The 144,179-nt window shown below is 37.0% G+C and overlaps 1 protein-coding gene across 3 annotated transcripts; it reads left to right on the forward strand.

Annotated features, from left to right (window-relative positions):
* The first annotated feature begins 21,517 nt into the window (after positions 1–21,517).
* On the forward strand, positions 21,518–88,876 carry LOC121317013 (transcription factor HIVEP2-like). 3 transcript variants are annotated; one of them, XM_041252514.1, is made up of 8 exons: positions 21,518–21,915; positions 27,843–27,910; positions 72,770–78,378; positions 79,078–79,232; positions 82,633–82,808; positions 84,315–84,416; positions 85,004–85,935; positions 86,876–88,876. In XM_041252514.1, the coding sequence occupies exons 3-8, from the start codon at positions 73,177–73,179 to the stop codon at positions 87,653–87,655; spliced, it is 7,347 nt and encodes a 2,448-aa protein (XP_041108448.1). In that variant the 5' UTR covers positions 21,518–21,915; positions 27,843–27,910; positions 72,770–73,176; the 3' UTR covers positions 87,656–88,876. The 3 variants fall into 3 exon arrangements, with proteins under 3 accessions (XP_041108448.1, XP_041108447.1, XP_041108446.1); XM_041252512.1 differs by lacking the exon at positions 21,518–21,915 and adding an exon at positions 26,990–27,309; XM_041252513.1 differs by lacking the exon at positions 27,843–27,910.
* Positions 88,877–144,179: the final 55,303 nt, after the last annotated feature.

Genomic DNA, 144,179 nt, shown 5'->3' on the forward strand with positions numbered 1-144,179 from the left:
CTTTGTGGCAATTGAGGATTGGAGGAAAAGAGATTGTACTCACTAACCAAAGGGGTGTGGCTGAAGGTACAAAAGGGGATGTGGCTGAGGGAACTACTCCTTTTTTATGGTTGCCAGAGAACCTCTGAGGGACTGTAAAGTTATCATAAGTGTTTCGTGTTTGTTTGTTTGCCCATCTAATTGTACTTGCACTGCACTATTGTACACAATTAAATTGTATTTCAGCACCTGCACCAAAGCACTCACTCTGGACTTGTGATCATGTTTGTGTTCTGTGTGTGTTTGTACCGTGTTTATTATTTCAGCACTGTACCCTGTGGTTTAAACTGTGCAATACACATTGCTGTGTGTTGCCAGGGGTTATTGTTTAAAGTCGCCAAAATGATCTGGATTAAAAACAAATAAAGAATTGTTTGGACCTTGAACTTTGTTGTTTGTCATCTGTTTACGCATTGCATCATCTCCACACCTGCGCACAGCAAACCACTCTGCCACTGCACATCATCACTTTAAACAGTTGCCAATGTTTTTTGGAGGATTGTGTCTGTCTTTGTTTGTCATTCTTTTTTAAATTGTATGCAATGTTTTTATTATTTGTGTGTTTCAGGGCCGCTTTTAAGCTTTAAAACAAAGGATATGTATTTCCCCGCTGCACACGTATGCGTTTCAGAAACAAACTGCATCTGCAAAATAGCAAAGTTTGCAGAGAGTTTGTGGTTAAGGTGTGTGGAAGGAGAAGCTACACAGAAGCCTTGCAAGAGTGCAGTCTGCTAAATTTGAAGGTTATTTCACAATAAGTATGCCACCTTCCTTAACTGTATAAAGGCTACGACCACATCATTTTGAAAATGTACAGGTGCTTCTCTGTTAGCACTATGGTCCTAATGTCTCCAATTACTTGCACTTGTATTCTTGTTAAAAGGTGTGATTTACTGTAGTATATTGTTGGAAACTTTTGTGGTTTTGGAAACTACTACAGTATATATGTTTATGGAAGAACTGCAGCCATTATTCTTGGGTTTCCCCTTTACTGACTATTTGGGGTGCTTTGGAATATTAACTTGTGAGACCAACTGCCTGGGTGGCTATGCTTGTTTTGCCTTTTGTCACTGGAACTTGGACAGCTTCCCACTGACTAACAGTCTACCTGCGATGAAAGTCATTTAATTCTGTGGAACACATGCTCATTTGCATATGCAATGTGTTTCTGATCACACTCAGTATATTGTTTATTTATTCATGAACATCCTGTGTATTTATAAAAATTAGGTTAGTCTTTTGGAGTATCCATTGTGCTCTTAGCTTGTCATTGGTAGGGTGAAGGCTTTTAAAGAGCATGTAACACCTTACAATTTTCTACAGCAAAACTACCATGGTACTGTTATTTCCAATGGACAGTATTGTGTGCCGCACTGTCTTTACAGACCTGTGTTGGTGATATGAGTTGAGGATTAAAGTTATAAGATCACAAATGCAGATGAGCCTGGCTGTTGTGCATTGTGGTTTAGAAGTGAGTGTGGTGACCGGTTCATGCCCAGCCTCTACCCTGTTAGACTTGTTCATTTTCAACCTAGTTTACAAACTGAGATAGGGTTACCAACATATAATTTTAGCCACACGGAATTAAAATGAGTTTCAAAAACGCTCTTATAAAATTCATAGTTAAGTCCCTTTTATCAGGACTGGATTATACTAGAGAATACAGTAGTCAAATATAATGCATTTTATTTATATGTTTTTCTATGGTATTCAAATATAATCCAATATTGAGCAAGAGAGACAACTATTTACCATCTGCTGCGATCTGTATACGTTATCCTGTGTTGGCATTATCTTCATTAAAAAGGTGAGCTTAGTACAATATGACAGATTACAGTATTGTGTCTGACAATATAACATTTCACTTCAAGGCTGTCATTGTTCTATAAATTATTATTTAATTACCATTTAATATTAATGACATAATAAGGATGCATGCTAATGTTTCTGGATGTCATTTGTTAATAGCCAACACATTTTTAACAAAATCTCATTGCTCATTGATATACTGTACCAGTATTAATAATGAGCACACTGGTGCAGCCAGTAGAACTGATACATTCTTTAATACTCTTATACTGTAGATGTACATTATTCCCATAGTTAAACTCAATTACACAAAACAATTGCAAATTGGGTCTTTAAAAAACAAGTTGGAAACTGTACCTCAGGTTAAACCTACACCTGAGACAGAGATGCTGAATGAACTCTCCTGTCCTGCTCTGTGGATTTGATATAATATTCACCAGATTCACCCTTTTGAGATGCTGTTTATGATGTGGCTGGAGTGGATTCCAGCTCAATAAAATCGAAGCGCTTCAGATGACATCATATAACCCACAAGAGTAAGGCTTGAAAAGGCTCTAGTACCGGTAATCTAAAACCCAGAGATTGTTTTCACTGACTTGTAATGAAGTGAGTAGGCTGTGTAGTGTTTGGTTCAAATTTCCTTTTCTTACCACTGGAAAGGAAGCTTGGTAGATGGTTCTCAAGTCGTTCCATTGTTTGCTGTGTTGTAAATTGTAAATGGGTAGTTCAGTTGTGTGATGAATGGAATGTTTTACTAACTTTTCTTTGTAGTATTTTTTTTGTTTTTCCTATGATAAGAAAAGGTATTTTTTTCTACCTTGCTCAGTAATCACAGTGTTAGAAAACATGAAGACATTTCTTGTTCTTGTTTTTTTTGTTAAGAAACATTTTAAAGATAGGGTTAAGGTGGCTTAATGCACTTGTATACCGGCAAAAGGACCAAGTGTTTATTTATGAATTTGGCTTTCTGCAGTCTGTATAAGTGATTGGTGGTGGCAGAACGGTGCCCTCTGATTTACATGCTAACTTGAACGATTTTAAACAACGTTCACTAGACCGCTGCATTCTGCAAACAGTGCAAAGTGATTTATACTATTATAAAAGACAACATTTCCAACAGGTGGATGTGCAACAGTTAAATAGACGTTGTTTGGTCCTGAAGAGTGTTTGAGTACAGCACAGAGAAAAAACAAAACAAGGGGCCAATAGTACCATAATGATAGTGGTAACAAAATCTGCATAGTCCTGTTATGCCTTGTTTAAATAAAAAATAAATAAAAAAAAACATCAGCTGGTTTCACAGATTCAAATTAGTACTAATCTCAGACTATACTTACCTAAACTAACATTGGATAGTGCACGACTAGTGCTAATCAGTGTCTGTGAAATCAGCTGTATAACTTAGAAATGCGACCTTAACTTGTAACAGGAAATGTGAATTCCTGTATCGGGCATGTGTAATGTTGTTGAAGTCAAAAAGTGAATGATTTATGCTATACAATTTACAACTGTAGGATGAAGTGCCTCAGTTATAAAATTTTAATGAATACATTATTGGTTACAGGAAGTATACACTTTATATCCAGTAATTATATTCAATAAAAAGTGTTGTTACATTTTCCATATTCATATGAAAAATGAAATATTCCCACAGATTATTAAATATGCATTTATGCTAAATTAACTAGAATTTATTATATTTTTGCTCAGCAACCATAATTTTAAGATAGTGTAAAGAGGGGCAGGAGTATCGGCTGACAGATAGGAGAGCCTGGAGGTTGTAAAAGTAATGCAGTAAAACGACTAATAAAATAAGTTGGCCTAAACAGTGTCTGAACGCTGCTCAGGCTAAAAAGGAGGTCCTGCTCCAGGAAACTTTAAGTGGGATAGACTCTCCAAAATGAATCCCTTTCTTACAGTTGTCTTGTCAACATCCAGTGATAACCCAGTTCTCACCTTGGTTTACACAGCAGCTGAGCAGGTTCTCTGCACATTCATCTCCTAGTTTCTGTGACAAAAAGAACAAAGGATCTGGCTTTTGTAGTAGGTGGTCTGGTTTAATTGACACTCAATAAATCCATTAACACCTGACCACCTTCCACACTTGTCTCATTATAAAAGGATTCTAACTTCCAGCTCTGCCATATCTAGCACAAACTTACATATGAATAAAAATACCCAATTTCCCAGATGGGATAGGATGGTTTTGGGATACTCTATAAATGGTTCTTTGTACATAACACTGCTGTTGGTATCTAATATGTAGTTGTTGTCAAACATAATAGTAGTAATTTAAAGGGATACCATTGTGTATATCATCTACATGTTTTACCTGTTTAATATATTGTTTTGTATGTTTTGCCATACTTACTGACTATTTCAACAAGAAGTGCTTCTAAAAAGAGTCCTCAAGGCTGATTGTGGGGAAGTAAGGTGGGGCAGCATATTTGTGTTGTGTTATGCACTTTTACACTTCTAGATAGGGCCCCGGAAAATTCACAGAAAACGTGCATTTGACTGGCTACTGTGAAAAATATGCATTTTATTTTCTTTACAGTATTTTACATTAATCTTCACCTCTGTTCATTTTATACTTTTATCAAGTAGAAGCAGCGCTACAGTAGCTGTACATGGTCCAGCGTCAATGCAGTGCATTTGGTTACTACGGTAATGGGGTCAAACAAATACCGGTGTAGTGTTAGAAAGTGGTACATTGTCACAATGTGGTATGCTTACCAAAACTTGACCCATATAATGTCAGAAAGTGGTACACTGCCTGATTTTGGTACAGGTGCAAGCAATTGTGATCTGATGGGTGTTTTATTATTATTATTATTATTATTATTATTATTAATAATAATAATAATAATAATAATAATAATAATAATAATAATAATAATAATAATAATAAATAATAATGTATTTATTTCTTAGCAGACAACCTTATCCAAGGTGACTTACAGTTGTTACAATACAAAGTATCACATTACTAAGTATCACCTTAAAGATAAGAGCAGTTATAAAGTACACTTATAAACTATCAATGATAACACATTTTAGGCAACTTACATCAGTAGAATATAATGCAAATAAAACGTGTATTTTCTGGTGAGTTTTGAATTTCCTTAAAAAAATACTATGAATTTTCAGGGCCCTGCTTATACGTAAAGCATTTGAAACACAGGTATGCTTCACCAAAACTAGCCTTAAAAAGTATTTTCAATAGTTTTCCCCTGGAATTATTAGTAAGCTTGGCAAACATAGAGCAAAAATAGATTAAAAAAATTAATATAAGGAATAGTACATATATAAATACCTTTAACATAGTTATGAATGCAGTCTTAAATCTACCATATGGTGTAAAAATGACTGGCCAGGTTGGTTTCTTCATTCAGTTTGCATATTTATAAAGGGAACTGCGTGACAAATGTGATAAACAATCTTATAATAAGAAAGTTATTTCCATAAATGCGTCCAGCTTTTGAAGGTCAGCATTGATATGACTGATGTATTTGGAGCTTCTTGCTTGAGAATTGCCAAAGAGCTGGCCAATGGGCACAGATGCATAAAAAGGGTAATGATAGCCAAGGGTTTAACATTTTTCAACTTTCTTGCAAAGTCCCTTTCTTCAGTTTCATGTGGGGTCCTAATATCTGTCAAACAACGTTGTGGCAGCTTAGTGTAAATATCTTTTAACACACATGCCAAGTTGCAACCCAATGGTCGAAAAAATAATACAGGCTTCTATTATATACTTTTTATAAACCTTGAATTGAAAAGAATAAAACTGTTTAATTGCATAGAATTTGCAATAAAGCTGCATGAAGGAGAAGTTAATTTATTGTTCAATGGTAGTTTTGAGCTAGTTTTATACTTTAGTGATAGTTGACTGCGATGGGAGTTATGCGTCCCGAACTGAAGGCGAGGGCGTTAACGAATGTCCATGTCAACTATCACACGGTAGAGCCATAATCAAGAGGGCAAAACGATTTTTGCCATTGTTTTCTTTAAAAAAAATCACCTAGATTTACCTTGAACTTGTACCGATTAAATATGTTCTAAGAAAATAGTCCCAAGCATTTTTTAAAATAACGAACAAGAATGATATACATATTAAGAGAAAAATAATGGGTTTTTATTCAGTAAATCGATTTTTATTTTGTATTAATGTTATGGTTTTAAACCCCTATTCATAATCAGGACATTGCCTCAGCAATTACCACTCTAAAATGCCATTTAACTCATCCTGCTTCTCTCCTGAATTTATATATGAATGGAGCAATATTACTGAACTGTCTGCGTCTCGCTTTGTTGTTGTTGAAAGATCTGAGTATGCATTTAAGTGAGTTCTTTCACTGCGCCGCTATGAGCGGCTCATTTACTTAACGCGCCTACTGTGTCTGTGCTCCAGTCGAGCTTACATTCTGATATTGGCTCTCGGCAGTTGCAGGTACACGATTGGTTGCTTTTGTTGATGCAAAGTATTGATCGGCAATTGCGTCTTTTGTTCAGTATTTACTGTCCGATAGATGTGAACTACGCTTTAAAATACAGCAAGTCAAAAAGAGAAAGCCATTACTTGCCAGGACTGATTTTAAATTTGATTCACAGTTGGTCAAACTGCCAACCCTGTTTCAGTATTTTCCGCACCAGTAAATCCACTCCCTGAAGGCTTGAGTGGCGTTCCGCTTCCAACAAGAAGTTTAGACTCTGGCTCTATACTATACGGACTATTCAACAATTGTACAGTTAATGTTTCTGGCAATGTCCAGATAAATTATAATAAGAAAGCGTAAGACCCCAGTAAATAAATATGTTAGCCAAATAATAATAATAATAATAAAAATCATTTTCTGGATTATTTTTATTATTTTATTTTTGTAGTATGTTAGGGACTACAGCAAAGGAAAGGTAAGATTAATACAATCCCTATCAAAGGAGTCCTTCCAATGTTTTACAGTTAAGTTCCAGATTTTATATCCAAAATTTCAAAAATATTCTTATATATTTTTTCTTTATTTCACGACAAAGATTCGCGCTGTTCTCGGGAGAGCTACGTACTTTTCATGCACACCACCTACTGGAACTGAAAGCAATGGAAGTGGGATGACGAACCCTACGTATTGAAAGTCTATAGAAAGTCTACACCCCCTTTCAAAATTTTCACCTTTTGTTGCCTTATAGCTTGGAATTAAAATGCTTTAAAATAGTTTTTTTTTTTTCATTTATTTACACACCCTACCCCACAACTTCCAAGTGAAAAAAATATACTAGAAAGTTGTAAAAAATTAATTACAAATAAAAACTGAAATAGCTTGGTTGGATAAGTGTCTACACCCCTTGTAATAGCAATCCTAAATTAGCTCAGGTGTAACCAATCGCCTTCAAAATCACACACCAAGTTAGGTGGCCTCCACTTGTGTTAAATTGTAGTGAGTCACATGATTTCAGGATAAATTCAGCAGTTCCTGTAGGTTACCTTTGCTGGGTAGTGCATTTCAAAGCAAAGACCCAACAATGAGCACCAAGGCGCTTTCAAAAGAACTCGGGGACAAAGTTGTTGAAATGCTCAGATTAGGGGATAGGTATAATAAAATATCAAAGGTCTTGAATATCCCTTGGAGCACGGTCAAGACGATTATTACGAAGTGGAAGGTGTATGACACCACCAAGACCCTGCCTAGATCAGGCCACCCCTCCAAACTGGATGACCGAGCAAGAAGGAGACTGATAAGAGAGGCTACCAAGAGGCCAATGGCAACTTTGCAAGAGCTACAGGCTTTTATGGCCAAGACTGGTCAACGTGTGCATGTGACAACAATTTCCCAAGCACTCCACAAATCTGGCCTGTATGGTAGGGTGGCAAGAAGGAAGTATTACTCAAGAAAGCCCACTTTGAATCCCGTTCGAAGTATGCAAAAAAACATTCTGTAGCCATGTGGCAAAAAGTTTTGTGGTCTGACGAAACTAAAATGGAATATTTTGTTCTAAATGCAAAGCGTTATGTTTGGCGCAAACTCAATACAGCGCATCACCCAAAGAACACCATCCCTACTGTGAGGCATGGTGGTGGCAGCATCGTGTTATGGGGATGTTTCTCATCGGCTGGGACTGGGGCTTTTGTCAGGATAGAAGGGAAAATGAATGGAGCAAAGTACAGAGAAGTCCTTGAGAAAACCCCGCTGCCCTCTGCAAGAAAGCTGAAACTGGGACGGAAGTTCACCTTTCAGCATGACAACAACTCAAAGCTACACTGGAGTGACTAAGGAACAGAAAGGTAAATGTCCTTGAGTGGCCCAGTCAGAGCCCCGACCTAAATCCAATCAAATTTGTGGCATGACTTGAAAATTGCTGTCAATCAGTGCTCCCCAAGGATCTTGACAGAGCTTGACAATTTTGTAAAGAAGAATGGTCATATATTGTCAAATCTAGGTGGGCAAAGTTGGTAGAGACCTATCCCAACAGACTCACAGCTGTAATTGCTGCCAAAGGTGCTTCCACCAAGTATTAACTCAAAGGAGTGGAGACTTATCCAATTTATGATCTTTCAGTTTTGTATTCTTAATATGTATTTTTTATCTCAATAAAATTTACCATTAACAGTGTGGAATATGGTGTGTAGATACATGGAAAAACATTTTTAAATTTAAATGCATGAAACTCTGAGGCACTCACACAACGAAATGTGAAAAAAGTACAAGGGGGTGTAGACGTTCTAGACGTTCTATAGGCACTATATATATATATATATATATATATATATATATATATATATATATATATATATATAGGAAATTTTAACTTTGAAAATTATTTTCAGAATATATTTTATGTTGTATAATGTTGACATATCATATGAAGCCAAACCTTCTGGTTGTCAAGATAATTGATATACTATATGTAGCGTAACAGCTTCTCCCAAGTGATTGATTTATATACAAATTAAACGCCCTTCCACAAGTTCATTAGTTTTCAACCAGTAGGGCAGTTCAGACACTAGGGGGATCTGCTGTACACATAAGTTGTGCAAAGTAAAGTCCCCTTCATTGGGATAGCTGGCCCTTTCCCTCAAAGGCTTCAAGAGAAACATTAAACACACCCTGGACTTACAGCATCCATAGCCTGTCAACACATTCAGAAGCCTTGCCAATGTATAATGCAAATTCCTATTCAAAACTATGCTACTTCAGACAGCCATGGACACCTCTTTTGTATGATTATATATCTGTCTATCTATATCTATCATGCACCAAAGCTGTGAGAGAGTGCCAAAGAGTCAGAGCCATGAAGCTAAACGAGCATTCTCCAAGTGTGGTACACTTTTGCTTGCGGATAACAAGCAGTCCGGAGTCGGAGGACCTCAGCTTGCGAGCAGGGACATAGTGGGAATATATATAATTCAGACCATGTGACATTTCCATGTAACGTTCCTGTTGTTTATGATTTTTAGCTTTGAGTCAATCAATCGATCAATCTTTATTTTATATAGTGCCTTTCATAGTGGACTACCATCACAAAGCGCTTTACAAGGGACATAGAGGGAAGATCATATCTGCGTAGGGGAAAACAGAAGTTAAATTAAGTTAATAAGTAATGTTTTGGGGGGGGGGGGGGGGGGGGTCAGACACCAATCACTGCGTCACAAATTTCAATCATTCAATTTGTACATTAGGTGATCAAGATTGCTAGCACTATATATACCCTCTTCACTTGCCTCTCAGTTGCATCACAGAGAACATTCTCGATTCTGTTTCATCAGATGATGATCTGTTTCCCCAGAGCTGAGATCTCTTTAACCAATTCAACCAGCTCTTCCCGTGCCTGATTTATCAACTCCACAACAACTTCAATTGGCGTCGTTTAGTACTGCAACCTTCTCTGCTCAAATGTCTGCTTTCCAGTGCCATCACTGGATCACTTGTCTTTCCTCTGTCACCCAGCACAACAACCAGCTTGCTCTCCTGCCCGCCGCACCTCCCGCTTGGCCGCTTGTTCCTCTGTAACCCCTGACATCAGAGACTGGATGATCCCCAGGCTTCAGCATTATATTCTTTCAATAATATCCCCTTCAAATCTGCAGCACGAAAGGAGAATTTGTTTAATATTTTTCTTTCCATTCTGCAGCATCCTTCCCGTTGCAGGAGTTATGATGACAGCACAGATCGCCGCTATCCAGCTCGACCCGCAGCCACTGCCCCCAACTCCACAAAGCTCTGCATCTACATCCACACCATCATAGCACCTGTCAATCTAAGGCTCATTCAGAAGCTTTGAGCATTTGGATCCAGAGAATGTTTCACAGTCAGGAGCAGCTGCTCCCGCGATCCATCCCGGTGTTTCAGCACTGTTGTCCAACATGCACACCCTGTACCTCCAACTGCAACCTTTCAGGTTACCCCCCCCCCCCCCCCCCCCCCCCCCCCCTCAGTGTACATCCGTAGGAGCAGGTCAATGCAGTGACCTCTCTGGCCACTCTGAGCATCCAGTAGGCCCCCTGTAGTGGTCCCTTCTCTGTCAAATGTTTTTCTTCCTTCGACCTTTCCAGCTGCAGGCTTTCAACGGGGCCCTGCAGCCCCCTTCTATTCCTTACCTCAAACGACTGCCCAGCAGGGCCCTGCTTTTCTGTCCACTCTTCCGTTCTTCCCAGCGGTACAGCAGGCTCTGCTTCCTTTTCTTTCTCAGGCTCGCAGTAAGTGCCTGCATTTTTTACCTCCAAGTTGGGTTCCCAGAAAGCCCCCTCAATATGTTCTGTGTTCCCATCTCAGCCGGGCCCAGCTCTCTTTCCCTCTTCTTTCCCCATGGCTATAGGCTTCCAGCAGGCCCCCATAGCCACTTCCTTTGACTTCTCAGCCAGCACCCCCCAAGTCCCCCCAGAGCTGCAGTTTTTGGATAACAACCCTTTACTTCCTCTCTCTGCAATGTCTGTTTTTTCCTTAAAAAATGCAGTGGCCCTGCCTCCTCCTGGAAATGCCCTAATTTACAACCCCAAACCTGTGTCCCTTTGCCTACGTAACCAGATCTTAGTTTTCCTACTCACTAACACATTAGATTCTGTCAGTACCAGGGTGGTTCAGTGCGCCGGTCTCTCAGCTTCACTTAAATCCTCCGACCCCTGCTTGTTCAAAACAATCACCATTTCCGACTTCATTTTAGCTTTCAGCTATTTCAGAGACATCATTTTTGTGTTCTATCTCCGGCTCCTAGCATGCTTTGTATTCGGTTCCACTACTCACCCCACCATTTCCTGTTCCTTTACTTACACTCCACCCCATTCCCTCATGTCCCTCCCTCAATGTCCCTCATTCTTTCATCCCCTCCAGATCAAAAGATGGCCAGGGCCGCAATATTACATTCTCCGGAGGCCACCAGATTTGTAACAATTTCAATGAAGGAATCTGCCCCTACTCTGCCTGTAACTTCCTTCACATATGCAGTCATTGCGGGGAAGCCCATTCCCAATTAGTTTGTCCCCGTAAGGTCAAAAAATCAGCTCAAATTAAAAAAAAAACACTACTAACATTCAACAATGACTGCTAAAATTTCTGTCCACCCCTACTAACATCCTATTAACATTTTCTGCTGATCTCCTACCTCTTCCACAAAATCTCCAATCTTCTATCTTAGACACGGACTCTAAGATTGTTGATATTTTACTAAAGAAAGAATTAGACAACCAGTTCATGATAGGTCCCATTGAATCCTTACTTTTCCTATTTTTCGCTAACCCCATTGGGTTGCAATAAGGAAATACTCAGGCAAAAAGAGACTGATAATCAACCATTCGGTTCCCCATAACTCCACCATCCCCAGCATCAATAGTATAATCCCTCACAAAGATTTCTCCCTGCAATATGCAACAATTGACCACACAATATCTTTAATCAAAATTGCATTGCAGAATGCATGGTTGGCCGATATATCAAATGCATTTAAAATCATGCCCATTGATCCTGCGCTCTGGCACCTCTTCAGAGTACAATGGTGCTCCAAATTGCACTTTTCTGTTCACCTGACTTTTGGCTGCAGGAGTAGCCCCAAAATATTTGATACCCTGTCAGAAGCCCTGTGCTTAACAATTACCGTATTCCTTTCATCTTACATTTCCTGGATGATTTTCTTCTTATTGACTCCCCCCCCCACCGACCAGAACATAACAATTTTTAGGTTTTCAAATCTCAGCATCCCCCCAGCACCACAAGACCTTGGGTCCTCTCACTTCCATCGAGTTTCTAGGTATCACTAAAACTTTTTCAGCTTCGCTCCCCCGGCAAAAAAATTTATTATATCATATCTATTATTTCCACTTTTCTTTCCGGTCCCCCTCCTACCAAATGTGAACTTTTGTCCCTGCTAGGCCATTTGAACTACGCCACGAGAATAATTCCTCATGGAAGAGCTTTCATCTCCTACCTTCTTCTCCTGATCCCTTCCGTTGATTCCCATAACGACTTCATATTCCTGGATTCTTTTTACTGCGAGGAACTCCGCCTGTGGGAGCTCCTACTAAAACAATGGAATGGCATTTCATTCTTTTATGATGATTGTCTCTTGCTGCCTGAAGACATTCAACTCTTCACAGACACAGCTCCCTCTCTTGGCTTTGGAGGATACTACAAGGGAAAATGGTTTATGCAGCGCTCAGTACGTTTAATGAATGAAACAAATAAAAAAATTAAACTAAAAACAGCACACCACACTTGAGGCCAAAATAAACAGTCAAACAAAACGGACAGTCACTAACAAATAGGGTGGGCGAATGTTAAACACAAAAGAAGTACGGTGCTGGTGCTTCCAGCAATTGTACCAGTTGTTATATTTTCTTTGTTACTTTTTATTTTCTCCTTCTCCGCACTCGTTCTCCACTCAACACACAACCTCGATTGAGTGAAACATGCATCTATATATACTGTTGGGCCGGGATTCAATTACTAATTCATTATTCTCTTGACTCCCAGCACGTGAACTAATTTGTGCACCCTGTGCTCACATATGATTAATACTTTAAATGCACATGCGCCTAAATACAACTATATATTTTAAATCATTCATGCTACACAGACCCATTTATATCCTGTACAGCAATACCTATACACCAACATTAACACACCACATGCAACATATAACACAAAATACACACACTGGCAGAGCACACTGCCACAGACCTGCTTATTCTTTTAGAGGTCTCTGCCTTGTCCATACGGCCAGGCAGTGAGTCCTCAAGTTCAGTTAGGTTTGATGCCGAATTAATGTTTACAATCAATGTTATTCTGTTGCATTCTCCACATTCTTTAATACATATATTGTACCAAAAGCATGTGTGATTGGTGTTTGTCCTGAACTACTGAATTGTTTAATAGTTAGAGTGTGACAAATGTAGGTCTTTTTCTTTAAGGGAAATAGCCATTACCCTGGTTACATGGTTAACACTTCCCCTGGAATGAAACAATTCCAGTAATTGGTTGCCCCATTCTACAAGTCGAATATAATACGTTCATGAGTGACATGAAATGTAACTAAAGCTGCATGCCAGTGTCTTGAATGCTATCCTGCTTTATGTGTATATGTTTTAAATGTACTCTTTAATTGTTGAAGAAAACTTTTTATTTTTATTTTCGTAGCACATTAAAATTTTTCAAGCTAGAAGTGAGCACAAACACTTCACAGCACACATAAGTGCATAATTGAGAAACGTCTGGATTGTCAAGAAGCCGGGATCGCTGGCCCTGACAAATCCATGACAGTATTATTGCTCTCACAGATCCTTCCACCTAGAACATGTGTAACATTGCTCCTAGCTATAAAGTAGGTGTGGGGGCCAGGGTGAGTAATCTTTAACAATCAGCCAGTAACTTCTGTAGCAAATAATAAGTGCATGCAATTCCTGCAGGAGATCTTGGTTTAGCACGTATTTAGGTGAGGTTTTAACAATAGAGATTTTCAAACGAAAGAGGAAATGTATCTCTGTGCAACACAAGGGTTTTTGGGAGCTCCCTTATGCAAAGATATTAGTCACATTTGACAGATTACAATCTTACAATCTTTTTTTTTTAATCTTACAATCATTTTTTGATGGAGGAAGCAAGGTAAGCCTTTTCTTTATAGAATATCAAGGTACAGTATGTATTATTTGTTAAAAAATATGATGAAATACAGAGTAGTACATAGAATTTAAACACATATCAATGTTGTATAACTTAATGCCAGTATTACATATTAAAAAAGTAACAGCATAGAATATCACAGTTTTTCTTTCCTTGACCAGTACACTTGAATTGTGTAACAGGTATCAAACATTAGGTGTGCCTTCTTAGTTGTTTTCTTTGAGTGTGGTTAGATAAGTGGATGAATGAAGTTATGAACAATAACAGTTTGATACAGAAGTTCAAAAGCAGTGCTACACACAAGTATTGTAAACACCTTTATATCAGCGGCCTATTACTTAAATATAAATTAGACAGCATAAATGAAAGACAAGTTGTTCTACATTGTATAGTACAATGTTCGGTTAGCAGCAATTTAAAACAGTTATTCAAATTACATTGCAAAATTAGCCAAAATGAATGGCATTGAAATAATTGTAAACTTGGTTGCTTTTCTGCAAGGAGAATCTGCCCATAACCAATACATCATCAGCAAGTGCATACAAGCTCTGTGTGTTATTCTTTCATGTCACTTCTTTTTGTTTCGGCCGCTCAGTCAAGCACTGGGAAGCTGAAACGGGAGTTGGCCGCTTAGAGTCTGGATGAAGGGCTGCCCTCAACCACAGATTGCCTGAGGTTTCCCCCTAAAAAATAAATATGTGAGTAGGGGCTTTTATTTTACTGGAGTGCTGAGCGGTTCGTATTTGGTTGTAAGGGGTGAGTGGTCGGGTTGGAGAGGCTGGGCTGTCTCCCCCAGCGCAGTCATGCTCTGGGGGGTGGTCCGTGTCTCAGCTTCTGATTTTCATTAAATTCAATATTTGGGGGATAGGTGGCAGTGCGCGTCTGTAGGGCGCATTAATTATTTATTATCATTTTATTCATGGTTTGGCAGTCTCGTCTTTTTGGGGGGTGATGGCCCATAGCCACTTCCTATCTGCGGCACTGGGATGCGTGTAACTGTTCGTGTTTTTCCAGCTGGCCTTGTGCAGGTAGCCCTCGGGCACCCACGGATGAGACCTCTGGCCAAATTTATCGCTCATCAAAGTCATCGGGTCGTGAGCGCCCTTCACAGTTCATTAAATCATTCATTAATTCATTCATTCACTGCAGATTCTCCATGCTGAAATAGGACTTTACATTATTGGGACATAAACTTGTTGAAGGACAGTGTGAATAATAGTGTATGTCCTGTGGGCCTAAACTATATCAATATTTCATGGAAAGAAGTTCAGTGTGGTGATGCTGTTTATGTTTATCATATAGTTTTCTTTTGTATATGCAAGTTGATCTTAATGTTGTCAGTCAGTTGTTCATTTATGAAAACAAGATATACAACTGGTATATGACCTGTTTAAGCTGGTCTCTTGGCAAAATTATTTCTAAAATAATGTAACAATGACAACAACAACAAAAAAAAGAAACCCAGCTTACTGCAGATTCCTTTGTTATAAACTTGTTTTAGCTCAGGAATACAATGTCCTTCTTTAAAACCTGCCTGCAACTTTGTCAAATAGGCATGTGCCTGCTACAGTGAGATTGCATTACCTAAGTGACATATTCAAGCTTTGTTCAAGTAGAAGAGAAATTAAGAAGGAAATGGCCTTTTTTTTCCAAATAGTATGTTTTCAATAGAGCTGATACAGTATGGTATATCAACATGGATGTTTAGAGTAACAACCTTAAGATTTTTTAAACCAACATTATAATTTTACAGAGGAATCACTGCCATGTTATTTGGTAAATATTTCTGAATAATAACATTACATTTTTTATGCCAACCTTTTTTTGAAATTGTAAATGTAGACATGGTGATGGTTCAGATATTTACAATTCATGTTAGCATGTGAAGTTAATGAGCATTATATTTTAAGGAACACTGAAAGTAAACTGAAAATTCCTCTTATGAGAACAATTATATCTTTTATGTATAGAGTTACTGAGTTCTATCGATGGTTACCATTTGTCATTCAAAATGCAGCTTCACTGTGTAAATTTCAATATTTGATTCACAAGTCTGTCCATGTTCGAAGTATTACTGAGCAATGAGAAATGTGTGTGAAAATAGATGATGTTACTGTTTTTGTTTCCTGGATCCATCTTAAAAACAAGCTGGCTGTGCCAACTTAATTAAGTTTTCCTGGTGTGTATAAAAAATAGATAAAAGTAGATAATGTGTTGAATAAAAACATGTGCTGCATGAAAATGTCTATGGGTTTCTGTCAGGGTTTGAGTGGTGCAGGAAGAAGTGAGTTAGAATTCCAAACCATCCTGTTTTAGACAGTCCTGGTGTTGGGGAAGGGAAAAGTAACCAAATATCACAGTTCTCAGTATAAATGCCAGCTCCCAGTGCTGAATATGTTGAGGTGATGTGGCAGTACAGGTGCTCTTTGTGCTAGTGTTGAATATGTTGAGGTGATGTGGCAGTACAGATGATCCGAGAGGTGGTGCTGGCTCTGCTGCTTCAGTTCCTGAATCACAAAACAATAACAATAACAAACATGCAGCACTCTGGCATTGTTACTGTAAGGACCTGTACTCACGTAGCTGCATCCACTTTGTACTGCCAAACTCCTCCCAATGATCAGTATGCCTCACACTCTCTCCATATGCCGCACCCAACACAGCCCATCACGATAGAGTTGTTAAGCAGTCTTACAAATATACCCTTTCACCAAGACAGCCAACTTCCGTTTCCGTCCTACCATCGAGTTGGCCCAGTCCCTGTGAAGACGTACCACCAATCTTACTTGGCGCCCTTTCTGGTCAGGAGGTAGATTTACAGCTCAGATTCATTTTCATTCATTCACAGTTTCCCGCAGTTCAGTAGTGATGGGTATGTGTCACAACAGAAATTATCATGTGAATCATAATCATTTCTTTGGAATAAGAATTTATGGGAAAGAAAGAACATCAGCATTGCAACAGAACTCTAGTAATGACAGTTGAGAATTGTTCCCTTTAAGCCAGCATCTACTTCCTATTTGTGTGCACCTTGAAAATAATAATTTTTATAGCATGCACAATAGAAAGCACTGGGATTAGTTTCCAAGTGTTGGTGAGCTATAATCTATTTACTAAACACCTAATTGATTTGTTGGTTTACCTGTCTGTTAAATTGGTAATCCAGTTAACAGCATAAAAGCAAACTGAAACAGACAGTGCTAAAAAAAAAACAACACGTGACTGTATCATTCTTGAGGTGACGATTTAAGTATTAATGTCTTACCTGCTAGATAACTGACCAAACAGAAATTAAGCACAGGTCAATTACTGCATCGACAGGTGATCACCATTGCAGAGGATATTAAACCAAACAATTTTATTTAAAACACGTTTTAAACATTTATTTAAAGTTCTATCTTAGACTGGATCGTTTAGGCTTGTGGATTATAGAACTAGAGGAAAGATCAAGTCTGGTCACTATGAATGTTAAAATTTGTTATCAATGAAATGAACACAGCAGCCCTGTCTGTAGTGCTGCAGTGACCCCCGGGCTTTATTCACTCACACAGTTCAAGAACACGGATCAGTTTCCCATGTTGGGATATCAGTGGTTGGGAGAGAACAGGAAGCTCAACAGAGTAGACAAAAACAGGTTTATATAGCTTATGGAGCTCAGTTTTCAAAACATCTTCTATTGGAATGACCTTGCTTTTGAATAGTTGAGCACTTGAATTGAAAATAAAGTCCAGGTGATATTTGTTTTCTTTTCTGTAAGAAATTAATTCATACATTGGTTGCTGATATATGTCTTGTAGTTTAGCTGTCCGCAGCTGGGAATAGTATAAACACCTGCAATTGAACAGAGATGCCCACATCAAACAACCCGGCACAGAATTAAACCAAAATCAGTAGATACATCTCTTGAAATGTTGAGTCATGTCCAAAGATGTCACAATAGTATGAAGCAATGCACATCGGTTGCTGTGCCATGGTAACCTATTATCAGCACTGTGAGTCAGGAACACCGGAAAAGAATGTGTTTGTTCTGCATCCATTGTGTTGCTAATGCTCCTGTTATTTATGGTTAAACACTAGCGCCAAAATGTATGTGTTTTCTTGTTTATATATTGATAGAACACTACAACATTTTGATGTATTGTATTTTCTGCAAGTAAAGAAAAAATGGGGGTGTCAGAGTGAGCCACAGTGATACATCAGATTGCTGCCATACATTTGTCTCTCTTTCAAATGAGCATAAGAAAAATAAATGGTTTGGGCTTTGAAACACTCTTTTCTACTTGAGCAGATTTGAACCAACAGTCCTGTCCCAGGAGTGGGCTGGGTCTTTTAAAGAGCAGCGGGAAAGACACAAATCATTCCCGGGGGCGATTTAATGGAACCAACCTGAAACACAATAAATAGTGGGTCTAGGCGTGAATTCTGAATCGATTCATTCAGGCGCATTTGCTTTAATTAGTTTAGTAGGAAGGCAAGGTAACGTTGAAGCAATTAGGAAATAGGTCATTCTGATACAAATCACCCAACAAGTTAAGTCTAGGGTTTCCTAATGTTGGTCCTGGGGACCCACTGTCTCTGCTGGTTTCCATTCAAACTGAGCTCTCAATTACTTAACTAGACTTTTAATTGAGCTGATCATTTGCTTAATTAGACCTATTTAATTGTTTACAGCTCTTAAACAGTTGCAGAGTTCAAGTTACTTAAATGTTATAGCTAACTTAAAATCTGCAACTGTTTAACAGCTGAAAACAAGTAACGAGGCCTAATTAAGCAAATGATCAGTTCAATTAAGGGTTTAATAAAGTAACTGAGAACTCGATTGGAATGAAAATCAGCAGACACAGTGGGTCCCCAGGACTAGGATTGTGATACCCTGGGATACACCCTACCATCTCTGGTTTACACTAAACTTGGTTTGTGGGGTTGTTTCAGGCAAACAAGCTCAAATGTACATTTTTAGACTGATCAAATAAAGGGGTCAAAAGTTATAGAGAGGTCAAAATGTGGTTGATGGGTATCCACCCCCCTAACATCAACCAACCTTTTACTCAAAGACAGTTTTTGACCTTTGACCTTGGAGTAAAACCAAAAAAATAATAATGACCAAGAAAAGGTTGAGGTCTTGGCCTGTAATATTTTTGGTTTGTTTTGAAAATGAAAAATCAAATTCTAACCTGCACTGAAAGAACCCATTCCCACCGTAGGAGGCCTGTTGCTAGGGAGGTGACTTCACTGCCCTGTGCCTTTTATTATTGCTGGCTGCTACAACTGAACAACTCGTCTACTAAAATAAAAACCACTTCAACAAGTATATGTTTAATTTGCTTTGTATTATTGTGCAATGCATTTGTATATGGTATAACAATACAATATTAATGCTTTGTTTTTTATTATAAATATTTTAGTTTGTGATGTGTATCATGCAGTATAAAATAAAATTAACAGTAATCCTATGGGGAATTGCATATATATATAGCAGCTAAGGGTTAATTATTCTTTAGTAATGTGCGGCCCGCTATACACATTAGGTTAAATTAGTTTTCTGGATATGCAGCCCAGGATAAAAGCCTGGCTGAGCACCTTTGACAGGAGTAAATGAATAACACATCATTAGTGGGAAAGGAAAGTCAGCACCTTTTTATTCCAGGTGAAAAATTGCTTTTTTGCAACAAAGGTCATACCGGTCAATGACCCCGTCTCTCTCTCCACAGTTTCTCAGTCTTTTTGAGATCTTGATTCTGAAACTTGTAGCCTCTTGAGGAAGAGAGACCAGGGCACATAACACTACAAAGAATGTTGCCATAGAGTAGCCAGCATTTTTCACCCTGGAATTGGATATAAAAGTCTCCAAATTCCTCAGAGAGATTTTCAAGCATACCCATCCAATACATATCTGCATTGAGGACAGAAACAAAACTTCCTCTCTCCATCTCCAGGAGATACTTACAGTTTCTGATTCACTTATGGAGAGGGAAGAGACTTGAAGCTGAGCCTGGGAAATGGGGATGAATCTATACAGGCATTTAGTACCCTTTATGGGCCCTTTATGCTGTCGAAGGCAGTCTGGAAGAATGAATACGTGGCCATCTGGCCATCAGTGGGACGCTGAAAGCTAGTTTTTTCAGTCTTTCGCTTGACTGTTCCCGCAATACCATCACAAGGGCCTTTGCCATGTGAAATTAAAAAAAAAAAACATCCATTATGCATCCAGTTTATGGTGGCAGAGATTTATGAAATTTAATAGTTTTTTGTACTGAGCAGCACAGGCATCACTGAGGTAATGAATTTTCCTCAGGTGGGGAACATTTTCCTTCACTTGCGGGAGGGGTTTGGATTGAAAGAATTCTTGGCACCTATTATACTCTACATCAATGGAAAGTTCTCAAATTCTGAATTACTATGATATCAGTTCTAGTAACATCTCCATGTCACATAAAAATATTTTTTCCCCTGGAATAAAAGGTGCTGACTCTTCTTTCCAACTGATAATGTGCTATTCATTTTCATTTACTTATGTAATCTGATTCAAATGAAATGTTTGGCACCTGAAGATTAATCAGGTTTCTTAGAAAGGGGGGAGGGGGGGGGGGGGGGGGGTGATGTTTTCAAAGCAAAACAAAAATACTACAAAGCCGAGACCTTTTCTTCGTAATTTTTTGAAATTTTTATGTTGGGTGTTTTACCCCAAGGTAATGGTCAAAAACTTTGTTTATGTGCAACGTCCTTTTTTTTTTTTTTTTTCAAATGTAACCTTTGGATTTGCTGTGCGATTTCCAGTAAAAATGACACCTCCCACAAGTCTATAGCACAAACAGTAAAAGGCTGGTTAATGTTAAGGGAGGCGGGGCGAGGGGGAAGGTTGGGGGGGGGGATACCCATCAACCACATTTTGACCTCTCCATAACTTTTGACCTCATTGATCTGACTAGTCTAAAAGTGTAAATGTGTGCTTGTCTGCCTGATCCCCAAGTTTGGTATAAATTGGAGACAGTACGATTTGAACTCATGGTAAAATAGACCACTGCAGTGTGTGTGAGGTTTAGGATGATTCACTTTGGCAATTTATTGTGTGTGTGTTTTGTAAGAGAAATATATGTTTAATGTAAAATGAGTTGATTTAAAATGTATAAATGATCTGGGGTCAGATATTGGTTAAAACAAAGTGCAACTGAGCCAATAAGCGATCTAGCTGGCATAATTGGCTTAACAGTTTAAAAAGTAAACAATCTTGGATCAGAAGCACTAGAATGAATTTGTGAAGTGATCCAACCAAGGTCGTTTACAGACCTATCCAGTGAGAACTAGGCACAATTGTTTATAGGATGAATCACACATTTATTTCCTGTTGGATTTTTTTTTTTTTTTTTTATCAAGACACACATCTGTCTTCTAGCACAATCGTTGGCTTGTCGTCGTAGCGTTTTTTGTACAGTGGAATTTCAAGTTTTGTTTTTGCTTGACAAGTTCTGACTGCTCCGAGGGAGTTCCCACACATGTTAAGAGAGCTCAGGATGAGGTTGGAGCTCTCTCTCTTGCGCGCTCACTGTACACACGCTGTTTGCCTGGTTTAGCTAGTCCAGCCTCTCTGGGACGCGCTGGGGGATCCGATGACGTCATCGGCCAAGCTGTTTTTTTTCTATTCTGGGAAGTGACAGGAATAACCCTGTATGTCTACTGATCACAGACCATCTGAGCTCTGGCTTCTCCAAAACTTCGCAAAGGGAGAAGTTCACTGACAGGTTTACTCCCGCATGTGACCGGGAGCAGAGTGTTTTCCACAGAAAAAAAAGAAGTAATTTTTGTTTTAGGTTAAAGTTGTCATTTAAGTTTTAAAATCTCTCTGGGCTACCTTGACTTGCCAAGTTGAGATACTAAATCAACGACTGCAAGTGCAAGTTGAGCTTTCACGAAAAGGTTGACATTTCTGTTTGGATGTAGTTGACCGCGTATGGATGCAAGCAACACGGTAAGTGATGTGTTTTAAAATGTTGGGAGTGATACGACATTAGAATTTGACGGCGACAGGTGATTGAAAACATATAAAATGATCTTTATCCTCGTAAGGATACGTGGGGAATACCCAGTTCCTTGCATGCAAATGAGGGAGTTTGCGTAACATCCTGAGGAATTTGCATAGTTGGTAGGAGGGGGGGGGGGGGGCTTGAACTGGGAAGACGTATTTCGCACAAAAGGTTAATTAAAAAAAAAAAAAAATAGGCAGGAGCAACGCACGTTCCTTTGGTGACGCGTATTCATGCAGGCTCTTGGTTTAATGTGTGTATGCTGTCACTGTCTCAGTGCGTGTTTCTGTGTGTGTGTGTGTGTGTGTGTGTGTGTGTGTGTGTGTGTAGAGGTGGGTGGAACGTTGGCCCGTTCCGGGAATGTTCCATGACGTATACGACTACAGGAAGGGGGTTAACAAGGGGCTCTGCTTGTGATCAAAGCAGATGTTTTTTGTTTGCAAAACAGAACCTTGCAGGGGATCAAATTCACGTTCACGACTGGAATTTAACGACTGAAGTCAGCGTTCAAGCCTGTGGCGGGGTCCCCGGAAAAATAAATACATAAAAAGTGCATTAATTATACAATATAAACTGCATTTCCTTTTTATCAAATGTCTGCTGTATATTAAATTACCAATATCGCAATAAGTGACTGGCACTTTTTTGAACATGTAGGAAATATATGGAGAATAGTTACATGATTAATGTATATTAGTAAATGCCTGAATTTATCTTCATTGGAAACATATATGTTCCATTGCATTGGGGATGGTTTGACGATCAAGTACAAAATGTAGATAAATACCGACACATACTGTACAGTGAAACTCAAAAGCAAAGCGATTGTGCCTTTATATGTGTGATGACAGTCTAATAGGCACTATAAAATGTAACTAGTGATCCATAGGTAGACCTTCAATTGGAGAAATTCTGTAATGCATAAAAAGTAGTCACCTACCCCAGTGTGTTATAAAACTACCAGCAAACAACAACATTAGCGCTCAACCACTGTGAAACTGCTTAGCTCTGCAGTTAATATGGAAATAAAAGTACAGCATGTATTATACTATTGATAATAGTGGCTCTCTAAGCTGTAAGGGCACTACGGCAATATAAAGGGAAGCAGGAGGTAAAACAAGAATGCAAATATTTCTAAACCAATTGTGAAATTAGTTGAATGAAATGGTTTAGGAGTAGCTAGTTTACCAACAATATACATTGATAGAAGGCATCCTCCTGCAGCCAAACAAATTCACTTTGGCGGACACATTTTTTAAAAGGCTGACTGTCCTAGAAGATCAACACTAATGTGTGACATTTATTTCTTACTAGTTTTGTAACATAACCCAAATGTTACACATGTACCCTGGTGAAACTTAGCTTAGATAAATTAGGGGACTTTGTGTAATACAGTAGTACCGTAAAAATCATTTTATAGGTCGCACTGGTGTAAAAGTTGCTCCCCCCTTTTTTGAGACTTCAGTTTTAGGAAAACACCTTTTTTTGTGTTTTAAATAATTTTTTTAGCATTGATTTTTTTTCCTATATGCTCAACACCGATAAATAAAGAAAGATACACAGGTTTATTTTCTAAATAACCCTTGTTTGCAACATTTTATTCCATTAATAATTTTACAGTGTTGTTTTTTTTGTTTTTAGTTACTGCTAGAAACTATTGTTTTTCAAAATGTCTGAATAATTGGTTGCAGTAAATTTAAATGCAATGTCAAAATACATCAAAATATAGATATACTACTACAATACTGTAAATTCCAGTAGTAGCAGTGTGGACTACTAACAAATGGTGCTGGATGGATTTAAAAAATAATAATGAACAGAGCGTAAAATCAAGTGATACATCTCACATCACAGCTGTATTAACCTGTTTTATTTTAGCTTATCAAGTACCCAAACAAGTTCAAGAACATATCATCTTTGCTTTACTGAACATTTCTTTCCAAAACCATACTTACACAAATTTGTTCTATTAATTCAAATTTAAAGCACAAATATTGAACAGTGCTGCTTGCATCAATTAATAAAGCGAGAAAAAATAAAAAGCTAAACAACACACCATCTAATAACCAGCAAACAAAACATTTTAGTGTTGAATATGGTGCAGTACAGTTGCATTACATTTCTAGTTGTACAAATACATTCATTTTGTTTTGTTAATCAATAACCATACACATAATTTACAAGTGTACCACTGCGTTGCACTGAAAGCTAGCAGGCAAGCCTGCAGGTGCCCGGCCAGACCACAGGGGTCGCTGGTGCGCGGTGAGCTGAGGACACCCTGGCCGACCTAGCCCTCTCCTAGCAACATGACCTGAATGCCGTAGATCCTGAAAAAATAAATCAGGTTGTTGACAGTTAAGTTTGTGTGAGCTATAACCGTAGCTGCAGTAATCCCATTGTGGCACTTGTACAGTAGTAATATTACACACACCTGCACATATGTCGCACCATTGTATTAGTCACTCCCCCTTTTTAAGGGCCCCACAAAAATGTGTAGAAAATCATCTTATGCAACGGTGTTTACGGTAAGACATTTAGAATAGAAATAGAAGATGATTTTATAAATGGACAGTTAAACACAAATTGCATATCAAGATTAGCTGTTCACTTTTATTGTAAAATTACAGTTGATCATATTACTTGTAAATGTTGTTGAATGTGGGCCAACACATAGGCCTATCAGGTGTGTTTGGGAGCTCTACAGCAGTGTGATTGGAGGTGGTTGCCGCTCCTTAGAATATCACTATGCCTGCCAAGTCTATCATGGGTCAATAGTGAGTTTACAGCAAATCCCCCCACTTCTTTATGTTAAAGAAGCTTTTTGCTCCACAACTACAGTTAAGTAAACAGTCCTCCACAACAGCAAAAATTATACCTTGAAAAAGATTTATGTTAAGGAAAATATCTGTAGTTTACCAGGAAAAGAAGTAAACACTAATACATAGATTCTTCCATATGGCATTAGCCACATTTCATTTAATGCCACCTGTGTGCTACAGTAGCTAAAGAGGAGCCTTGAGACCTGATCCAATGTCCAAGCTTGGCTGTTGCAATGTTTTCAGTTAACATGACACTTTAGTTATCTCAGTGTCCGACTGCATTTAATAACCCTGCAGAGAATTTTTTTTTTTTTTTTACTGTTCAGATTAAAGATTACTTTGGTCGTTAAGTGCCAGTTGTAAATGTGGTTCCCTTCTGTGTTGCGTTTCTAAAGAAACAGTGTCCTGTCAAGGTTATCGTCAAGTTTTACATACAAAGTTCGCTAAACAATCCTATTTGTTTTTTTTTTTTTTTTTTTTTTTTTTTTTTTTGCCACAAACCAAACGTTTATCTGGAAAGAAATAAGCCAATTTGCAAGCCGGCTATTGTTTCAAGAGACAAATAAAAATAGCTGTAAAGGGGAACTGAAACTCAAGTACTGTATGTTTTTGTTGGCTCCATTTTTTAAATACATTTCTCCAAGCGGTTTAGTGCTCTTTGCTTCTTTTTGTGGTAATGTTTAGTTTGGAAATTGGATAACCGTTTTAGCGAGTACATTTGCTTAGTTATTATATTCCTGTAATGAATACACAGCAGCACATTAATCACTGCCCTTTAGATATGGCTGCAACAAAAAGTGCCACGGAAAAGTTTACTTATGACGCTGTCAAGAATGTTTATATATATATATTATATATATATATATATATATATATATAATATATATATAACACATTTACCAGTATTTACAAACAACATCAGTCTGTTTTGGCAGTATTTTACAAAAAAACAAAAACATTTTTATTTATAAATATGTGCTGCTTAACTCATTTTAATAATATAATATGTACAGGAGGAAGCTTGATACTATCTTTGTTTGGATTATGATCTGGATCCAAATCCTCATGTGCTCTTATCAGTGGCTACTGTAATAATAGTGGAGACACAGCATACTGTAAGCTACCTTCATAAAAGATATGCATGAACTGACTGGTCAAAAAAAAAAAAACACTAAGAGCTTTGACTATTCAAACACTCTGCGTGTGATTGATTCATTTGTAGACATACTGTAGTGTTCAAAATACGTCATAAATGATTCCTCTTGTGGGTCATGACTATTCCCATACTGCAGTGGCACCCTTCGTATATACATATAGGTATGCCACACAGCTATAACTTGAACTGCTTGTCCAGTTGTGCTATTTCTCGGTATGGACATTTCATTGAGTTCAGGCCCCTGATTGTTTGGGCCAATTAAGCCTAGAATGAATTAAACTTTGTATGGAGTTATTCTAAATACTGTCAATGGAGGTTACACAGAGCGACTTTTTTACTGTGCTGACATGTGTTTGGGTGATCTGTTGAAGGCTGTCCTTTGGGAATGACATTGAATTGTCTGATGTACACATGCGCATGGACATTTGTTGTAAAATGTTATCTCACTTGAATTTAGTTCATGATGACCTCATTTTAAATTTTAATGACACCTGTAATTAGTGTTATTTGTAAATATCCTGATGCGTGTAAATCACATGCTCACATGTTACTACATTATTCTCCTGCTTTCAAATCCAACACTGTGATGGATGGAATGGATTGTGGGAGAGTTACGAATCTGTTATTTAGAATGAACTTGCCTTCCAAAAGGCTCGGTAAGATAGCAACATGTGTTTCAGCAGTCACCATTGGTGCATGCTGGCTGCTGAGACCATATACAAAAAAACCCTAGTACCCCAGTACTGTTAATAAAATATTAATGCGTAGTGAGGGCTATTTTTGTGCTGGGCCACACTAAAGGCTATTCCTGCTTTTATTTTTATTTATTTTTTGGGAGAACTCCTAAAAGCTCCCTTTTATTCTCTGTATTGGAAATGACTGAACTTTGGCCCTGAATCTGCTGACACCCTGAGGGAGTGTGAATACAGTGACGTCCTCGCTTTCTTCAGCTGCACAACAGGAAACACTCATGGCCTCTCCTCCTTCCTGCTCTGAGAAAGTAGTAGTCTTTTTCTCTCTCTCTGTCTGTCTCTGTTTCTGCAGCAACAGAACCAGCTGAGACCTACTTTTTATCTCTGCAAGCAACCACTGCCAGCGCCGCTGTGCCATTTTCCACTCAATCAGCCAGCCAATCAGCACGCAGGTGTTTAATGCTGAAGAAATATTACCATTTTTTTTTTTTTTTCCCTGTATGAGCCGGTGAAGTGACAGAGAGAAGCGAACACTGTTACAGTACATTGGAATAGCTCACTTTACAGAGCATGTCAGTGCACACGACAGAGATGAGAGAACCTGGATGCTTGGGCGATAATTTATCCCGGGGAGACTCCATCACTCGCATAGTGCAGAGGATACACAGTCAGGTGGGAAGGGGGAATGTGAGAGGCTGAGTGCAGTTTGAATCGGCCACTTGAATACTGCTGAATAATGATGGAAATAAGTGGCCTGCAGAGGTTTCTGTTTCAATGAGTGCTGCTTTATCACGCGGGAAGACACACTTCTTTGCTATTTTCAGTTCTAGGCTTTCTCTGTTTTACACTGGTGCTATAATAATAATTGACTATTATACATATCTGAAGTGTGAGTAAAATTAGTTCATAATGCATTCTGGTGTCCATAGTTTGCACAGGGAAATGTTTTTTAAATTCAAAAATGAAAAGCTGACCCTTATAGTAGATCAGGCACAGACTGGAAATACTGTTTACTGTGCTGCATGGAATTGATAGCTAGACACTGTGCTGTATCGCCCCGGTAATGACATCCCTAGGGGAGACCAGGTGTACGACCACTGAAGTTGTTAGGTGCTGTTGTGTGATTGCTGTTGTGTGTTTGTGTGGTTACATGTATGTTTGTGTAGGTGGGTTCTGACCTTTTGCTCCTCCTTTCTCAAACACAGGGTCTGTGAAATGATGGTGGATTGTGATTAGTTTAGGACTGCCAAGCGGGATCGTGCAGTGCACAGAGGTGGGTCCCAGGAAATGTTGTTCTGTTTTGTTTTAAAGTCAGCCTAAGTTTGTGTTTTCACCATTTAGTTAATGTTAATATACAGTACATGCAAGGAGAAAAGAACCATGAAAAAAGAACAATATTATCCATAGCAGAAAATGCCATTAAAATATAAGTTATGATTGGGATCCACAGCAAAAAGAAAATGTTAAGAACGACAATAACTATATCTATGTGTAGCATGTTTTAGTGTGCTTACTATTATTTGAAACACCTGTGAGGTATTAATGGTTATTATATAATGTTATATATAATAATATTAGACTGTACTTATCTACAGTGCTTTAAATATTATGCATTTGTCTTTGTGTATTTTTTGTTATGTGTTGTTATATTTGTTAGTGGGGCTATAGGCTCCTCAGTAATGCTTTCATATACTGTAAATGAGTAAATAGAAGTGTTTTCTATTAAAAAATAAAATAAAATAAAAATCAGGTGCACCAAACACATACAGTTTTAGAAATGGAACAGAACTTTACTGCTTGATTTTTTTTTTTTTCAATCTATCAAGTGGGGCTGTAAGCAGGGATGGAAATAAGACTTCCACTGCATAGCAGTTTGATTAATTCCTGGTTTTACTAGGCATTTTAGTGTGATGCACCTAAGCCTGTTACCTATTCACTGGGGCTAATTTTCTTATTTCCATCCGTGCTATACGGAATAAAATGAATCACAATGTGAAATGTATTACTGTTGTGAAATGCTTTCTCCTTTTGCATTCTGACGGTCTGCCAACTAAGCGAGTTGGGATCACATTCTAGTTAGAACACAAAAGTGTTCTGCAGCCAGTTGTATCATGGATTTGGAAGCAGTGTGTGGGTGGGCAATGGGTTTAGCTATGGGTAAAGGTCACAGGTTGCAGAAGGTGGATGAACAAGCTTTTTGATAGGCACTGCAGCACAGATTTTTCATTGTGATTTGTACAGAAATAACTGCTGAAATCAACTTGTTATATAAAAAAGATCAAATTACCTTTCCGATCTATAAAATTAGAAAATAAATGTCATGTGAATAAAGTAGGTATTTAATACAATGGAGCTTAAAGAACTAAATATAAGGGAATATAATAATAATATTATTGCAGCATCACTATTAATGTACACTAGTCATGAAAAATGACATTAACTCCTAAACATATTTAAAAAGAAAATATATTAGAATTGCCACTGTGTCATTTAGTACCTATAATACCTCGCTGTTTGTTTTCAAATGCACTTGAGAAAGATATGACAACCACACTAAAATGTGGAGAATCTTGTTCTTAATAGAAGAAATAGATAGTATGTATCAACTGATGGACACTGGTGTTTACTCTGATATTTCAGCTGACCTTTAAATACAGAGGTCAGGGATTTAACCCCTGAGCTGGGTGGCCAATAAAGTAAATATGAAATCAATTTGTCTATAGCTCATGTCTGACAAGCAATTGGTTTTACCTACAGTGAAAGTTCATTGAAAGTCAACAAGCAATATTTCTGAGCCCAACACTTCTCAGTGCAGGAATTGATCTGTTCCTTTGACAATACAATAGACAAAACTCTAGACAAGAATATACATATATTATACATGACTGGCAGTAATTAAACAAATGGCATTTTAGAGTTAAAGCAATTGCACGTGTCTTTTGAAACCTGCTCTTACACAAAAATATCAACTGTTTTTTGTATTGACCTACAGATAATTGTGCACTGTAATACAGTTGTGGCTTTTAGAGTATCGTAAGCATGCACACCAATGTGCATGTGACTAATTCTGTTAGAGATATGAGTCTATAATTTGCTTTTTTTTGTAGAGCCCTGCATACTGCCTACAGTAAGTGTATGGCAATACAAACTGTTACTATGGGAACTGTGAGCACTATGATGTCCTTCACTGAGTCTGCTAGAGATTATAGTCTTATTAACAAAGACACAAACCTGAGTTTGCTAGGCACATTTTCAGGTTATGCTGTAGATAAAATTAACAAACAGTTTGTAGTGCTTTGTATTGACATTTCATTATGATATAATGCAAATAATATTATTTCTCATTGCACTGGTAATTGGAAAATAGCGGTCATGCACATTCGTAATGAAGTGCACTGGAATACCAGCTATTCCTTTAGAGTTCACTTATTTTAGTCTTGTTGGTTTTCCTGGGAGAAAGAACTGGCTAGTGTGTAGTAGACATTGGGACACACAACAGTGGATAGTGCTGCATTGTAAACCCCACAATGTTGATTGACAGAAATATACATTTAGCTACAAGTCTGAATCATTGACTAGAGATTTTCAATAAGTAATGCAAAGGGTTTCTGTTTTCTGAAATGCTTGCTTGAGGTTAAAAGGTGGGGTGTTAGGACATGCAGCGTGTGGTAAATCAATTCTGTACACATCTTTGTGGGAACTGAATCCATCATTTATCATTTTCTTTTCTGTGGTACTTTGTTTTTCAACTATAAACTTATTTTTTTGTTGACCTTACTCTAATTAACAGAATATGTAAGAGAATATCAATATTACATTTTCCGGTTGAAAATCATATTCTGCTGGCTTCTTAAAAGTATGCTTAATCGTTGTGTTTGAAAAGTGGTATTATGTTTTCACTAAAAATGAATGCCAGGCTTTAGCTTTTCCAGTCCTGCATCTCTCAACAGGAGTTGCTATTATTTAATAAAATATGGAATTAGTTATCATATAGTAGACAGGTACAACATTGTCCAGAATAACAAATACAAAAAATAAATACACACACATATGCAGGTAACAGAAAATGTACAATACTCTAATTGTGACAATGGTTCTGTAGGTGCAAACTACTATCCCTTAGACGAGCTTAAATTCAAATTTTCATTATAATGTTTTTTATCTTGATTTAGGCTTTTGCCAAAGCATATTCCTATTTGAACACAAAGGGGCATTACATAGATTCGGAAAACAGCATGTCCAAATTTAGTGGCAGAACTGAACACTGCATTCCAGTGGTGTATCAGAAATAACAAACAAAAGTCTGGCCACCTGAGAGCAAGGTTTTCCATATCAAGGCTTTTATTATATCAACCTACACCCTTTTCACATTACCTACAGACTGCAACCATAAGGCTTCTTCTTTACTTGTGCTTGTTTAGTTTAAAAGCAATGAAACGTTCTTCCTTTTGCCCTTAATAAGTCATAAAACTGAATGGACAGACATGGTTGTTGAGGGGGTCTTGAAATTACCGGAGCTATGTTTAGACAATATGATGTTTAGTTTTAGAGCCAGCTGTATAAGCGGACAATGGAGTCAACCGTGATCTACCCACTGCTAAACTAGTACTTAGAGGAATATTCATTGAGAGATACTGGCTGGTGTCATTCCCTAGGCAAGTGCATAATGCTTCTCTGGTTATTAAAAAACAAACAGAGAACAGAAGTCAAAACATTGGCTTTTTACAAGCGCCTTTTTCACTGCATATGTTCGGTTCAGGGAACTTGCTGCATGTCTTTTTAAAAGTACAGCAAAAGCTCCTAGAACAGGTGGTAAACTTAAAACCAGTTAGTACCAAATGCCCAAAGCAGCTGGCACATATTTGAAGTGTGCTTATGCACACCCACATAGCTCAATTGCAAACACTGTATTATGGAAGATGGTGGCAGAACGTTGGGATACATGCACTGTATGCATAGGAGAGTTGCACCCAAATATGATCTGGAGCGTTAGCATGCTGGATGGGGACCTAGGGAGTTCACTTTGCAGTGTAATGCCAAGAATTAATGAAAGTGGAGAAAGAGAAACTGAAGCTTGGCTGTGGGGAATGGCAGAGCAAAGAACAAAGAATGAGACAGAGCTCTATTCACAAGTTGTGTACAAGTAAAAGGAGTGACAAAATAATTTATAAGCCAATATGCGTTGTATAGAGAATTCCATGATCCTATAAAGGTGCAGTACAAAACCTACCAGCTTAAACTTGTATTACTATTATGTTTGTAATGTATACTTGAAACTAAATAATTAAAATACAGTCATTTACACTGTAAAGCAGGTAAACAAGTAGCCAGTTGCGTAATTATCGTGTGATTCATTTTTAAGAAATTAGCTCCAGGATGAGCATAGCATGATACAAGTGTCCAGGAACATGTAATGTTTGGTAGTATTTTCATAGTTTCTCGTTAGGGTTTCCTCTATAACAGATTAATTAGCTGGCTTTGTTTGGTTATTTGCTACCTTTCTGGGTTTGGTGAGTTCTGTTAATATTGTTTTTTGCTCTTTATTGTGTACTCAGAATTTCTTTAAATCAATTTCTTGTTTAAAAGCAGTTACATAATTACTTTCATGCCTTTCTGTGAGTCTGAACCTTATATTTCATCGATACATGTATTTTGTGTGTGAGTGTGTGTGTGATGTAGAGGGAGGTGTAGTCACTCCCTAAGTGAATGCTTTGTTAGTCTGGTCTTTTGTAGGTGTATACTGTAATATGGGACATAATTATCAAACGTGGGTGGGCGTTAACCTGTGGTGAATGGATAGGAATCCGTTGTTTGTTTTGTGAGAATTGTCATATAATCTTTCTTTGGGTAGTTGATGGATATATTTTCTTAACAATTTAAATATCAGGCATAAGCATTATTTCAGAAAAACATACCATTAGGCAAGCATCTGAACAGGTTCACTATATAGATTTGCCCCAGTTTTTGTGTCTGATTTCAAAATGACAAATTAAAATGTCATCTCTGTCATCTCTGCAACCCATTTACCGATGAGAAAGACCTTCATTGCTTCTGTGAAGACTTTTCAACTGCTAAACCTTGGCCCTGGATATTACCAAACTTCATAACCCTGGAGTTAAGATTGCATCTTGGGAAATCTCATCCTGGCTTTGTTGGGTGCCCAAACACTGAAGCTCAATAATGGGAAGTGAAAGGCGAGCGTTATTCGAACTACATTCCCATGTTTTCAAGCAGCAGTGCTTTTACTAGATCTGTCACTGAAGACCCCATGTACAAATGAATGGTTGAACCCCTTCCTTAACACCACAGACAAGAGTGTCCATTGCAAATATAGAGCAGCTCAGATATATGAAAATACAACACAAATTTGAGATTATGTATTTTTATTGTCATTTAAGTGTTGGCTTTGTGCTGCCACTATCAGTTTTCATATTCACCTATCTGTGCAATCAACTGAGATATATAATATATATATATATATATATATATATATAGATATATATATATATATATATATATATTGCACTTCATAAGATGCTGTGTCTTCATTAACAGAACAATCGCATTGTGATATTTTTATTCTCTTAATCAAGATATGAAAAAAAAAAAATATTTGCTCTCATCATTCGATCTTGTACATGTGCCAGATGGAGCTGCTTCAGGACAGAATGTGATTAACCTTTTAACATTTGTAACTATTTAAAACGCAATAGCTAATAATATGCAGTGGGAGCTGGTGTGACAGCAAAAAGAAATGACACTGACATTGTGCAAAATAGACGTTGTGAATGTCACACAGTTTTAATGAAACACAGATTCCTTACATCACATTATAATGTTTGCGCCCCCTTAGTATCCAGATCCCACCCAGTTCCATGCTATTTTCTTCATTTGAATGCATTTCAATATAAGTATAATGGATTAATGATGACAAATGCATATTTGATAGGGGGTGCAGAACGCCAGGTGAGCACCATTCTTTATATATGCATTATGGGGGTTTTGCACCTTCAGATCACTTTGCGCTTATCCTTACATCTACCCCTTTATATCAAGCTTGAAAAATCAAACGCCAGAAAATCGCATCCCCAGTATTTTGAGACACTCCCAAGATTCTCCTGGATTTAGCATCCTGTGTAGGATGTAGACACTGTAAGTTGACATTGCTTTTTAACAATTAACGGTCCATTTATTTAGCGCCTGTCAAGCGTGTCAGGTCCAATTTATTTTCACACTGCTGTTTATTTTACACGTGCTGTTTAAAAGTATTTTTTTCACAGTAAAAGTGGTTTAAAAGGCACTGCATATCAACAGGACTGTCAGTACTGCATCTCCAGCCAAGCCCCACCCCTTGTTCACTGTAATTATCACATACCTCTTCATGGTAGAGATACTGATAAATCATCTCCTGATCACTTGTTTTATCACCAAACTCCTCAGTAATGCCATCCAAGTCATTATTTTATTACTATAACGTCTCAAAAAGCTTGGCTTTGAGAGCTGTATATGGAAACAGCTATCTTGTCTGTGGTGAAGGAACTATGCATATTGCTCATCCCTGCCTCCTTTTGTTCCAGCTTTTTCCAGAGAAAAAATGACTACAGACCTGTGCTTGACGTCTTTTTGATGATATCGGACAGGGTGCGACGGCATACCCGATGCAAAGCAGTTTTTTATCAGGTGACAAGATACTTTCGCAAAAACATGCCCTTACACACCTGAAGCAACACAGATGTGATGCGACAGGTTTGAAAACTGACAGAGCTATAATACAAAAAATTTGTATTGAGAAAACTGTGATCAAGACTCTTACATAGTCCACATCGTGATGCGGAAATTATGAGGGTCTTCTCTGGTGGTATTTCTACATATACAGTGCCTATAGAAAGTCTACACCCCCCCTTGAACTTTTTTCACATTTTGTTGTGTCAGTGCCTCAGACTTTCATGCATTTAAATGAGGATTTTTTTTCCACCTATCTACACACCATACTCCACACTGTTGTTTTTATTGAGAAAATATATATATATATATATATATATATATATATATATATATATATATATATATATATATATATATACACACACAAAACTGAAAGGTCATAGTTGGATAAGTCTCCACCCCCCTGAGTTAATACTTGGTGGAAGCACCTTTGGCAGCAATTACAGCTTTGAGTGTTGGGATAGGTCTCTACCAACTTTGCACACCTAGATTTGGCAATATTTGACCATTCTTTTTTACAAAACTGTTCAGGCTCTGTCAAGTTCCTTGGGGATCGTTGATGGACAGCAATCTTCAAGTCATGCCACAAAAGGTGAACTTCCGTCCCAGTTTCAGCTTTCTTGCAGAGGGCAGCAGGATTTCCTCAAGGACTTCTCTGTACTATGGCCACCTTCCATTTCTTAATAATTGTCTTGACTGTACTCCAAGGGATATTCAAGGCCTTTGATATTTTTTTATACCCATCCCCTGATCTGTGCCTTTTAACAGCTTTGTCCTGGAGTTCTTTTGAAATCACCTTGGTGCTCATGGTTGAGTCTTTGCTTTGAAATGCACTACCCAGCAGAGGGAACCTACAGGAACTGCTGAATTTATCCTGATATCATGTGAATCACTACAATTTAACACAGGTGGAGGCCACTTAACTTGGTGTGTGATTTTGAAGGCGATTGGTTACACCTGAGCTAAATTGCTATTTGGGGGTGGACACTTATCCAACCAAGCTATTTCAGTTTTTATTTTTAATTAATTTTCTGCAAATTTCTAGATATTTTTTTCACTTTGAAGTTGTGGGGTAGGATGTGTAGATAAATGAAAAAAAAAATAAAATAAATAAATTATGCATTTTTATTCCAGGCTATAAGGCAACAAAAGGTGAACATTTTGAAAGGGGGTGTAGACTTTCTATAGGCACTGTATGGCAATCAATAAATCCATACCAGGCTTATCTAGTTCCTTCTAAATGGATTCCCATATATTATCTTTCATCTCTATCTTTATAATAGTGATGATCTTTGTCTCTTTTTTCAGCGGTAGGTATTGTTTTTTCCTCCGTCATTTTGGATACTGCTTCACTCTGGTAGACACAGTGCATTGAAGCTATTCTCTGGTTGGTCAATTCTATTGTTGTCGCGTGACTCAATCCTATTCATTTCGCGTTGCCTGTTGTGTCATCTGTGGGGTTGCCCCCGGTGTGAAAGATACAGTATAGGTTCTATTCATTTTGTTGCATCGCTTCTGGTGTGTAGTGGCCTTAAGGATAGAAAGCTACTTAATAATGGTCTCATGAGTTACAAATCAATAGGAACATGGCTAAACTGCCAAAACTCTAAAACAACAGTGTGCAGGGCAATATATTAATGATTGACAAAGACTGATGATATATAGCGAGTAACTTATTCTGTCACATTAAGCATACAAAATTACAAAGCTTTACAAATCATTAAATTGATGCAATTCAGTAAAACTTTAACACCTACAGTTAAAGTGTACTGTATTACAGTAATTAAAAGTGCCATATAAAAAACTTTGAAAATCATCAAAGAATACAGTGCAGTACAACTTTGACAGAACTTTAGGAATCATTAAACTTCAAAAAATCAGTAAAATGTTTCTATACTTTGATACTTGTGTAACTACAACAATTTTAAGCACACAGTGCTCTATCTAAGGTTTTGGTGGTCTGAATAATTCTGTAACTTTTATTTGCTTCAGTCTGCCTGTCCTTTTTTTGCAGCTAAATCTCGTAACCGTTTTAGCAGCAGAAGCTGTGTGTGTAATACACCACACGCAATTCATCACGTGATTACAGGTATGTTCGGTTTATTAGACAGTACGGTTGATCAAAGATCGGATAATTGATTCTCTACTGTATTTGTCAGGCTGTACACAGTTTTCCACTTGAGCTTTCAGCGTCAGCTTCAAAATACAGTCTGAACTCAAGTGATCCTAAATTTAGCAGTTCCCTTGATGCTGTTTTCTCACTATGTATCACTGAACTAGCTGTTGTATGTATCCCCTGTAACAATTCTGTGTCTGTTCATGGATATTCCTTCTAGCCCTGTTAAATATTAACCAAGTTTTATAGCAGTATAGCATATATATTTTATATTGCTGGATCAGGTCGTTTTTAATTTTGGTCCGAAATATTAAGGGCTTTTCAACTCAGTAGATCACATGGTTGGAGGATGTTACAAACCTTGTGTTGAGTGTGAGTCATTGTTTGCTTTGGAAAGCTGGGCAGTATTGTGCATACATTTAAGAGAAAATATAATAATACTGCACAGTAATCATTCCTGGGAAGTATGATTCAGAGTTAAATCTATACATGTGTACATTATGTATGAGTACAATTTGTACCTGGACTCAAGTTTGTGCACTGGAAGGCGTCAGTGAAAGATTGAAAGGCATATAATGGTAAATTGTGGTGCTAATTTATATTTTACTATACTATTTGAACTTCCTTTTATTCATTTTTGTATTACATTATAAATATTTTCCTATGTCTGTCTGCAACAAGTATAACAACCTCCCCACAGTACTTATGTACTGTGATTGGAATCCAGACACTTATTACAATATGTTCATCCCCTTCATTTAATTCTGTGGAATGATGTTTAGACTGTATGTTCTTTTAGATGAATGACTTAAAACCAATAGCAGTGATGTTTAGACTAAGTGGTACTTGGAGATGAACTTGAAGCATATCTGTATTTCCTAATGGACACTGTTAAAGCAGAGTTTCTTGCCATCTGTAAAAGAGACTTTGGCAATTTATATCACCGTGATTTTTCATCAATGCAAGACACTGACCTAGATCTTAGTGCCTGGAGGCCATAGGTTTTCTACATATATAGGTTTAACAGTTGTCTTTTTAAAGCAGCAGAATCCACATTTCAAATGTCAATAGGGATGTAAATTATCTAGTTGGCTATCTACAGGGTGTGCCTTTAGTAAGGCAATGTTATGTAAAGTAGCTACACCACACACTTGGCACTAAGCAATATAGAACACAGAGCACAGAACACCAGTCTTGATCTGTCTGCTAATGGCTGATGACCGATGGGGAAGACAACAGTTGCAGAGGATGACTAATGAAAGCAATCTGTATAAGCTGTAAAAATACCATGAAAAAAAGTACATTATATTGTAGTGGAGGCGTATCTGGTCCGTAACGGAATAAGTGAAGACAGCACAGATTGCAGTTCAAAGCAGTTAAAACTGCTATTTTTACTGAAACTGGAATGGCAGGCAAAAGGAAGCTCTTTTTAGCAACAGGATAAGTAGCTCAGTTAGGCAGTGCCAACCACACAACACAACAACACAAACACAACCCCCGAGCTGCGCACAGGTAGCTCATAAATAGAAATCCCCCGAGCCCTATTGGCTGACACACACAAGGGTACATTTACATACACTCTGACCAATCACTCAGACCTTCCGTCCTGCGCAAGCTGACTGGCGGAACTGAACACAAATCTCAGTGCAGCCAAAACAGACCTCTCCATACAGCTGCACTGTGCACGTGACTCCCTAGGCCACTTTCACGGGGCACCAGGATGGTCACCAATCCCAGACCTCTGTGCCAGTCCAAGACGGATGTCCCTCCTGGGTCCGGGCTTCCCTCCACACAGCGAGGCAGAGTCTAGCCATAGCAGCCCCAACAGTATCCTCAGAACGTGGCTGTTGTTTGGAGAGAGCTGGGTGCGGCAGTCACGGCACAGGGTACTCTGTCTCAGGTGGCAGCCCTGGACTCTCTCCTTGGGGTTTGGGCAGTGTGGTACTCTCTCTCGGGCTCTGGCAATGCGCCACTCTTTCTCAGGGGTTCCAGCGACGCGGGGCAATCTCTAGGGGGTTCCGGCGATGCAAGGTTCTTTCTCAGGAGCTCTGGCAGGGCTGGGCTCCGGCGACACGGGGCTCTCTCTCTTGGTGGCTCTGGCGATGCTGGGCTCTCCCTCAGGGGCTCTGGCAGCGCAGGACAGCCTCTGTCAGCCGATGTGGGGCACTGTCTCTGGTGGCTCTGGACACTCCCTGGTGGCGGTTGTGGAGTGGAGCTCTCTAGCGGAGACTGTGGGCTCTCTGGTAGCGGCTGCAGGCTCTCGCTCAGTCGCTGCAGGCTGTCAGTCAGCGGCTGCGGTGGCAGTACTGATGCTAGCGATAGGTACTCAGGCAACAGTCTGGGCACTCTGGTGGCAATGCTTGGCACTCAGGTGCTGTGCACACCAGCCGTGGCCACCCTGGCAATGGTGTGGGGCACTCCAGTAGTGACCATGCTTGCAGTGGTGGCGGTACCGGCCGTATCAATGCTGGCAGTGGCGATGGGCACTCAGGCCGTGGCTGTGGTGTTAGCTGCTCCTGTGATGCCAACTGCTCCTGTTCTCTGCTCACGCTCTTTGCAAGAAATCCTGAAAAGAGCTTGTGCTTGTGCTGGTGGCAGCAGCTCTCCCCATCTTGCGACTATTTCCACCCAGGGCTCGAGGAACTTCAGCCGGCATTCCTCCAGCATGCTGGGGCAGTACACCGCATAGTGCTCATACTCTTCGCAGACACAGCACACAGTGTCAAAAATGCCCCCCCCCCCCAGTTTTCCCAGCCTCCTCGTGTGTAGCATGCAGGGGTGCAGGGGATTCCAGTAGCGGCAGCACCTCTCTCTCTCTCTCTCTCTCTCTCTCTCTCTCTCTCTCTCTCTCTCTCTCTCTCCGGCACTAGAATGGGCAGGTCCTCCCGATCCTGCACTCGTGCAGGCAGTTTCTCTCTCTCCAATACTGGAGCCGGCACTGACTCCTTTGCCTGCCTCCGGGAATGGCCGCCCCTCCTCCACTATCATTTTTGGGCACACGGCTCTTCTTGGCTCAGGAGGGGACAGCGCACGTCTTTGTGTCCGAACTCCCTGCAGACTAAGCACCAATCTCAGTCCTCTAGGTCCTCAAAGAGGTCCTCCCATCAGCCATCCCACCGGTTTCGGGGCGAGTCGGAGCTCCAGTAGTCCCAGTGGTCCATAATCCGGGCATCTCTTGCAGACTTCGTATCCCGTTTAGTTCTGACACCAGTGTAGCAGAGGTGTATCTGGTCCACAACGGAATAAAGACAGCACAGGTTGCAGTTCAAAGCAGTTAAAACTGCTATTTTTATTGAAACAAGAACGACAGGCAAAAGGAAGCTCTTTTTAGCAACAGTAAAAAGTAGCTCCCCTGAGCCCTATTGGCTCACACACACAGGGCACATTTACATACACACTGACCAATCGTTCAGACTCTCAGTCCCGCCAAGCAGCTGACTGGCAGAACCAAACACAAAATCACAGTGCAGCCAGCTCAGACCTTTCTCTCATACAGCTGCACTGTTCATGTGACATCCTAGGCAGAACACCAGCACTGCCTAGACAGAAAACATGCTTCCACTCACAGACTCACGCAGGGCGACACACACAAATGGTGGGGAAGACAGGACAGCACACACACACACACACACACACACACACACACACCAACTGTCGGATTGACGACAGTAGGGTCCCAGCTCAAGTTTCGTCAGGTTTACTGGGCGGCAATGTTATGGTAGTTAAGTATTTAATATATCTACGGTAATAATACTATATATATATATATATATATATATATATATAAAATATTGTTTTATTTTAAGTTTATTTTTACTGAATTACATTTAAAAGTGTTGCAACTCTCTGGAATAGATCAAAGAAACCAGTTATTCAGAACAAGTCAAGCCATTTATTTATTCATGTTGTTTTCTTATTAAATAGTGGTCTTTTGTATCAGTCTGTTTTTGTTCCAAACTAATACAAATATTAATTAAATCACACAACTGTTTATTGCTCACATTTCATAAATCTGGCAATGTACTGTACATTATAGTGCATAATGCATCATTTCCAAAACACAACAAGTTGCAGCTGTGTGTGCAAGATGTGTCTATGGTGGATGAATCCTGATTGTGCTGTGGAAGGTCTATGAATTTACAAAGAAAAAGATCCCTGTGTATTTCTTATCAGTTATTTCAAGGCTATTCCAGGAGAACAAAAGGCAACATAATGGGATATTGCAGAATCAGTGCATGCTAACATAGATTACCTGTATTTTCATTCTTATTTGGTTGCCATTGCACCACAAGGTGACAACAGCAAAATAAATAGTCCTATATAAGGCACATTTTATCTTTCCCATCTCTTAATCACCCAAGAAAATATGTAACTTCTTAATTTTAACCCAGTGAGTTGCAGTACCATGCAAAATCAATGAGTGGTCTAAACTTGTGATTATGATGTGTTTATTTCACACACACACACACACACACACACACACACACACACACACACACACACACACACACACACACACACACACACACACACACACACACACATTTTTCTTTAACATTTTAATCCCTTCATAGTTAGAAATACTTCATTGTTTACCGTGACACCCCATATAATAATAGTGCAGCCAACTGTGGGCTGCTGCAGTTTCTGCCTCTGGCAAGAAGACAGGAAGAGACATTTTGCAAGTGTGCAATACTGCAGCATGTTTATGAGCAGCAACTACTGTATCAACAGAATGTGTGCCCTTCGCTGCTATGTACTGTAATACTGTTTGATGATGTTTTCTAAAAAGTAGAGATCCTTCAGAATATTTGTACCCAGTTAAACTGTGGTATTCTGAAATGTATGACTTGAAACATATTGGTGTGTACGATTGGAAACTCCTAAAGGAGAGTTTCTTGCCTTCTGTAAAAGAAACACTAGCATAAAATTACGTCATAGAGTACCACTCATACTTACAATCTCTTATACACATAACTTAACTATTTTCAACATGTGTTTGCAGAGAACTTCTTATTTTTAGGATTTTAATTTTGGATTACTGTCCCACAGCCTAGTTGCTATGGCTAGGCAATATTACATTTTTAAGGAGTGCCTTAGGAGTGTTGCCAGTCTATAAAGCAAAGCAATCCAACATTGATAGATAAAAAGACCATAAAGAGCAGGACTTTTCCACTTCGACCTTAAGTCCCCGCTGGAGGGGAAGCAGGTGCTGCAAGCAATTTCAGCTCATCCAAAAACCTACTATGGGAAATGGTGCTGAAGCTCTGTTGCAGAAAGCTATGGACATAAAAAAAGAATACAATAACAATAGGCATTCTTCACTGGCTACATTTAGGGACTATGAGGAAGTTATTATTAAAAAAAAAACAGGGAAGAGTAAGTTACATATACTGATATATTGTTGAAGGATGTTACATCTTTGGCATATATACCCTTACAGTGAATATGTATAGGTGTGGAAGTTTAACAAAACAGAGCTTACTTTAGTATTCTTTAACAATCTTACTTTGATTGATTTATTTAAGCTTGTATATGCAATTTTAGCAAGAAAACTATTTTAAGCATAATATTCCCATCAAACATGGTGACACATGTTTCTTACTCTGGCATAATGTTTTCTTGACCCCAAGCAAACCCACAATGGTCACATGCAAATTGACCCCTTACCTTACCGTGGGAGTGCCCAAAACTCAGATACCGTAGAGTTATTGACAGAGGTTTAATATCCCTTCAGTCATGTAAAGGCCTTCTGCAGCGCCCATGTTTAAAACAGCCATTATTTAAATACTACATGTGTATATTAATGTATTTTAACTTTTATTGTTTGAGATGTGCAAATAATTAATTTGACAGTGAGGCTTACGAGAGTTTCTTGAATAAATGTTGAAGTTTTAGCAACTTGTGTATGTAATACTATTATAAAATTTGAGTCGTGTTTGCAACTTCATGTACCGTATGATGAAACTTATATAAAATCATATTTAGATATGTTAATGGTCTATACATGTATAGGCCTAAAAAATTATGTAAAAATGTATGGCACCACCTGGTGTCACAAAGACTTTATTCCTCTTGTTGAAAGTCTTTTATCAAGATTTAGATTTTAACTTTGTGTAAAGCTCCTTTGCATATTCGTGATATTTGTCATCCAGCCATAGTCATTCAGGTATTACGATAGACTTATGCAAATAAAAATAATTAGGTAGACTTCCTATACATTTGTATTTATAAATTAACTTATTTCTCTATATACTAAATAAAAAATACCCAATTTGTTGCATGTATTAAAGGCTAGAGACTAGGAACAGTACAAAATAACATTATCTTATAATTAGTACACAGACAAGCTCCTCAAAGAGTAAGTAGTGGGGTTCTGAAAAAATATAGAATTATACATCCCCACATGTTGCTACAACTGTTTAAATAACATACCTGTATTTTTTGTAAACATCCTGACAACGTTTTTACACTTGTAACCTTAAAGTCTATTTCAAAGCTCTTTTCAAAATGGCTGCTGTAGTGCACTGAGGTTTGAGAGCTGTCCTCTAAATTACTTCAGGAAGAGCGATTGAAAAAAACAAAACATAAGAACAAGTGCTCTGGCTTTTCTGTTCTATACCACATCATGGATCGTTATTGCTGTGTTATCTGTTTGAATGCAGTCAATAATCCTTACACCATTTTAAAACAGACTTTAAAGTTATAAATGTAAAAAGGTTGTTAACAATGAAAAGAAAAATTACAGGTACATTATTTAAACAGTTGTAATTATTTAAACATGGGGACGTTGCATTGCCTTATTACTCTCTTTTAACGTTAACATCTATTCAAGACGCTGAGACGGGTCTCAGCATTCAATTCATTATTTGCACATGCCAAACAATAAAAATTCAAATATATTAATATACAAATGTAGTATTTAAATAATGGCTGTTTTAGACACAGGTGGTGCAGAAGGCCTTTATGTGACTGAAGGGATATTTAGCTGTCAATAATCTCTATGGTACCTGAGTTCTGTACACTCCCACCTGACTGCTAAGGCATCATGACCATTGTGGCTTTGCTTGGGTTCAGGAAAACATCATCTCAGTGTAAGAAACATGCCCAGTCTTGTTTGATGGGGATATTTTGTTTACAATTTCTAAGGAGTGATGCTTAAAATAATTGTCATGCTAAATTTGCATATGCAAACCTAAAGAAAATACTCAAAGTATAGGAAGGAATTGCTTGGAAGGAATTGCAAGATAATTAAAATGTTTATAATCTGCAGCTACATGAAAATATACGTGCTTACATGTTTTATGAGAATCCCTGACAATTTTCCCAATTATTTATTTGGAAAATGTCAGGAGCAAGGATGTACAGTACAGTAGATACATTGCTTTGATGCAGAAAATTTGATGGGAAAAATCTATGAACAGTCCTCCATATGTAAATTTGTACAGACACAGATGATGAATGTGCACCCGTTCTTCAGAAATTAACTATCTAATGTTGGTTGGGTACCCTTCCGTAAACCTTTTGTTTCAGTTCCTGCCAGAACAGATCAGTGTTTTTTTTTTAGATTCATTGATCTACTGGGCAAATCCATTTTTGTTACTTTTTTTTTTCTTCTGAGCCTAAGACAAGGTAAGGAGACTTATGATTGAATTCTAGTTTGCTAAAATAAAAACCAAAAAAGGGCTTTTACCCACTAACCACCTTTACCCACTAGACCTTTATCCAGTGAAATCGTTGCTTTCGTTTCTGTGACCATTTCAAAGCATATTTTGTTTAATGACTTTATTTTAAAGGTGCACACAATCACACCACTGATAGCTATGATATAATTTTTAGATTGGTTAAAAAATCTAAATGCATGAAAGCATTTGATGATTGCAAGCAGTAAATCCACCTTAAAAAAATACCTACGTAATGACGTCACGTTTCCATCTGCCACTGGAACTGACTTGAAGGAACAGAACGGCAAGCTGTGAATCAGTTATATTGGATTGGTGGTTTCATTTGTAAGGGATAACGCTACCAAAACTTGGCATATACATTCGATCTGTGACCTTTGTGCAACACCAGGTGAAACCATTGCCAGTTTTATGTCAAAAGTGGCATAAACATGTTTCCTAGTAGAATACTGAAAATATAAGATGGTAGATTTACTTTAAATTTAAAATGAGTGATATCCAACTTCATTTTTTTTTTTCCTATTGCCCTTAAACCTTTACTGCCCTGGGTATGTTCCCATACCCATTTAGTGACTATTTTCCCAATGTCAAATAGGTTGGACACAGGGCAGCAAAGGGTTAACTGCAAATTGTAAAAAATATTCAAATTCATATCTGTTTTATACTTTTTTTATGTGTGAAGGACTACCCAAGAAAACACAATTTTTATCACAGCAAGTTTCCTTAGAAAAGCATTTCAGTAGGTAAACAATTCCAGTGATGCCTCCCTTGAAAGTCATGTTAAGTGAAAAGAAAGCTGTAAACGTGTATCAGTAGGAAGGTGCAACAAGGCGTCATCACGTTATCCCCTATCAGGCTGCAAATCAGGTCATTGCACTAAGGCTGTTGTTTGTGATAGGGATAGCACATTGCTACGAGGTTTTGTAGGTATTAAACTTCTGTGCTATCTTTAGGGGAACGTTACAGTTTTATAATCCCCAGCAAGGTAGTACAACACTCATGTGTTCTTTAACAGTGGTTTTACTTAGCCTTAGAGTTCATGTTGATGCAGTGCCAAAATTGACCAAACAGTCATAGCCTAACTACAGCTATTCATTCAGGCCCTATATTTGTGGTTGTGTCTGCTGAGAGAAAACAAGTTAACTTTAAACCCTTCTCGGCCGTCAAAGCACATAGAATTGACTGCTGGGCTGTTGGAAGTATCTCTAAATGTGGGCTGTTGAATAATCCCTTTGGGGGCCCTGTAGCTATTTTTGTTCCTGGATATGCGTCATCAGTGGGTATTTTCTCTGGTGACTAGCTTACATCAGTAGGTCTCCTAGCATGCACTCTATCAGTGAGTGACTTATGATTGATGGGAGTTACGGCTGCTGTTTAGCTTTATTAGTGACCTCAGAGAATGGACAACGGGAATTTCCAAGCTGTGGAATGCTGCGAATGACTGGAGATGTGGGACTGGGGTGCTGATAAAGGCAGGTTAAGAGACAGACATTTGCAGATGGTGATTTCCTTGTCAAAAACAAACAAGTTTCTAAATGGAATGCCTTTCTACACATTTCAGTAGTAAAATGTGTAGATGATTATTTATTTTAGTTTTTTTGTTTGCACTGTACATATGTTCAAGGTCCTATATTTGTGTGTGTGTGTGTGTGTGTGTATGTGTGCTTGTGGTTGATTGTAACAAATTGCTCTTTACTAGATGCACTGTAGCCTGCATGTTTTATTAGCATTTGACTGATGCAGTACGCTTGGCTGCTATTCCAATATGTGGTGTGCACAACAACTACAGGTATTGCACAGGCATCAGCATAATAGAGCTTTATGTTGAAATGTTACTTCCACCTATCCCTTAACAGGTCTGGGCTTTTCCTAATATGTTACCAATATGCTGGTAAGCTGTGACATATACATGTAAATTATATGTTAAATTGCAAAGTATCTTGTTTGTGTAAATAGGGTTAGCAGTATATAAAATGTTTAATTTGGGGATTCAGTGAATTTGTTAGATAGCCTTTTATTTATTATAGCAGATTTTTCTTTCCTGTTTGTGGTTGAAATGACATACACCTTAAATTACTGCAACTTGAGTGATATCTAAAAATTGCAATCAGTTGTGTGCTGAAGGGTGATTTTTATCATGCGGTAATAACTTGTTGTCTGAATGAAGGATCCTTTTGATTACAAAAGGAAATGCTTCAGGTTCCTGCTTTATGCTTTAATGTATATAATCTCTCCCTTTGCATCAAAGGTGTGCATTGTTTCTGCAAAGCTTATCTCCCGTTTGCTCTGCATTTATAATTCCCTCCATTCACTTGCAAGGCTAGGAAACCCAGTTGCTAAGTTCCCTTAGCCAGAAATTGTATCACCCCCTAAAGCCTCCAGGCTAAGTCTGAGGAACAGTTTTGCTTTATTTTTGTACAAAATGGTAGTAGTACAGTATCTGATAGCAGCAGAATTAGTGCTTGTTTCATTGCCAAGCGCGCAAACCATTTTTCATGTACAGCTGCATGGACAAACATGCATACATGCACCTCTCTTTTGTTGCTCTCATTACAGCACATGGGTTACAGAATGGCTTAGCAGTTCTCTAGTTAACAGTTTAAGTTCAGCTACAGATTTGCCATTATTAAATACTTACTGGTACTGTAGTTTGTATTTCTTTACAGTACATGTACGTATCTTATTTGGTTGTCACTTCAAAAAAAGTTCTAAATCGATTTGGACAGATCAGAAAAGTCCATGGTTGTTATTTCAAAGATTGTTCGGATATATTTTTTTTCCCCTAGATTTTGCTGTTACCCTCTTTTTACATGGTTGCTACTGGAAACTGCAGTAAAATTACCTTAACACTTTTCTCCATTTGAAACTGCTGTAACAAAATAGGCTTGTCATAACAGTTGCTTGTATTTGTATTATATCAAAGAGCTGTCCAGAAGCCATCTTGGTAGACTGCTTTGCCATCAGAAGTTGTAGGCTAATTGTCATCTGATGCAAAGGTATTGCAAATTATTACTTTTTGGCTCCCACATTACATGACTGTGTCCACATGTATCAGTAAGGGGTAGGCTAATGGTTGAAAGTCCTGCTTAGTGTCTGTTGTTGTAACTAATAATCCCTTTATTACTATAGAACTGCAACCCTTTTAATATTCTGTACTGTACATTTAGTCTCATTTCAACATGGGATACTTGATATTCTGGTCAGTCAAAATGTGAATTGTTATCATTTGAACTACTTTTGTATTGATGCATTCAATTTAATGAAAAATATAAATTTGTGGTTGATGATACATAAACCGTATGTGATGAAGAAAAGGGTTCCAAGATATATTTTGTGTGCATGCAAAAGAAGAGAAGTGTAGCATGTGCGACACACAGCGAGAATGGATCTAAAATGGCAAAAATACACATTTTGAAGACCTTAGAGCAAGCTTACTCCATTTGGGAGATGACAGAGAGAAATAAGCTTTTTTTTTTTTTTTTTTTTTTTTTAAGTTGTTACTTGGGCTTTTCACAAAAAAAAAAATATTAATGCATGCCATTGACACAACAGATCGAGCAACTGCCCTCAGCACATGAGCTAGAATTACATTTGTTATTATTGGTACTATTATTAGTATTATTAATATTATTATTGAGGATTAATGTGTGCAGCTAATGCATTAGACTCTTGTTCTAGCCAGCAAGGTGGACAATGAAAATCTATCGTAAGCTTCCTCTGCTTTCAGATCTCAAGCAGATGCCCGTTCCTGGCAGCAGCACACTTATAGTTACATAAGACGTCACTGTACATTAAGGTTTATATTCAGCACAAGTAGCTTTCTTTGAACCAGCTTCTGATAGAATGTGACATTAAATATCCTGTGAATAAGGCCAGGTTTGAAAGGCATTGCTGTTGCAGTTCCTTATCTACAGGCGTTAAAAGTTGTTACTCATGGAAATATTAAATAAGATCAGTAGCATCTTCCCAAGTCCAGCCTGAGGGTGATTTTGACCAGAGCCACCACATCTTATGGTAGGTCTTAACACTTACTTAACAGCCATTTTTGTTTGCGTGTCTTCATCTGGGTGAGTTAATATTGGTTTATAACATTTTTTTGTTGCTGTTTTGGTTTGAGGAACACAATATAATTATGTGCCCTCTTCAAAATTACTGATGCCTATCACCATGCATGCCTAATGGCAGATTGACATAAATGTTACATTTTTGGTTGGCTACTCAAATTCTCAAAAAGTAAGTGAAAACATGAGGTGTGTTTTACATCTGGATTGTGCTTTATTATTATTATTATTATTATTATTATTATTATTATTATTATTATTATTATTATACCGTTTACAGTGACGTACCATGCTTTTTTTTTCCCTTTGAAGGACATGCATTTTAAACACTTGTATTATGTGTTGGAGGGGCAGTAAACTAACGACTACATTATTGAATGATTTAACATCTAAAGCACAGATGAATCCCACTGTTTTATGCAATGAGATGCAAACGACCAATATTTCTTTAACTTCAAAAACTTTTGAAAACGTTGCTTAAGGTTACCAAAAAACTCATTAAAAACATTCAAAAAGCTCATTGTGGATACAAACCTTCCTATGTTTGTTAGGTAAGGATTCCTTAATTAACTCATGAGTTAAAGCTTTATGAATAGAGCCCTATATTTCAGTAAATTGTGTTGTTAAGTTTTTAGTTGGTTACTTTTTCCTAAACGCTATATGGCTGAGCTCAGGTCACTAATAATCCCTTTTTTTAAGCTGTTTTCACACCCTCTTTTTACTCCATTTACACTTGGCTGATTAAAAATTCTGTTATAAAAGTTACACTGATTTAACTTGCTAGTGTAATTACATGGGGGTGATCTTACAGTGTCCTGGCTCCTCTGTTGAACTATTGTCCTTATGGTAGGTTTAAGCTTAACCTGATGCATCTCTGATGTGGTAGGAACATGCATCTTGTTTGCAGTGAAGTGTTTTTAAATCTTGGCTGCCAGCAGGCAGTGACAGGCATTGTTGCTAAAATTGTCAGCTACTCTAGATTGTGAGCACTGGAAAAGTATAGTTTTCAGATGGGCAGGTGAAACCTTGGTGAAAGACTTTAATGACTACCAAATACATTTCTTTATAAGACTTCTAGTTGAAGTGTTTGAAAAATCATTTGATTTGTAGTGTTTTTTAACACAGTTAATACTTAAAATTATGGCAATAGATTCAGACCATTTTTCATTGCTATTCATTACAATTTGCCACCAATATTTTAGAAGTGTTACCAGCTTTAGTTTCAGAATAGGTAATAACTGGCCAGGTCTGTCAACACCTAAATTCAAATAGTAAAAATGTTTTTGTGAAAGGGAAATTAAACTTTTGTGTTACATAACTAGTTACAAACAGGAACACTTTTTAGTTCTAAATTAACCTTAATAGTTGTTTCATTTTGTACATTTAATTGTTTTAAACTATATTCTAAAATAAAACTATATTCTGTTTACTTTGCCTATGTGGTAGGTCTGCTTGACACAATTTGAACTTATCTTGTGAGAATGTGCAGCATAAACTAGTGCATTTCATATGTTGGTATGCATGGGTTTGCACTGCAGTAGAAACAAGTAGATGATTGAATAATTGATATAGCTTTCTATGACTGTTTGTCATGTAAAAAAAAAGTGAAGATGTGCCTGGAAATGAATAGTATATCATTTTGGAAGCTCACTGTCCATAAAAAAAGCCTTGCTGGGCAGTTTATTAAAGGGGAAGTTAAACTAAAAAAGTAGTCCACAAGTGTTAGGGGTAAGAACATACAGGCTGGTGCGTACATGTACACTGCTAAATATACCCATCCAATAATTTACAGGAAATAAGCATTTTTCATTTCTCTGCTTATGTGCTTAGGTCGTGCTAAATTCTTTAGAACATAAACAAAGCTTCTGGTTATTTTGAACTAATTTAGCTGATAAACATGGCAACATGAAAACAGAAAAATACATGGATACAGAATGCAATGGGCAAGATTGTCAAGGCTTTCATGTCCAAGGTGGTGGGGTATTTCTATGTTAAAAAAAAAAAAAAAAAAAAAAAAAACACAAAACCTTGAACTGTGTTGTCAATGACTGTACATTGCCTTCCTTCGAAGGCAGTGCTGTATTTCATGAACTCAAGGTCATTCCACTGGGCATAAAAAAAACACCCCAAAGAACAGCCAGTTGTGTTCATTTACTGTTGTTTATGGACAAAATACAAACTATAAATTTTCCAAAAACTTGAAGTGACATTTATAAAGCTGAACATTGCCAACAGGGTTTTTTTTAGACCCTTATTATTACCTGCACAGTTACTAAACAGCTTTTTTATATTACAATTAAAAAGACTATTGAGGGGCCCTCTTCAGAAGTCTGGAGGTAAGGTCTAGCCCTGCAGCCACAGATTAAGGAATAAAGTAACATGTATATTGACAGACCTTTGGGTTATAGTATGTTTTATTTCAAGGTATTTTCTACTTTCATATAAAATTGATAATGGGATGTGTACACAGCAGGAATGGAAAAATCTGAGGTACATTACGAGATCGCTGCATTCCTTCCAGTCACAAGGCTAGGCACGAAACTCCACATCTGTTGGAAACTTTTGGTAGAACTGTGCACCGTTGTGTGTTTCTTGTAGGTAATGGTTGTCTGTTTGATTATTGAATGTTTTCATACAGGGAAGGGAAACCTTCTGTCAGTATTAAGAAGAAATTCCACCTGACTATACACCTGTTTTCCTAACAGTACTTCTGTGCAAGATCAAGTTACAGGTTTATTTTGTTTATAAAAAGGTCTGCTTTGCAAAATAACCATAATCCATTGTGGAATAATGCTATACATGTTTCGAAACTATCTTACAGTCTTCCATACAGATTTACACTTACACTGCCTCAAACCTAAAAGCATGAATGCTATACTGTAGCTATATGCTATATATATATATATATATATATATATATATATATATATATATATATATATATATAATTTTTTTTTTTTTCCATAGTAGTATTTTATATGAAATACTGTATATTTTGCCTGTACTACATTGTTGCAAAATTCAGATGCAAATGGCATTAGTTCCCCATCTTTCTAGATGAAAAACAAACTACTATATTTTCCGCTTGCCATGATAAATGCAGCTGTTACTCACAGCTGGTTAAAGGAACAGTTACAGCAATGGCCTACAACTGTACCATTCCTTTACTTGCTATTGTGAGTACTGCTTACAGTTTGATAAAACTAAATAAATAAATAAATAGCTTGCATCCTTTTGTTTTCTAAAACAGTATTAGAGGTCACAGTGAATTCTGATGTCGTGGGTTATTCAGGTACGTAACCTAAAAATTCACACCATTTATGCCATCCAATTTTAAGGAGATCTCACTTTTCATTCCAAATAAAACTTTGGTTCATCGTCTTATTTTCTCTTTCTTAAAAACAGTAGTATTATTCATATCATTTATATTTATTTTTTTACAAATGTTAATTGTTGTCTATGCTGCTGGTTAAAAAGTGTAGTGCTCAATATGCGCATTAGGCTGTTAGTCTGTCCTTATATCCCACATACAATTTAATGTATATTTTGAGAACTGCTTTTCCACTGGGGATGAAACGTGGTAAGAAATAATCTGACACCTTGCATCTATTACAAGTATCCCCATATCTGGCATTTATTTGCACGCCTTTGCAGCCAGTTATATTTTAAATTCTAACAGATACCGAAAAACCTGTGTATAAGTGTCCCCCTCCCCCCTCCTCTTTTGAGACAACAAACAGGAAAAAGCTTATAGGTCACACCAGTGTATAAGTTGCTCCCCCTTTTTAGGACCCCCTAAAAATATCCAGAAAATAGACTTATACAAAGGTTATTACAGCACTCTTTTCAAGCATGTCAGACATAATTATCACTCCCAGTCCTAATTAAATTACTGTGGCACGATCGTGCCACTATAGTTATGGTTTCACTTTGTTTCCATGTTAAACTCAGATTTTCAACCATTAATGTCTTGACAATGGTAGATGGTGGAGTGATGTCCTTTGGTATGAGGCGATGTTAGGGACACATAATTCAAACTGACACCTCATACATTACACACTGAAATTGAATCCAGTACACACTGAAATTGAATTCAGTACACACTGAAATTGAATCCAGTACACACTGAAATTGAATCCAGTACACACTGAAATTGAATATACTACATAGTGAAATCGCATTTGTATCTAGTTGTTGGTGATTATTACAATGAGTTATTTCATTAATTCTTAAAGGGAAAGATTCAACATTACACAAAACAGTACACAACAGTTGTTTCTCAATAACTTATTTTACAATTAATTATTTTGCAATAATACAACTACAGAAATGGAACCAATGAAAATTCCTTATTTAACCATCCTGGAGATTCAGTTCAAAGCCTAAGTATCCATTTCACTTCCTTTTGTAACAGTATTTTATCTCGATCACCACCCTTCCTTGGATTCTTAACCAATTCAATACCTAAGAAGGGCACAGGTGTCATGTCCCATTGGGTTAAATGTCTTGCTACTAATGATTTAGGTTCCTTATAGCACTTTTGTGTTCACAAATTCAGTTTTTAATTGTTTTTTTGTTCTACCCTAATTTTGCATCACCCTAGAGAACACATTTTGCTTCATAAAGTCGAATGAAACTTCATGAATAATGTTAACATATTGAATTACTTACCGCTTTGAAGTTTTCCATATACTTAACCTGTAACTTGATCTTCCAATTAAAAACGAAAAATGTGACATTTAGAAATTTAACATAAAATACTGGACTACTGTACTATTATGGATTCCAGTAGACGTTTTGCAATATAATTTTTTAGTTTCTTTGATTACATGATGGTAACAACAAGATTTAAATTATGTTCATATAGTTTTTTCTATTTTTTTTTAATTAAGTCTCAATCCTAAAATTCTATGTGATGCAAAACTTTTGGCCAGAGCTGTAGTTTTTTTTTTTTTTTTTTTTTTTTCTCATCATATATTTAGACTGCACCATTGTAGTTGATTTGCCATTTTTTTGTAAGGAATTTCCTGACTTTTGTGGCTTCAAGCTTAAACCATATTTCTTTTCTTTTTTTTTAACAAATGCTAATAAAACTCCAGTATTACTATCTAAATAGAAAGGTATTGTGAGATAGGATTGCCCTATTTCAATGGTCACAGCAACACTTCAGTAATTTTTATATATAGAAGTGTTTTTTTTATGTAAATTACACAGGTTACAAAAAAAAAAAAAACTGATTGCATCTGAATTTGTATATATTGTTAATGTTTGTTCCCACCATATTATCTTTAATCCTGCCAGTGGAAGATGTATCTGGGGAACACACGCACACATACTGAGACAGGTGGAACATTGGTAGTTTCCCGAGATGGAACTGTGTACTATGTGTTTCCACTTATCAGCTACCTTAACACAGTCATTTCTTCTCCCTCTATTGGAGTGAGTGGTGTTTTTTTGTAATTAAGATCTGCATGTAAACATTAATGAATAGTTAAACTATAAGAGATAAAACAAAGTTACTCCCCACTTCACATTAAGCAATCAGGTGATAAGTTTGTGTCTTTGGTGCAGATTATATTCTAAGCACTTCCTGGGGTTTTCTCTGATATTGGTAAGGATGGAGCTGAACATTTTCTGTGTTCCATAACAGTGAATGTAAACTGCAGGATTGTACATATACAGTAGGCTTATAAACGTGATAAGCCATAAGGAGTTATTCCTGTTCTAAATTTGTAATAATAATTGTAATCTGTCAAAATAGTGCAGTCCTAATTCATCACTTATATGCTACCGGTTTAAGCATGATGATTAGATTACCTATATGTTCTAATTTATCTTTTAGGCAAAATCTCACTTATAAACAATTTACAGCAATAACAAGTCATGCATTATTGTTTAAATAAGAAATATACTGTATTAGGTCATTCAAATGAACTCTCTAGACATAAGCTGAACTTGTGACTGGCTGTAGTAATGTGTCAATACACATTTGATACAATCAATATGTCAATGGAAAGCAAAGACATTTATTTTTGATGGTCCTTAGTTGAGTCATGCTGTACGATATTTCTTATTTATTTTTATTTTTTTGAATATGGATTTAGCTGAAGTGACACACAGACACTATAGAAAGCAGCTTAATTTCCTATTCTAGTAACAGCCTGATACACTGAGCAATACCTATTTTTGACCTACTTAAATGATTTTATCAAATGCTCACAGTTTTATCAAGGGTGACCTGTTATAAATGAATTAGTGCCAAAATTTAATAAGAACACAGTTTCCAGCCCTTTCCAACACTGTTTGGATAACGCATAGATGAAGCTAGATATTTGTGGTTAACATCACAGTGTTTGTTATATACTTTATAAACTGGACATGGAAAGAACAATATCATATTGACAACAGGGTTTATACAAGGTGTACCGTTCATTTTTAATTTATTTGCACACATTCTTGCTCTGAGTAACATTACACTGCTATTGTGTTAGCAGCTTTAACAAAATTACCAAAATAATAATTTAAAAAAAATGATTAAGATTAATTAGCAATTATCTTATGCTGAAACTGCCTGAAACATCAATAATCTTTATCACAGTCTGTGCCATAATTATAATTCCAGTTCAATCTTGAATTAAGTGCTCAGCTCCCAATTTAGGGTCTTTAGTTTCAAATCATTGCACAGTGGAGACTTTTGAATTAATGGAGTGTGTTTGTCTAGAGAGAAAACAGAGAGAAGGCACACAAACAGGAGGGATCATCACCAAAATATTTCACACATTCTTAATTCTTAAGCGATGTTGAACTTTGCAAAAAAACATCACGTGGTGTTCAACAGAAGTGATTTTGAAAAATATTATTATTTAATTGTTACGTATTCATGAGTCCTGAAGTCGGGTTTTACAGTAGACCATTTGAAAATGAAGAAAAACAGTCTGCTGTGAAAATAAAGGGAGTATTATGTTAATTTGTTGTATTTCCTGGCCCTCTGCCATCTTTGATAAAGCGTTTTAGTGTTGGGCACTCAGAGCCCTCTGACTTTTTGACCCCCACTGTCAATCATCAGATTCACAGAGGGGTTATATAAAACAGGGACTCATACAGTGCTCTGTGTGTGCTGTTGTTCAAGACCTTTCAATTATAAAACCATAAAGATCCCATTTCTTCTCTCAGAATATTTGCTTAGTTGTGAAGCATGTCACAAATCCTTGTAAAGTATCTTAGTGAGTTCCTTCAAAAACAGTCATAAAAATGTATCAGTGACATGTGTGAAAAATTCAAGATGGGGTATTAATTTTGCTGTCTGGCGCATGACATGTCAGTAAGATTAGCCCTTTGCTGCATAACTGTAAGTATGGCTCATGTCTAGTCATATTCCTGTGAGTCGCCATATGGAACTGAGAAGTGAAGAAAGGAAACATACAGTATGTAGACTGACATAGACTGAATTGAAAGATATTATAAGAGAAGTAAAATGTGTGGGATTTTATTTGTTCTGAGCCTGGGCATATTATGGTTCTTAGATTAACTTACTTTTTACTACAGCAGATGTAATTTTAGGATAATTAAAATGAAAGATGGTGTGTCCTGTAAGGAAAATGACTTAATTACCTGTAATCGTGAATAGTAATATGAGTTGTGATTTTGCTGTCATAGAAACAGTGAACACAGAACAATAAAGAGTGTGATGTCATAGACACTGCTGTACTTGCCATAGGGAAGACGTTTCTTACTGACTGTTTCATCAGGGCGTGCTGGTCTTTTATAATTACGTTTGGGTTTACAATAGAAGAACGCTAAGTGTTGTTTTTTTTTATTTTTATTTTTTTTATTTTTAACACAGCTGTAGTACAGTGCTATGTTATACAGCTAAATAAAAATAAGAATATTCCAGTGTTAAATTTAAAAGAATATTGTAACATGCAAAATCATTTCAGACACAACATTAATATTTTGCTGCCTTCATTTTATAGTTCTATTTCAATTTATTTGAAACGGGTTTCAATGCTCAAAGTGTCTCATATTTGTTCCGTTGCTATAGACTTCTGCTTTGAGTGTACCCATTAAAGCATAATATTAATTTTCTTTTCATACTGCTCACAAAACCAATCACCTAATTAAACTAAAGGAGCACAAAGGCACTAAGTCTATAAGTATCTATTAAATATTTTGGTATTAATTATGCAGGACATTCAATCTTTGAAGGGATTGGCATGCCCTTTTAAAAGGGGTCCTAAAACTATTTTAATACAAATGCTGTATTATGATATTTTGTATAACTGAGCATTACTCAAGTTTCATTCATTTAGTACTCACGCATTTTGAACAACAACAGTTTAGAATTTAGGAAAGCATATAGCACCACACTGTACTGGTACTTTTTGTCCAATGTCACATAGCCTGCTCAAAACATCACTTGCAGTGTTTTTAAAGCCGGTGTTTGGAATATGTTGTGGATCCCTGTCAATGTTGGAAGTCTATAACTGGTTGATTGAAATCAAGCTGTAAACAACCCTGAGCTCCTGTTTTTGTGGATCATTGCTATGATATGGGCTGTTTTAGTGTTGTGGTGGTTGTTTATGCCTGCTGCTGCCATCTGGTGTTGTCCTTCCAGGACCCTCTTCATAATGAAGCCACATTTCAGTAAATAAATAAACAAATAATGCAATACAGAGCACTAACAGTTTGCTTTGCTGCAGATGAAGAACAATAGATTACAGTAATGTTTTGACAGTAGTGACAGTAGTGTTTTGTCCGCCTGAAAAGGTAGCATATTTTGAACTGAATGAAGTCCTTAACTTCTAGTGCAGGTGCATATGACAGGTACTGTTACTATGGTTTCAGTGTACAAGGAAGTAAAGTGACCAGCGACAAGTCTGAAAGCTTTTACTTTCCTGAACAAGGTACCCATTCACATACTCAGGGTTGTGGCTTCTGGTGAGAAGTGTTTGGTCTTAAACCCACTGACTCAGTGCTTTAGCATTGTGGTGTTTTAACTGCTGAGCAGTGCTTATTTTGTATTTGTTGCTTAACAGTTAACTATTTTTAGTCTTTGTTAAAGGGATGTCCTGTATATTTACTATAGCAATATTGGCCAGCCTAGTTATTTAGTTTATTTTGTATATTTTGTTTTGTGGGATAAATGAACTCAATGGCCTATCGGTTTTAGACACGGTTTATTAAACAGCATTTAAAAATATGTGTAACATTTTTGACTAGTGTATATGTAGACCAGACATATTACATTTAGGCAATTATTTTGTCTTGACTGTGGTCAGGACCACGTCTTGAAAATGCATAGCTTAATAAATAATTTGCAAATGTTTATAACAAATATGTTTTTAAGAAATTATTTGAAGTATACATATATATATATATATATATATATATACTAGCGTCTATATATATATATATATATATATATATATATATATATATTGCTATTGTGTCACAGGTAGTTTTTTCACTGCTAAGGTGACAGTATTTGAATGTATTTTAATACTTCTATTGCAGTGAGCAGGTAAATCTTGATTCCTGCTGTGTTTTGAAAACAGGTTGGGATGTAAATTGAAAATGCACTATGGATTTGCTCAGGTAACCCAATAAGGAGACGGGTCTCTCTGAAATGGGAAAACGAGAGAACAGCAAAACGCAAAAACTTTGTAAGGTACTGTAAGGTGAATTTGTTTATAATTTAAAAAAATGTAAACAACTATGAAGGTTAAACTATGCTACTGAATCTTTAATATGTTGAAAGAAAATCATTTTAATTGTAAACATTAACAGGAAGTCTTTCCTCTACAAAGGTGATAAAATAGTAAAGTCACAATGGGTCAGTTAATCATTACTGCACTTCAGGCCTGCCAAAATCAGCTGCCAAGTTTGTTTTTTTGTGTTTTGCAAATGTCTCAGAGTTTTCTATATATGCACAAACTACAGCTATAAATGTGTTTTTAGACTTTTATCTATTCTATACCCCCAAACACTGTAATGCTATTTATCGTTATGCTTTGGATTGCAATTGTCCTGAAGAGTAGTGTGAATTTGAGACACAATACAAGTTGTGTTATTAAAAAAATATTGAATTTTATTTTAAAATGATGGGCAGGCACTATACTCTATATGCTTCCCTGGTAGTTCTGACGTGAACTCCTCAATTCCTCTTAATGTTTAGTCCTTGGCATCTTCAAAGCAAACAATGTAACTTCTTTGTCAAATGGCAGAGTGAGTTTATGATTTGGACTGCTGCCCACTTTGAACTTAGCTGATATCACCACTTAATTTCACTTTCTGTATGACCTCAGCCTAATTCAAACAGAGGCCTGTTGAGATGAAAGGCTGAAAAGACATACAACAAAACACATAGATTATACTTCATCAGAAATAGGAAATGTACTAGTTTTTACAATACAGGACAGAAACATAAAAAATAGTATTTGTGATGTTTTGGCTGCCTTTGTGCAAATGCATTATTTTCTCAGCAATTTTATTTGGAATGCACTCAATTTCTCTTGACTTTTGGTAATTTGACAATTGGAGAGTCACATGTTGTTCATCTTCATGACCTAAAACCTTTGATAAAACCTGTTATAACTGGGTTAAATGTGTCTTACATTTAATTTGTTTAATGATCTTTACACCTTATGAAGCTCTTCCTGTATATCACACATAAGTGTAAAAATAATCTTGCTAAAATTTGCACTGTTGTTGGAATGATGTATACCCATGTTTGCATTATGGGGGTTGTTGTTGGAATAGTCACAAAACAATGAATGATATATGCTTAGGTGGCTGTCTGTCATAAAACAAGTTATCCCTGGATAAAGCTGTACCCTGTCCAACCCTCTACTCCCACTTCACTGTATCCATTGCAAATCAATTTCCACATGCCAGATATCCTTGTTAAACTTGTTTGTACTCAATTTAACTCTAATTAAAGACATCCATTCATTTGGTCACACTTCAGTCAGTGAACTAAATATTTAAATTATATGTGTTTAGTGTTTTGTTTTTGTTTTTTCAGGAAAAAAACATACTAGGAAAAAAAAAAAAAAAAACATTGTTCACTTGTCGAAGGACCAGGTTGATTTTCTGTTGTAGTTTATCCAAACTTGGCTTAATAAACCCCTAGTGGTCATGGTGGTAATAAAAAGAAATAGAGTTTAGTGTTCAAAATACATTCCCTAGTTCATTTCAATCTCTGCAAGTATGCCAAATTACTACTATGAAAACTTACCATGGTTAGTTGTGTCTTAATTTGATCTCTCTAAAGTTTACATGTACTGAGTGCATTTTAGTGGTGCATACAGAAACATAAACTTGCATAGAGGGTGTGAAAATGTATTATATGTATATGTGCAGCTTACTGGAGAAGAATCATGTGACACTGAACGTACTAGTTTAATAAAACTCATTGTGTAGTTTAACCCACTGGTGGAAGTTGTTCTTCTGAGCAAGTGTGCCGCTGGGTAACATGGAAACTGCACGTCACCGTGGGTTTTTTGGAAAAGTGGAGACATTTGTTGACTGTATCAGGCGGGCATTGATACTAGGAAACACCTTGACCAGTCTTGCTGGTATCTGTTAGGGGTTGGGGTTTACATCCTCAGTGTTTTAAAACCAATTATCTTATTGTTAAGAGTTCCTTGACCCCAAGAAAAACACCAAATATTGAACCTTAGAAAAGATCATTATGTTTTATAATTAGATTGGAATTACGACACCTGGCCTAGTACACTGCTTGGGCTTCCTGTGATAAGTATAACATGCCCAGTGTAATTGGATGTTCTGTGCTGTGAAGTGAATAAGAATGCTTGTCTTTTTTTTATCTGTTTTTACAGATGTCACTTTAATAAAGAAACTGCTAACCTCATGGGACTCGTAGACAAGTTTCAGTTATATGCATTGAACTATAAAACATTGTACGTACTGTCACCATCAATGGATGTCTGCCAGTATGTTGACATGACTACTGTACATGACCACGAAACATGACATAAGAAGACTATGATCTACTGTTAATTTCAGCTCTGTTGAAACATTTTACAGTGTTGGGAGAATCTAAAGAGCCTAAGCTATTGGTTAGGTAAATGTTTCTCTAATACTCTTTTTCTTTGCATAAACAGCAATCAACAAACTGTAGCAAATTCATGGAAATTATTTTATTGTTTAGACTGCAGAAGGTAATTTTGATGGTTCTGGAAAGGTCATATGTATCAAATCTCATTTATATTAAATTGTTCATGAAAAAAAGCATGAAATGGGCTATTTTTAATCCTGGTTTTAGTGATGCAGAGACTGAGACAAATTAAAGGTATTGCTTTTAGTAACATCATCAATCCAGCCACAGGCTCTCATTAGTCTTTCAAATTATATTGGATGACATAGTAATTGTTCAGTAATGGTAAAGGAATTACAGCAGGGACATGCTTTGTAAAGCACCACATTGAATGTCTATCATTGAATTTGATTGCTGTTTTAAACTGAATCAATGTAGAGGCGCTTGGGAGAAAGAATCTGTAACCTTGGTACGGAATCCAGGTACATCTGGAATAACACATGGGTTGTTTATTTTGCTTACAGTGAAAACATGTAAATAACACAGCATTTAAATACACCCTTTGAATCCTGGGGGCTTGTTTTTTTTTTCTTGCCTTTTTCCTTGAGGTATGTGTTATCTCGGACTGACAAAAGGGCTGTCCTGATTTCTACTCCATCCAGTCTTTGTGTTCGACAGAAAGATACTGTACAGAAGATGCTACTGTAGCTGACCCTGTTCATGTTAAGGTTGTGAGTTCATTGCACAGTGCAGCCTCTTGCTTTGGAATTCAAATGAATTTACCAAGTTATTGCTGAGTTTGAGAGATACCTGGGTAATGCTTTTTGATAATAAGAACAGTTGGCGAGGGAAGCAGAATTCTAATCGCTTCAAAGAGCCACCCAGCCCCATTCATACCTCTGTTATGAAACAAACTACTGTAAGCAGCTATTCTCATCTGATTTAGTTGTGTATACACTGTACACAAATGCCATTAACACTCTACCAGGAGGATTACATTTGTACAGGACAAGTCTGGTTCTGTTAACTGTGGTAAAATGTTTGCATTTAACTAGCTTTAATTTACAAAAGTCGCAATTTTCATTTTTTGTTAATTCATTACAAATATTTGGTTATGTTATTAAACGTAGTGCAAATCAGAGATCAGTTCATTTGACTGAGTGCAGTTATATTATGTAGTGCATTAAAAAAGGAAGTGGGATGCTCAATTTAAATTCCCACAGACGATAAGCCAGTGCTCGAATTATGGGGGCAAAAAACAGGGGGGCCCTAAAATGTGAGTCTGAGTTGACTGTTAGCACAGCTAATCAGTTTTCCTCTCAGAATTCACAAGCATACACGAACTCCAGTATCCCAATATATTAAAAAATGTATTGAAATAAATCGTAAAAATATATAATTGTATATATGTAAATATATTTTAAAATATATCACAACCTATAGTATGAAATATAAGAGAACATATTTCAAAATATGCTTCCATATATATTGAAATATGTTGGCAATATATGTCCAAAATATATTTAAATATATCAATGTCCATAAAATAGACTGGATAGAATGGAACATATTTCAAAGTATGCTTCCATATACTTTGAAATATATAAAATTATATATTTTTTATAATATTTAGATTTATATTGTAATATTACAGTTACCTTTCTGATGACAGATTCAACAGCATTAAATTAATCACGTTTTATTCAAGTTTTATTCATCCAAACCATACAGCTGCAGAGCATAACACAGATCAGGGCATTTCAAACACAGCAGGGAAGAGACTGTGTGATGTGTTACCATTACACTATATGGTAACACATCACACTTACCCCAGACAGAGCAGGGTGGTGGTACACACAAGGGGAAAGAATAACACAAGTGTTAACGTCCGGAAAAGGAAAAAAAGCAGTCCACAGAAAGTCCAATCGCTGGGTCCCAGCATGCCCAGCTCCAGCCATATGCTAATTAGGTCCCTGAATCCTTGTATGACTTGTGTGTGATAATATAAAGTGTTACACTTCTTCAGGAAATGGATACATACAAATTAATAATAAATCAAAGCTGCAATATATGAGTATTCCTTTGCTTTCTTATATTAGTAATATATAATGTATGGCAAGGAACATTTTAAGAATTGTTTAAATGAACTAAAGAAAATGTGTATGTTACAGAAACATTGTGGACATGCCACGGCATGCAAAGTAGCCTTTTTTTTTTTTTTTAGAATGCATTGCAATATAGTTTGATGAAACCCAAAATATATTTTAGAATTCTGCCTTCTATAAAATATATCTTGTATTCTTGAAGGAATGTACTGCAATATATTTAGATTTTTTCTGAAATTTATGAAAATATATTTTAATATATATTGCACTATATAGCATATGAGTAGGAAAGAGATGACAATGTATTAGCATGTATTTTAAATATATTTTTTACTGCTGTGACATATACTGCAATATATTATTTTTCCATATGGGATGTAAATTGCAATATTCCAGGACACACAATAAGGCTATTAATAGAAAATCAATATATTTGTCATGTTTATTTATTTATGCTTGGGCTTTTCTGTTATTGTTTTCAAGGAAATAAAAAGAGTCAACACATAGGTAACGTAAAATATTTCACTTTATTAAATTGAAGAAAAACAGATATTATACTTCAAACGTCAGGCATTTTCCTGTCAGGTTGTTAAATAACTACACCCCCTCCCCCTCCAGGCGAGCGTGTCACGCTCAACAGTTTCCAAATGTTTGCAAGTTTGTCTTGTACTGTTAATGTAGCAGGGCTTGAAACTTAGAACTTACCTTCTTAGTTATACTATTGAATGGATGAAGTGTGTGGAGCATATACTAATTTGCTTTTAGATTCTTAATGTTGAACCTAATGTGTCTCATGTTGTCTTTTTTTTAAAGTTACATACAGTTAGGTGTAACTTGTGCACTGCATGCTGGGTTTTTTCTACAAGGGTTACAGACACGTGCACCAGCAGCTGTTTGGATCTTTCAACCCTAAACCTCATCCAATAAACTACAGCTGGTTGCTCTCTGTTTTGCACCTTTGCTTTATAGAAGTGCAGTGGTTACATACATGAAGTTATGAGGTATACTGTTCCACTTGCTTTAGCCAGAAATGTACAATGCCCTGTTTGATAGATTTGTATTCACATGGTGTAATAAAAATGCTGCAAGTCTTTCAGCAAGTTTTTATAGAAAAACAAAATTGGCTTTCAGATTGACCGATGTAAATTGCCTGCAGATCAAAAGCTGTATTAAGTTCAGTCCAAGATAGACACAATTGAGATGTCTAGGAAACAATCTTTTTCCTAACGTTACATGGTTTTAAAACTTTACAACTGAACACGTATTTTATGTTTATATAGAGTTCAAGCTAGCTCATAAAGTACAAGAATAGGTGAAAGCTTAAGAAATGCCCTATCAAGTAAATGGAGTATAGTCAAGTGAGCCATGGTGCCAGTGATAAAGACAATTAATCAGTACCAGTGCAGCTGTTTCCTGACATTTCTGTAAAAAGTTGTGGAAAATTTAATGAAGGCTAGCTCAGTAATGGTTTCAAGCTTGGCCAATGGAAAATATGACAATCTTTCCATAGTCAATTAAGACCAACATGATTTTTTTTTTTTTTTTTTTTTTTTTTAATGCTTTCTATATGGGGAAGTGATATGTAGCATCTATTGCTACAGGAAACATGTAAACAGCAGCAGCTGTGAAGTTGATGGGCAGAAAAAAGTACAGTAAACATGTTGTATGGTTCACAATTGCAAGGTTTAAGCACTTTAAAGTTTTCATACTTTACAACTTTGCATTGCAAAAGACATCTTCATGCATGGTAGCGTGGGGCGGGGTATGGTGGGGGTGGGGAAGGTTTTAATAAGGGAGTCCTCATTTTTGTGATTCCGTTTGTCAGAAGTGCTCTACCCTGAATTTCATGCTGGGTTGGCACATCTAAGTGACCCACGTCTTGAAGAATTGTATCTATTTTTTTATATACATTTTCGGGGCTTTTTTTTTATCCTTGTCCTAATAAATCCTCACCAAACATGTTAAGGTAAAACAAATCTATACCATGGATACAACAAAAATGTATCTTTTCATCCATCATCCCTGCAGACTGCAGCTCATTCCTTTTAATACCAGTTCTGTGACTTTACTGTGGAGCCTAAATAAAGGGGTAGGGTCAATTCAAACCGTTGACAAGCACATATTGTAACTGGAAAATACAAGTGAAAGTGGAACGATATTGATCTGCCACTTGTCATTTTCCACTCTGAAGCTCAAAAACAGATATGTGATGAGCCAAGCATTTCACACTGAGTACAGCTGTAGAATTGAAGTAGCTTTTAATTAGTTTTAAGTTGTTATGACAAGCTGTAATGAACAGATGTGACAAGGCTAAGAAAGCATTTTGAGTCACCTTAGAGCAGTAAACATAGGGCCATGATACAGGGGCATTTTTCAGATACAATATTATGTCAGAATGTAGCAGTAAGGTAACCATACATGCACTTTTCAAGGTTTTTTCAGAACACAGTACACAATGGAGTGTTTCAGCCACTGTCACAAGTAGCTGCATTACAAGTGTACAGTAACAGCTACATTTAAAAGGTTGTGGTTGCAGAGCAGGCAACCAGCAGAGGCTAAAAGTCATCTACCCTCCTCCCCTCTGGAGTAGTCCCCTCTACAAAAAATTAAAATGTAAGCTTTTCAAAACATATTTTATCAAAATTGTGTACACCTCAACCCTGGACCATATGCTTGTGCCACACCAAATCTCTCTCTCTCTCTCCCTCTCTCTCTCTCTCTCTCTCACTCACTCACTCACAAACCTGTGGACATCCACCGTCACACCTATCCACACTTGTATGCCTACATAGACAAATCTACGTTCACAACTGAATAGTCTTGTAACCACAAGTTAATACAAATACTTATCTGTTTATTTAGTTCCTACATTTATTAGACATATTAGGCAGTTTCTAAATAAACCTAAGTTAGATATGTGGAGAAATCACTGCTTTTGTATTAATATTTTAAGGCTATTTGGTTGAAGCAACTCAGTAACAACTGACATATTACCAAATGTACCATTTTATTAGCATCAGTATTAAACACTCCTTTTATTTTCATGCAGTTGTTCGCTTATTTATTTAACAGTAATATTGCTTGAACTGGAAGTCAAATGTTGACCTGTTACATGAGACATTTACTACTTTTTGTAATGCTTATATCTCATTAGACTTAGCATTCTAAGGGGCTGACTCTCAACCAGTTTGGCTGATACATCCAGAAAATGTGCATAGCCTTAGATCAATATAAAACTGTATGAATAATAGGTAAGGGCATACGAATAGTTGACATGGTCCAAATATTGTGATATGTGATCAGGGAAAATCTATATAACTGGAAATTAATCAGAATATCATTAACAAAAAAAAGAACATAAAAATGTTTCAGTTAAGGAATGACCCAAGTCCCCCCCCCCCCCCCCCCCCCCCCCCCCCCCCCCCCCCCCATCAAATACACCTTTGCTACTTTGTGCAGCCCATAAACTTTAGAACAAGTGTTGTAATTTTTACAATTTTTTGGTCAGTGTTTTTCACAGGTTTCTCACTCCCCACATTTTAACAGTGACATTTGTTGATTTCACTCTTAACCCTAGATATACCCAGAACCAAAACAGCAGTTCCAAATCGCAGTGTTTACAGTTTCATGATTTTGGACAAGTAAAAAACATTTAGGTGCTACTTGAGGCCTAAATTGTTATTTTATTTAACCAACTAAACAAGGCTTTTAAGGGTTATCCCCACTTATTAGTGTGTGAAATGCACACCCATATGTGTATTTGAAGGGCATTTCTCATCATATGCTTTATGTATATATGCATACAGTGCTATACAGTACTGCATAGAAACAACTATTTATCATGGATATCTTGTATAATATTTTCTATGTTTAAGTAAATTAGTGGTCTTTAAAAAAACACTTAGATGGTTGAGATACTTATAAGCAGATTATGTTTGTGTCCAATATATAATAAGTACAGTACAGTGGTGTTGTGGTAAATAAAAACACCAGTTTGATGGTTGAACAGATAGATTGTTATTGGCCCTCAGCCAACCAGAGCCCCCGCCCCCCCCATACAGTTATTTCCCCTCTTATGTGTGCTTCATGTGTGAATAGTCACAGACCCGACAGTGCGCCTCACTGAACAATTCTGTGAGCGTCCTTTCGCAGGTTAGGATGAAGGCTACTAGCAGCGTCCTGCAGGTCCAGTGTGCCTAACAATCGAACATTAACAACCAATCACAGAACCCTCACACACACACACACACACACACACACACACACAAACAGAACATGCAGTCCAGTGGCCACGCCCCTCTGCTCACTAACTGATCTCTCAGCTGTCACTGTCGTACACAGCAACACAACCCATGCTCGCCATTAAAATATCTTGTCTAACCCATGATTTGCAACTCGCAGGAAAGCAGCAATGAGTAAACTCTGTATCCCTTATATGAGAAGTGGGTAAACGCTATATTGACCAAATTAAAAGTGGATAAACAGTGCTTACCTACGTACACCCTCGACTACACCACTGGTACAGTATGTGTATATGCGATATTTTGTTTTGGCAATTTTAGCTACATTTTAGCTAAAAGTTTTACTACATTTCATCTGTTCACAGTAAAATATGGTAAACCTGTCCATCATTACTGAGCTGATCGTTAGGTAATAGTATTATTTTTATTTAAAAAAAAAGGCAGCACTGATTTGGTTTGGCCTTTAATACAACAATGAGGATGTGTGTCAGTCTGTAGGACAAGTGCTGTCTGTGGCAAAGCCCTTCCCACCTCTAAATATATCATCACTGTGAAACAACAGATCTACAGCTTTTGTACCTAACCATTCATAATTAATTGTGTTGAAAAAGAAGCCACAAAACACATCTCACACACCTTACAGCAGATGAATGGTGGGTGGGGGTGGGGGGAATTTATTTTGTTTGACTGTGATGGTTGGAGTGGAACGATGGAAACCAAATGAGCCTGTCAGAATGGATATTCTGTTTTTATGATTTTATAGCTTATATAATTCGTCTGAGTCATACAGATCTCTGCATTTCCACTAGCTGCAGTATGTGATTGCTCTCATTACAGGAATGTCATCCATTTCAAACAGATTCTTACTCTTGCAATTCCTTCCTTTTGGGCTCTGTCCAAAGCCTTGGTGTGAATTACAGAGCAGGTGTTGTAAGGATGCATCACAATATTTTTGGCTGTTTTAACCGAAAGCATCTTGACTTAACATGAGCAATAGCATTGCATAATTAACTAACCGGAAGCCAACATGGCTGCTCTTTTTTTTTTATACCATGACCCATACTGTGATTGAGATGATATTATGTAACTTTTTTTTTTTGTTTATATAAAAAGGGATTTCAGATTTTTGTTTTTACGCAATGCGTAAAACTGAAAATGGTGCTGGATATTACTTAAACCTGATAGCCATCTAGTTTGTCTTGTGTGCATGAGATTGTAAATGTCATTGTAAAAGCACATTAAACATTGTTGTTTCTATATTTTTCAGTAGTCTTAATGTCAGGATTGGCATGAGATAGCTTAGGAAGCTACAGTAAAGCTACAGTGAATTATTCTACACACTAGTATTGCATTTACTGAATAAAATAACCAACTATCCTGATACAGTTGCTGACAAGACTACTGTGTGACTGACAGGGCTGTTCTTTTTAAGGAGCGGTTGTTGCCATGGTTGGCACCAAAGCTGTCTGAATTATTTATGACTAAGGCTACAGTTTTGTCACGGAGGTCACAGAAATTGTGAAAATTGTGAATTTGTAAAAAAGTTTGTGAAATCGTGGAAATTGATGTAAAAAGACTTGATTAGTACATCTGTTGCAGATGACATCAGGCGCAGACAGTTAAAAGCTGTGCAGCTTTATTATTTGTTGTAGGGGCGCTTCGTGTTGCAGCCCTTTTGACTGCTCAAAGTGGCTGCAGCTGTTATTCATGCTTTAAATACAGACTGCATTTGCGAAATTGGATACATTTAAATTGCATTGAAGTAGATGTGCTGAGTTTGTACCTCTATACAAGAGGATTAAAAAAAAATGTTGGTACATCTGTCCACTCAACCAACAGAGAACCCGAAAGGGAGAATTTCAAACATTATTCAGAGAGATGCGGGTATGTGACAGTGAGAGATATTTTAGGTATTTTAGAATGTCAGATGAAAGGTTTGACAATCTGTTAAGATTGTACACCTTTCCAAAAAAGACGCATGTTGCAAGATTGCAGATTACTTAATTCCGACCTTCCGCACTGGGTCAGAGACCCTCGACTCCGACTGGAAATTATGTCGGAGTCGGTAGCATGTACTGTAAGTTCTGTACTCTAAAGAAGCATTTAAACTGGTCAGTAGTCAAAACCAATAATCTTTATATTATTGTTTTTGGGGTACTATTTAAGTTATTGTGTGTGTTGATGTAGCTAAAGCTACATTATTTGGTGAACTTTCCGTGAATTCTTGTTTTTTAGCTGCACCTCGTCCATGAAATGTACTAAAAATGACCTTACCAAAATCGTAGCCTTATTTATGATCAATTGAATCACAGGACAAAATGTTGGAGGCAATCTGAACAATTTTTTGTCTGCTTTGGGGCGAAGTCCCACGGTCAAGTCCTGTCTAAGCAGAGGCTGTCCAAATGGTCAAGACTCCACAGTCAGGACTGCCTATGAGCTGGCCAACTTGCCCCCTCCAGAAAAGCTCACTGGCCATTCCACCAGGGGCATGGCAACTTCGTGGGCTTTATTCCAGGGTGCATCTGTCAAAGACAGTTGCATTGCAGTGGTGTGGGCTACTCCCCATATCTTTACTAGATTCCACAGACTTAATGTTGTGGATCCTCAAAACCCTGGTTTTGGAACTAGAGTGTTAATGGCAGCTTCTCAGTCGACCCTTCCATCAAAAGCATAGAGGTGAGTTTCTCCCTCAAATGTTTAGCCCTAGTTACTTGTTACTAGGGTTCCATATGGTAATGCACAAGGCAGCCTTGGCTTCGCCTTGTAGCATTCCAGTTGTTATGCAATATTGCCCTTGCAGCGGCTTTGGTAGACTTACCCATACGGTAATGGTTACATTATCATAACCCTGGTTCCCTGAAATAGAAATGTAACCATTAACCTTCAAGGTCACTACGTCCATGATTGCAGCAGGCTTGAAGGAAAAATTAAATTGAGGTCTGTGACCGCAGTAATTTTGTGCCCTCGGGGGTGGGCCTTGACTGCGTCACAGGCTCTACGAGCAGCTTTGATACACCTTATTCAGGTTTCAGGTCTTTCGAAGGTAAATACCCTTTTGGTAATGGTCACATTTCTATTTCAGGGAACCGGGGTTATAATAACCTAACATTCTTCTTTGAAACCTGTTAATTATACAACATATTTTGCCAATTTAAGTAGTTTCTGACCAGCTGAGCTGACAACACACCGTAGTTGAGTGGGATGAAGATACTGGTATCCTTAGCTTTGATATCTCTGCCCTGACGGTATTTTGTGAAATACATTGAAAAGGAGCAAGCCTACTGTAGTTATTATCTACCACTTAAGATGCTTGTTATGTTTGTAGCTCACTCTTTAGAGTTTTACATATCCAGGGAACTTCTTATCCATTTATGTTGAAACTTTCTAAGGATTCTTTAGCACAGTTATTGACAGTATTCAGTGATTTAGTCGCAGTCACTGCCTTAATTTTCACATCTAGACTGTATCCACCCTAGCTGGGAATTCAACTCCCAGATTTATAATCCAAAGGCACCTAATGTGTGTTAATCGCTAAGCCAATGGGTTATTTGCAGTTGTAGATCGGAATGGTTTTCACTGCTGAACGAATGCCTCTGGCCAAGAACATTGGGCCTGTATCCCGTGTTATACGCAGGGGAGGCCCTTATTTCTTGGAAATGCATTATAATATGTTAACCTCTAAAGAATGAAGCATTTGGTCATTTGGTTAGAGAAACAACTTCACTGCTAATTTTTTTACTACAGGATAAACATGGCAGCAATGTTTTGTGCCTCACTAGTTAACCATTGAACATTTTCCATTTACCTATAAATAGTTATGAACCTTAGCTACAGCTTAGGTTTTTGTGCTGTTCAGCTTGTTTTGTGACGGAAACAATAGAAGTAAACAAGGAAAGTTAATGTTTCAGGAGCTATAAATATTAGTGGCACTTCTGCCTCTATTTTTAGTCCTAAGATTTGCCTCCCAGAGTTCATGTTATTTCCTTGTTTCAGCCAAGGCACAGGAGATTTTGTCAATTGTGTAATCATAGAAGCTAGTAAATCTTGTCAGCTGTCATTTGCCATACAATAAAAATAGATCAAATATGCCAGTAAGAACAAAGCAAAAGAAACCACTTGGTCTCTTAATAGTTGCCCTTTTCAGCAGCAGAGCACCATTTGACATTCATCTGTTTGTTCACGTCATACTTGCTGTCTTTGATAGGCTATTTTTACACCTTTTGTGTCTTTTGAGGAGATGAGTGGGCATGTTGGCTATCAGGGATTCACATTTTAGACTGTATCTTGAGATTAGAACAATCAAAACTCTTTACAGTACTGCTAAAAGGTAAAATGTGTAGAATAATTGGACAAAAGCAAACATTACCTGTATTAAGATATAGGTAATGTTTTTTTGTTCTCAGACCACAATTCTTATGCATGTGTAGTCTTAAGCCCCTTTCACACTGGCATACTCTACCCGGTCAGGACCTGGTGTCATGCGGGTCAGTTACGTGATTTCATACTGCTTTTAATAAAGCAGGGTTGACCTGGGTGGCAGACGCAAGTGCACAATGCACGTACCAATGCCCCAGAAGCAGCTTGTTACAAACGCTTCCATCCAAGCTTCTCTGGATTGAACCATCTACCCAAATGTTGATTAGAGCAAATGTTTCTACATTCCTGCTGCAATCTGGCTCACAATGTGTCTAAAGCAACAAAAATATGCCTAAACAGATTAAACAGAATAGTTACTTGTGAAAGTGAAACCTTCACACAAGTGTAGCTGTTTGATGTTGCGTTGGCTCGACCGGCCATGATGCATTTTGTCTCGCTCAACCCGGGTCAAATTGTGTCGACCCACATTCTGAGGTGGGTCGCTGGGACCCGGGTATGACCCGGGTACGAGGTTTCACACTACGCAGGATTGTTACACGGGTAGCCAGAACCCAGGTCCAGTCCTGGGTAGGAGTGCTAGTGTGAAAGGGGCTCTATACACATAAATGTTGAAGAGTAGTCATTTTTAGACATTATCTCTTGACAGGTTCTCTTAAAAAGTTAATTCAGAGTATATTAGTCTTGGCTGATTCAGTACAGTGTTATACATTAAGTACTTTTAACATCCGTTTAAAGAAAATCGGGTCAGATCAGATCTTTATTTATGTATGTATTTATTTTATTAAATTTAAATGCAGCCTGGTAACTGTAGAAAATTAAAATTAAAGTGCCATATATATATTTTGTCATTTGTAATTGCATTACTGATTTGTTACTAATTACTGTATTAGTTTCACATGAAAAGGTTGTATTCAAACTGAATGTGACTATTGTGTAATTTATTTATGATATTGTGTACGTACTGGCAGCCAGTAAAACGTTGCATACAGTGTTTTATTTTTCCATAAAATATTAAAGCACCTGATTAAGTGTACTGTACAGTAAGCAGTGAATCTGATCTGGAAAGAATCTGGCATTTTTTAAATTAATTAATATGTTATGGCTTATGTTTAACAAGTGTTTATCCACAGGTTCTAATTAATATTGTAGTTGCTGTTATGCTGAATGAAACAAACAGTATGTGCCTTGCATTGTGGATACCTTCTTAAGTGGAGAAGATGCACCATGAAGGATTCAATCTTGCTCTGAATACAGCAGTGTAGAACATATGAATTTAAGGTTTATAAGATGTACTATATTACTACATAACCCTTGCTATAAATCCTTTTTAGAAAAAAACAGCTTTCTAAGTTTGAATAACAGTAAAGTGTCATCCAAATCAGTGTAAAAGTTGCAATATTATTTGATTGCTTTCTAATAAAATAAAGCAATAATTTGTACAACGTCCCATAGTTTTGTTGGTACTGGCAAACAGAACTACTGTAAAGCCTACATACTTAATTGCTTTTGTAAAATGCAATACACCAGAATAATTAAATAATTTTGTGTTTTCCCTTGTAAGTAAAGTTAAAGAGCCAAGAATGAACTACAGTAGCACAACGTTCATCTGCTATGAAATACAGTCCCAATAATAAGTAAGCTATTATGAAATAGTAATAGAGTATGCTACATTAGAAATTGTAATTAAATACATAGTGATGGCATCTGAAGAAACGGAATTTCCACAAAAGTCAATTTAAGTATTACTGTAATATTTTTCTTTTTCAGAATACTTGCTGAACCCAAGGAGGTGAAAACTCTTCAAGAAAGAGATCAACTGATCTTAACAAGCATATTATTTAAGATTGTTTTCAAAGCGGCAGATGTCAACAACACAACAAAAGGAATAAGCTTTAAACAGCAAGATTTTGTTATGTAATGCTTTGTAGAGACTAATATCTGTTTGGTTTAAAGTACCAGCAATGAGAACTGAGTAAAGTTTACAGAGGGATTTGAAGCACAGAAACGACAGGGTTAAAATAATATATAAGAACTTCTGTGCAAACACAAGGAAAGACAAAAATGGGAATGGAAGTATCAGGAGCTTGAAAGCCACACAGTGGGCACACTCAACGTGTCTGCTGACTTCAGAGCAACCTAACTTCTTACCTTTGCTAATTTCTACAAAAGATAATATGGAGCCGATCGAATCTACTGGTCAAAAAAGTACCAAGGAGCCAAGAGAAAAGAATCAGTTGCAGAGAAAATGGGGCTCAGAACCCACAGCAGGTACAAAAAGAAGCACTTTTGCAGATCCAGAGGGGAAGAGGCACTCACACTGTGATGCAGTGCAAAGCAGCAGTCCTGGGTCAGCACAAAAGTATGGTTCAGTGAAGCTGCAAATATCGACTGCAGTGGGCCAGCAGCCTCAAGAAAAGCAGTATCCACAGCATTTCCCAAGCACTTACTCATACCAGCTCCCTCATTCTTTTTCACAGCAGTCTATACCACAGAGATTCCTACAGAATGCAAAGCCACTGCCCAACCTGGAAGCACATGCTTGGCAGTTTCCTAACCAGTTACAGTCAGTTGCCTCAGAGGACTTGTTTTCCATGCATGCTCGTAGCCATGGGGGAGTCTTCCCACAAAGGAAGTCTTCAAGTTTACCTGCTGTTTATAGCCAGTATTCCCAGTCAGGGGTGGAGCAACCAGAAGAAATACACAAGAAAGAGCAAAAACCTAAGAAACCTGGCAAATATATCTGTCACTATTGTGGAAGGGCTTGTGCCAAACCTAGTGTACTGAAAAAGCACATTAGGTCGCACACTGGTGAACGCCCCTACCCCTGTGTTCCATGTGGGTTTTCTTTTAAAACAAAGAGCAACTTGTATAAGCATAGAAAGTCTCATGCCCATGCCATTAAAGCAGGGCTAGTTCCTTTCTCAGATCTTGTATCTGCCCGTTCTGACATGGAACAAGCCTCCTCTTTTGGAGAAGCAGAGGTACATTCAGATGGTGAGCAAAGCACAGACACTGAGGAAGAGACTGCTTTAAGTGCTGAAAGCAGCCCTGCACCCCACATTTCTTTTAAAATGGATAAAAGCACAATGGAAAAGAGTGATGAACTAATCTATGTGGATATGACTGAAGAATTGGCAGTGGCCACGATGAAAGTGCCTATTCTGATAGTCCCGAAAAGTGGAATTCAGCCAGTCAGCGAATGTTCACAATTCCTTGAAACAGAGGCATCTCAAAATCCTGTTCTTGTTTGCAGAGATGAATCTCACACCATTAAACAAAGACTTGCAATGAGACTCAGTGAAAAGAGAGGACATGATTCAGAGCAATCTTTAAACCTCTTGAGTCCTCACAGTAAAGGCAGTACAGATTCGGGCTACTTTTCCCGTTCAGAAAGTGCAGAGCAGCAAATCAGTCCACCGAATACGAATGCTAAGTCCTATGAAGAAATCATGTTTGGGAAATATTACAAACTGAATCCCAGGACTGCAATGACAGTAGTGATGGCAGTTGAAGGCCAAGACACAAATGTAATGGACATAAAAGAAAAGTCTGGAGATGCTACTTCTAAATTTGGGATAACCAAGATAATTAAGGATCACATATCCCAGCTTATCACAGACAATGAAACAGTGGTTGATCCCAGTAAACAGAGTACCATCAAACTCAAACCATTTTCAAGGGGAGAGAGTTCAGAATCGCAGATGCTAACAGATCTTGGTGCTAAACAGTATCCCGCAGGCTCTTGCCAAAGTAAACTTTTAGAACCCCCCTCTGATGCTGGGTTACTTGTAAGAAGCAATTCAATGCCAACACCCACAGCATCAAATCTTAATATCCCACAAGGCCTAAGAGGAAGCCACTCATTTGATGAAAGAATAGCCTCTGATGATGTCTTTTATCCTGGTACGGCAGGCTTGTCACACCGAAGCATGCTGAGAAGACAAGCTGCTTTTGAATTGTATTCAGCACATGAGGGTCACTCAGAATCTGAGAATTATGTTAGTATCTCCAAAAATACTGTTCCACCTTCTGGAAGAGTGAAACTAAGTGAAATCAACCGAGTTGTGTCAGATAATAAAGTACAGATAGGGGAGAGGAGCTTGTTCGAATGTGAACTATGTGGGGCAAATTACAGAAGATGGGAGGAGTTAGAAACCCATAAACAACTTCCATGCCCAGAAATACATGGCAAATATCGTGCTTTTGGCCTTAAATTGGGAGCAGAGTCTTGTTTTGAAATTTTCACCCAGACCCAAATAATGCAACACAAACAGGCCACAGAAACTGCAACGAGAAAGCGAAGAAAGGAAAAGAGTGTTGGGGATGACGAAGATCTCCCTGGTCAATATAGCAGTGATCATGGAACCTCCGTAGAGATGCTGGTGTCAGCAGGGTATTATGACTCAAAACTTGTAAACCTGGAAGCTACAAGGGCTTCACCCTGTGTAAAAGCTCCCAATTTTAGTGCACACAGTCAATCAGACAGCTTTGAAACCGGTGGCACTCTTCCGACTTCTGGCGTCATGACACCTGAAGATGTGGTGCTTGTTCCAGACTCTGAAAAGGAAGCCAGTAATAGAAAAACTGTTGGTAATGTAATTTCTGTCATCCAACACACAAACTCATTAAGCAGGCCTAGCTCTTTTGAAAAGTCTGAGTCAATTGAGCATGTGTCATACCAACAGGATAAACCTCTCACACAGCACCCAAACCTCTCACATGACCACCCAGATTCAGAAAACCTAGAGGAAGTGCACAGCCCAGAGACTGCTCAGCAAGAAAGCATGGAACAGCAGCAAAGTGATGGAAGATCATCCACACTGCCTCAGAGCCACCAGCAATATCATATGCCACCAAAGCTGGTACGACAACCCAACATTCAAGTGCCTGAAATTCGAGTGACAGAGGAGCCTGACAAACCAGAGAAAGAGCCTGTGATTCAGATTAAAGAGGCAGAGAAACCAGTAGAGGAGTTTCAGTGGCCTCAGAGAAGTGAAACCCTTTCTCAGCTTCCGTCAGAAAAACTGCCTCCGAAAAAGAAGCGCCTCCGTCTGGCTGATATGGATCACTCCTCAGGGGAATCTAGCTTTGAATCCACCTGCACCAGCCTTTCCAGGAGCCCTAGCCAAGAAAGTAATCTGTCTCACGGCTCTAGCTTCTCAATGTCATTTGACAGGGAAGAAAACATTAAGTCGGTTTCCCCAACCAAACAGGACGAGTTTGGAAGACAGTCTGAGTTCTTAACTGTGCCAGGCAGTGCACACTCCCTTGCTATTCCTAGTCAGCACCAGCAGAGGGAGATGCGTCGCTCATCTTCAGAGCAAGCACCTTGTCCACTGCCCACAGAAGTCCCAGAAGTGCGTAGCAAGTCTTTTGACTATGGATATCTTTCAGCCGCATCCACGGCAGGTGATTCCTATAATTGCAGTTCTGTGAGGGAGAGGAGGAGAGGTTTCCTGGTGCGACAAGCATCTTTAAGTGTATATCCTGAAGGTGCTGTGCAAGATCAAGCGATAGATCAGAACATAAAGCAAGAACTTGCTGAGCAGTTACAAGGTGGACATCATTCACTACATAGTGCTTGGCACGGCTCACTTTCGCCAGGGCTTCACTATGGGCCTGCAGAAGATTTAGCAAGATCTAAACGAGGAATGCCACCAAACCCTGGTCTACATCATGCAATACAGCTTAGCATATCTGAAGAAACTCAACAGGAGGGACAGTCGCTAATCCATGAAACTATTTACCTTCCCAGTCAACATCCAACAGAGAATGACCAGCAGGCACGAGAAGTGATGCAATACCCTCCATTTCACAATAACTTGCCTCCATTTCCTGCTTCACCTCTTCAACAAGCTTTTTTCTGGCAATCACATCCCGGGTCCTCACAGAGGTTCATACAACAGCACCTAGCCCTCCAAGCTCAACAGCTGCAGAAATTACATATCAGGCTCCCAAATCTTCAACCACTGCACCAAAAATCACATTCTTCTCACCAGCTGCAACAGATTCAAGAACAAGTAGATACAAAAACCCTTGACAGTGTAAGTGATAACAAATACCAATACATTTCTCGAGCATCTGAACATCTGGGGCATCACCCAGTAAAGGCATACTCAACAAGTTCAGCTTTGTTGCAGCAAGTACAGCCGATCTTTGCCACTCAGAATGCAGGTCCCCAACCCTCACTCCCAGGGATGTTAGTTCCTGTAAGAATCCAGACCCAAGTGCCATCTTATGGTAGTGTCATGTACACAAATGTTTCACAGATTCTGGTCACCCATGCCCACAGCACTAGCTCCAAAGTGGTGATTTGTAAGGTTAGTGATAATGCTTCCCAAGGAACCTTTTCAAACAACAGTGCAATGCAAGGGATAGGACTTAATTTATCTCAAATATTGGGACATCCTGAAGAACTGCTTAGATATCCACTCTGGAAATTTCCCCAACCACTTCCAGGTAGATTAGATTCAGGAATTCCACTTTGTTTGACCTCTGGAAGCATCTCAGCTACAGATGCTTCTTCCAGCATTGGAGGAAGTAAGCGCATGCTGTCACCAGCAAGCAGTTTAGAACTTGTCATGGAAACTAAGCAGCAGAAACGTGTCAAGGAGGAAAAGATGTATGGGCAGATTGTGGAGGAACTGAGTGCAGTGGAGCTCAGCAATTCAAATGTGACAAAAAATAATTCCAAGTCTCAAAAACCTGAGCTTGTAAGGCACAAAGGTGAATTTAAGGAAGGAATGTGTTCTCCATCTGCTGTGGATTTTATTTTATCCACAACACCTTCACTTAAGTCTGTTTCTCACCTCAAAGAAAGCATGACTAGAGACAGTTTAACACCACCACAGCGAATACCAACCAACACACCTGATGGGAGAGAGTCACCAGAAGAGCTAGATGTTGATGAAGCCATAACAGAGATCAGTTCAAGTCCACAGTCTTTTTCTTCAATGAGTGATATCCAGGAGGACACCCAGTTAAAACAGAAAAGCAAGATCCCCGTTAATATGCTGATGCAGCTGGCTGCTAATCGAGGTGGGGCAGCTGGAAGTACACTTTTGCTGACAGATGTTGCTGATGCCCAGCAGTTATTTCAGTTTCCCAGTCTTCGCACAAACACAAGTGTTAGTTGGTGCTTTCTGAATTATACCAAACCAAACCATGCCCAGACCACTCCTATATCTTCTGTTTATGCTTCTTGGTCCATCAGTTCTTATAATCCAAATCCATCAAATTTGAGCACCAAGGCTAGCTTAGCCCTTTTAAGGTCCAAACAACGACAGGATACAGAAAAATACACAATGGCTGCATTGTACAAACCAGGGACTGGCAAACTGGTATCCTCAATCACCTGGAAACAGAAGTTTGATCAGGTAAGATTTTTTATTGTGCTCCCTATGTTAATACAGGAATATACAATGTGTGTGTGTGTGTATGTGTGTGTGTGTGTATGTGTGTGAAGGAGAGAGAAAAAGAGGAAGCTTGTTACTATAAGAATAAAGACTGATGCCCTGCACTGTATCATATTAAAGCATAATAAATAATCAGGTTGTTGCTTTACACTGTATGAGGGCAGCTGTATCCTGTGTCAACTGCAAGTAGATAGCTTTATTCCAATTATATACTGATATGGTTTAAAACTTAACTGATTTTAGTGAGTATAACAATTTTTACTGAAGGTAATTCAGCATACAATTCTGCATCTTCATTTTTGTGGGCTTTTGAGAAAGTGGCTGTGAACTGATTTATCAAAACATAAGATTGAACCGGTGATAGTAGAAACACAAGTTAAATTGACTTTACTTTGTTATTTCAGGGTCATTAGTACCAATGAGTTGTGCATTTGTTCAATTTTGATTAACACGATTGTCAAGAAACTCAAAATAAATTTTAGGGCAAGTTGCAAAACTACTGTGTTGTGGAATATACACTACTGAGCAGTTAGAACATATTTTATCACAAAATATAGTCCTACTGTATATATGTGTATTGGCAACAGATACAAACATTTGTAGAGCAAATTACGTTTAGTATAGTGAAAGACAAAATAGTTCTTTAATTTGATTTTACAGGTGAAGCCAGAACTTGCACAGTTGGAAGTGAACAAATTTGAAAAGAAAGTGAAAGGAAGTGGGACACGGGAAAGAGAAAAGGGAGAATATCATGGTGAGAAGGACGTATCAACAAAGCAAAGTGAGCCTACACGGATAAAAATCTTTGAAGGAGGGTAGGTGATGATTTTCTTTACTGCTATTTACATTAAAGAACAGATGTTACATGTACTGTTAAGTATAAAAGGCGAGAGGTGATTAAGTTGCTTAACTAACCCCATATTCTGATTATTTTAAAGGGATACCATCTACATTATGTCTTAATATCCTATTATGTATGTTTTGTGTTATTCTTTATTATATAAAACACATTTCCTGTGCTAACATATCATTTCAATGGTCTAGCCCAGCAGTTCTCATTCTGTGGTCCGTGGACTACTAGCCCGCTGGCTCCCTTCAGGTGGTCCGTGGAAAGGTTACGGAAAGGAATCAGCAGTATAGTTTATAGATCCCATTGAAACCCAGAATTTTCGACCTTAACTCAGCTATAGAAGCAGGAAGAAAATGCATGCATGGAGAATATCTCCAAGTTAACAGAAATGTTTAAACTCTCCAACATGTACAGTCTGAGTGTCTAAAATGTATTCTTTACTAGGGAGCGTGTGTGTTCCACTCACGTGCACTCAACACAGCAGCTTGTAAAAAGTGATAACACATGACAGAGTGTGTGTTGTGTTGCATTAACAAACATAAATAAATAAATATATGATATATATATATATTATATATATATATATATATATATATATATATATATATATATATATATCCTTATATATATATATATATATATATATCCTTCTGCTTTGGAGAAAAAATAGTCCATCAAACAAGGTTCTGGAAGTTTTCAACATTTACATTTCTTGTAATTAATGAAAATAAATGAAGCCTCCATGCTGGTCTCAATATAGTTTTGTTGATAATGAAAAGATACCAAAAAGGAGGCAAAGACAAAGTTCACTATCCATGCATTACTACTGCTGACCTGGAGAAACTAATAGAAAAATACATTATTGGCATTTTTAAAAGCTTGGTCACTAACAGGCTATCATTTCGGTTTATGTCAGCACTGTTTACGGGGTAATTGAGACCAGCGCAGAGGCTAACATAACAAATCAGGGTTCTTCTCAGGCTCTTTCAGCCAGATGGCCTGCCCGGCAAAGTGACTGTCACCACCCAGCTAAAAAACTCCTAGCCGCCCGTCTTGTTGATACTACTGTGCGTTTAACGATAAGGATTGATTGTGCTGCTAGCAGACTAGATCACTTACACGCATTGGGGGAAAAAAAATCTTGGAACCACATGACAACTGTGTTGCTGTGTTACATCTTAACACTACATTTAACCAATCAGAGTTGAAGGGGTGTGTTTTCCGGTTTTCCATTTTAAGCACTAGAGATGCTGAAACGTTGAAATGACTACTAAGAAAAATAGCTGATTATTTTTTTCGAAGCAAAAATAGTGACAATGAATGTGGAAATTACCAAATCCAAATGGATGATTAAAAAAAAAAGAAAATGTAGACAATGAAAAAGAGCAAACCGATATAGTCAATGAAGAGAAACTTGTAGAAAGCGAATTGGAAGAACTGCAGGAGAGGCCAGTGTGTAAAAAAAAAAAAAAGAAACATTGTGATAGTGGATATGATGTTGTTTGGGGAAAAAATAGAAATGGCTTTTTTACAGCAAGAAACTGGATGGTATGATGTGCAAGCTGTGCCAGAAACACAAAAAGGTCGCAAAGGATCATGGGGTAAATGGAGCAGTGTAGACTGTGTATGAATTAGGGTGGATTATTATTCATTATTCAGTTTCTTATTATCATTTAAATTATTTGTCTTATTAAATATTTGTTTTCTTCAGTTTCATTAAGTTGTTGACTTGTTAGATGTTTGTCTCTTGCATGTAACTTCACAGATTATTAATTCACATAAATCATTTTCTGACGTAATTATTAATTTAAAAATACAATTTATTTATTTATTTTATATATTGGTAAATTTGTAAAAAGTAAACTAGAATTGTTCTTTAAAACTCCAATCATAATAACTTTGCTCCCAGAAACAGGCCCCCCTATCCCCCCATCGCAGCTCAGTCATGTGAGGTCTGACTAATAATAATAATAATATAATAATAATAAAAATAATAATAATAATAATACCAGTTCCTTGTAAAGGATAGCGTTTATCAAATTAGATGCTAATGAGTAACTGTCCAAGTGTACTTCCCATAGAATCCTATTAGGAGTCAAAATATTCCTAACTCAGAATGTCAGTAATTTACTACTGTTATTGAGGATTTCTGTGGAAAATGTTATGGATATCCTTCTTAACTTTACTCTTTATTACAATTAAAGTGATTGTGCATTTCAATTAAATGCCTAAGACATAAAACCATTAACTCTACAGCCTGTCTGAAATGTTGAATAAAAAATGGTCAAGTCTTTAAAAGCAGGAAACGACTTGGAACATTGCCTTAGTTACATAATTACTGTCAAGTACTGTCTGCAAATGTAGGCAATTTAAAAATCAAAGCTGGAAGGCAGCCATTAGTTCTTCAATTTTAAGTCCTGCTGGTATTCTCTTATATGAAAAAAAGACAATAAAAGCATAGCACTGAAATGAAATGAAGTGGAATTATGTTTCTTATGCAACATGTGATGGATGGAATATGACTGCGGCTGTTGATCTGGCTACTCTCTCAGTACATAACGTATTCCCCCAAAGTCCATTCATTTTTATTTTATTTTATTTTATTTGACCATTTGTTATGGAGCCACAACATTAAGTCAGCCTTATAATGTCTGTCTCTCATCCCTTTTAGCTCTGCTATTTACATTTTACTAATTAATATACTGTAGTCTGTTCAGTAAGCTTTTTAAAATGTTAACAGGCGTGCACAATTAGATACATTACCTAAAATAATGAAGCCTTACAATTACTGTATATTTTCATAGTTAAAAAAATAAATATAAAAAACATTGATTTTACTCCAAAGTATAAATTGTTCAAGCTTTTAAAAAAAAAAAAAAAAAAAAAAACAACAACTTTGAAGTTACAAAATGAAAAACAAATATCCTAACTTTATTACACTGTCTTACCTTAATACAATACCAGTTGTGTTTATTTATTTATACAGCTATGGCCAAAAGTTTTGCATCATCTAAAATTTTAGTATTGAGACATCATTAAAAATAATAATAAGATATGAACATAATTTAGATATTTTATTTAACATCATGTAATCAAAGAAACTACAAAATGATATTGCAAAAGTCTATGGAAAGCCATAAAAGTAGTACAGTATTTCATGTTAAATTTAAAAATGTCACAAGTATATGGAAAACTACAAAGCGGTATGTAATTCAATATGTTTAAAAAAAAAAAAAAAGAGTTGTTTATCTTCGGAGTAAAAATCTTTGAAAATCACCCCTGTATTTTGTAACTTTCTGATACTTACTGAAGGTTAAATAACAGTACAGTTAGACAACAATACTCACATGCTGTATTCTTTACAGGTACAAATCCAATGAGGACTATGTTTATGTCAGGGGAAGAGGCAGAGGAAAGTACATTTGTGAGGAGTGTGGAATTCGCTGCAAAAAACCTAGCATGCTGAAAAAACACATCCGCACACATACCGACGTCCGACCTTATGTGTGCAAATTCTGTAATTTTGCCTTCAAAACAAAAGGTAAGCTTTTAATATAATTAATTTAGTTATTGTTTAACAATATGCTGAAGTGTGGTTTTTATCTGTTAACAACTTTTAGTTAATGATAAATTGGGCTCTTTAAATACTATGTGCAGTAAATACTGAATTTGAAATGATGAGGCTTTTTGCATTACATCATTGATCACTTAATGTAATGCTTTTGTATACAATAACGAGCGAGTTGCACTTACAGAAAAATATGCGTGTTGAAAGTGTTTATTACCAACATGTTAATTTAAAAATAATTCCAGAAGTTCGATTTTCTTTTTCTTTAATTATAAGTTAACTGAATTTAGTGTGAGTGGTGCAAATGCACCCTATTCCGCCTTGTGATCTAAAAGTTTGCCGCTGATGAGCGGTCGGTTAAAAGATACAACAATCATAATGGTAGCTGATCTACTTCAGACATGTATTAATGCAATCCCAATAGGCTGTTTACAGATTTTAACACATTGATTTGTCAGACACCTTTATTTCATTTTGTAATAGAAAACTGGTTAGAGGCAGAAATGTGCAGTATTTTGTAACAGCCTGTATCAGACTGAAATTATATTACACATTCGATACAATAATCCAGAATATGCGTTTGTCCCAATTAAATGAGAGGCACTTGAGACGACCTTAGTCACACCTTTTTGTTTCTAAATGAAAAGAAAAATAATCACATTATGATTAAATGCTAAACATAATTTAAAATGCAAGTGAATTATTCTTTTTTTTTTATTCCTAAACAAAATGAAGCTCTTGCTTTGAAAAGTGATTGCTGTTCAACATTTAAAAATGCTGTATCCCAATTAAATAAAGTAACGTCCAAATTCAACGAAATAAATAGCATTGGGAAGAACCGTCTCCCAGAGTTATATCCCATTTAAGCAGAAATCCTGATTATCAGTATCCCAATTAGGCGGCGCCGACTGTATACTAGTTATTGGAAATATTGCGCAACACATCAATTAATGATAAGTAAATCATAAGATTTAGTTTAACTGCTGCAGATGCTTTCTCACTGTATACAGGATTTTTTTGTCCTTTACCCTCAGTAAAAGTTTAAGCCAAAAAAAAGACATAACCGGCTCGGAAAGATGTGTTTCATGCCTTGAAATAGCTATAAAATGTTATGCTAATTAGGTAACAGATATTTGCATCTTGCTTCCCTTTTGCTGTTACAGCAAGTTATTTTTAAATGCTGCCATTTTCTTTCTTTGTAACATGGTGTGTCTACCAGGAATTAGCAGTTTGGCCTTTTCCAATTGTCAGATTTAGAAGCTCATTAATTACAACCACATTCGTCATTAGCAGACTAGAATAGGTTTGCAGGGCAGCGTTGTTTTCATGTGTTAATCAATCACCTTAAAAATAATTAATGAATCATTACAGGCTTTTTTTTGTTGAAAAATATACTTTATTGTATTGCTGGAATTAAATACAATACCAATCCTTTAGACCTTTGTATTTCAGTAGTTAATTATTTCTTTCTGGTTTCAGGAAACCTGACCAAACATATGAAGTCTAAGGCACATATGAAAAAATGTCTTGAGCTGGGTGTATCTGTGACATCTGGGGATGATGTGGAAGCAGATGAAGCTGGTATGAATCAGCTATTGGGTGTACTGTGAATAATAACCAAAGTGTGATAAATACTGTACTGTGCAAGCTGCAGTTGTGTGGTTTCTGCGGGAGAATTAGCATAATGAAAAACAGAAATGTCATGGTTTGCCTGGTTTATATAAAATTACAAAATTAAAAATGTATGATAGAGATTTTCAGGATTGCAGGGCTATTTAATCCATAGTGTATGGTTAACCTTCTAGTTTGGAAGAAAATCATCCAGACCTGAAAAACCATACAAAAACTTTAAGATGACGACAGCATTTTGATTACATTCAGTTACAAAATCAGGTTTTATTTGTATAATTATTTTACTGCAAGGTTATGCAAAACTAAACATTAGTAATCAGTTAAATGGTGGTAATATATGTGAGGTTTAGATCAACATCTATATGCATTCACATTCAGAGTTCCTCCTTTGGGTTAACCAGTCAAGGCTATATCACATGTATTTTTCCCTCAAGCAAACTTGGTTTAGCAGTAATTCAGTTCAAAATAATAAGCAGGCATTTTGCTCAAAATGGAAAATTTTACAAAAATTAAAAAAAAAAACAATCTTTTTTCAGATAATACTGATGATGCCCAGAGAGAATCTGACATGGTAGAAAAGTCTGAGGTTCTTGCAGAGCACCAATTCTCTGATGCCTACGACTCGGAAGGAGCCGAAGAAGAGGGAGATGAAATTGATGAAGACGATGATGAGGATGATGAATATGATGGCGATTCAACGCCTAAGACAAGGTCTCGAAGTACAAGCCCACAACCGTGCAGATTCTCCTCTCTGCCTGTAACAGCTGCAGCTGCCTCACAGAAAACACCGGAGATTTGGGAGCCAGCCAGCAATCCTTCCCTCATAAGCTACCTAGTTACCCTTCCTAGTATTCAAGTCACACAGTTAATGGCACCAAGTGATAAGGGTGGAGATGCACAGATGACAGAATACCAGAGGCTTTTCCAGGGTGCTTTTAGTGAGCCCTACAAGCACAGGTTAGATGTGCCCAGTTCAATGGATGAGGGCTACATGCTGTCTCCAGAACACAGCTCATCTTCTAGAGACCTCTCACCCTCTAGACTGTCATCTCCTGGCTGTGACTCTTCACTGCATAGAGAAACTTCACCCACGTCAAGGCGGTATTTGTCACCAAGAAGGGATGTATCACCCCATGGACACTTGTCACCAAGACAAGATGCTTCCTCCTTGAGGCACCTTTCACCGAAAAGGGAAGTATCTTTCAGGAGGGAGCTGTCTCCAAGGAGAGACCTCTCCCCGAGAAGACATTTGTCACCAATCTCCTTGGGAGGGCCAATGTCCCCGGGGAAGGAAGTGTCCAGCAGGCGGGAACTGTCTCCTAGGAGTAGACATAGAGCCATGATAAGAGCAGCATCGCCAAGGAGGGGCTCCCACCACCACAACACCTCGTGGTCACTGGGGCAGTACTTGCAGTCTGAATTAGCCCCACTGGGGCAAAGAAACAGAACACAGTCCGAGATGGACACGGTAAGCATTTTGTCACATTAAACATGCACTGTTTTAAATACACTACTGAAGCTTTGTTTGCCTTGCTAGTATTGCTGGTATAGGTGGTATTCACTAGGAGTCAAATTTGTATCCAGGTACAACCAGGTCCCCAATGTTTCTGGAACAAAGCTAAGTACTGTTCAATTGAATAGGTTAGGACATGACTGGAACAAAATCATAAAAATACACACACACACACACACACAGTTCTTTTTTTGTTTGCTCCCAAGTGGTAGTGAGTCTGCGCACCACTTTGGCTGTGCTCTCTCCTGTCTGCAGTAATCCTTCCATTGGATCTACAGGCTTGGTTCCAGGAAACACAACACAATACAGGTTGTTTGCTACTGCATGTCCCCCCATCCACTGCACCCCTCGAGCTCCGGCACCCAGGGAATCTCGCTAGTCCACATGGTTCCCCTTTTGTATCCCTGGATACGCCGCCATCAATCCATCACAGCCAATCAATACTAAGTTGTGCTTGTGACCTAACCCGGATTTGACATTAGCATAACCCGGAATACCGGTTCTTCTGACTTTCCTAAGATGGCTGTCACAATACTGCCTCCACCTGTCTGGAGGCCAGATTTCACTCCTTTTACTATCCTTCACCCTGTCACACAAATGTAATACATTGTGATTTTGAATTTTTTTTTTGCATTTGAAACAGCCCTCTTAGCATTAAGACATGTTTTTACAAAACTGCATTCTGTCAGGATCCTGTGCAGGATTTTCTTCTGCAAGCTTTATTTTTATTATTTTTTTAAATATAAATATCCATGTCAGATTTAAATTTCACTTCATGAAAGTTGATTTTTGAAAGGCTATATGGATAGGTTTTGAATGACTATGTACTATGTGTGGGTATGTGCAGGTAAATGAAATGTTTCTTATTCTAATTTACTCTCTTTGTTGGTTACAGAGTGCAGGGAAGGGTATGTCTCAAGCTCCTGATCATTTTGAAACACAACTAGGCAGTCGCGAGCCTCTCAATTCTTCATTGTCCACTGGGGGTCATCAAGGATATCTCTTTAGTCATCTTCCTCTGCACTCCCAGCAGCAAATACGGGTGCCATTCCCCATGATTCCCATTGGAGGTATTCAGATGGTCCATTCGGCACCTTCTTCCGTGACTGGCTTAGTTCACTCGTCAACGCTGCCTTTACAGAATTGTGCATCTGAGGAATCAAGCACCAGTGAAGTGGCATACCCTGTTTCAGAAAGTGATATTGAGGGAACTGATGACTTTACCAAACAACATAAAAACGCTGTTTCCCCTCAGCTAATGGCCTCAGTGATTTCCCCAGTCCTGTCGATCCCTTCACTAAAAGAAACGAGATGGAAGACGAATAAAGAAATTGCAGAGATCATAGAAAAGGAAAAGCAGCAAGAGGAAATCATACAGACTTGTACAAAAGCCATTGCTTCTCTTAGAATCGCATCTGTAGACATTGCTCCCCCAGAAACTCATATGCCTTTGAAGGTTTTTGATCACCATCAAAAAACCTTAGAAAGTGCACAGCTTGGCATTCAGCACTTTAGTGGATCAGAGGACAGCCATGAGTTGGCCTGTGCTTCAGCCACCAAGCCTGACTCACACACTGAAAAGGACCTCAGTACATCACAAACTGCAGTGGCTCATTCCACTTTCTACAACAAAAGTGCCGATGAAAGACTGTTAGCCCAACAAGCACAAAAATAGGTAAAGATCTGGCAAAACAGGTCTTGGAAAAAGGCAAATATTATTGATACTGAATACAAGTGGCAAAAAAGTCTTTAAAACAAGCAACTTTGTTCAAGTTTCCATATTTAAAAGCATAGCATGCCTTTTATAACTTGGTTTGCTATTTTATGGATTTTATTCTTATTATAAATACATATATAATGTTAATTTATACAGTACATGAGCCTGACCAAAATTGCTTATGGACTTACTTTATTGTCCAGTCTGGTACTTTTAAATGTACAGATGTTTGTGCCTTTTCTTTACTTTTTGCTTATATTCTTATAAGCACATTAAGCAGGAATTTGTAAATATTTAGAGTTTGTGTACCTGCTTTGTAATAAATGTAATTTCTCTTCTTTTTGGACACTTGGGTCTGAATGATGTGAAGGACAATAGTATCAATATATGTGAGGTTGCACTAAACATATTTTTATATGAGTGAAATTTTAATTGCTTTTGTGTACAGCGGCAATTCTATAATACTAATATTTATTGTACTATGTTTCATAAATTGTAAATTTTTTCTGAATGTTGTGGATGCCTTTTATATGTGAAGCATGAGTTTTACTATTTGAACGAAATGTATACTGTAAACTTGCAATTTAAATTAGAATATATATATACACACACACACACACACACACACACACACACACCTTATTCTCCTTATTCATTAGATTGATAACTGCATATGGTAGTTTAATGCTTGTAGCTTTTGTCTCCTGTTTGCTGCATTCGCTACAACTAAGTGCTAGTTGTGTTATAGTACTGTTAAGCATTAAATGAAACAACGTGTGCTCTTGTGCATTTTTCAAAGCTTGATGAAGTATGTTAAAATATTAAAAGTATTTTAACTCATGTGAATCATGTTGCTCTATGTACTTGATTTATTGAGTAGTATGGGAATACATTCCAGCTGATGTAAATATGTACAAGTCCATTGTCTATACAATTATGTGTAATTACTTAATGGACAGTATGTCAGCGGTCCCTGAAATTCACTTAACTGTATTATGGTGTATTTAAAATTAAGGTTAAAAAAAAGCACAACCAATTGTAAAGAAAAAGAAAAAAAAAAATTGGTAACGTTTGTGATGTTCAGTGGAAAATAAGATATTCTGTAAAACATGGTTTGCATAATCAATTACAGTACAATAAAAAAAGGATTGTTGGTAAAAATAAATAAAACTACTATAATGTGCATGTTATGTGTTTATTTTCTGTGTACTTTTGTTTCACATATGGGCCGTCATCTTTATTTTAAGACTTTGAAAACTGTTCTGACCTGCATTTAAAGAAGACATAATGGGCAGGATTTTCAAAAAAACAGTGTTATTGCATCAAAGTGATTTTCAAACAAAATGTGTTAATTAAATCAATCCGTTTGCTTTGAAATTGAGTGGATGAGGTCGTAATGAGCACATTTGTCATTAAAAAGCTTAATTGTCACAGGTCACCTAACATCACTTCCGATCTCAACGACTTGATAAGGGGAACTCTTTAATCCAAATGCATGTTAACGAGAATAAGAAAAATAAATGGAAGCATAATTTACTGTTATGGAAACTACTACACGGCTCTCCCACCAGCGAGCAGCAGCCAAATGGAAATAAAAAAAAATAGGAATATCTATTTTGTGTATAATTTGAAAACTTCATTTAAAATTGTACATTTTGTCATGCAGAATGTATTCATTTAAAATTGTACATTTTGTCATGCAGAATGTACATTTATTTAGAACACACCACATATAAATACTGATTTACAATTGTCTGGCATGTGTGTAAAAATCAGACACAGATTAAAAAATGAAAAATAAACTCCACTACTCATTTACCCGCATTCGGGGGGATAATTTGCCATACCTTACATACCTTATAACTCTTTTAATGTGCATTTTGCAATCTTTTTTTGGTTAAAAAATAAATAAAAAATACCGTAAGCCAGCTATGTATATTGGTTGGAATTTATTTTCTTATGTTTTCTACTTTTGTATATGTTACAAGACACAGCTGTTAATAGCAAAGCCGCAGTCAACTTTATTGTAATATCTAATATGCTGTTATCTATAAATAAAATCTCCAGTAGATGTCAGCTGTCATAATGTACGTATGCAGAATTGAAATAGGCTACAGTTGCATTGATAATTTCTTGGTAGTCACCAGGTGCAAATAACAGTATATCATTTTAGCAATACAACAAACGTTCTGTCAGGCTACAAATGGTTAAAATAAGTGACTAAATCTAATTAATTCATTTGCTTTTAAATTCCCACACAAACAAAAGAAATAGTCACAAGAAGCACTGCTTGTTAAGATATTAACATTATTTAGTAAATCAACATAATTTCGGAAATCACATTGCATGATTATTTAATAACAAAATAGGCATAACGATCGCTTGAAAATGCCAAAATCAACGCTACATACCGATTTGTTGATTAACACTGGAGTTATCGTTTACGACCTTTGAAAATCCTGCACAGTTGGTCTAAAAAAGTTTCATAAATATCAAACATAATTTAAATAATCTTTTAAAAAAAATCCAAAACACTCATTAAATAATGTGTGAGTTAAAGCTTTATAATTAGAGCACATTTTCTCAACTCCAATTTCTTCAAAGGAGGACGTCGTGGTTTAATTTTACACAGCTGAACCAAACAGCAAATCTCTTGTTTCACAGATTTGTCACAAAATTACAGACTGGAGTAAACGCATAGAAAATATGACCTATTCCCTACATATAGACTAATTCTGGCATCTGGTATATTATTTTAAAAGTAAAACCAGTTACGTATACAGCTAACATAAGGTGACACGAGTTAGACCTACATATTTAGCATATGAACGTAACACTAGGAGGAGAACATATTGCCTACATTATTTATCTAGCATGTTAAGAATAAAGTCAGTTAAATTGCTTATTAGATTGATATTGTCCCCTGTTTGCTGCACCTGTTAGATACAAAAAGAGAATACAGGTTACAATAATTTCAGTAATGTCATATTTATGGTACATTTTCTGGGTCTCATTTCAATTACTAAATATGAATACAGCCCATGCTAAGGTGCTCTTTAGTTCTATTTTTCAGTTATACTGTAGATATATGATGCATAGGCTGGATCGGCCAAAGCTCCTTTATATTTCTGTATGAGTTCCAGCACTCACATTTGGAATTTGTAAAAAGCTACTATGGGTGTATTAGTGTGAAGTATGCTGGCCTTCAGTAATATACTGTAGGTGAAATTGGAGGTGATGAACTGGGTATTTGCAAAAGGAAAGGGAATGGCGTGCCTATGGCGTGAAAAAGAACGCTCTGAAACACACCTGAATTCATACACTGTAAATCATGCCACAGTTCTAATTGTCTACAATAAGGATATTAATATGGTTATGAGAGCTGTTAAATCATAATGTTAGTACTGCTTCCTAATCAGTATAAATGAAAAAAAAAAAATTCTAAATTTAAATGAGTTCTTACTGAACTTAGTCAGCGTTCAAAACACGTTTCTTGTGCTCAAACAAACTGGACTATTTTCTACTTTTACTAGGTGATAAGTGTGCAATAAATGCTTTATAAATGGAGGGTATAGTGAAGGCTAAATAAATGTGCAGAACATGTCTTCTAAACAGATGAAACAAAGAATCTAATCTCTATATTTAATACTGTTCTCTTCTGACAGAATGCATTCTTAGGGCTGTTTTTATTTCAGTGCATTTCACAGTATAAAAATAGGTATTTCAACATATTTCACGATTATACATATGTTGAAGCAGAAGAATTAACATTGAAAATTAATCATTTTCTATAGTTATTACAACAATCTTCAATATTTAAATGCTTACTTTATAAAAGTAAATGCTAAATTTTGTGTTTATATTATATATATATATATATATATATATATATATATATATATATATATATATATATATATATATATATATATATATATAATAAATTTAAAATAACAACATAAATTCAATTTAAAATAACAACAGAAACCTGAAATGTCCCCTCCTTGTACTGGAAAGAGCGACTTTAGCAGAACTAGTTCCAAACTTTGATAAATTTTAAGGAAATAGTGAAGTTTATGCAGTGTGTTCAATCATTTACCTAAACTGGCTGCCAGGTTCCTAAAACCAGTGTAACAGGTAGTGTGTCAATAAGGCAAACGCTTGCTGTATTTAAGTGATGCAAAATATGTATATTTACAATATTTTTCAGAAATGGGAATTTTCAAAGGGAATTACATATTAAACAGCAATGGGTACATTTCACAGAAATCATGAACTCTGTGATAACCATGAAAAAAGACAGCTACACTTTGAGCACCTTTATAAAAATAAAATAAAACACTTGTTATCAACCTGGTATCTTTATAATTAGGTCCATTATAGATTTCCTAGTAGACTTATTAGCAGCATTGAACGCTAGGTTTTGTACTGCCCTTATTTATAGCACAAAAGAGCATAATATTACAATACGTTAACTAAAACTACATAATTAAAATAAATACATCTAGAATATCAAATACAATAATAGTATATACACCCATGTTAAATGCAAGTTCATATAAAGAGAAAACAATAAGAGGGTCCAGCTACTCATATCTAAGAAGCAAGCAAGATTGCATATTTTAGGAATATCATGACGCCAGCTAATAAGTAAGACACACTTCATTAAAATAAATTTGGCAGATTAGCAAGAAGTAGATGAGCAATTAAGAGCAAGAAATAGAACAGGCAGAGACAAAATGTTTCTTACAAAAAATGCTTCCTTTACCGTTTGATATGAGAATTGCAAATTCAGACACACATGACTGATTGCATATTAAATCTTCAATCAAAATCGTTCTAATAATGCACTGTGCAGAAACAGCTTTGACTTGAACATTCTCAGTCTGACTTGAGAAATTATGAGTTGAAAACTCCTTTGCATGTTAATTTGCTTACTTTCTTGGGTGCCAATGCCCCACGTACAATGCAACATATTTTGTGTATTATTTTGAGTTTGTATCATTTTTTAAATGATCATCTCTCTGATGCCATACATTGAAAACAAACAAGAAAAAATGGACATAAATATATTTTCTCTGCACTGTATGGCAAACACTTTGCTTCAGGCTTGAACAAAAACAGTGAGTAAACCATAATGACAACATGCAGTATAGGGTTTATCAGATAGGCCCACAGGCTAACATGAGTGTTTGTCTAACCCAAAGGCTGATTCAAGTTATCATGTATACTTCGATCAGATTGGCAAGAACGTTATCCCTTCAGGAATAACTTTGATCCAGAGATGCCTGTCACCATGTTTGCCCTTGCCTTGCCTTTCATGTCAAGTCTTCACTTTTTAATAATTCTGGGAACTTGCTCCATTATTATTTAACTGCACAGCTCCATTTAAAAAGTTTGTGATGGTTCCAGTAAAGTCTGAGAGATGGAATACTACATACAAAGCATACTCCCCCACTTATGAGAGAATTGCATTCTTTTGATTTCTCATTATTTGAGGCTCATCGACAACTACCTTAACAGAAGCTTTGTTAAGTAGTAGCTTTTAAGTGAGTTATTGGGAATTTCAGAGGCCTTGGCATGCGGAGATGGTTTTATAGAAAGCAACAGCATTAAAACTCAAAGAAAAATATGTTCTTCTAAAGCTCCAATTAATTGGCACCATTAAGTCTGCAGAGTAACTCCTAATCTTCAGTTGATCAAAGGCATGAAATCACACTAAAGACAAACAAGATACAAATACAGTACTTAAGAGGAGAGCATAGATGATTTAAAAAAAAAAAAAAGTGTTTTTAGCTATTATATATCAAATAAAATATGCACATATTTTATACATCTGAAAGATAGCATATTGCAAAACAAATAGATGCTCAGGAGATTCATCTTTAGAGTATATGACTTTTTTCTTGACATTGTATGGCGCTGTAAGTTAGTGCGGTAGATATAAGTATATGTGCAGGCCAAATAATTGCGGAAGCAAAATTAAAATCGCATTGCGCCCAGGCAATTATTTTGCACTGCGCCCTATATAAGCTTAAGATCAAGGATTATGAGGGTCTCAATGAGTGCATCGGTCTATTAGAGGCCACACTTGCAGCCCTGAGGTGATGGAGTTAGGAGTACAGAGAGCAGTAGGCTCTGTGTGATATTTGTGTAGCACTAAAATACAAACCAAAAAAAAAAAAAAGTCAGATGAAGGGGAGCAAAGTCCTTTTAGTACATGGAAAAGAAAAGTTTTCTGAGAAGGAGCTGAGAGTCCTTATGGCTGAGGTCACTCAGCACGAAACTGAGTTGTTTGGAAAACATCTGAATGCATTTCAACATCAATTAATGGATCAATATCAATTAATGGATTAATAGTGGCGAAGTACAAATTTGATAGCGGGTGAAGAACGTCAGGTGAACACCATTCTTTACATATGCCACATATTTTGCAGCAACTAAAATCACACTTTATGGCTGTTAAACACGATTTACGGCAGCATTATGGAGGTTTTCCATCCACAAATCGCTGTGTAAATCCTTACATTTACCCCAGTGTGTGGTGAAGTGGCTTGGTGGGTTTAAAGGTCCTTAAATAAAGAATTAATTTGTTGCATACTCATTTATGAGATTATGATCCGACAATGCGGTTTCTGAAATGGAAAATACTGCACAGTAAAAATTGGTAACTGGTGTGAAAATTTGGATACACAGAATAAACAACCTCAAATACTATATATCTTCAGAGTCCTACTATATTTTATTTCCAGTCCAGGACTTTAAACTGCTTTGAGAATTTTGGTTGGAACTGAATTGAACAAACAAGTGGAAGAATTAATTTGTATGATCAATTTATTGAGATATTGTACTATATCTGAGAGAATGATTCCACAGCAAAACTAATCTGATTACACTGCATAGTCAAAGGAGAGCCGTCCGTGGAAATTTGATTCCAAACATTATTACTCTTATTTTGAAAATAATGAAGAAATTCCTCACATTTAAGGTTGAGGATTCAAAATGAGGAGGAGGATTTACTAGCTTCTCAACAATGGAAGTACCCTAGTTATTTTTGTTTGTTTGAATAAGGGAGGAAAAATAAGAACATCTGGCTACCCTCAAAGCCATACTATATTTTAATTGATGTTACTTCTAGACTTCATAGTGAACATGCAATTTGTATTAAGTAACACATGCCATTCATTAATTGGGTCACTTGGCCACATGCAACCATTTACTCTGTATATTGGGTGTTAGATTTATTTTCATCAAAATTTGGTGGAAACAGAATGCTGCACATTAATGTCAGGCTATGTTTTTTTTGCATGGCAACAGTAGCTACACAATGTTGAAGTTTTTCCATTCTTTTTGGTTCAAGCCAGGAAAAAAAGAAACCCTATTCCTGTGAAGTTTTCCATTTCTTAACATCCCCATTGGGTGCTGACAGTTCCTTGTATTATGGTACTTCAAGTATTCATTCAGATAAATTGTAATGTGTAGAGATTCAAAACATTGTTTTGAATTTCTATGCACTACAAAACTGGTTACCTTTAATTACACTTTTTTAAAATATACTGTATCAGTCCTCTCTAAGAAAATAAGCAAGGGAAACAGGGAAAATACCTTGTAAGATTTCATAAGTTATCAAGTACTGTTAGTCATGAGCAGAGATAATACTAGCACAAGCAGTTCAGCTAATGGCTTTAGTCATTCAAGCTCAAATATAGTCAAAACCACTACATCTTTTTTAATTAAAATGTTTCAAACTTCTCTCTGATTGCGACTGTTTGCATATGATTAGTTTGTGTGTGCATTACTCAGAACTTTGTTAAGGTTATCCAGAGACCATGACGTTTTCCCTGTGTTGTTGTTGATCCGAATTTTCACTGTGACGTCGTCAAATCCCCGATTGTACAGAAACACAAAGAAATCCTGTGCGGAACTCGCATAGAAATGTGAGAACATTCATTCTATTTATTTCCCACAAGTATTCTGTACAACTGTGATGGAAACAGATTTGAAAATATTATTTAATGTGGGAATAGTCAAGAAATTTCCAGTGTGATTTGCTATAGGCTTGAGTGACCCCGCTGGGATATTTCCAACAGTTCCATGACTGCTGGGATCATCAAGTGAAACAAGGCTGCAGTGCCATCTGTTATTGACAGAAGCAACTGTACTCTAGGTGAGTGACAGAGAGTAGCTTTACAAAAGTTTTTGAGACACTAACAATACTGGATGGAGGTTTGCATGGTGACTGCTAAACTAAACATCTATCCAACGTCTAAATACCCACCATGTGAGGAAACTTATGTGTTGAAAAATAGCAAGATATTTGTTAAGCAAGTGGGGTAAAATAGGCAAACAATGCCCCATCCCAGTCAACTGCATGTATTTTAATGTCCAAATATTTATACTGTCAGCATGCTTGACAGTGTGCAAAATGTTCTTCTTTGGAGTCCCAGTTTCAAAACTAGTATGCATTTTCAATACACAACAATCAGAAGGATCCAGTTCCAGAAACTACTTTTTGATGGTAAACCAATGCAAATGTTATGAAGGGTAGACATCCATGAGGCATTGCATGGAATTTTGTGTAGGATCAGCGAGTTTGGACATTCTTCTGGTCCGAAATGAGCTGCAGACCAGTGATTAAATCTTACTGTACTGGGAATTCATCTTTATATTAGGTAGGAGAGGATTGTATTACCTTTGTGTGGCTGCCAGCCAGATGGATATAGCTCAGTGTGCATCAAACCAAGTTATAGGGCCTTCTGCAGCCACATATGGTTTGTTTGGGAAGTATGAGTCATAAATGGAACCAGATGTAAAGAAGATAACAACTGTCCTGAGGCAGGCTCTCATGTAATTATTTATTATGCTTTTTCCACATTATTGTCAGAAGAGTCAAGTGGTGTGTTTTACAAAACTGTCTGCTTTAGCCATTATTTATAAATTAGTAATGTGATTTTGAGCAGCATTTTAGACTGTTTTCATTAAATTGAATAAAATGAAACAATAGACCTTACACAAAAATGCAGTCTAAACATATAAACACTGGTCTGCTGTCCTCATTTTACCGATCCATTGCAACAAGGTTAAAAAACACGCAGCTCTAGGCGTCTCTAACACTGAGGGAGGATAGAGGGCACTAAAGGGAGACAGCTTAGTTCGGCAACACTTGTCAATCACTAGTTTATTATGATTTAAAATACAATTACATGAAACAATAAATTATTGAAGCAGTAAATCATTGAATACAAATTGTTATGCTCTACAATTACACTAGTTATATATCACTTTTAATTATTTTATGGTGTGGCAATCGGCTGCAAATTCAGGATTTGTACTGTATATGGACTCAACCAACTAAATGTATATAGTATTATAGTCAATAGTATAGTTTTCTACCACAGAATGTCTGTACTTTATTGTAGGCATTTACTTGCTTCTTTGAAAAATGTTATCAAGAAAAGGTTACCATGAGACAATACGGTATTTTAATTATCTGAACAGCTGGGAAAATAAATATATACAAAAACTTAAAAACTGTTCTAACTTTGACTTTTTGAATTGTATTTAGAGCTGTTAGATCATTTTTACAACAAACATAAATACAAGGGTAAATTTGAACATGTTAATCATGTAAAATAATTCATTGCAAATAATTTTATTGGGTAACACTTTGTAAGAAGTGTTATTTAAATCAAACACGAATTAGATATTAATCATCCACATTAAATCCCAAAAAAACACAAATCCATCATGAGCAGACACATATTTAATGAGTGATCTTTGAACTGTTTAGTGAATTACTGGTTTAGAACAACTACTGAATGCAATTTATATTTTCTTAAAACCTTTCTGTTGTTAGCCTAAAGGTATTGATAAAAAGAACCGCAAATATTTTTCTTGATTTTCCTGAGGAAAGGTTATTCTATTTTAATAAAAACAAAACAACAATAACATAATAATCAACATTAGCATCATCATCTTCTGGCTATTGTATGACATGATAAACCATCAATGATGGTTCATTGATGAAACCAGAACTGAGAGAATGACCAAGTAATGTGTTGGTGTTTTTTTTTTGCTTGGTATATTTTATTTTATTAATACATAATGCATTTTGGGTGTCAGGTGGTCGAACAGAATGCCTTTGGTTTCTTTGACTGATTAATTTAAAATCTGGAGGCCATTAGTATTTATTTTAGTGGTGTTTTTCATTGCGACCTTGTGCTACAGAATAACATACATACTTAAAATAATGGATTGTTTAGTCTTATCTGACCTAGGTACAGAAGATTTACAGAAGAAAATATAAGTTCATAATGTACAATACTACAACAACTATGAATTATATGAGTTCTATTACAGCAACTACTATTAATATCACTACTGTTCATAAGGAATTTACCCTTTTCATGCTTCTCTTCTAATGCTGCAAGTTGCCCTATACAGTAATATACCACACAAGTTGTTTTTGTGTTGTCATGTTCAGGGTGTCTGTGCAGTTTAACTGTTGAATACAATATTGTTTTTTGCAATTCTGTTGTGTGTTTTTTTTTTTTTTTTTTTATCCTCCTAGGTGAAATCTTTAAACCGTTGTTGTTTGATTTGGTATTGACCAGGGGCGTCATGCAGCTACAATTGTTGGGGATGGGGATGGGGGGGGGGACAATTAAAAATGCAAGTACTTCTGTTATCAATGGTGGGTATTTAGTGCACTTAAAAGACACAATTACAGGGTATTTACTGGTATATTTAAATGTACATGTAGTTTATTTAACTGCTCTATATAAATGTATAAATATTCAATGGTACTTTTCCTTACCTCCTAGCGTCTATCAGTTACACTCCAGAAGGCGTCCCTAACATGCTCCAGGTCTACTGACTGACTTCTGTCTGCGTCATCTCCAAGTAGCATGATGTCATTCAAATGATGTTGTGTCATGGTTGTTCTTAGATGATTTTTCCCAACTTTAGAGCTGGAAAACTTCTCTCATTACTATAAGATGTCACTGAAATCGTCAGGACTAGCTGGTATAGCTTTGAAATTTGGCTGTATGCATCTAGCATGTTACTCTTGCTCAGAAAGCGATAGATGTCTTTCAGTGTCATAGGTGGATGTGACTCTCTCTCTCAAATCTGTGGAAGAGAAGTTTATATTCCTGCTCTTGCCATCTGTGGATCAACATCTCCTATCTAGTAAGCTATAAACTGCCTCAGTTTGCAGAATTTTTCAACTGAAGGAGGTGTTAGGCTATTTATGTGTTTTAGTAGATGCAATGCTTCAACGCTAAAACTATCAGTGGTGCTTTCAATGCATAGATCTAGAGTTGCAAAATAGAATTGTATTGCTTCGAGTTGTCCTTATATATATAAACCCAACATGATTAAAATCTACTCATGACCAAAACAAATAGTAATAAAAACGTCACGAGGCAACTCAAAGAGTGCAATCTTTAAAAGTATGTAATAAAAAAAAGAAAGTTGTAGCAGACTGATCTGATAAAAAAAAAAAAAAATTACAAGTGTATCTGTGGCAAACTAAACTTTTAAAAAAAAAACGCCTAAATGAGAGAGCACAAGCACCAACCTCAAAACCACTGTGCTGCGGGTGCTCTCGTCTACCAGCCTCCATCATTTATTTGTGTCTTTTTTGTTGTATGTACACACATGGCGCACTTGCTTAGATAAATATCACTTCTACACTGCATTTGTAAACGCCGTTTTTTTTTTTTTTTTTGTAAAGCATTTTAAAAAACATACTAAACAACAGGGCTTTACGAGAGCCGAACGCAACCAGAAAAAGTTGTTTCAATTAGCGTACCTACCTATTTACTTGCAATATAGAAGAAAGCAGCTAAGTCAACCGTTTATGCAGATCTTGCATTTTATAAAAAAAAAATATCTCGGATGACGTAAACTCTGTTTTAAGCATTTTATAAATATTAAAACAAATATATGCTTTATAAATATAATTACACTTACAAATATAATGTATTCAAAAAAACAAAACAGGTAAAGACTTAAGTGCCGGTCACTTCGAACGCAGCGCGGCAAAATCAATTGCTTTCAATGAAGGCGGTCCCGGGAAGTGGCACTCAAACGGCGCGCAGGAGATAAAATATTTTCAACTTTCGTCGCGGCTCGCCGTGACTACACTATCAGCAACCAATCAGGGGAAAGTAGGAGACTCCTTTGCGAGGAAGAAAAAAAAGTACAATGGAAGAAACGCTTGTGGTTCTGGTTTCTGATTCTCCAGAGCTGTATAATACAACATTAAGCAGGTGTGTAATCTGCCTTCATCAAACCGGAGCTCCTGTATCAGCGGATGACATTCGCCGTACCTTTTTCTTTTATTGGCAATGTCATGGACCTACAGCGATCTTACATGTTGTTCTTTCTCCGATAGAGCAGGGCGATCGCAATGGTCTTGTTTTGTTTGCTGTTCATTGTTCCAGGTATCGTGTTGTTAGATGCACAGTACCACTGATTGTTGTTGCCTTTACTGTCCGCCCGCCCCTGCCCCCGCCCCCGCGCCCCTCAAAAAAAAGTTTGATATGATGGGATGGCAGTGGTTGCATTTTTAAATCATGTGTATAATGTTGAATAATATCAGTGCATAAGGATGCCTTTAACTCACATTGTCTTTGCCTATACCCAGCAAACTTGGAAAAACTTACAAAGAAAGAAAATATCTCAATTTTTAAAAGCAATATGTTTTTACTTAATTTTAAACAACACAAGTGCAGTGCAGTGCAGTTCAGCTTCAGTGCCGCGTGACCGTCTTCCCGTGACCGCCTTCATTGGAAACAATTGCTTTTGCCGCTTGAACGGCCCTTAAGCGTCTCTTGTTATTATGTGGGTCCCATAATAAGCTCTGGTTAATATAGTTTATCTTTTGAACATATTCACTATTTAGACATGGATGCAGGAGTATTAAAACATTGCTTGGAAAACATTTGGGGGGAGCACATGCCTCCCCCCTTGCCCTATGGGCATGACGCCACTGGTATGGACAGTGGTTTGTTGTGTTCATGTACTGGTGGTAGAGATTGTTTTTAAAGAATGTCATCAAAGTTACCAAACACACAATCCTATTTTCTAGTGCCTCCAACTAATCTTATTATACTTGTGCCACCACAGTGTATACTATAGACAATAATGCACGGGGTAGGTGTTATTCTCATTTATCACACACTACCCTATGCAGAATTTTTTATAATCTCTGGGGGGCATTTTTTTTCTTTCCAGGTTGAGAAGGTTGGAATTCTTTTCAGTTTGACAGCTCACACTGGGGTCTCACTCTGTTGCTAGTGTTAATGAGTGCATGTTTCCCGTAGCTGGAAATTTATAGGAAGACTACTGTTCACAGTTATAATATAATAATAATAATAATAATAATAATAATAATAATAATAATAATAATAATACATATCCTAAGCAACACCACACTCAACTCAGACTTTAAATTTAGAATTCAGTACAAGATGTCTTTCTTTAATCATATGCTGACCTTTGGTTAAGTTAGAACTCTCCAATCCATTAATTAGAATCCCTTTGAAAGGCTCAGGTAACACATAGTCTTACCTTTTTAGTAACTTGTCAGCTGCATTTGGTCAAGAGCTGTCAAACCCCCACCTTACACTTTGGAAAAAATAAATAAACTGTAGTATTCCCTTAGAGCTGAAATAATTTAATATTAAAAATATATTTTAAAATGAGTATAACAATTGTTTTTGTAGCTATGCTGTTTTAAGTTTGCAAGATAAAAATCAATTATATTAGGACTTTTCATTGCATTGTTGTTTTATGGATTAAAAAGAAAAAAAGTTGTATAATTTCAAGTTGACTGTAGCGTTGTAAATCATTTTAATTGAAAGCAAAATTTGAAAGCAATCTAGCAACTGTAATCAGGGCTCTACAACAAGTACCTTTTAATTATGTAGTGGGCAGCAGCACTGACCTAGTGTGCCCCCTGCTGTATCAAGTCCCACACTGACAATACAGATTACTGAAGATACAATTCAAGCACATTAGTTGTTGTTTTTCATGTTTATTGTAATCTGAATTAAAAACCCAAACAATAAAAAAAAAAAAAAATGTGAAAGACGCGACCCAGTTACCGAAGGGAAATATCCCTCAGTATCTCAGATTGATATTATACATTTGGAATGACCACTGCTGATCAATTGGTGACCTCTGTTCACGCTGTCCTGTATGCCACAAAGCAGCACATGTTGTCAGGCTGAACCCTAGAGGTCAGAATCAAACCTGGCTGGCGCTGCTTGACCAGTTTATCTTCCTAGCACTAACTTGATTCACTGCGCAATCCACACAGTAATGCTTGCTAGGTCAGGGTTGTATTTCGTTTTACACACAAAAAATAAATAAATAAATAAAATTGTAGTGGGTGTTCTGTTTTTTTTTAATTAATTTTTTATTTTTTTGCACCATGGTATCAATAACACAGGTTTCTATTGCTGTAGCATGTTCTTACTGCACCACACAGCTCTGCTAGTTTCAGTGTTTGCAGCGCATCCCTTCCACACCCTTCTCAAATGTGGAACAAGCACTATGATTCCTTGTATGCTTGTATAATCCAAATTCTTGTGATAGGTAAATTACAGTGTAAATTACAGTTATTCACAACTTAATTTTTTTTTCTCTTCATTGTCATGGACATAGTAGCTTTGAAATCGATTACTTGTTCTATCAAAGCCTACATAGCAGTCCAGGACTGGAAATGTCCTGTTTTTCTATACAGTTAAAACTGCTACTTTTGTATTGTAAGACTTGGATATATTTTATACCGCTCTTTTTTCAGTGGTCTGGTTCAGAACACTTTAGTTAATGATTTTTCACAGAGCACCTGTACTGTTCCCCAATTGGGTCTAGATTTTTGGTCAGTTATTATGCAAATTAGTTAGGCTACCAATTTTGAAAGCTCTCATGGGGCACTAATAGTCCAGTCATCCCAGCAGCACATACTGTATTTTTTTATTATTTCTTATTTTATTGTATCACAAGTCTATAGATTGTAATTATGTCATGTATTCTGTATAATAATCTCCAAAAAATTGCATGGAGCTGTGTCATATTTAGGAACTGACAAGTTTAAGCATTAATTTCTTATAAATGCATTAATGTGCATGCTAAAAAATATGTAATTCATTGTAAGATGATGTAAAAGCCAAAAAGCTGAGATGCATTCTGTGTAAAAACAATTATAAATCAAAGATTGACCTCTGGTCTAGCACCAAATTTATAATAGTTTTTGTCCGTGTCTGACACACATACATACATAACGTTTTTATATATATATATATATATATATATATATATATATATATATATATATATAGTGACGGAGGTGTATCCGGTCCGCAGCGTAATAAAAGAAGGCAACGGGTTGCAGCTCAAAGCAGTTAAAACTGTTATTTTTATTTAAACAAGAACAGCAGGCAAAAGGATGCTTTTTTTAGCAACAGGATATATAGCTCACTTAGGCAGTGCCAACCACACAACACAAAGCAACCATCGCAGGCAGCTCCTAAATATAGATCCCCGAGCCCTATTGGCTCACACACACAAGGGTACATTTACATACACACTGATCAATCGCTTAGACCCTCGGTTCCGCGCAAGCAGCTGACTGGAGGGAACCAAACACAAATCACATTGCAACCAACACATACTCCTCTCTCATACAGCTGCACTGTGCACGTGACACCCTAGGCAGCACGCTAGTACCGCCTAAACAAGAAACGCATTTCCACTCACAGACTCATGCAGGGTGACACACACAAACGTCAGGGAACACAGGACAACGCACACACAGAAATACACTTATTTACAAGAGGAGAAATAGTCCCGGTCACCCCGCAAGTTCAATGCAGCACACCAAAAGTCCCAATCGGCGTACTGCATGACCCGACACTACACTGTCCCCTGCTCAAACACTTCCAGGCTCGGGAAGAACCTGCTTCTGTCCAGTAGCGGAGGGGCAAGCGGTGCGATCTTACCGGCCGTCAGGCAGGTGGTGGTATGCGGGCTAGGTAAGCTCCCAGCAGTCGGGGGCGATTTGAGGGTGATGCAATGCAACATCCCTTTAGTGGCTGGATACCACTTGCACGGGGTTCCAGGGTGGCCACCAATCTCAGACCCCCGTGCTACTCCTGGGCATCAGTCCCTCCGGGCTTCCCAGGACCGCTGACCATCTCCCCACAGCAAGGCAGAGTCTAGCTCGTACAGCCCCAACTGCAACCTTGGAACCTGGCTGCTGTTTGGCGATGGGTGGGTGCTGCAGCCACAGCACGGGGTACTCTCTAGGGCGGTGGTGCTGGACTTGCTCCTTTGGGCTCTCTGGGGGGCTCTGGCGATGCTGGACTCTCAACTGGGGGTGCTCAGGTGATGCTGGACTCTCTCTTGGGGGCGCTCAGGTGATGCTGAGCTCTCTCTTGCGGGGGCTGTGGCGATGCTGGTTTCTCTCTCATGGGCTCTGGCGATGCTGTGCAGTCTCTTGGGGGCTCTGGCGATGCTGGGCTCTCTCTCAGGGGCTCTGGCCATGCTGGAATCTCTTTCTTGGGGGCTCTGGAGATGCTGGGCTCTCTCTCAGGGGCTCTGGCAATGCTGGGCTCTATTTTGGCGGCTCTGGTGATGCTGTGCACTCTCTTGGGGGTTCTGGCAACGTAGGGCTCTCTTTTGGGATTTCTGGTAGTGTGGGGCAGCCTCTCTCAGGCGGCGTGGAACACTCTCACGAGTGGCACAGCACCGGTGGCAGTTGTGGGACGGAGCTCTCTGGCAGAGACTGCAGGCTCTCGGACAGCGGCTGTGGGCTCTAGGTCAGTGGCTGCAGGCTCTCTGATGGCGGTGGTGGTGGTAGTACCAATACTAGCAGAGGCGATGAGTACTCGGGCGGCAGCTCTGGGCACTCTCATGGTGGTGCTAGGCACTCCGGCGCTGGCACAGGGCAGTCAGGTCGTGGCTGTGGTGTCAGTTGCACCTCTCTCTTTCCTACACTAGAACGGGCAGTTTCTCCCTCTCCAAGACTCGTGCAGGCAGTATCTCTCTCTCTGATACTTGAGCTGGCACCGGCTCCTTTGCCTGCTTCTGGGAACAGTTCCTCCACTTTAGTTACCATTCACATGACTGATCTTCCTCTTGGCTCAGGAGGGGACAGAGCACCTCTTTGTGTTCGAACTCCCTGCAGACTAAGCACCAATCTCAGTCCTCTAGGTCCTCAAAGAGGTCCTCCCATCCACCAACGGGGTTCAGGGCAACCACTGGTCCAACATCTGGGCATTCCTTGCAGACTTCATATCCCACTTAGATCATAGTTGTTTTTGCATTAACATGTTGTGTTCAGCAACATCCATAGATTTATTTTGTCCTGGCTTTTAATGCAAAGTGAATTTCCATTCGCAAATGGCTTCCTATGCGACAGCAGAATTCACAAATGAGGAGACAGTGGAAGTGGTGCCATCAAACAAGAGATCTGACATGTTTTTCTTCCCCTTTACATTTTTTTTTTTTAGAAAATTTCAGTTAGATCAAGTGAAGTCACTTTTTCCTAGAAATCAATGTATTTTGTATATAGCTTAATAAAGTATGCTTTTGCTCCTGAATGGGAGGGACAAATCTATCTTCTATCTTCTGTTATTCCTGTTTGAACATCACCTTTTATTTTTATTTTTTGCATTTATTTTCAGATTCATTACAGTTACTGGCCAAGAAACAACCCTACAAAGAGAGAAAAGAGGAAGGAGCTCCCAGACAAAGAGATGTGGTCAAAGTACCCAATTGGTATTTGTGTACACAGGTCATTCATATCACTTTTAGGCTTAGGTGTGTGTAAATTCACATGTAGTAATTTAAATATATACTTGGCTTCAAGAGTTATGTCCCCCCCTTTCCTTTTCATTTTTATGATTTGCACAGGGTTGTGAATTGCTCTGAAAAATATATACTGTTTGGCCTATTCTACTATTGTATCTAATGTAATGAAAGTATAGGAAAAATGCTGGAGCAACTGTATTGAATGCCACCGTGCTTTAGATGTATGAAAAGTGCAATACACTTTGCATTTCGTTCTGAGAAACCAAAACTTAATAAGTGTTTGTAACGGGAGATCTGTGCTGACTGTCTGGTGCTTGCGTGGTTCTGCAGCAGAGGGCAGCAGCCTTATAAGAGCTGTCTGTCAGCCATTGCGATGACACGGAGAGGTAGGGAAGGAGGGTGTGTTGGCTTTCCCTCTCTCTGAGTGGCTGAGAAGAGGGCCTTTGGGGGCCCATAAGTACTGCGCATGGTTATACATTTAGGTGGCCATGACTGGGGAAACCCAGTGGTGCTAGCTGAGGAGGCGAGTGTAAACAAACACCAGACAGGAACTCCAGTGGTAGGAGCAAGAGAATAAAATCAGCAAGCACGGCTGAGGAAGACAGCCAGCCTTAAATAAGAAAATTATTAGTATATGGTTACGTACCCGAGGGGACGTGTGTAGTGATAGGGGAACCTTGGCCACCAAGTGTGTAGTGCACAGCGAAGTGTAAAACGGAGACCCGAGTTCACCGGCATATTGGCAGTGAGGGCACTGCGTAAGCAGCACTTTTGTTTTGTAGTTTTATTATAGTGTTTTATTTTCCCTTTTCATTTCGCCTTTGGTTTTCATTCTTATTTTTGAGCACCTGTGAGTGCGCCTGCATGAACCAGTGGATACCTGTGTTGGTAACCCTGTGGTCCTGATTACCATTGCCAGTATACAGGCCACAGACAACAGCATCCTCTGCGGGCTATAATAAATAAAAAAGAAAAATAAATAAAACTGGACACCTGTGCTCTGTTTTCAAGTACCAACTTCTGTCTCCCAAGTCAGTGAATACCCCCACCCTTCCACAGTGTTCCAATGACATTCTGAGTTTTATTTCTGTAGATGTACTTGGCATAATTTCAATTATTTTTGACCCAGGGCTAAACACATTGGTAAAAATGATGCCCTGCATTAAGTTTGTGTCCCTTATTGTGGTGATTTTGGTAATTCGGAACATGAGTTTAACAGATTTTTTTCATTTTGCACATTTTTGTTTTGTTGAGACTGATACAGAAAATTATTGCGGATGGAGGCAGGCTGACAAACCCTTGAGATATCAGAAGTCAGACAATGAAGGCATTGATGGTAAGTTCATAGGCACTGATAGCAGTCCATCGTATAGCAGGGTTTTATCAAGCACCATTTAGCAATAAATAAACACATACATTTTTAATACCTTAATCCACTTACTGCAGTCAGTAATTTGTGTCTGGTTTTCATTGATTTGGAATTGACATAAAAAAGAACCAGTTAGAACTATTCAGCAAAATACTTAAATTTATTATTACAAATAAACAAATAAAACATTGTATTTGACAGATGACAAACCTTCAGTCCAAAATAACTGAAGAGGCTGTGTAGCCACCAGCTGTCTTGCCTATGTCACCTTCTTTTCAGGCAGCAGCACTTTCACAAGTTGAGCAAGCAGTTTTGAGCAGTAAGTATGATAGCTGCACATGTAATATCACATCATTATAGTTTCATATGAATTTGAATGTGGGTGTGGAAGGGGTGTGGGTAATTCACTGACCAGGAGACAGACAGGTGTATTCGGGAAACACCACACAGGTGCCCAGTTTTATTTTAGACCGGTTCTTTTTTCTCTCCGGCAGAGGGCACTGTTGACCGTGGGCTGTCTATCAACGATGATAGACAGCACCACGGAAATACCACAGCTGGTACACGAACCGCAAATGCACTCGCAGGTGCTCAAAGAAATAATAATGAAAACAGAAGGCGAAAAGAACAAGGGAAAATAAAACAGTAATAAAACTACAAATAAAAGGTGCTGCACTCGGCAGCGTTATCCCGGTCGCCGCTACCCGCACGACCCGGATCACCGTCCTACTCTCTCGGCTATCTAGCTTGCTCTTTCACAATACGCCGGGGTCTGCCCAAGGGTTCCCCGCTCTCTCTCTCTCTGTCTCGTTGATTCCCGGTCCCGAATCAAAGCGTCCGCACCCTTAGCGCGTCTAAGTGGGCAGACCTGAGGAAACAACAGAGCGTTATTTTATAGGACCAACAATCACCCAAGACCCGCCTCCCAGCCATTCAGAGAGGGAGAAAGTCCACACACACCCTTTCCCACCTCCCCGTGTCATTGCCATGACTCACAGGCGGCTGTTGGGCGACTGCCGCCCTCTTCCTGCAGCCCGTGAACACGCCAGCAGAGTCAGCACAGATCTCTCCCTGTTACAGTGGGATTAAATCATTTGTAATAATATACTAACCACATGATCTACTGCTGAATGCTGATTCCAGCTTTGTTTCCATCCTTGTCTTGTTAGATCTTAGTGTTACCTTGATACCATCGATCACACTATTTTGCGGGTAGACTGGAAAAGGGTGAAGGTGTTACAGGTTCTACATTCTCTTGTTTTAAATCTTACTTGACCGGAAGGTAACAATATGTAAAAATTGGCCAATGTTGATCCCCCAAAAACGTAGTCGTATCAGGTGTTCCCCAGGGGTCAGTTCTGGGGTTGATACTGTTTAGCATATATATGTTTCCACTGGGTCCGATTTTTCTCAAGTACAGCATTCATTTTCACTGCTATGCTGACAATACTTAAATTTATATTCACACTGTCCCCTGACCTGGAGTCAGCCATATCTTCTTTAACATCCTGCTTCAGTGACAATGATACAGCTGCACGAATTCTGACAGGTACAAAAATATTTGATCATATTATACCTGTTCTTGTCTGCTTGCATTGGCTTCTGGTGAAGTACAGAGTTATTTTAAATATTTTATTAATGACACTTAAGGCTGTCTCTGGAAATGGCCCTGCTTATATTCATGACATGCTTTTACTTTATGACCCTGGATGCCAGTTGAGATCTGCTGATAGTGGGCTTCAGGTAACTACAATGATAAAACACAGCTCTTGTGATGGAAGAGCCTTTAATCTTTATGCACCTGTGTTATGGAACAATATTTCAACTGAAATCTATGATGCTGACTCAATAAACGCATTTAATCAAAGGTTAAAACACATCTTTACACAGAGGCCTTTTTGTAGATTGGTATGGCCTGCTTTAGGGTTTTGTTTATATGTATTTTTTTTTTGTTGTTGTTCTCATTTTTGTTTTTGGATGTTTTTGATATTATGTTATATTATATTATTGTATAGTGTGTTTATTTGTAATGTGAAGTGCTTTGGGATGTCTTGGCATGATAGGCGCTATTGAAAATAAATTTGATTGACTGATATTAAGAATTGTATGCAGCAGAACTTCTTACAGTTGAACCCTGATAAGACCGAGGTAATGCTGGTTAGCTCCTCATATCAGCTTCATAAATGTGAAAGTTTTAAACTGTTTTTTGATGGAATTGAGACCCGGCCTAACACATGCGTAAAGAACCTTGGTATTATTTCCACCTGTGGAATATTGTTCATATTCACCCTTGTCTTACTGAGCCGGATGCAAAGAAGTTTATACATGCTTTTGTTTTTTCCGTATAGACCATTGCAATGCTTTGCTCGCTGGTGTTTTAAAAAATATTCTTAACAAGTTGCAATATGTCCAGAACTCAGCGGCCCACATTCTAACTAAAACAAAATGATCACATCATACGAGTCTTACCTTCCCTGCACTGGCTTCCAGTGGAGTTCAGAGTGACATTTAAAATCTTACAATTATCTTTTAAGGCTCTGCATGGGTTAGTACAAAACTACATCTGTGACCTCCTTTCACCATATACTCCTATGCGTAGACTTTGATCTTTTGACGCTGGCCTACTATCAGTACCTAGAACTAAGCGGTGTTCTTTTGGTGACCAAGCGTTTTCCTGTATAGCACCTAGCCTGTAGAATGACCTTCCGAAGGTCATAAGGAACAGTGATACTGTTAGTATTTTTAAATCTAAACTGAAAAACCCACTTTTATACTTTGGCTTTTATTGTCTGACCTGTTATGGTTTTTTTTGGATGTATTACTGGGTTTTTTTTTTGTTTTGTTTTATTGGACATTACATCAATTGTTCAAATTGCTTTTTTATTCTTGTTAAGTGCTTTGAGATGTGCACATGAAAGGCACTATATAAAATAAAGATTATTATTATTATTATTAAATAGATAAGTAATTTTGTTAAATTTGGTCAGAATGGTCATTTTGATATCAAAGAGTGGAACAGTAATCATTTTAATGTTGCCCTCACTTCCCGATGTATGAGGCTGAATAATGTTTTAATCTCAGTAAGAGGTTCATTTTAAATGAATTCATATTCTAGCTGTGTTATTACGTCTTATGTTATTCCCTGACTAAAGCAAAAAATCTCTTTCTTATTGGCAGGGGCAAATATGGGACCGAGTACAAATCACGCTCAGAAACATCAAAGCCAGAGCTTTTTGTCGCCTCCGGCTACCCCAGCAGGTGTTAGACAGAACCCAACTAGAACACCAGGTCAGGTGAGAAGACCTCTTCAGCGTACTACATTGTGCATCAAAAAACATGTTGTACATGACTACTAAATGTATATCCAATGTGCTAAATAATACATATAAATATTACATTTTCTACCATTGTCTAATTGTGGCATTTGTGCATGTCAGCTGAAACTCTCTTGCACATGATAATATTTGTTTTTTTATGCTGATGTATTTATTGTTGCCTTTTCCTTGTCAACTTAAATTGCAACCTATTTTTCTCTTTTCCAGATTTCCACATAGAAGATTTGGTCAAGCTTGATATGATACTCAAAGAACAGCAGGAGCTCCGGGCTATGAAGCAGCTGATCTCTGCAGGTGTTGGTGTATGCACCAGTGTTGGGGCTGAATTAAAATTCCTACCAGATTCCCTGACTAGTGTAGCAGAAATGGACAGTCTTGGTGACAAGGTACAGGACAAAGACTACAAAAGAAAGCTGGTCAGTAAATTATTCATCTACCTACTGCGGTAATAGTGCCTGCAATTTTGCCCCTACAGCCCCTATCTGAATCATCACTCAACTCGTACTTTTGGCTTAATGCCAACTTCACCCCTTTGGCAATGGTTCAGCGGAATCTAGTAGATATAATCTATTCCAAATCCTAAAGTCAAAGCCTATTATTTGAAAAGCAAATCGATGTCAAGCCAAAATGATTTTGTTCACTTTCAAGTTTGGTGTGGATGTGCTGGACCAGATTGCACGACAGTATTCAGTCAAAGGCGAATCTCGTCGGTGGCCTGTGGCTGTATTTTATAACATTTTGGACCTGGCATCAATGTGTATGTTTTGTGCAAGGAATGTACAGAGGAAAACTACAAAACTTTGGATGTCTGTGGTGGTTGTGGAAGGGCGGTGTGGGTAAATGCTCAGAGAAAGTGAAGAAGCGTGTATTGTGTGGGGACTGTATAGGTTAGAAAGCTGCCAAGTCATTAGGCTAAATAAATATGTTATGTACTTAGTTTATTGTATTATTGTATTATATATTGTTTTGAAGTAGTGCATTATATACTATTTTTTTTTTTTGAAAAAGACCCTTTGGTGTTATTTTTAAAAACAAATAAAATGTTTATACAATTTCGTACGCACAGAGACCCGTTATATTATAGTTACTATGGTAGTGAAATGTTTATTTTATTTATGTTTTATTTAAGTTTTTCTTGTTTTGTACTGCTCCTTTTGAAAAAAAATGCTTTGTTTTCCATTTAAATATGGTGTTTCTGCGATGCAAATGTTTGATTTGATGTACATAAGTAAAACTTTTGAGTTTTATACTATCTTCTGTCTTTCATTATCATGTTACAGCTGTTTAAAAAGCTATCGGTTAAAATGACCAGTTTGGTGCTTCTAGGTTAAAGTAGCATCTGGGAGAAGTGATTAATGTCATTGCTTGCTCTTGTGTTCGAAGAATGAAGAAGGTGAAACAGAATCAGCAAGTCAATCAGGACATCAAGGTAAAAAGAAGCGACTTTGTTTAGTAATTAACAGTTTAATTAAGATATTGAATCAACTCAAAACACAGCCATGTGAACAAAAATAAAAACCTAAAACTTCAATCCCTAATGCTTTCCTTTTCAAAATGCTGTATCCGTGTCTTTTTAGTGCCAAATTTTCCAGCAGTTTTTTTTTTTCCTCTGGCACTTACTGTATTTAGAAGTTTAATAACTTTTATTCTGTCATCTAGGGAGGACCTTTTGTTTCCTCATGTTTTCTCTCTTCCTGTAGAAGACAGCGTTGTTTTTTAATTGATTACAGATTTTAAAAAAAAACAGCTAAAATGGTTAACCGTATTCCTTTGAATTTAGGACGTACCATTTACAAACGTGTTTTTCTTATAACAATAGCCCTGTGTAAGGGTGCTTAATACAGGTTTGAATCTGTTGCTGGGTAAGAGAATTGTGGTCGCTTAATACAGTTAAATAAAAGCACAAATATCATTAGGAGGAATTTAAACTGGTCGCTTGACTGTACTTTATTTTTGTTGTATTTTATTTTTTTAACAATTGTTTTTGTTTTTATATATACTTTTCTGCAGTTTCTTTCTGCATGCAAATTTTACCATTGTTTTTAAAATTAAACTTCCTATTTTTATTTTTAATAACAATACCATTTTTTAAGTATTTACCTGTGTTGTCTCTTCTGTTCAGTGCCTGAGGTGTGGACCTAGAGAAAAGAACCTGAAAAGAAAAAGCAATGGTTAATGATAAATGTTAGTGATTATACTATATTTTATATTGTACTTGAGGTGTCTTGGAAGCATCTAGCCCCCACATACTCTAATCGGACCTGGTGCCCATAATTTCTCCACGAGTGGCGTAGTCTGGCTCAAAGTGGTGACAACTGTGTTAATGAAAAACTTTTCACAGAGAGAGCAAAATGTTTATCTGTAACAAACTAAGATATGTAGGCCCGAGGATATTTTATAAAAAAAGGTTTCATGAATGAATGTTGTTTGTTTGTTTGTGTGTGAGTTTTATGCTTTTAAGACACTGGTGAACTTAAACTTCACCTATAAATCGCAAATACATATTTAGGAGACAGATTACATGAATAATAGAGGGTGTATTATTGATTTGGCTAAAAGGACAGTGGAAAGCAGCCAAAAAGGGATGTTGCATTGTAACTGCCACAGTATTTTCGCTACTGTTAATCTCTACCCAGTCTGTTTTCTCTCAAAGAAAGAGAAAGAGACTGCACATTACACTGTAACTCTAAAAGATAATTATACATAAATGTAATTCTGTTAAAAACTATTTAAGGACAACTTAAATGTGTTATTGAAGTGTACTAGCAATTCTGTAATGATTATAAGTGAAGCCAGGCGTGATTTTATTTTATTTTTCGTAGCAAGAATTGGATAGTACGTTTTAAATTACAAGTTGGAGAAAATTAAAGAAAAGAAAATACAGTTCAGTTAGAAAACACCAACGTCACCAAATGCACACAAAAAGTATTGATATTTCTCATCAGTCAACAATTCATGCCTTTTTTAGATAATGACACAAACTGTTTCATTCCAGTTAATGATACAAAATGTATTTATCCCGTAGTAAACTATATGCATTTGTTTAAATGTAAAGAAGAACTAAATATACAATATGCTCTTTAATTCACTGTTAATTTTCTTTTTTTTTTCACACTCGTAATGTGTAGTCACAGGCAAACATGAAACTCGGTTTATATCATGAACTGGTTTATATCACAAATTATGCCTGCATGACAATCACGATATAAAGCGACTTCTTCTGTTCAAGCAAATAAGCCATATTTTCCCCAAAAAGAAACAGCTAATGATGCTTAATGATTGTATCTTTCGACTCCCATTCCAGCCGACATTTGCAAAATCTGCACATCATTATTTTGTCACCGTCAGCTGCATACATCCCCTCACGCTCCAATGCAGCATTGTTAAATTGTTATGCGCAGTTTAGACATTTTAGGTATGAAGAGGTCACTGGGCCTCTGTTTGCAGAGTTTGCACGCACTTTCTGTGGATCAGTTGACGTGGCTTTGCGGCCTGTGATTCAAAACATAACCAAAACAGCTACTATCCTCAGCGCTCTTAAACAGGAAGTTGCTGATATTGCTTCCTCTTTGAGACAGCTAACTGCCAGAGGATATCACCAGAGCTGATCTTCGCCAACGAAAAGACTAAATTAAGCAGTGCTCGTATTGATACTATAGAGGATAAGATGGCGGACCTTGAGGACAGAAATTGTCGCTGTAATGTTAGACTGGTGAGGCTTCCTGAAGGGGCTGAAGGCGATCATCCCATCCACTTTCTTCCACACTGGTATCCGACTCTGAAACCTTCCAATGACCACCCTTTTCTGGAGTTATATAGAGCTCATTGAGTATACACAGGTGGCCCTCGGGATTCCAATAAACCACGCACCATGATATATCAATGTCTTTGTTATACTGATCGACAGCGACTTTTCCAGGCTGCTCAAAGATCTGCTTCGATCATCGCTCAGGGACAAAAGCTCTGTTTTTATGTGGTTTACTCTGCTATCATCACCGCAAAGAGGAGGGCTTTGGTGAAATGAGAGCAAGGCTCTGCTCCCAGGGAGTGGACAACTATTTCCAGCTCTCATGAAAATCAATCATGGAGGGGAGCATCTGTTTTATAATTATTATTATTATTATTATTATTATTATATTATTATTATTATTATTATTATTATTATTATTATTATTATTATTATTATATTATTTCCCCCTAGGACAACGATCATTCAGTCAGTTAAAGAATATTGTTTCCTTGTTAATTTATTATCAATAGTTTTTTTGTGTCTTGTAATATTCTTGTTTTTGTCTAGATATTATTTTGTATTCCTGTGTTAATGTGACATTTTTTTAAATTGTACTGTCTCCCCCATTTTCCTATTCCCATAGGGTGTGAATAGAAAAAAAAAATGTTCCCCCCCAAAAAAATCATATCTGGGATACGGATGGAAGAATGCTACTAACCAAACTATTGGATATAATACTATATTAATGCTATGTATACTAATTTAGATGCTAATACAAATTGTGGTTAGCTGATGTCTCTAAATCGCTCTAAAGTATGTTGGCCCTGTTCCAGACATGCAGGCAACAATATTGATACTGCCTTGCACACACAATAAGATGAAGCTTGTGAAAAAACAACTCCATGTATGGACGTAGTTGTACTGTTATGTTGCAGGAAAGGTGGGGGTGTATTAACTGCTGTAGCTTGTAAGCTATATATAAGGAACAGCAAAATGGAATAATGTAGGTGAAATTGATATATATATATATATATAATATATATATATATATATATATATATATATATATATATATATATATATATATATATATATATTGGGTAAAATTCCACTCACAGTTGAAATTAGTTCTGTTTGCTTTGCAGAGCAGAGTGTTCTTGAACATTCTGTTGAGTGCATATTAGCTACTTGCATGGCAGTGCCATTGAACATTCATGTTATCAGCTAATATGTATGTAACCATTGGAGGAGCTTGGGGTGCAGGCTGTGTGCCAGTGGCTATAGATATCAATTGATAAAGGTACTCCTGTGTAGTTCTCTGTACTGTAGAGGGCTACCCAATCCATATGATGACAGAAGAACCAGCCTGCGCTCTGGTCGCCCTGTCATCACCGGCCAGGTCCCCTGTTGTCGTTTGTCATGCTCTTTGAGATGGCACCGAAGACGACCGCAGACCCAACCACAAACAGAAGAACAACCAGCCGGATGTATCGAACAGACCTTTGGTGCCATTCTGAGGGGTAGGATATGTGACAGGTAGTACCCTGTCAGTAGTTCTCGAGGGCATACGTGCCTTTATGGAAGCATCTGGGACACACAACAGGAGACACGTTGAGCAGGTAGGCTTGTCTGGTGCTGAGTTGATCGGAAGGTTCTGATTGGCTGGTGGGCTGTCCGGAGTGCCTGCACACAGCTCAAAAAGTGTCTGCACCACAGCTCGAGGCTACTGCATGGCCATAGCCATATAGATAAACCGTAAGCGAAAGCTTGCTGTGTTGACATCAAGGAGGAGAGTGTCCGCTCCATGGAGGGAACTACTACAGATACCCTTCCACTGCAAGACGGTGTTTATGAACGCTTTGACCAACTGAGGCCATTTGAAAAGGCCCTTTGAAGAGGCTGGAGTCGCAGAGAGGATGCCAGGAGCCCAGAAGTAGGTCAGTTTAGGGGTTGTTGATCCCAAACAGTATAGAAGGGGTTTGCGTAGTGTAGTAGGTTCCTGGAGCTGCATGTTCTTTTTAGTGGGACTAGTGCTCGCCTTGTGTGGCTGTGGAAGGGTTGTGGGTAATTCACTGACCAGGAGACAGACAGGTGTACTTGAAAACACCACACAGGTGCCCAGTTTTATTTTGGAGGGTGCTGTGGCAGAGCACAGCTCTGCTCTTTAGAAATTGGCAGGGATGGGGTTAAATTCCCCTACCTGCCTGGGTTCATTGTGTTCAGGTGGCTGGGGTTGATTAGATGATTAGTTTAATTAACGATCAATCGTCACCCAGCCACCTAACATAAAAGGAGGCCTCTGCTTCCCATTAAAGAGGAGGGAGTTGAGGAAGCAGGTTGGTGGTTTGTTGTTTGTTGTGGTATTTTTGAAAGTTTTGAATCCAGTGAAGGCATTGCCCATCCTGGAAAACTTTATTTTTGTGAATTTTGTTTTTTTGTTTTATTTGTGTTTAAAGATTTTTTGTTTTGGCCTTGTGCACCTGTATTTTTGTTTATTTATAATAAAATTATTATTTTTTTAAACTGCAGACTGTTTCTGGGCCTCTATCCACTCGCCAGCCTGCCACAGGTGCCTTATTTCTTTTTAGCCCGCAGATGGTGCTGTGGGTCCGTGGTCTGATTTACCAACGATGGTAAACAGAACCACGGGCATACCAAGCGTGGGTACACAATACCAGCACCCTTGCAGGTGCTTCGAAACAATAATTCAAAACAGAAGGCACAAAGAAACAGGGAAAATCAAACAGTAACAAAACTATAAAGAAAAGGTGCTGCACTCTGCAGCAATATCCCGGTCGCCGCTGCCCGTGCAACCCGGATCACCGTCCTGCGCTGCCGGCTAACTAGCCTGCTCAGCTATACTTTTAAGGGGTCTGCCCAAGGGTTCCCCGCCCTCACTGTCTCGCTCTGAACCTCCGTTGGACCATCGCTTCCGCACTCTCGGCGCGTTTAAAAGGGCAGACCTGAGGAAACAGCAGAGCATTTTTTTATAGGGCCAGCAATCTCCCAAGACTCACCTCTCAGCCATTCAGAGAGGGGGAAAGTCCACACACCCACTTTCCCACCTCCCCGTGTCACTGCCATGACTCACAGGCGGTTGTTAGACGACTGCCTCCCTCTTCCTGCAGTACTGTGAATACGCCAGCAGAGGCAACACAGATCTCCCCCTGCTACAGTGGCAAACTTTTATTTTTAGTTTTGTTTTATCTATTATATCTGACACTAGAGCTACCATTGTGATAGAAAATATAACACTGACAGAAATATACGATGGCCAACTAAGTTACTAAAAAATCAACTTCTCTAGAAACAGGTGGAGACTCCATCATGATTTATTTCCGTTGTGTAATGACTTCCGTTGTGTTGTGGGCTTTTTGTGTTTGTGTTTCCTGCTTTTTTTTTGTATTTGTGTTTTTTGATTTGCATTTGTATTTTTTTTATTTGTTTGTGTTTTTTTATTTGTATTTGTGTTTCTCAATTTGTATTTGTTATGTAAGGGCCACCTTACATAACCCTTATTCCCTAGCCTAATCATAAGTAAACATTATAACTGTAGCTTTGAAATATCTTTTTCACTGTATATATATATATATATATATATATATATATATATATATATATATATATATATATATATATATATATATATATATATATCACACACTCTATATATATATATATACACTGAGCATCAAAAGAAACTTATCACTTATATTCATTCACTTATCACTTAAAATTCACTAGATGTGATCGAAAAATGACAAACTATGTTTTAGAGCAGGTGCAGTGACTTTTTATTGTGCTGGTTAACAACTGGCATCACAAAGATGCTGCAAAATGATCTGTCAATCTTGGGCAGGTGTTGTGACTCTTGGTCTCCCAGTTCGTGGTCTGTCATTGACAGAGTGTGTCTGGTTAAACCGTCTCGCCAGGTTTGAAATTGCTGGCTGTGAGCACCCAAGACGGCGAGCCACAGTACGCTGCCCTAGTCCAGCTTCCAACATGTCGATTGCACGAGAGCGCTGCTCTCTTGGCAAACATGGCATATTGTTTTTCTTCTCTGTGATTTTCTTTATTGCTTACAGTATATTCAACCTTGCAATTCAACAGCTGAAATCACTCTATATCCTGTGTTCAATCAACAGTCTCACTAATTAAGTGATTAAGTGCACACGCTTCAGTCATAGTCACTCAAGCGTGTCGTGGTCAAGGATGAGTGATTGAGTGATTAAAAAGAAACCAAAAACATTTTGTCAATGTCCATAATGTATACCTTATTATTATTATTTTTTTAAATAAATGTGTTATAATAGTGATAAGTTTCTCTTGATGCTCTGTGTATAAAGTGTGACAAATGATTCTACTAAACAGAACAGTTTCTGAAATTAGCCATCATACAGTCAGGATTTTTTTTAGATTTTTAAATTTGTTTTCAGATTTGTTCTGTGGGGTTTCAGGATTATAAAACAATAGGAGGGAGACAAGCAAGATCAGATGGCATTCAGTGGTCAGTAGGGTGCACAATACATGACAGTTCTGTTCAGTTCCGGTCACAAGCCTCAAGTAAACTGGGAGCTTTAGACTGCCAAATAAAAGGTAATATGCTACAAAGAAAAAAACCAAAAAACATATTATGGATACATTTGAAAGCCAAGTGGCTGTAGAGGAGGTGACAAAAAAATATTAAAAATATGACAATGCAGGAAAGGAAAAGAAAGTCTACTGATACAGGAGTGCTTAGATAAAACCAAGCATATGGTGGAACATCTGTTCCTGATTGCATCACTGGACCCAGGGTATGAATTTGGCAAAAGTATCTAGTGATCAAGCTACTATTGGAGTGGTAGAAAATTCCTCTACTGCTGCCACACTGAGGAGGTAGACAAATAACGATGTTATGTTTTGTTTATATAAATAATATGTATATGCCTGATTGTCTATCTGTATTCATAAGATATAACATAGTTTATTGAAAATGTGCACCTAGGAATACTTGCATCTATAATGAAGCACATAGACTTCAAATGGCATTAAAATGTAATAACAATAATGAGTTTGGCTTTCTACAGGTATAAACACACTGCTAGATAAACCAGCATTATTACCTTACCAAACACAGCCAGACCTTTTTTTTTTAAAAATGTGACCATGAATACACTGATAAAGACTTCCCATGAAATCATTTGAAAATAAATTGAGCCTGTTTCTTTTTAGGACCTCTACACTTTATTTTGTATATCTGCATACTGGATCTGGGGAGAGGTCCCTGCTAAATTGAGTACTATATAATTCCATTTAAGTACTATTCTATTTAAGCACTATTCTGTTGAAGTACTATTCTATTTAAGTACTATTCTATTTAAGCACTATTCTGTTGAAGTACTATTCTATTTAAGCACTATTCTGTTGAAGTACTATTCTATTTAAGTACTATTTAATTTTGCATTGGTGTTGCTTTGGCTGGATTCACAGGCCATGGAGTAATCTTAGAAAGTGTAGTGTAGCTTCTGGTTCTGGGTTATTGAAGAATTTCTAAATCACGTCTCGGAAACTACATCACAGCATAGCTGAGTACAGATTAAGTACAGATTAAGTTTGCCTTTAGATGTACATAAAGCGATGTTGTTTTCCAGCTTGCGTATCTGCTTTTGCAATGCTATTGCAGCAATATCTAGGCATGAATGACAAATTAAACATGATAGGCTCTTACAGAAAAATGGAACATAGTTTTCACAAATCTTTATTGCCTCAACCTGCAACTGCATTGTCTCCACACCCCATACATTGATGTAAGACAATCCGAGGGCACTATTTATACAGAAATTAATTAACTATTATATCAGCAGTGACTCTTACGAATGTATAGAAAAATGTGTACACAAGCAAATACTAGGAAATGTTGAAGGAATGCAGCATATAGTAATGAAAGCTGCATAAATCAAAATATTGATTTTGATAGATTTTCCTGGGCTTGTTCACCAGACTGTCTATCCAATGACTTTATGCTGATTTTTAAAATTGTATACAGATGCCATTGTTGGTTATCACAAGTTCACGGATATAGTCACATATACAACAACAACAACAAAAAAAAACAGAACAAAACAAAAATCTAAATCTTAATGTACAACAGTATAGATGCTCATTAGATTATATTATTATTGAACCATTTTCTGAATTGAGCATAATTAGATTCTGAGCAATTGGGCTAGTTACTTGAGGTACTTCAAAGTCTCTTTCAATTCAGTCAGTACGGGTCAACTTGTTTTGTAGTATCAATCAAGGTCCAGGGTCTGTATTGAAGGTGTACAAAGTGCTGTGAAAGGGCATAACCTGAGGTGGCTGAATTACCATGTTGGATAGCATAGTTTTTAATTGGCAAACAAAAGGGTTAGCGATAAAACTTAAGGGCATTCATTTCTGTTAAATCATTGAATGATGGATTATGGATACAAGGCTCTTTTGCATGCAAGATCATTCATCAGGTATAGGCTGCCAGCTGCATATTCAAAGTAATTAGCTCAAGATATAATGCAGCCATACCCATTTACACATTGAGTCAATCTTATCAACCACTCCAGTTTGCAACATATTGTGTGTGTTCTGGAAAATCTGAAGGCAAAATCTAAGGGCATCAATTTCATTGACCTGTGATAGCAACCATATTGGGGTCATGTGACTTTATGGTTTCCAGATGGTAAATACCTAAAACTTAAATATATTGGCTTCTAAATTGGTGCAAACATGTACGGTGTGATTCTCTTGGTCAAATTCAGTTGGGTCTGATGAACATTAACCATTTCAGTGCAACGTTGCTTTAACCTCTATGCATACTGATACAGAACACTTGCTTTTTTGAGACAGTTTCTTTACATGTGATGCACCTGTTTCAATACATTTCCATTAATGGTTGCATTAAAGTAAAAACGAACCATTGTTCACAGCAGCATTGTTTTGACCACTGGATATATCAATGATACATTGTTTTTTTTCACGTTTAGAAGTTATTCAATCTGATATGACAATCCCTTTATATCATTCTCTCAGCTTTCTAGTAGCTTGTTTTCTAAATGGGAAGAACATACTGACCTGAGCTTAGACTTCACACCACAGATCCACTGAACCACTTTATTCTTGGCTTATAGAAGTATTGCTGGATTTAACTTTCATTCACTTCAAATAATGTTGTATATAAAGCATATCACCTCAGCAGTTTGAAATATATATATATATATATATATATATATATATATATATATATATATAAACTTGAACTTTGACCCATTTGACTCCTTGAGACCATCACATTCAATTCAAACACAAAATGCCTCGTTTTCAATCAGTCGACAACACCCACAGTGCAGAAATTTTCATTAATGATCAACAAAATGAGAATATGTTAAAAAAAAAAAAAAAAATGTAAAGCTGGTACATTTGCATCTCTGAGAAACTGGAGAGGAACGGGGGAATTAAAACAAGGTGAAGGCAATCATCCAAATAAAGCTGAAGCACTAACGGATAACGGCATCGAACATCTGTACAGCACTGAAACACAAGTGCATCTATGTATTATAAAAAATAATAGATCGGCCCGTTCATTGAGTTACAGGAAAACAATTCCACCTCAGGTTTCTGTGACAGTTTCTAAATGACTCGACCTTCGGTCTTGTAACCCTAGACGTCACAGAAATACGAGATGGAATTATTTTCCTGTAACTCACTGAATCTATTATACATATCTATTGTGCTCTGAGGAAGACCTACGGGTCGAAACGCGTAAGCTATTGTTGTGGTTTTTAATATGTTTAAATAAAGACTATTGCTTTTATTGAGAATTCCTTTGTGCTGTCTGACTATATATATATATATATATATATATATATATATATATATATATATATATATATATATTATATATATATATATATAGTTAGTTAGCCATATTTGCATCAATCATTTCTATTATTTCTTCCATTTTAGTGTCTGTGGCAGGGCTGATGCCTGCCCCTGTAAATAGTATGTTTTGGTTTGGGTTTGTAAATAAAATGTCGTTTTGTTTGGTTTATAAATATAATGTATTAAAAAAAATGTAATTTGGTAAACCCTCTCTACCTAATTGAAGTTTAATGTGCAGCAGGTGACCAGGTGTCAATTGACTATCAAATAGCCCTGGTCACCTGCCTTTTTTTTTGTTTATTTGTTCCTGTTCTCTTTGCTTTGTTACCAGCATGGGGATTCATGATTGTGCAGATTGCCGGGCAGAGTGCTGTTTGCTGTTTTTACCCACTGTGTTTTGTTTTGTATATTGTACATTTTCTTCTGCTCTTACAGATACCATTGTGGCCTTTCAACTGCAAACTGTCTCTCATTTCTCAGTGGATACCTACACAGTAACAGAACTCCCCTGTTACAGTGTCAAGTTAATTTTAAAACTTCACAGGGAAAAAATTTATTATAGTTCACTGCAGTTTGAAATTCTTACATTTGACCTATAAGTTTGTCAGACCTTGTGATTTGCCTGTTGTATATAAAATTGGGTGATCTTTACATAGAAAAATCTGATCATATTATAGTTTACTTACCGTGATAATATATATATATATATATATATATATATATATATATATATATATATATTATATATATATATATATATTATAGCGGATATTAAGATATGCCTCAATTCTATAACGCTGGGTGGGTGGAAAAAACTGAGACAGACACTGTAAAAATCTCTCTAAACAGGAAGTTGCCTTCACTCTTCCAGTTTTTCTTTTTCTTGCCTCAAAACACCTTTCAGGTGCTTCCAGATTGCATTGCTGGGTCTTGTACTTGGCAACCTGCAGTTGTTTGTAATTATCTAGTTACCTTTTTGACCAAAGTAAGTAAAAGGTACCTGGCTATGGACATTTAAGAATGGGTTATAATTTAATATAAATTCAGACACAGTCACTTTAAATTCCCTGGCCCCCAACACTGCAAATCTGTACCAACCATTTCTGTGTAATGTTCAAAGACAAGTCTACAACTTAAGAAACAGCATGTGGTACAGGCTGTAAATGTAACCTCTGTGAAATACTATTTTAAGGCTTTGAAAAAAAAAAAAGTTTTAATTGTGTTATACAAATTGCTTCTGGTTTTGAGCCTGGCATTCATTCTGCCGTTAGCTTATGCAATTAGTTTTAATTGAGCATCTAGTCATGAATTGAAAAACTCACATCCACATATTACTGGGTAAAATAAAGTTTTAGGGGCTTGATTTGATTAACATATCCTGCTGAGACAAGCCTCAGTTCGGTTTTTTGAGCATTATATTGCACTGTATAGAAGAGCAGTATACAAATATATCCAAGTCTTCGTGATGCGGCTGAGTCCCATGATGTAATACGCCTTTTCCTGAGCTCCCAGTAACAGTTCATAAATGTATTAATTATTGAAAATAAACTCACCTTTTTTGCTGTTTTTCCCTGTCCTGATTGTTTTGCAGTTTGTGCACTTTGCTGGATTTTATTTCGGACTTGGAGCTGTATTTTGTTTGAAACATGCCACCCACTCGAGGCAAGGACACTATAGATTTGAGCCGCCTGGCCTCACCCGTTGAAGGAACGGACCCCGACACCAAGAGCCGAGACATGAGGCTGTTGGATTAGATTGTTGCTCTGGTTGGTTCTATTGCCTCCTTGAAAATTGACATATTCATTAAAATTGCGGAAAAAAATTGATGCCCAATCGACTGATCTTCGACAGTAGATTGTCTCAGTGCAGCGTGGATTGACGTCCTCGGTCACCACACTGCAGACTTTGTCCGATTCCAGTGGAGAGTGCCTGGGGGACATGGAAAATTCCGCCTCTGAATGGGCCGCATCTAGGGTTGCCAACTTCTCATTATTTCAAAATTAGACAAGCGGTAGATTCTTCAAGACTTTGTCACCTTGAATCCATAGAAGCTCTTCTCTTGACCAATTCAGAAACTCTCTTCTCAGCTTGTCAAATACAGCATACACTTCTGTTGCCTGAATGTAATTACTTTACAGAATTTTTATGGCACTGTTAAATTGTTTCATGACATTTTGAATAAATAAATGTATAGCTCAGGTCTATGTCTTGGATAAGGTCCTGTCACAAAGACGGCTGTAGTGGGTGACGTCAGGCCAGAACCTGGAACCAACACAGAATAAACAGAGAGACGTGGAGTTTGGTGAAGCTGAGCGCGTGGTTGCGCTCAACATTTAATGAATGAACAGACAGAAAATAAAAGTTTGCAAAGCAAACAAAACACAGGACACGGCACTTTAGCCAAAATAAAGAGACAAACAAAACGGACTACACAGACAAACACGGTGAGATGCTATTATGATTTACTTTATGTTTTTACTTTCTCCTCTCCACACCCATTCTCCATTCACTGAACACACAACTCTGAGTGAGTGAAGACACGTTAATCAGTCATTCAGTTGCAGTCTCAGTACAACTGCACGTGAATTAATAAAAGTGCAATTCCCCGTGCTCACATATTATTACCTTTTACCTGCATGTGAAGTGCTGTGCAATCCTAGTGCCTAAATACAAATATACATTGTGCTTGTAACCCACATTACATCCTGTGTACCAATGACTATACATCAACATTAACAGACTACACGGAACATACAACACAGAAATACCCATCTATACCACCTCTGTGAGGATGGGAAGTTTCTCTCATTTGAGGGACTGAGAGAAAAATTCTGTCTTTCAATATCTTCCATTACGATACTCCCTAAAAATAAAACTATCCACGAACTAAAACTCTTGCCCCCTTCTGGCCTAGCTCAATATCTCCTAAAACATAGAGGGTGAACTGGTTTGTCTCAAATATATACCATTGTTTTACATCTAAGAGGAAATTGTTGCTCTAATTCATAAATGAGTCAGAGAACCTAGTTTGTCAAATAATTGTCTTTTGGGGCAAAATGTGTAATATTAACCTCTCAGTTTCTAGGAATGCTAAAACAACATTATTCAATGTAAAGTTCTTCATAGAGCACACCTTTCCAATAGAAGGTTGTTTATAATGGGACTCTTAAACTTAAATAATCAATTATGTCATTACTGTCAGGGAGATGAAATAGACAATTATATCCATGCACTATGACAATGTCCAATAATAGAAAACTACTGGAAAAAGGTACTGAGCTCTGTCCTCTATCCTTGACTCTGACATTCCTGACTCTCCTGCTCTATGTCTACTTGGGGATCTATCAGAATTTGAAACCCTTTCAAAAGGAAAATAATTCTTATTACTATCCCTCACTATTGCAAATGTCTGATCAAACATCTATGGAAAGACAACAAGGCTACAGGATAAACACAGTGAATTTAATAAAATATGGGACCCTTGTCTCTCTTACGTAGCCCAGGAGATATAAACTAATTTATACCTTTCTAGTTTGTATTACACTTCTCTGTGATAGCAGGGACTGATGTATGTATATGTATATATGTATTTGGCCGTGTTGGCATAGTTATATATAGAGCAGTTTTATATTTTTCCAGTTATTTATGTATTTGTTTATTTAATTTATTTATTCCTATTACTTCATTTTAGGTCTTTTTTTGTTTAGTTTTTTGCTTACATAATAATAACCTTGCAATGATATTGAAAACTCTGTAACAAGGTTCCTTGATTGAGTGGGTGGGTTCATTGGGAGGGGTGGATGTGCTTTGTTCTAAAAAAAAAAAAGAATATTAAATGGCTATACAACATGCATATATACTTGCGTGTTTGTGTGTGTTTGTGCATGTGCATATATATGCTAGCGTGCATATATATGGGGGTATGAATGCATGTATGTTCACGTTAGTAGTTTTTGTGCAGGTATGAATGTGGGTGTGTGTATGTACGTGTGCATATATATATATATATATATATGTGTGTGTGTGTGTGTGTGTGTGTGTGTGTGCGCGTGGGAGTGTCCACATCTACTTTTTTTTTTCTCTTTGATTTTATAAACTGGAACGTCAAGGGGCTAAACCACCCCGTCAAACATAACAGAGTTATAACACTAACCCTTAACCCTTTGCAGACTGTGAGAATTCTACCTTTTTCTGGGCTGACTTACATGACAACTTTAGGACATGTATCAGACCAAATATCAGTTGAAAGTATACAGTATTACACATTTCTAAAAACCTGTTCTGCAGATTACCAAATAAATAATGGCTTCATTATATGATCAAGCATACCCTACATTTGCCTAGTTTGAATGTGAAAGAAAAGTAAAAAAAAATAGACTGGAAAATTATTTTAGTTTTAGATATGTCCTCATAAGTAATTTACTGATCTCCTACTTAAAATATGTAAACTTAGCAGTGGTAGCCACAAACCTCAGGAACAGGAATCTGAAATAATTATTTTAATATCATGTATGGTCTTCATTTTACATAAAATTGTTTGACAGGTCTGCGTTTTTTACCATTTTGAGACGTAATTGGCAGGGTTTTAGTTTATTATGTGAGTTCATGTATATATCTTTTTAGAGCACACATTTTTGAAAAGCTGAGTATCTGTAGAACTTGAAAATACCAAGGGTTACACACTGACATAAAATAAAATCTAAATTTACCCAAGCAGAAAGCAAAACAAAAGTAGAAAAAACACACACAATTTTCTTTCTTTTAGAAAATGCTTTAAGAATTATTTTAATTCATAACAAATATCATCAGTATACTTAAGCACATACATATGCTAGAACATGAATAAGGTCTGAGCAACAGCAAACACAAAAAAGTAATTCAGATTTCAAAACTTTTTATTCAGAAAAATGCTTAGAAAGTGCACTTTGGCCATAAAATATTTAAACAACACTTTTTCAATATAAATAAATAAATAAAATAAATACTCCATTATAGTAACTAATTAATAGCTATACAAGTAATATACTACATTGGACCAAATTCATAAATGGCAAAATGAAAAAAATGAAAAACTAATAATCTAAAAGTAGAAATGGTGACACTAACAACAGCAAAGTTAACTGATGCATTATACTAAATGTAATACACTTGTGTACACTAAACAATTGTACAATATACTATGCATATACATATTAGTATATTTACAACCAGGTATTTCACATAACTAACAACTGGAATGTTCTCAGGCTCATCTACTTCAGAATCTTCACTATCACTGTCAGTGTGAAGAAGATCTAATCCATCAGATAATCTTTTCCTTCTGTCATTCATTCCATCAACATCTTCTATAAAAATTATTAGATTTCTTTTGGATCAGTAAGCCTTCTGGGTCTTGCAAAACGATTTAGAAACCCCTGTTGTAAAGCATTGCTCTTTGTTGCCATGGTCAACGGTAATCTCGAGTAAACACTGCAACCATAGATACTGAAATGCTGCACTGCATCCAAAAACGGATGTAAAGGGTTATACAGTGGCTAAACAGTAACTTTTTTAAACAATATTTACATTCCTTTTTTGTAATTACGTTTTTATTAAGCAAACATCCCAACAAAAAAGTAATCCACAATACAAAATAAACATTATACGAACTAGAACTAGATAGAACCCCTCCATCCGATCTCCCATCACCCTCATCCCCTTCCCCCTCTGTTGTCTGGAAAGCAGGTGAGGGAACAATATTTACATTCCTATGACTAATGGGACTTCTGCTGCTGAATATATGCCAACATTTTTTCAACCCGTGGTTGATAGTGAGTGATTTTTAGAGCACCACATGCAGTACTCATGTCACCTGTCAGCCTTTTGTGCATGTCTGATTTTATTTTTTAAAAAAATACAATGAGCCAAAAAAAGTTAAAGTGAAATTCCAAGAGCTTTCATTGCTTTGAAAGAATCTGGCAAATAATTCCAGACTTTCAATATCTCATGTTCTGCACTTTCTGCTTTCTTCTCCATCTGCTGTGTCACACCCAATCTGCTCTAATGTTACATGCAGATCAGTGAATTATTTTCCACACCGCACTTTCTTGAAAATCCAACAATTCCATTTCCAAGTTTTCAAGTCCCAGCCATTCCAACTGTGAAAGATTCAGTTGGTCAAACACGAGTCAGCTGGAGAGTGCGACTGTAGTAGAAGGCAGTGGGAGACTACAACAGTGTGGACCAGTGAGAGACAACGCGAGGCAGAGAGATAAAAATGCAGGTTCTTTCCACCCCTCACTCCATTTTTGCTCACAGATTATATTATATTTTATTGTAAATTTACAGACATAAAAAAGCAATAGTGACAGTGCACCTCACAGGGACACATCAACTTTTGCACATGAGCCTCTTTATTTTGGAAAATGAGAATCTTTAATCCTTATTCAAGTAAGATCAATCAATCTTAATTTTAAATAATGTCTTTCGTAATGGAACACCATCTCAAAGCACTTCACAGCATAGCAAAAGAATAACAGTGCATAAATACATAGTTTGTATATTATGTTGCTAAACTACAGTAAAATACATAAATCACATTGCATCATGCATTCAGTTTAAGAATTATAATGTGAAACAACAGCAAAAGAAACCATCACAATGCATCATACAATAAATATAATAAGTTTGCTCATTTGGCACACTGCATGAATAACCCTGGCCATAACTGTTTTGTTTTTTTGTTTGCAGTTGCATACAGCGGCAGCCATTAACAGCTATTTTTTCAACTCTGCTCTATTTACTTACATAAAACATACCTTCTGCTTTTACATTTTGTAAAATAACTATTTAAAAGACTAGTAGCAGATAATATACTTTGTATAAAGATTGAAAAAAGATTGCTGTGGTGTCAAACTACTTTGAAAAAAAGGAGTATCTGCAAATGTACTGTACATATCAGAAGCATGATGTATTTATTTTTTTTGAGAATTTACAACCTGCTTTTCCCCACCGTATGAAGAGGGGTAACATATTCTGACACCGCAATACGACCCGTCAGAATTTAAACTTGCATTTCCCCATAGCTTGAAGATTAAAATACTATTAAAAAAATAGAGTGCATCAAACAAAGAATACATAGATGGAGATACGAGTATGTGACAGTGAAATCAAAACAGTGGGACCTTTGCTTTAAGTTCAATGACTCCTTGACTCCGACCACAAAGTGTGAAGCATGAATGATTGTGGCCATTTCTCCATTTAGTACAGGAGATAACGGTCAGCAAAAAGCCACAAGCATCATGCAAGTGATCCCTTCCTCCCCGCCTGTCCCGCTGACACATCCGAAACTGACCACAATTACATTTGATCCTCCATGGAACAGACTTTTTGGTTTTTGATCAGCTTCCTTGTCCCAGAATGCCTAAATAAACAGCCAACCATGAATGGGCTGATAATAGTTAGTGGGTGGGCAAAAGAAAAAGCAGATAGCTGCTCACTAGGCCTGCCAACAAATACGACTGGGCACGCGTGCCATAGATTCACCATCGCTGGGTTAGGGGCTTTAGTGAAATACATTTTGATTGGTTTGTCATGCCTGAAGTTTGTCACACAGACATTTCACTACAGTAAATGTTTTGTTTGTTTATAAACAGGTAATTGTACTTGAATGCATTGTGGTCGCTGAATCGCTTTGCAGAAAAAAAAAAAAAAAAAAAAAAAACTATTGCTAAAAAATTAAATAAAAATATCGATCTTGAACGATAGACCTGATTAACTGTTATTCGATTGATTGTCTGAAGTCTGGCGAAGGGTTTTATGCTAATTTTAAAACAAATAGCACACTTGTTACCGTGTAATAAGCAATTAAGTCATTGATCGAATTCAATTAAAATTATAAAGGTCCGTCTGCAAAGGGTTAAGGTCAATATTGCATTCTTACAGGAGACCCATCTTCGCACCTCAGATCATTTCCAGATACGCAGGGGCTGGGTGGGGCAGCTATTCCACTCCAATTTTCACAGCAAGACTCGAGATGCGGCCATTCTTATACATCAAGATACTCCCTTTATTGCATCTCAGGTTGTAGTGGACCGTAATGGACGTTACATAATTGGAACAGGCAAACTTTTTAACACTTCTTTACTCTTAGCCAATGTACATGCACCCAACTGGGACGATAAGCTTTGGTCACATTTCTGGTCTTCTCTACCAGATCTTGGGAGTTGTGTTTAATTGGCCCCTGTCCCCTACACTGGCCAGGTCTTCCCCCAGCGGTATAACCATAGTAATAAAAATAGGCAGCTCCAAGAAAATGAAGACAAACAAACAAAGCAACCGCAATTCTCATTTTCCTTTTTTTTCATTGTCACCAAATTCCCACTTTGTACAAAAGCAGTTATACTTTGCATATCACAGGATTAATGATAAATGAAGAACGAACAAGATTACATGAGCACAGTGGGTTATTTACTTAACCACCAGCCAAAATAAAAAAATAAATAAATAATCTAAAGACTGTAAATTCTGACTTCACAAAAAAGAACATGTTATAGTCCCATAGCAAAGTCCAAACAGACAATGGTAAAAATACAAAAAACAGGCGTTCATCTGTTACATTGTCAAAGTTGTACAAAAAAATATAAAACGTGTTTGACTGGTTCGCCGAAAACCAAAACCTGTCCAAGTCCGCTTTCAATTCAAACACTGAAGGAAATCTGGAACATTATTTTTTTTTTCTCGCACAAAGAAAAGGAATTCTTTCTCTTCAATAACTAAACTCTATTTAAAATACAGTAGACAGTGTTGCAAGTTAAACAAAACAAAAAGGCAAAAATTGCCACCTCAAAATATTAAAACAAACAAAAAAATACAGTCATGCTCTTTCATTCCCAGCAAACCTGTATACTGAAAAACTCTAGGCACCATGGGAGAATCTGCGCAATACTCAGTACAGGCAAAAGAGGCCGCCCAACAGCTGGGAAAAACGTAGCTCTCTGGGGTGAGAAATGTAAAGCTCACAACTGACTTGCACACTCTATGTCTGATCCACAAAAAAACGTAATCAATCTATTGACAAATACAATCGTCACAAACCCAAGCAGTAGGAGCTTGCTATCCAAAATCTATTCCATAATACTGTCACTACATTGCTCCTCAAAACTGAGCAAGCTTTAGAAACCGAGATCATGCTGATGATTGGAAGTCAATCTTGCGGGGGTGCACTCTTCTTCTATTTGTGCTAGGTATCAACTGGTTCAATTTAAAGCTCTGCATCGACTACACCTGTCCAAAGTTAAGCTGTCTAAGATCTTGTGTGTATGATTTGGTCTTGTACCAGGTTGATCGCTTTCGGGTCATTTTTAAAACCATCTCTCAGATATTTGGACTAAACTTCAATCCCTCCCCTCTGCCTGCACTCTTTGGAATTACACCCAAAGATATTATCAGAATTACAAGGGGTGGGAATTTGGTGGGTGGGAGCTACATGTTCACATCATTTGTAATTGTAATTGTTCTTAAATAATGGAAGTTATGTCTACCGTGTTTGAAAAATCAATAAACAGAATTGAGAAAAAAAAAAAGTCTTACAGTACAAGAGTAGCTGCTGTACAACCTGACTATTAGCGCCCCATGAGAGCTTTTAAAATTGGTAGCCTAACTAATTTGCATAATAATTGACCCAAAATCAAGACCCACTTAGGGAAGAGTGCAGGTGCTGTGTGCAAAATCATTAACTAAAGTGTTCTGAACCAGACCACTGAAAAAAAAGAGCAGTATAAAACATATCCAAGACTTACAATACAAGAGTAGCTGCTTTTAACAGTATAGAAAAACAGGACATTTCCAGTCCCGGTCTGTCATGTAGGCTTTGAGAGAATAAATAGCTGGTTTCAAAACTTTGTGTCCATGAAAATGAAGAAAAAATAATTCAGTTGCGAATCACTGCAATTTGCACTGTGACTTTATAGGTATCACAAGAATTTAGATTACATAGGTATACAATGAATCATTTGAGAAGGCTGTGGAGGAGATGAGTTGCGAACATAAAGTTGACATTAAAACTAGCAGAATTGTTTTTATATGAATAACCTATCTATATTTAAAACCAAGATTACCCCTAAAGCAATCCAGATGGGTTACCTGGTGCTGTAGGGGAAAATCAAGGAAAACACTAATCAAATCAACCCCTTAGTCAAGTAGAGAAATTTGTAAACAGTATCACTAGAAAAAGAAAGGTCAATGTCTTAATTCTATTAAAACCCATAGTGCAAACTTCCCTATAGTGGAGCTGCAGCATTCAGTTTCAGTGATGCTTTTAGGAAAACCTTGGCTAAGGTGACTTGATCCAAGATAGGCTATACAGAAATGAGAGGTTATGTTAGCATGTGGAAGCGTTTTTGTGGGTGTCATTTTGGATCACCTGCCAGAATATATGAAATGATCACTTACTCATTCACTCCAGATTCTACCACATAAACATGTACACAACACTCTGATCCCAAGAGTAATAAAAAAAAAAAGGATAGCATATGGGGTGAAGTTTCCTAGCCTCCCCTTTAAATCACTAAATCTTGTCTTAATATTGAGATGTAAAACCAAGGTCCTATTGTGGCTCAGCAGCAGCTGTTGTTGATGCATAGTTCACCCCTTCCGTAAGTCGCTTTTGATAAAAGCCATCTGCTAAATTGACTAATTAATAATTAATAATAATATTGCTCTCCCTGTTGCATTGTTCAATATGCAGGAAGTGGAGGAGAGAGGACGTGCGTAATTCAAGTTATTTCATTTATTGTCCCATGTTTTTTTTAATAGGACCCTATAATACATATTTGCTGTATCTCTAACATGGCGTCTTTCTCTCATTATCCTTTCATACTTCCATTACGGCTTGTGATTGCACTAACAGTATATTATTAACATCAAAGAGTGACATCTAGTGTTCAAAATATTTATGATATAATAAGAACATCACTGGAGGCATTTTTTGATGAGTTTCAGAGGCAGATTTGACAGTGTTTAAAGCAGATTAATTGTTTATTTGTAACCTGATGTGAAATGTACATTCCGTTCTCAGCTAGGAGTACCCTGTGTGACCAGAGCTTAATGAGCTGAAAAAAAAAAGATTAATGATGGAATTGTGCTGAGTTGGTCAGGACTTTAACTTGTTAGAAAGTTAGGATTGGTCAGCTAAGGTATATTGGGTGTGACCTCAGTGAAGTGGGCAACACTAGAAATAAACATAGATATTGTACCAGCTTATTGGCTTTCATGAAAATGGAGCAAGGAGACAAGTATTTTCTATTTTTTATTATCCCATTAGTTTTCACAAAGCAAAATAAACACATAAATAATAATAACATATCCTGTCCTCACCTATACCCACATAATAAAAACGAACTGCCTTAACACACTGTGTAACACTGAACATATTTAGTGCATCTTGTGGGCAACACTATTTCCACAAAATGTACATGTATTCTAAATGGATTGTCAGTCATTTGTTGTGTTAATAATGTTTCTTCCTTCTGTTTTCTCTGCCTAATTGATGTTGTTGTACAGATAAACAATCTCATTGCCAGGTAACAAACACCTCTAATTGGAAGGGTGGAGTTGCCAAGATTCACTCCTCAGGGTTTAAATTCTGTATACAACCATCAAGTTCTATTTACATTACAACAGATTGTTTAAGATGATGAGAACAAAACAGTCATTGTGCTTAGAGGCACAGAGATTAGTTTGTTGAGAATCATTCTGCCATTTTAAATTTAAGTTTGATACTGCCCGCCCTGTTACATACTTGTACAGATGTGTAGATCGGTCATCTCCTGTCCTCCAGTCTCCCTGAAGTATATGCTCTTCTGTTGTTAACATCACCAGGTATATGGCTATTATACAGCGCTGACTGGCCACAAATAAAGTTGCTCATGGTTGAGATGAAATTCCAGATATAATTAGGTTTGAGAATCTGACCCCTTATCTTTTTATATTGTGCAGATATTACTAAAATCATATGTGCTGATTTCTAGTCTGTTTATATAAATAAAAGACAGTTTATTATCAATTACACTGACGTAACATTATTCATCCAAAATTACCAGACACATTTAGTATGCAATTATCTTAGGAATATTTCTCATACTTGTGTGTTCTGATGGCAAAAAAAGTATTTAATTTGGCAAGCTTATTTCACGTAAGTAGCTGAATTTCCTTTATGGCTAATACACTAATACAATGCAATTCATTGCCTTTTCGATTTCTGTAGGACTAATCACATTCAATGCACATCACAACAGCCAGGTGGCGACATATTTCTCCTTTTATTTAACAAGAAGCCATGAAAGAAACTTTCAGTGAGAACAGAAAATACTTGAAAATAAATACATAAATAAATACATTTGCTAACTGTATCTGACCTCTTAAGCAAAATAGTTGCTTTTATTAGGAGGAAAGAACTCTTAGAGATCTTCACCCCCCTGTGAAGACACACAGTGTATTTTAAATGATAAATTAACTGATGAAAAGCGGTCTTTACTAGTCAGAATCCTTTAGCTAAATCAGTAAATCAGCATTAAATGAAGGATACATGTGCCCACCATAGCTGTACTTTAATATATATATATATATATATATATATATTATATAATATATTATATATATATATAGGGTCAATTATTAATTTATCCATAAATATATTAGAAAAACGAACTTTGTAAATTCAATTACAAACATTTTGATTATTAAGTCTTTTTCAACATTGATGATATTGAGAAAAAACTTATTGTTGAAATATGAGCTCTTGAATTTCGGTTGAAATGTATTTTCAATAATGTAAATTTTAACCTACAGTACTCTTCCATATTCCAAACATCAGTAATAATATTCTGCTACAGGAAGCTGTCAAAATTTGAAAGGCTTTATGAATGTGCTCTGCAGTGTAAAACCAACACCCAATAGAAACACACCTCTTCAGCAAGCTTACACTATGCAACTAGTCTTGGTTTGGGGTGTTTGGGAGCTATGGGAGATCCAGGAGACATGACTGTGCTTGTAAGAGTGGTGAGTAAGAACTGTCTGGCCGTGACTAAAAACCACCAGCTGGTTTGACAGTGAGAAAGGGGAGCAAATGTGTGCAAAATAAATAAATAAATAAATTCTGAAAACATTTGGTTCCTGTAAGACGTCAGCTCTCTTACTCTACGTCTACCAAGCTGTTTGATTGTAATCATCGTTCTCAAAGGGATTTCTGATTACGCGGACTTCACAGACCGCCAGTCATTCCCCTTATATAATGCAAACGAGTGTCTGGGATAATACTGTAGCGATCTGGTTATTTAGTGTTATGTGTTATATGGTTTTGTGTCGCTGTTCTGTGTTTTTGTCCTGTGTGCCTGTGCATGTGAGTGAGTGCATCTGTGCTGTGGGGAGGAGCATGATTGAATCGTGACCACAATGTGTTTATGAATGTTGTCCAATCGTGTTGTGTTTGTGCCTCATTTGATTTGTGGGGTTTGATTTGTGGGTGTCTTGGTAGGTCTACATTGTATGTCTGGTTATGTCTAAATGTTCCATGTTTTCGCAGGGTTTTTGGGTATAAAGGGGCAGCTTACACTGCTGTGGGCTGTGCTGTGTTGTGGTGTGCTGACCTTGTGAATAAAATCTTAAAAGATCTTGCTGCACTTGTCTGGCTCCCTTTTGTTTACCCTGGAATGCTACAATACTAAACCTGGAAACAATGTAGGAGTGCATCATGGGGGGGGGGGGGGGGGGGGGGGTCGGGGTGGGGTCAGTACACACTATAGGTTGAACAATATTTAATAAAAGCAAGAAAGATTATAGACTAGATTCTCAAAGCTTTTGACTCCAAATCTCCATTCCCATGGTATTTTCCAAAAGTAAGTACGCACCCAATGATGTTGCCAGATATGATAGACTCTGACATTTCATTCATGGGCTTTAAGGCAGTCTTATGTTGCTTCTAATTCTTGTCAGATCTAATTGTAATTTGATCATCCCAACTGATCGTACAGCCTTCTAAAGAATAGGCAAAGTCTCAACAGTTCCCTGAACAAGCAGGTTTAAAGCAAGATCATGCAGGATTGCATATTCAGCATGTGGAAAGATTTCAATAAGACACTTTTCCTTTGACATTTCCATTTGACATGTCTACAAGTTATCTGCCGGAGTTTTTTATGTCCTCAATGTACAGGAGACATAATTCACAAACTGGCAAAGAAAGAGGACTACACTCAGTCTCCAAAAAGTCTCTGAAACTATGTAGAATATTGTTTGGGCACTTTAAGGTTCATGGTGAGAGAGGTCTTATTAAATCCCCTATGCATAGCAAAAAAAAACCAAAAAAAAAAACAGCACAGGATTCTCTGCTTTGGATGAGACAAACTGAACCAACACCTTTAAATAACCTTAAGTACCTAATCTGCTGACCTTAATTGGCCTAATTATCTGCACTTAATCTTACCTGCCTCCTAACCTTAATTTATTTAATTTTCTACAGCTGTTCCAGGTTATCATTTTAAAGTAGCCTTCAAAAGCCTTGTTGTTTATAAACACTATAGAAGAAAAAGAAAGAAAACATGAAAAACACAAAAATAATCAACTGATGAAACTTCATATGTGGTGTGAAAATCTATTACATCCCTTATAAAAGTCTGCCACTGTATTATGCATCATTTTGCTGTTTTCCCATGGTTATATTACACATTTACTTTGATTGTCCATGTTTTAATATGGTTTATGTGACCTGCAAGGGCTTTACAGTCCTAACCCGTGCTTCACCATGTTTTCACTATGCTTTATAACATGTTGCTATGCTTTTAGTAAGGTAAACATTATCCTCAAAGGAAAAATCACATTCTACAGTCCCCCACACTCTATTTAAAGTTTAACAAGTATGGCTTAAATTTAAACCCAAATTAGCATTTTACTAGTAACTACACTATCACACTATCTACACTTACAATAATGTATAATTATCAGGTTTTAAAATTGTAATTATGAATGAAGTGAACAGCAATGTTGATCACACATCTTTTAGGTAATACTTGTACATAACATTTTGTCTGTCACCTAACCAGAATCCTCATAATTTCTTATCCTGCTGGGAAACAAAGCACTCATGTTCCTTAAAAAGGGAAGACAGGAAAACAGAAAGGTAATACACCTCACAGTTATGTTACGCAGATGTGATACTAGCTCTTTACTGGTCGTTTGCTGGGGAAACTATCCTTAACAGTTTTACAATCATAAAAGTTTCAACTATTAAATATAGCTTTTGTAAATCTACACACTCTTATCACACAATAAAGTGAAGTTATTGTGGCAAAGTGGTTAACAGTGTGCAGGTGATCAATAATCAGACAAACAATGATCATCCAGGTGCAATGAAGGTTTCATTGTATAATCCAATTGCTGGTGGCTGACAGCAGCAAACACTAACAATGTTAATGAGGCAATACAGTGGCAGATGAGAGCCATTCGTTTTTATATATATTGGTGAAAGTGTCGGAATGGGGCTGGAACCTTAATTACCCATCAAACAACTACCTTATTAAGGTTCCAGCCCTATTCCCACATTTTCGAGCTCAGAAGAAGAGTTATGAGGAGAGAAATAAAGATAAGAGCGAACGCTACCAGCCAGCGAACAAGGTACTCGTTTGATAAAAAGTACTGCATTATAATTATTTGTGCTATTTTGTTTTGGCCCATGTGCCCATTTATTTTGTGTTTTGTTTAAATTTTTTGATTTATTATTTAATAAATATAAGGACTGCAGCCGTTTCAGGCCTGTATCTTTTGTTTTGACTACTGCTTCCTGAGCCTGACCACCCACACGCCACACAAAGCCATCTGTGACATGGTGCTGTTTTCTTTATTCACAATATTGTTTTCCAATAAGAAGACACAATCAAGGTGCTAGCCAAAAACAGTAGAGAGCAGTAGAGTGACTTTGGAATTAGTACTTCAGTTGCTTAAACAGGCCATAAGAACATATCAAAATCATAGTCTTTAAAAAGAAATTGCAACAATAATTAAACAACAACAATGCGAGTGAGACTTTAAGAGACTCTATTTGAATGTCTTTGTTAAAAACACATTTTTATGTTCATAAAAACTCCTTAAAAATGTATCCTACATTATTTAAATTTACTATTTAAACATAAATGTTTTCATTGTTCTATAATATATATATATATATATATATATATATATATATATATATATATATATATATATATATATATATATATATATATATATATGCATGTACTGATATTTATCTTATGCTCAATACAGCCTTAGTTTTAAAAAGCGAAACCAGTTTGTGTGCTGAATCACTAAAACATGTCAACAGAAGTACAAAGTGTGGTCCTGTTTCTGGGGAGTTACAAGCCATTCATTTAAGGTAATTGCCAATGTGAAATGTCACAGGGAGACGTGACCTGCAGGTTTGGCAGATTACTGACCCTGACCTCTCACCTAATGCTCCTACAATGTTAAAGAGATGAACTGAGTTAAGACCTGCATTTACAAATGAAAGAACACCCTCCATCACAGATATGTTACAGCCATACTGATACAAAATGCTTGTTTACAGAGCCATACTGATACATCCTAACACTATTTATTGAACAAAGTGTTTTTCCTAAAATGTAGCCACAACATAAATGTTCTTGGATTGCTGGTAGAAAATAACCAATAATGTATGAGAAACTGGCAAGCCAGTGAGCTTCCCCATGCTTTTAAGTGCTTATAGCATGCATTTATCGTACCTCATTATGCTGAATTACACTTTGGATTACTTTTACCATAGCAAACAGGAAGCTGTGACAAATGGAAGAATTGTGGTTAACAAAATACAGGAAAATATTTGGACAGCACTTGTTAATTTTTCAGTTCAAACCTGATAATTTTATGAAAACATTTGGTGAAAAACTGTTTTTTTTCCAGATGTATTGCTACTGTACCAGATAACAATTTCTTTCAATTCTGCATGCTTCCTAATTTCTTGGGATTATATTGCCAGGGGAAATCTCTATAAAGCAAATCAATATATGGTTCTTATAGAAGCCTTTAATTACATCCTCTAAAAGCTTCAGGAAAACTAAATATGAACTAATGTGAACTTAAAAAGAAGTGAACTCAATGAGAACTGTCAGGGACTAAAAACAAAGATTATTTATTAGTTTATTTATGTCCAGCTATTCTTTTTGTGTCCAGCTCTGCTTTGCAGGAAAAAATATGACTCATATTGTCAACTGTAAAAACACATTTAAATAACCAAACCTGGTCAAAGAACAAACAGCGTGCAAGAAGAACATATAACCGTTTGAAGATAATTAGATAAATCACAGAGTCTATAAAACATGTTATAAATAATTTAATAAAAAAAGGTGCTTATTGGTTGAGTATAGTATGTGATCTATAGAACCATCTGTACACAGCTTAATACGCACACATGATTACATAGATAAATAACAATTTACATAGAAGTGATATCTTAGCAAACCTCCAGTTCACATTTGCAAACACTTTTAAATAACAGCCCTTTTTAAAAAGTGAAGGACCTACTTAAATTGCTCATGCAAACATTATCTTAGGCTTCTTTAGATGTTTTGAAACTCAGGTTGAAGTTCAGGGCAAGTCATGAATCGAGAAACATAATTGTGCCAAAGTATGATACCTTAATTATAAACAACAATTACACAGTTAATAGGAGCCTCTTTTCAGCCAAAAACATCTACCATCTATTATAGAGCCATTGATAATGTAATTATCTCCAATTTTCGCTGTTTCCCAGTAATAACTGGTAATAATGAGGTTTCGGTTAGGATTGATTATAGGTCTTGGGTGATATAATTAATAATAAAATTGCTTGGTAATATCATATGACAATCATAGTTATAGTATGATGTGATATGTTACCGCTATATTTAACTACATTAGTACATTTCTTTAAATATTTATACAGGAATTAAAATATATCAATAAGCAAACTGCTGAAAATTATTGTTAGCATAGAAATGTCATAACTTTAAAAACACTTAATGGTGGTGTATGTAGTAAAAGCGTATTTCTCAATGTCTTCAATCAAAAAAATAATTTTTGCAAATGAAGGGGAAAAAAAGAGAAAAATGTCAAACTGAAACAAATACTCAGGTGGTTTGTAGGCCCAGCATTCATAATGTATGTTGCTTTTCTCATTGTTATCACCACCACAAAAAAAAAAGCGAATCTCTTCTAAGTATTATGTCTATGAATCCTCTATTTGAGGGTCTGCGATAGTGAGGTTTTGAAACCATGTCATTTAAAATGACACTTTCAACTTCTATTCCTCTATGTACTGTATACCATTATAAATGAAGCATCCTTTTATTTTATTTTTACCTGTCCGTCTCACTATCGTCAAACACATAGGTGATGCAGTATTACTGTACATCTGTTTTTTTTTTTATTTTGTGAAAACTGCAATTACAAAGTCATCTGTGCATTTTTTAGTTTGATAATGATTTACTTCTTTGAAGGAGGCAAAATTGTCTTTCCAATCCATAAGAAGCCAACAATCTTATGTCAGAGAAAATGAACACATAACTGAGCAAAACAAGACAGCGCTGCAAAGTCCCTCACTTACAATCTGAGTTTTGTAACAATGTACAGTATTTGCTTTCATAATGCAATATTCACACTGTCAAGCAAGGTTTCAGAAAATAATATTGGGTCAATATGTGAAAAACATTTGCATTAATAAACTGACCCTGGAAACAGGCATGTTACAAACATTAAATACACAATTTTTTGTCCAATAAAATAATGCCAAGCTGAAAGTAAGCAAATCAAGTTCCTTTTGAGCCCAGAAACAGAAAACTGTAGTGGATTAACATCTTGTGTCACTCTAAACCTCTGAACTGCAAAACAGTTCCAGAGCCACAGGCAACAATCAGCTAGGCAAATTCATATTTGCTTTTTCAGGACACTTTACTGCTTGGCATGTGAATCTAATGGCTGGTGGGGATACTGCTTTGATATGAAGTCCTTTGAAGTGGATGCATTACTGTGCACGCATGTCACTTGTAGGTGGGTGTTTAGAAGCGCAGAGGTATTCAGTTGGGGGAGGATAAGGAGCTGTTGTGAGGGCCTGGATAGTGAAGGGTGTGGTGCTGACTGAGGTATCAGAGGCACTAAGTCTATTCAGAGTGACAAGGCAGCAGCCTATAAAATGCAATGAAGCCTCCTGTGCCTCATTCACTTATCAGTGCCACTGGATGTAACAGATTGTATCTTCAGGAGCCTTCTATTTCTTAACAAGGACAGTAACACCTGCCTGCTTAATCACCTCAGATTTGTTTTCACAATGGATCAATTCATCTTTTATGTCTTGACAGCCACACTGGTTTTATTGTTTGGAAAAGAAGGTAAATTATTATTATTAGTAACCTAAGTAATACAGTACATATATATATATATATATATATATATATATATATATATATATATATATATATATATATATATATATATATATATATTTGTATAATAAAGGCATTTAATTTTTTATTTAGATTTTTAGGGGACTGTATTTAATTCCTGTTATCCTTTTCTAAACCTGATACTGTCAAACCGGCTGGGCATAATTCAATTGAAGTTATTGCTTTATAAGATGAGTACACTTTTCTTTTTTTTGAACATGGATAAAATAGAAAAAAGAATAATATTGAAACACATGTAACTTTTTAAAATGTTGTCAGAATCACCTTACACATGCATTAAATCATCTTTATTGTAACTAAGTTGGTTTACATTTCTTTTATTTTTTAGACAGTCATAAAGAGGTGGGAACAATGGTAAACTACAGCATGCTCTTGACGGCTCATTTGTTTGGCTTTTCAGCTGCTTCTGTGTCCATTGGGGTTGCTTTGTCTGATTCTGAGGGGATCCCGTTGACTGTACTCACTCACAAAGCTCCTCATCGGGAGAAACGCTGCTCCTGTGAAAACCTGAAGGACAAGGAATGTGTCTATTTCTGCCACATTGGCATTGTATGGGTCAATACTCCAGGGTAAGGATGAAGTATGTTTGCTTCTTATTGAAGGCTCTATACACTTTTGTGGCTGACCATGCACCAAGGACCTCACTCTTCTTACAAGAGTCATGCTCCTTCCTATCAGTGTTTATAAAGCATATTAACTCATCTCAACCACAGATCATCCCGTTTAGCTTTATTAGACCAAACAAGTTCCAACTGTGATTAGAAACCAAGAGTGAAAAGTATTTTTCAATGACCTTATGTTAGAAACTTTTTTTTTTTTTTTTTTTTTAATTGGGAACAATGAAACTAGGCTGGAGATGAGAAGTGCTAAATGCGGGAGACTTGACAGTTGTGGACCAGTTAGGCTCCTGGAGGACTGATGAGCAGGACAGTGATTGTATTTGCCACCATGGTTCTGCCAGAAGCAAGTCTCTCTCCTGTATTTTTAGCTTTAAATATTTGGAAGGTTATACCCTTGTGATGCCCTCTTGATGGCATATATAACCTTCATTTGCTTTGGCCTTAATTGTATCAACTTGTCAACATAAATTTGATCACATAAATTACTGAATGACTTAGATACTCCTACATTCTGATTTAGGATCACTAATGCAATGTTCTGAGTCAGGTAAGTATGGCATACTGTATGTAAATGACTACATTTTAAACTTTGGAATGTATAGTGTGGTATGGTTCTCACAACTGTATTTAGATTGGAAACACATCTTTTATCTGGCATTTTGTATCGAACAACTACAAATGAATGGAAATAATTACCTTTTTTATATTGTAATATTATTTTCAGCAGGCTAATCCTGTAGTCGCCTGTAACCCCAGTAGTTTAAATGTACCTTTAATCAGAACCAGACAGAAAAATAGAAAAATGCAGAATTTAAATATCAATGCAAAAAGTCACATGCTCCTGTATATTTTAGTACAGTGTACACCGTCATTTGAAAGTAAAATAAAAAAAAGGCTAAGAGTATATTAAAATTACAAAGAAAACAAAAACAAAAACAAAAGAAAAAACATTTACAGGGTATGGCCCAAAACTGGTTTGGATTAGTATATATAGCTTTAGATGTATTCTTGCAGTTTGATTTTATTCTTTTGCCGCATTAAAAGGCAACTGGGATGATACAATATGTAAATATAATTTTATACTGTACTACACCCTCCATTGTAACTCTGCAATTATTATAGTATATATTTAAAAAAAAAATCAAACTTCATTAAAACGGTGAAACAACACAATTGTGTTTGATTCTGAAATAAATGAAAGCTGATATCCATATCACAAGATACAGAATGTGTTTTATGATTGTGTTCATAGCTCAAAAAGGATGTTTAAGCACAGTCATACCTTACGTGTCACGTATATTACAGAATGAGCAGATTCTGCAGTGTTCTGAATCTGTAAAATGTCCTACTTAGCTAAAAGTCTTTGGTTAAATCAGTAACTTTTATATTTAGCTGTTCATGGCAAATAAGGAACATGTTTAAATTAAATGATTTCTACTGACCACAAAATACATTCCAAGAGTAACACTGGATATAACACATTGAGTAATAAAAAATTGTATTTCTGCCTTTGCTGTTAGACAATTAGAAACAAAGGGGCACAAATATGAGCCAGGAGAATTTGGGGTTATGTAATTTGTGTAAATGAGATTTGCCAATAAGCTAATATATAGTACAACTTTACGTATAGCAATCGCAACAGCAAATGAAGTAGAACTTTCTTGTTGGTTCTTGACTCATAACGCATCAGAAGTACTCTTATCTCTCATTTCCATCTGCACTATGAAACCTGTCTGTAAAATAGCTTTGGTATTATTGCTATTTATAAATGAATTAACCAACCACCAATATTTCCCTGACATTATAATATATTCACAGCCTTCATGTTCAGCCTACATATTTTTTTACTTCAGTCAGAGATTTAAAACCTGCCTCTCATGTCCTTCCCAGTGGACCCTCATTAGGTAGCTTCCACCATCAGTGTGATCCTAACAGAGTCCCAATTGATCATCTGCTGCTGATGAAAGTGAACTAATTACCGTAAAAACCTTTGTATAAGTCAATTTTCTAGGTATTTTTAGGGGGTCTTAAAAGGGGGGAGCAACTTATACACTGGTGTGACCAATAGGCTTTTTCCTGAAATGGTTGTGTCCAGAAGGGGGGTGCGATTTATACAACGTTTTTTTTACGGTAGATTTCAGATTACTTTCAAGTCAATCCCAGAGGCAGATGGAAACGTTTCATTGTACAGACTGAATAACCCCTATTTAGGTATGGTTCAG

The sequence above is a fragment of the Polyodon spathula genome, chromosome 6 (genome assembly GCF_017654505.1).
Source record: "Polyodon spathula isolate WHYD16114869_AA chromosome 6, ASM1765450v1, whole genome shotgun sequence".
Lineage (NCBI taxonomy): Eukaryota > Metazoa > Chordata > Actinopteri > Acipenseriformes > Polyodontidae > Polyodon > Polyodon spathula.

Coding starts and splice junctions, on each gene's coding strand:
- LOC121317013 (XM_041252514.1), top strand. CDS start 73,177: ATGGAGCCGATCGAATCTACTGGTCAAAAAAGTACCAAGGAGCCAAGA. Junction 78,379..79,077: donor GGAAACAGAAGTTTGATCAG/GTAAGATTTTTT, acceptor TTGATTTTACAG/GTGAAGCCAGAACTTGCACA. Junction 79,233..82,632: donor ATAAAAATCTTTGAAGGAGG/GTAGGTGATGAT, acceptor TATTCTTTACAG/GTACAAATCCAATGAGGACT.